This window comes from Strix aluco, chromosome 25, assembly GCF_031877795.1.
Source record: "Strix aluco isolate bStrAlu1 chromosome 25, bStrAlu1.hap1, whole genome shotgun sequence".
In the NCBI taxonomy this organism is placed as follows: Eukaryota; Metazoa; Chordata; class Aves; order Strigiformes; family Strigidae; genus Strix; species Strix aluco.
Window position 1 is genome coordinate 4,160,080 of NC_133955.1, and position 121,896 is coordinate 4,281,975.

The 121,896-nt window shown below is 56.8% G+C and overlaps 7 protein-coding genes and 2 long non-coding RNA genes across 25 annotated transcripts; 2 read left to right on the forward strand and 7 right to left on the reverse strand.

Annotated features, from left to right (window-relative positions):
- Positions 1 to 642: 642 nt before the first annotated feature.
- Positions 643 to 11,340, reverse strand: LOC141934673 (uncharacterized). Its single transcript, XM_074850313.1, has 17 exons — positions 11,280 to 11,340; positions 10,908 to 10,991; positions 10,596 to 10,781; positions 6,638 to 6,791; positions 5,702 to 5,748; positions 5,212 to 5,288; positions 4,993 to 5,056; positions 4,617 to 4,692; positions 4,355 to 4,382; positions 3,571 to 3,711; positions 3,327 to 3,458; positions 2,881 to 3,028; positions 2,335 to 2,387; positions 1,648 to 1,698; positions 1,446 to 1,528; positions 1,243 to 1,356; positions 643 to 905 (listed from the first exon to the last, which is right to left on the reverse strand). Exons 1-17 carry the CDS (start codon positions 11,338 to 11,340, stop codon positions 746 to 748), a joined length of 1,659 nt encoding a protein of 552 aa, XP_074706414.1. The 3' UTR covers positions 643 to 745.
- A 1,078-nt stretch (positions 11,341 to 12,418) lies between these two features.
- LOC141934731 (uncharacterized) lies at positions 12,419 to 13,690 on the reverse strand. The gene is made up of 2 exons (XR_012626412.1): positions 13,299 to 13,690; positions 12,419 to 12,611 (listed from the first exon to the last, which is right to left on the reverse strand). It is a non-coding gene; the product is annotated as an uncharacterized LOC141934731 (long non-coding RNA).
- A 1,083-nt stretch (positions 13,691 to 14,773) lies between these two features.
- Positions 14,774 to 19,223, reverse strand: FANCE (FA complementation group E). 2 transcript variants are annotated; one of them, XM_074850138.1, is made up of 12 exons: positions 19,135 to 19,223; positions 18,363 to 18,612; positions 17,438 to 18,071; positions 17,311 to 17,355; positions 16,954 to 17,013; positions 16,722 to 16,865; positions 16,521 to 16,644; positions 15,854 to 15,929; positions 15,657 to 15,723; positions 15,435 to 15,560; positions 15,197 to 15,291; positions 14,774 to 15,013 (listed from the first exon to the last, which is right to left on the reverse strand). In XM_074850138.1, exons 2-12 carry the CDS (start codon positions 18,584 to 18,586, stop codon positions 15,010 to 15,012), a joined length of 1,599 nt encoding a protein of 532 aa, XP_074706239.1. In that variant the 5' UTR covers positions 18,587 to 18,612; positions 19,135 to 19,223; the 3' UTR covers positions 14,774 to 15,009. The 2 variants fall into 2 exon arrangements, with proteins under 2 accessions (XP_074706239.1, XP_074706240.1); XM_074850139.1 differs by having other exon boundaries at positions 19,064 to 19,202.
- A 4,307-nt stretch (positions 19,224 to 23,530) lies between these two features.
- Positions 23,531 to 45,818, reverse strand: PPARD (peroxisome proliferator activated receptor delta). 7 transcript variants are annotated; one of them, XM_074850243.1, is made up of 9 exons: positions 45,777 to 45,799; positions 41,716 to 41,890; positions 41,203 to 41,291; positions 30,126 to 30,354; positions 29,319 to 29,470; positions 28,412 to 28,550; positions 27,632 to 27,834; positions 26,281 to 26,734; positions 23,531 to 25,881 (listed from the first exon to the last, which is right to left on the reverse strand). In XM_074850243.1, exons 4-9 carry the CDS (start codon positions 30,253 to 30,255, stop codon positions 25,634 to 25,636), a joined length of 1,326 nt encoding a protein of 441 aa, XP_074706344.1. In that variant the 5' UTR covers positions 30,256 to 30,354; positions 41,203 to 41,291; positions 41,716 to 41,890; positions 45,777 to 45,799; the 3' UTR covers positions 23,531 to 25,633. The 7 variants fall into 7 exon arrangements, with proteins under 7 accessions (XP_074706344.1, XP_074706346.1, XP_074706343.1 ...); XM_074850245.1 differs by lacking the exon at positions 41,716 to 41,890 and having other exon boundaries at positions 45,777 to 45,818; XM_074850242.1 differs by lacking the exon at positions 45,777 to 45,799 and having other exon boundaries at positions 41,716 to 43,535.
- A 3,547-nt stretch (positions 45,819 to 49,365) lies between these two features.
- DEF6 (DEF6 guanine nucleotide exchange factor) lies at positions 49,366 to 63,074 on the reverse strand. Of its 4 annotated transcripts, none has more exons than XM_074850203.1 (11): positions 62,922 to 63,071; positions 57,728 to 57,868; positions 55,933 to 56,118; positions 53,831 to 54,058; positions 53,603 to 53,749; positions 53,304 to 53,412; positions 52,813 to 53,111; positions 52,150 to 52,316; positions 51,745 to 51,943; positions 50,675 to 50,765; positions 49,366 to 50,444 (listed from the first exon to the last, which is right to left on the reverse strand). In XM_074850203.1, the coding sequence occupies exons 1-11, from the start codon at positions 63,015 to 63,017 to the stop codon at positions 50,236 to 50,238; spliced, it is 1,872 nt and encodes a 623-aa protein (XP_074706304.1). In that variant the 5' UTR covers positions 63,018 to 63,071; the 3' UTR covers positions 49,366 to 50,235. The 4 variants fall into 4 exon arrangements, with proteins under 4 accessions (XP_074706304.1, XP_074706302.1, XP_074706301.1 ...); XM_074850201.1 differs by lacking the exon at positions 62,922 to 63,071 and adding an exon at positions 58,394 to 58,600; XM_074850200.1 differs by having other exon boundaries at positions 53,603 to 54,058; positions 62,922 to 63,074.
- Positions 54,026 to 54,584, forward strand: LOC141934611 (uncharacterized). The gene is made up of 2 exons (XR_012626370.1): positions 54,026 to 54,182; positions 54,349 to 54,584. It is a non-coding gene; the product is annotated as an uncharacterized LOC141934611 (long non-coding RNA).
- A 999-nt stretch (positions 63,075 to 64,073) lies between the features above and the next one.
- Positions 64,074 to 77,030, reverse strand: ZNF76 (zinc finger protein 76). Of its 7 annotated transcripts, none has more exons than XM_074850033.1 (15): positions 76,599 to 76,706; positions 75,183 to 75,374; positions 73,682 to 73,762; positions 72,460 to 72,537; positions 72,105 to 72,307; positions 70,857 to 70,934; positions 70,342 to 70,458; positions 70,007 to 70,082; positions 69,528 to 69,653; positions 68,983 to 69,162; positions 68,089 to 68,322; positions 67,545 to 67,681; positions 65,545 to 65,697; positions 65,321 to 65,434; positions 64,074 to 64,417 (listed from the first exon to the last, which is right to left on the reverse strand). In XM_074850033.1, exons 2-15 carry the CDS (start codon positions 75,253 to 75,255, stop codon positions 64,340 to 64,342), a joined length of 1,728 nt encoding a protein of 575 aa, XP_074706134.1. In that variant the 5' UTR covers positions 75,256 to 75,374; positions 76,599 to 76,706; the 3' UTR covers positions 64,074 to 64,339. The 7 variants fall into 7 exon arrangements, with proteins under 7 accessions (XP_074706134.1, XP_074706133.1, XP_074706130.1 ...); XM_074850032.1 differs by having other exon boundaries at positions 64,074 to 65,000; XM_074850029.1 differs by lacking the exon at positions 76,599 to 76,706 and adding an exon at positions 76,932 to 77,030 and having other exon boundaries at positions 64,074 to 65,434.
- On the forward strand, positions 77,000 to 80,629 carry RPL10A (ribosomal protein L10a). Its single transcript, XM_074850034.1, has 6 exons — positions 77,000 to 77,144; positions 77,324 to 77,398; positions 77,516 to 77,596; positions 77,942 to 78,090; positions 78,983 to 79,155; positions 80,427 to 80,629. Exons 1-6 carry the CDS (start codon positions 77,140 to 77,142, stop codon positions 80,595 to 80,597), a joined length of 654 nt encoding a protein of 217 aa, XP_074706135.1. The 5' UTR covers positions 77,000 to 77,139; the 3' UTR covers positions 80,598 to 80,629.
- A 3,769-nt stretch (positions 80,630 to 84,398) lies between these two features.
- SCUBE3 (signal peptide, CUB domain and EGF like domain containing 3) lies at positions 84,399 to 121,160 on the reverse strand. Its single transcript, XM_074850122.1, has 23 exons — positions 121,058 to 121,160; positions 112,088 to 112,210; positions 110,007 to 110,132; positions 106,785 to 106,919; positions 103,502 to 103,627; positions 102,456 to 102,572; positions 98,555 to 98,602; positions 94,315 to 94,431; positions 92,573 to 92,695; positions 90,470 to 90,586; positions 89,251 to 89,373; positions 88,562 to 88,696; positions 88,236 to 88,328; positions 88,033 to 88,149; positions 87,788 to 87,949; positions 87,091 to 87,294; positions 86,826 to 86,987; positions 86,392 to 86,559; positions 86,131 to 86,292; positions 85,688 to 85,885; positions 85,069 to 85,221; positions 84,801 to 84,880; positions 84,399 to 84,620 (listed from the first exon to the last, which is right to left on the reverse strand). Exons 1-23 carry the CDS (start codon positions 121,158 to 121,160, stop codon positions 84,471 to 84,473), a joined length of 3,042 nt encoding a protein of 1,013 aa, XP_074706223.1. The 3' UTR covers positions 84,399 to 84,470.
- Between the last annotated feature and the right edge of the window lie 736 nt (positions 121,161 to 121,896).

The window sequence follows — 121,896 nt, forward strand, 5'->3', positions numbered from 1 at the left end:
ACCTCCATCGCTCCGTCCCGTGACCCCCTCGGGCCTCTTCTTGGGGGTCCCGGTGTAGAGCCCCCCACCATAGTCCCCCCCCAGCAGCTCGGCCGGGGTGTTTTGAGCCCACCAGCCCCTTGCAAAGCTGCCGGCTGCGGGCACAGCCAAGCCCACCCGCGTTTCGGGGCTGCGAGAGGCCGGGGTGGACGCGGAAACGGGGCGTCTGCGTCAAACCAAGTGATTTTCCCAGGCGCCGGAGCGGTTGGAAAGAGCTCCCTCTGTTTGTGAGCCCTTTGTGGTGCCATGGGAAAGTCTGAACACTGACCTGCTCCTTCCAGCCCCAGCTTTGTCCCCTCGGTAGCAGCAAAGGAGCATTAGATCTTAATTACAGCTCCTCAGGCAGCAGGGACAGAGGTTGCCTGGCCAGCACAGTGGGACACGTTTCTAATGCAAACCTGGTGGCTGTGGGCAGCCCGGTCTCTGTCCCCAGCACAGGGGGACATGCGGTGGCATCCCTGCACCCCTCGGCGTGCTGAGAGAATGGGCAAACTCATAGCATCAATGAGGCTCCCTGAGCCCTTCACGCCTGTAAGCTGTCTCCAGCAAAACCTCAGATCCTAGCACAGGATGTTCCCCTCTGCTCCAGCACTAAAAATCCCCCATTTTTCCTCCAATTTTATTATTCTAGGGTTTTGGTGTTTTATGGCACAGGGAAGGAGCAGCAACAGAGAGTGGGCGCCTCCCAGTCGCCTCCCTGTCCCAGCTAGGCCTTGAACGATGCCGCAGGCTGCAGCCGCTGCAGCTCCAGGACGCGGACGAGGAGGAGGAAGGCGATGCTCAGGAGAAGCAGCCAGAAGAAAAGCCAGTAGTGCTGCGGGAGGAAGAGCCATGGCCGCCACAGCTCCGCCGGGGACCCCTTGGACCTGGGGAGAATGCAACCGCGGACACTCGTCATCCAAGGGGGGAGAGCAAATCCCACTTCTGCCCCAGCTGGGGATGAGGAGGGTGTTTAACTCAACCCCAAACTTCAATGGTCCTTTTACAAACCCAACTGCAACAAGCCCGGGGAGGACGTGGGTGACCCGCAATGCACTGGGGAAACTGAGGCAGAGCAGAGTCGAGCTGGGGCAGCCAAGCAACATCTCAGGCTTCCATCACCAAATCCCCCAGCCCGTTTCCTACATGCTGGCCACTGTGGGACCACAGAGAGTCCAGCAGCCGCGGTGGGGGGATGCTGGGCACATGCAGGGTGCTGCTCACGTCAGTCCAAGCTGCTCCAGCTCCTCGTCCCCTACACTGGAGCCTCTGCCATCTGCCTCGGCCACCGGCTCCCCGGTCACGGCGCTGCCCTGGCCCTGCGGCTCCAGCTCATTCCTGGGGAGGGAGAGGACGGGGTGCTGTGCTGTCCCCCGTGGGCCAGAGGCAGCCGGTGCCGTGGCCTCCCCGCCACCCATTGCAGTTACCTCTGGGTGCTGGGCCGGCGCTGGGCCCCCTCCCTCTCTGGCTCGCCGGCCAGGGCTGCTCGGCTGTCAGGGCTGGCACCTGGCTGGGCACCGAAGGTGGGAGCATCAGTGGGGCCCCAGAGCCCCGGTAGCACCAAGCCTGGGGACAGGTGTCCGACAGCGGGGCACAGCTCCTGTCCTTCCCCCCCACGCGTGTCCTTACCAAGAGCTGCTTGGGGATGACGGCGATGCTGACTCTGCGGCGCGCAGACCCCTGCAACGGAGGGTCTGGGGATGAGCACCGCGGTGGCTGCCTCCCCGTGCTCCCCATCCCCTCCTTCCCCATCGCCTCCCCAGCACAGGCAAGGGACACCGAGGAGGAGAAGGGACGCTGCCAGCCTCCCGCTGGCCCTGGCGCTAAGTGGGGAAGCCGGAGAGCTGGTGAGATGAGGGAAGGTCAAAGCCAAGAGGTTTGTGCCTGTCCTTGCTGCTTCAAGCCGTGCTGGTGGGGCTGCCTAACCCCCTCCCCGAGCGCTCCCCTACCTCATGAGCTGTAGGGGGATCAGTGCCGAATTCGAGCTGGTGCTAGAGAACAGCCAAGCCTGCGGCTCTTGCGCTATGACCCTGCAATGCAGAGGGACCTGCCTGAGATCTCCTGGACGAGCAGCCCCCAACCCTGGGCATGCTGTCTCCCCAGCCCTGGGCACTCTGTCTCCCCAACCCCGGGCACCCTGTCTCCCCGCAGCCCTCTGAGGCTGCCCCTACATTTTGCCTCAGCCCCGGCATTTCTAGCAGACCTTGCCCGCAGCAAGCAGCTGGCAGGAGTGGCATTGCCCGGGGACTAGCAGGTGCGTGGGGACCACCGGGCAAGGGAGGGCAGCTCCAGGATTGCTGAACTGGGACCAGTTACCTGCTGGAAAGTTCGCATCAGGGGGTGAGGCCTCAGCCGTGGCTCCGTGTCGTCTGGGAGCAAAGAGAAGCAGCCTTACATCACCCCCAAAAATTAAGAGTGGGCTAATGCAGAGATGGTCGCAAACCTCCCTCCCATCAAAAGCTGTCCTGGCCACATGCTCTGTGCTTGGCACAAGTCACAGAGGTGCCCCGGCCGGGGGGACCTTTCTCGCATGCACAGCGACAGCGTGCCTGGGGTTTGGAGTCCAGGGACAGAGCGTCCTTTGTGTGCCCCGCGCCCCCCAGCCCTGCATTCCCAGCTGGGCCGCGGGACAACGGCTCTCCGGCCACCAGCACCTGCTCCCACGCTGCGTCTGCTGTTACAGCGGCCCCTCGCATTTGTCATCGGGTCCCAGCTGTCACCCGCCCCCGGTCCCTGGCTCGCACAACCCGCCAGCTCTGTGGCACAGGGTCATAGTGACCCCCCGGAGGGCTTCAGGACCAAATCCCGCAGGGTTGCCCCATGCAAACCCCGCGCAGGCCCCGGCGGCAGAGCCCACCTCACCCTGGGTCTCCGCCAGCTGCCGGTTGCGGGAGTTTTGCTGGATCAGGCGCTTCATCTCCTCCAGCTCCGCGTGTTCCCGCATGTGGTGCCGCTTCAGGTTCTCCACGTGCTGGACCATCACCTCCGCTGCACGGCTCATCCGGGCCTCCTGCAGCCGGGCAGGATGGGGGATCAGACCCCCGCCATGTCCCGGTCCCTAAGCGAGCCAGTCCCTCGCTGTGCATCCCACAGTGCCTCCTCCACCCAGGGGATGCCAACGCGTCCCCTTCCTGCTCCCCAGGGCAGGCAGATCCCTTGCACCTCAGTACATGCAAACATGAGGTTCAACACCAGCACCACAAGGAGGAGGGACAGACCCCAGCAAGCCCAGGGGTGGGTCCCCAAGCCCAGTCGCAGCACCCTCCATCTCTCCCAGCCCTGGCAGGAGTCCCAGGCTGTGCACAGACCTGATGTACAGCCCCCAGCTTCTCGGCGGCGCCGGTTGCCCGCTCAACAGCGGCCGCCAGCACAGCCAGGCTGCACTGCAGCTGCTCCAGCATCTCCTTGCAGCCCGTGTCAGTGCAGGATGGGCCCAGCCTCTGTGGAGGGAGAGGATGGCACTGCCAGAGCCGGGACTTTGAGTTGTCCAAACGCCTCTGGGGCTGGATGTCCCCAGCAGATGCCAGCCCCCTGGCCCTGGTGCCCACCTACCTCCAGGGCAGCCCGGCACTGTCCCAGTTCCTCCTGGATGTTTTCCTCTGCCGCATCCCTGGCCCGTTTCTCCACCTGCACCCGTTGCCGCAGGGTAAACACATCGCAGCGAAAAGCCAGGGCGAGGTGGGCAAAAGCTGCCTGCAGGGTGGGAGGGCGAGAGGTGGGACACGGGGTGATGGGGAAGCCACTAGAGCCCCGCGCTGCTGTCCTCAAGGCACAGACAGACCCCCTAGCATGCCACCATGCAGGGCAGTGCAAAGGCTAATTAGCACTTGCCTTCCCTTAGCACCCGTTAGGCTGCTGCATGCTGGGGACAGTCCCCGTGAGGTGCCAGCCTGACCACAACATGTCCCCCAGGCAGCCGATAACGCATGGAAATCCCAACCCCTCCTGGCAAGAGCACGCGCCGGGCAGACGCCAGCCCTCGCTGCAGGTCCCGGCTGACAGCGGAGCCTGACTCAGCCCTGGCACTCGCAAGAAAATTATTTTTATTAGCGCGGCTTCCACCACCTCCCTGGCTAAGGGAGCTCTCAGCGAGCTGCAGAGCACTTTGTGGGATTGCCGGGCGCGCAGGGGACGGGCTCATCTTGCCGTGGAAATGCAGCTGCCTCCGAATGCCAACAGCATCACCGGCAAAGGGATTTGGAAGGCAGCTGCCAGGGGACTGCGGTGCTTGGAGGGCAGCCAGGAGCAGGGCACAGCCCCAGGACTGTGAGCCAGCGAGGCGTCTGTTCCTCTGTCCCCCTTCCCCAGCCCACCCGTGGCCCCCGGCAGCCCTCACCTCCACGTCCTGCTCTGTCAAAGCCACCCTGCAGAAAGAAAAGTGCTGTCAGGGATGGAGGCACCATGGGGACTGAAACTGCCCTTGGTCTGCTCCCAGGGGTGCCAGCCACCACCAGAAGTGGGGACCCAAGTGCCTCTTGCCTGGAAAACGGCTCTTGTGTAGTGGAAAAGGAGGAAAGTCCAATCCCTGGACAACTCGGTGCCAAGGGACCCCCTTGTCCCGTAGCCCCTGGAGGGACTCAGGTGCTCACTGGTCTTACCTGTGCAAGCCCAGTCTCTCCAGCACTGAGAGCTCACTGGGGAGACTCAGCAGCGGCTCCTCCGGGGTTTCTGCATCTGCAGGGAGGCAGGAACGCCACGGGAGAGACCACACATGAAGGCTTTTCCTTGGCCTTTCTTCCTCCCTCTGCCCTCCTGTCCCGGCAGGGAGCAGGTGCCCATGGTGTGGGACTGTCCCAATCCTTCCCCCAGCATCAAGGTGGCTTCAGGCCCCCCCAGGCCAGTCCCCCCTTCCCCATGTCCCCCCACCAGGGAAATGACTTCCATCAGGCCATGCTGTTCCCACGCTCGTCCCCAGCTACTTCAAGCCTTCCCCTAAGGGGACCCAGGTGGGGTGTGGGATGGGGACTCACCCACCTTCCTCGGTCCCATCACTCTCCCTGGTGCGCACAGCCAGCTCCTGTCTGTCCATGCCTGGCGCCTGGGGGGGCACAAGGGCACTGTCGGAGCAAACCCCTCCCCGGTGCTGGGCGGCATCCCAAAAAGAGCAGCACCGAGAGGCTGGGGGTCTGGCCAAGCCCGAAGGGCCGGGGAGGGAAGGACCCACCCAACCTGTTGCCCTTCTGTCCCTCTCACCTCGCCGACATGCTCCACGCTCTGCTTGCTCCTGGCCAAAACCCCATCTGGGTGCTCCTGGGGACTGCTCATCCTCCCTGGGGACAGAAAGGGTGGTGGGAGTTGGGCAGTACATCTCCTCCCCAGCCTGACACCACTTTAAGGGAGATCCCCGAAAACACTGCTGGCATTTCTGAAGAAGCCTGCAGGCTCCCAGGGAGCCCGTGGGCTGGCAGGTGCCCCCCAAAATACCCCTGTTGGGTTCAGAAGCTGCAGTGAGGCTGGGCCAGGGCAGGGGGAGGAGGTGAGGGGTCTGGTGCAGCGTGTGGGCTACAGCTGTCGAAGCAGATCCAGGGGACAGGGTCGGGTCCCAGGGCTGGGAGTGTGGGGTTGCAGGCGGGTGCTGCCAGGCCAGGGGACACCCTCCTGTGGGACCCGTGCAGTGCTGCTCGGGGGGGGAGGGTGCAAAAACCACCCCTTTCCCCCCATCCCCACCTTGGGCTGCCCTTACCTTCATCCGGAGACTCGGGGAGCCCGGCCAGCTCTGCCTCCTGTTCCCTGCAGAGAGAAGCCTGGGTAAACCCCAAAGAAACTCCAGCAGCAGAGGCAGCATCCCACCCTCTCTGCCCTCCCCCAGCCACCACGGCACCCCTCAACAGGATGCTGCTCCGGACCTGGGTCCTTTCCGAGCATCCTCTGCAGCTCGCTCCGTCCCTGTCCTCGCTCTCCCTGGCACGGGCGCAGCAGCCCCCTCCGCTCCCGCAGCCGCCGCAGAGCCGCCACTGAGGAGCCCGCTGAAGCCGTTTCCAGCCAGCAATGAGTCACCGGCCCACGGCCGTGCTTCTCCTCAGCACATTATTATTTTATTTTTTTTCTTCCCTGGCTGCCAAGCGGACCTCGCTGCGAGCCAGCCTCTTCACAGGCATCACAACAAACCCAGCTGCCTGCAGAGCCCAGGCGCCATCTCATGTCACTGCCATGGGGACGGCAGGCCTTGGCACATGCTCTTGCCCCCCAGGAGTGCACTGGGATGGTCTCTCCACCCCAAAACCCTGTCCTGAGTGCAAGGAAGTCTGGCAGCTCTGTAGCATCCCAGCTCACTGGGGCTGGGGATGCTGGAGCACACCAGGGATGGCAGGCTGCCTGTGCATGAGATACAGGGGCTGCCATGCAAACAGCCCTCTGCGGCCTCATGCTGAAGCTCAGCACCCACCTGGGAAAGGGTTTGAACCCTCAAACTTTGCTTCTGCAAAGGGTTTGCTCCCCCAAACTCTCTTCTCTGCAAGCATGGGGACTGTTCCCCAGGAGCAGTGTGCTGAAATGATGCTCGGTGTCTCAGAGCGGGGTGATGCTCCAGTCAGTGTCCCCCCCTTGCCTGGCACCGCCGTCCCCGTCCCATCCTCGCTGGCACCCCGAGAGCCACGGGGTGAGCCTTTCGTGCACATACCTCCGAGGCGAGGGGCTGGGTCGGCAGCTCGTCCTCTGCCGCTGCCACCGGCGGCACCCCTGGGTCAGTCCCTGCGCCTCCTCTACCCCTCTCCCAGCGAGGTCCCTGCGAGCGGCTTCATTTGCAAAGCGCGGAGGCTCCAGGACCAGCACACCTATCATGAGAGACACATATTAGCTGCGCGCAGATGGGAGAACGCCTCTAAATGTTATATTTTTAAAGCATTTTCTCACCCAGCAGGAGCTCCAAGCTCCTCTGCTTAGCGTGGAGGCATCTGTGGGAAAAGAGGTGGGGAGGCCCGCTGCAATTCAGGAGGATGCTGCTGGGATTCGGGCGGGCACAGAGTGAGGCGAATGAGGAATTTAATACAAGCCCCATTTCTGTGCAGTGCTGAGGGTGGACTTTCCCACTCGCCGCCCCCGTTTCCCTCCCATGGGGTGATTCTTGCTTGGGGCTCGTGATGTGGGTCATCTCCGTGGGGGGAGATAAGTTTGCACCCACCTACTAGTGCGAGCACCCGGTGCAGAGCTGGAGCAACCCACTGTACCCCAGGCAGGGGACAGGCCGGCCCACGAGCACCCCCCTGCCAGGCCGGCTCTCAGGTAGACAAATAGAAGAGATTCCTGAGTCCAAGGGAGCTTGGACATCTCATTTAAGCTGGTTTGCAATGTTTAAAAATCAGAGAAAACTGGCAGAAAGTCCACAGAGCCCCTCTCCCAGCCCAGGGTAAAGCCCCTGTGCAGAAGGGACTCTCCTGCAGGACACGTCTCCTCGGGAGCTGTTGCCCACGGACATGCAGATAGGGGGCTGAAAGATTTTTTTTTGGCAGGGACACGAAATGCAGCAGAGATTTAAGGGAACAGAGAGCAGGGACTGCTTGAAGCCCCCCGTGCCTGTGCAGAGCCTCAGCCAAGCTCAGTCTAGATCACCCCAGCACCGAGCAGGGTCATCATCCCTGTGCCAAGTGGGACCATCACCTGTCTCCCAGAGCCTGCTCAGCCCTGATGGAGGTGTAAAGGCAAACAGCACTTGGCATCTGTCAAAACAAGCCCATTTCATGCCTATACACTGGAAATTGTCCCCGACACCTCTGCCTAGGGGCTCGGCAGCCCCTGGCCACCAGGGACGAGCCAAACTCATCACATCAGCAAGCATCACAGTTTTCCCGAGGGCTGGTCCCTGCTGCAAAGCACTTGCTCCACAACAGCCACAGCAGACCCTGCAGCCTACAGATTCACTACAGCTCAGCCAGCTTTACACTAGCTCCTTATCTTTGTTTTATGGATGAAAATACAGAGGCACGCAGCTTGTTTGCCCAGCGTGGCACAAATAACCCCCTGGGAAGCCAGACCGAGTGCTTTCCCTCAGCTTGGCAACTTTACCAAACGCTCCCCGGGTCGTTACCTGCCTGAACTTGTCTCAAGCAGCCGAAAGCAGATGCTGGGGCCACCCAGCTCGGACCTGGCACTCGGCGCTGTCAGGTCCCAGGCAGACCTAGGAGGGGGGCCAGGGGACGCGGCGCGGCTGGCAGATGGAGGGTTGGGGGGTGCTGAGGCCCCACACGGTGCAAGCTGCCGGCGGCAGATTCTCCCTGGAGGGGAGAGCGACTGCATCTGCAGCAGAAGGATCTGCCAGAGGAGAGCTCGATGCGAGAAGGCCTTTAAAGGACATGCATGAGAGCGGCTGGGAGCTCCCTGCGCGGGGCCGGGGCGGGCTGAACGGTTTGCAGGTGGCCAGGCGACCTCTGATTTCGGTGTGGGGCTGGATCCTGCACCCGCCCTTTGGAGGTGAGAGCTGTTACCCAGAGCTGGGAGAGACCACGACTGCTCCCTCTGTGCCCAGCGTCTGCAGAGCGGAGCAGACCCGAGTCTCAGCATCTCCCTGGCAGGAGGCTCAGGGCAGGGTGGTGGCACTCAGGACCTCCATGCAGATGGGGGATCCCCCCGTGCCTTCCTGGGGGGCACAGCACCAGGCTAAACCAGGATGGCTGACGAGGAACCCCTGTAGCATCATATTTGATGACGCAGGGAAGCCACTCTGCCCAGGACCCCCACCCCTCCTGCCCCTCTTGGCAGCCCCACTTTACAGCCATCACCCCTGCTGCCCCTTCCCCTGCCTGACTCCTTTGCTCAAATCCATCACATCCTCTAAAGCTGCTTTCTTCCCCTAATGAGCTTATGTGGAGTCAGACTCGATGCTCAGCACTACAGAGGACCAGGCTGCAGACAGGCAGCCGCTGTTAGTCCCCCCACGCCCAGGGATCCTGATGTACCATGAGGAACAAGGCAGGGCCTTGGGGTCTGCAAATCTCTTAAACCCTGAGAGGTCAGCCAGCAAACAGCATCTCCCAGCCTCGGGGAAGGGCTGGCTCAGCCTCATGCCCATCTTCTGAGAACGCAGGATGCGGCCCCAGGTCCAGGGATCAGCCAGGGAGGGCTGAGAGAGCCCATTTGCAGCTTGAAGCAGGAACCTGTGCTGTGCCACAGTGGGATGAGGCTTTGGAAATGGCCATCAACACTGGTCCCCACCAGGTCAGGATTTCAAACATCCTTGAAGCTCCAGGGATGGGTTTTCCCCTCTTGGGGCCAACAGCTCCTGCTCAGACCAGAACTGCTGAGAAATCATGAGTCATTGTAGGAGAAGAATAGCCCCAAATTCCCATGCTGTTTTTCCTGTAACACACATACCTAGCAACACAAGCTGTGGTATGCATGATGAGAACCAATTAATGACAATTAACACATCCTAAGTTCACACCACCAGCACCAGGAAGACACCAGACATGCTGAAAGGCAGACTGGCACTGTCACCTTATATTCTCTGCCTTTTTTTAAAATATCTTCCCTGCGATTTCCTCTCTCTTCCCCATCCCTCTGTTTGCTGTCCCTCTCCAAGAGTTTCCAGGCACAAGGGTTGGCCATTTGTGCTTCTTTTTAGAAAAGGATTTGCCGAGACACACTTCCCAGAGCGAGCAGGTCGCCTGGCCCGAGCAAGAGGATGCTCAGGGCTTGCGCTGGCAGGGCCAGATCCACCCCGCAGGTGAGGACATCCAGCCGAGCCTGGGTGCTGTGCAGCAGTGATAACCCCGAGCAGCAGAGCTTCCCCCCTGCCCCTTACCCCCAGTGCTTTCCCAGCTGGCTGGTATCTCAAAATGCAGATGAATTCTTCAGGCAGATGAATTCTTCACCTCTTCATTTCAGGAAGGGGAGACCCAGGCAGATGAGAAGACCCTTCCTTTGGGCTGAGACTCAGCGAAGGGAGCCTGAGCCTCCCGATGCCATTCCCCTCCTCGAGGACCTCCCCCTGCCCTTGGGCACACGGGTCTAAAATCTATATTTTATTGTTGAGTGCTTTTCCTAGCCAAGCATGAGGTCTCTCCTCAACAGAGCCCGCAGCCAAGGCTCCTGTAGCAGGGCACGGAAGTAAAAGCCCCTTCAAAGCATGATGCCGAGCAGACAGAGGGTACAAAACCAGAGGGATGGAGGACAGAAACGTTTGCATACACCAGTGCCTTGCCATCAACACAGCCTGTTCCTGCTGGCCCCATCCCTGCAGAGACCCTGCTTTGTCCCTGAGAGCCTGGCACCAGGCAAGCAGCAGATCAGGCTCTGTAGCCTCTGCTCTAGTGTCCTGGCAGGCCCATGGCTGCAGCAAGTTGCTCCATGGGGGCACACAGATCTACAGACACCATCGCATTTGTTCCTCACATCAGAATAGAACTTTTCCGCTCAAAAACTCCTCTATTCCCTCCCACACACATGCTGAGGGGTTCAATAAGAGGCAGCGTGCCTCTTTGCAAACCATCCCATTGAAAGAGCTTCTAAAAGCATTTCCTAAAAGCACCCAGGGATTTTTATGTATTCTTATTTTTAACCTGAGAGCATCTAAACCATGATTACAATCTAAGTATCATGGGGCCTCAAACAAGCAAAAGCAGCCCAGCTCCTCATGCACAGACCTGTCCAGTGGAGATGAACGAGACTGCTGGGAGATCTCCAGCCCCGAGCGGTGAGCGGCAGCAAGGTGCTGTGGGCTCTGGCTTTGCCCCTCGTGTCTCCTTCCAGCAAGGTCCCACCGGTCACGCAGCAGCCTACTGCGACAGCATCTTCCCAGGGCTCCTCCTGAGGCTGAGCTGAACTTGCAGCTCAGATCGCAGAGACCGTGGTCATCTGGATTATCCACTTCTCGGAGGAAAGCTGCTCAGAGAGACACAGGCTGCTACTGCTGATGCGGCAAATGTGATTTATTAGGTCTGTGCAGGGGGCCCAACCATAAGGCAACCCCAGGCCTCCAGCAAATTCATCTTCATGTGGCCCTGGCCTCCCCAGCTGACAGGGAGCTGGCAGCCACCAGACTACCCAAGGGAGAACACGATTGTTTTATTATGATTAAAAGGTTGTTGGCAAAAAAATAGACAAGAAAGAACTTTTTTGCTTCTTTTGGTTCAGTTTTCAATTCCAGGTTGAAAAAAAAAAAAAAAGACCTCTGAGCCTTCCCCACAGCATTTCAGCCTCACATTTGGGTGTCACAGCCACCAGATCTCAATGCAAAACCGCATCAGCATATTGGGGATTATGTGCAAGTGACTAACGGGGTGACTATCAGCTCCCAGCATTGCTGCAGGAGGGGACACAGCAACTACCTGGACATGCCTGCAGCTCCTGCACGGAAAAAGGCAGCTCCTCGGGATGGATACGGATCATTTTCAGCCCTTTCCAACAACGTGTTGTATGGACTGAGGTGGTCTGGCTCCTACGTGGCTCTGACGTCTGACGTTTAACATCCGTGGATGCAGCATTCACACACCTCTGCCCACCTGAAGGAGGTTCTCTGCTGCCCAGTCATGGCACCAAGATGCCACTTGTGGAGTGGAGAGGTCATCTTGTCATGAAAATGGTTCAAAAATCACTGTGGGAGGATGAGGAGGCAGAGTGGACAGATGACCCAGGTAATTGCAGAATATCAATATCCTTTAAAAAACCCAACTATTAGGCCAAAAAAGGAATTCCCCTCCTTTCCATGAAGGAGGTAAATCTCTACAAAGAGAAGAGGAAGCAGATGAGGAACTACTGTCAAATATCGCAAGTAAATTGGCTGAAAATTATACACTGCCTTCTACATACAGCCTAGGAAACGTCTAAGAGAAAGCTTCAGCCCTTTCTCTTCACAAACACTGCTAATAAATCAGGACAAGGACAAACCCAGCCCTGGCTCTCCATCTGCTGCACTATAAAACCTGACTGACATTTTGTGCCGCATCCACCTCTTTGCACTGTTCAGGCTGGATTTTAAAGTTCTTGAGAGGGTCAAGAGGAGTCAAAAGTCAAGTTTTCCAGGCCGATGCTACCAACCACCACATAAACAAGCAGTCTTCCACCAGCATGTCTAGTGTCTCCAGGGTTTGCTTCCAATTCTCCTGACATGACTGTTATCTTGCACGTACACCCCAGAGGAATCCACAGTATATGATAAGCTGCAGCCAAGAGCAAAAACAGGACTAAGAAGGCTCTTCCAACAAGCCAGCATAATGCTTCCCAGCAGAACAGGAACCCCCTTTGCAGTTTGCAAAGCTGATCCCTGCCTGACTACTGTTTCTTGCAAAAACCATGTAGGCTGGCCCAAAACACAGCTCCCAGTATCTCCAGATGAGTTGGAAGTGCAAGCTGCATACGGCACGTAGCAGCCAAGAACAGCCTGTCAAAATGAGACTGTTGCCTAAAGAAACTAGTAAGCAGTTACAAAACCAAACATCCCTCAGGGAGGAGATGCACACCACAGCCAGATTTCAAACCATTTATTGCTGCCCAGTCCATATAGATCCCAGGGCTTCCCCACAGTGCTCTAGATATACACAGCACGCACGGTCTTCCAGTTCTTCAGCAAGGACACCAGGAAGCTGACAACCAGGTGATTCTGGAGATGAGTTTGTCCTCAGTCATCTTCATGTGACCGACAGCCACAGCCAGACAGAGCACTGGGGACAATGACACCAAGGTCACTTGGTAAAAGCTTTGCAGCGAAACTGCAAAGACCGCAGCCTGCTACCTAATAAAGCCAGAACAGCAGGCTCAGACCTTGATGATCAGGGCACAATTTCTATTTATGTCATATTTTGGGCAGCCCTACAATAGCTTCAATATACTCAGCCATTAAGCCACTGGTATGCAAATACATCAACAACTTGGCTCCCTGGAGGTTTCTTTCCTCCAGCTAACATAGACTTTGAAGCCTCATCAGTCCACTGTCACCTAAAATAGCTTAAGAGATTCTTACTGTAAAGAAATCTGTGCTCTCAGCATTAAGAGCATCACTTAATGCTTCAGGGTTTCATTCTTCTGGCTGGGTCTAAACATTAACGAGCAAACTTGAAACAGTAACATGTCACACCTACATGTTTTAATCCCTCTTTTCCCTTTGTAAGTGTAAACGTTCATGAATTTTTTAAATAGTTCCTGAAATACGTAATGCTTAAAAATCTCCATTAAAACTCTAGCACTATCTCCCTCAGAGTCCATCCACCCTCTCCCATCCTTATCTTTTCTGTCCTTCAATGAGGAGGTGCCCAGATGATGTTTCCACTGGGTGTTTTCAAGGATACAGGATAGAAATTTGGGAAGAGTCATGCTGTAGAAGCACTTTTTACTAGTGTATCACTAAACACCTTGCAATAGGAACTGTCATCATCCCCACATTGAAAACCAGAAACGTGACACACACAGCAGAGCCTCTTGCAAGCCCTAGCAAAACAGAAAAAAAAAAAAAAAAAAAAGGCAGCTTTAAAGCAGAAAATTCAAGTTTACCAGCTGTTTATCTAAATCCCACTCTCCTGTAACCCGAGATTTATAAATCCTAGCAGACCAGATAACCCAGGAGATCACTGCTGCACCACCCAGAAATCAGCTTAGCCATCGGAGAGAAAGGCTGATGTGCACAAAACGTGCCACTTGTGCCTTGGCTGCTTCGAGCCAAGATAAAATCACAATAGTCCAGAATTATCATCTTCAAACAGCCTCACATCAACTTCTGTCTTGATTCAGCAACATGTTAAGGGCATTAAGAACTAAGGACCTGTGAGAACTCCTCTGTGTAATATTGCTCGCCAGGTGCTCCAGGCCACCATGGTGGAAAAACACTTGAAATATAAAGGTTTTAGACAAGATGACTCTTTGCCTTGGCTACCAGGCTGCCACCATGAGCAAGGAGAGAGGGAGGTTTGCTGGCTTTGTGCAGACCTGGAGCCAGGAAGGAGCAACCTGCTACACGGAGGGCTGATGCATCGTACTTCTCAGCCGTCAAAAACAAGAGGGCAGGTACACAGAAGAAATATTGCAGCTGTGCCGCTTCGTTTTTAACCAGGAAATGGATCTAGGTTGATTAAAACAAGCAGGGACACCTGCAAAGCAAACTGATGAGACACATGGATGCTCAGTGAAGCTCTTCAGATTTACAAGTTATCAGAGATGCTGGCGCAGGGTAGGAGACATCCAGCACACTCAAAGGGGACCTGAGAGCAGAGAAGGGCTTCTGCTTCTTCTGTAGCTTCTCACTGCCCGCTCAGGTAACCTGGGGACCTGCTCAACATAAACCCCTTTTTTATACGGGAACACAGAAAATGAACAACATTTCTCCTCTGAGGGGATACGGCAGCTGGCCTCGGGCCCAGGATTGCTGCAGCCTGCCTTCAGGTGCTCAGGTACTTGTGTGCCAACATTACTCCATCCATAATGCAAAAATAATGGATTTTTTGTTTTCCTGATTTTAAAAAAGCCACCTTTTGGGCACAAACCATCTACCAAAAAAAAAAAAAGTCACCTTTATGCAACTACCCCGCTCCAGGCGATGCTCAGCCCAGCCACCCCTCACACCCGCGGGCCCAGCGCCGATGTGGGGCAACCCGGGGCTTTGAGGTGCCCAGACTGCCGGAGGTTGGGAGGGAAAGGACAGACGCGGCTCCCACACGTCCTGCAGCCCTGCCCCTCCGCAGCTCCTCCTCTGCCGCCATCTTGGGAGAGGCGGGGAGGGCGGCGCCATCTTGAGCGTGGCAGGGCGGGAAGGCGGGAGGCGCCATCTTGAGTGCGGCAAGGCGCCGGTGGCGGCGGGCTCTGAGGCGGCCCAGAGACAGACCAGACACAGAGATGACTGGAAATATATTCATTGTTTAACCAAGAAAACCCTCATCTTCAAGCTTCTGGGCGTGCGTGGGGCTGGGATGGCTGGCTGGCCGAGCACACGATGCCGCTGCCACTGCCCACGCCCGCTCGGTCTCCATCATGCTGGTGGTGAACCCCGGTGAGGGACTGGGCTGCAGCTACCACAGCCTAACGAGCATCCTCTGTCCAAGGAAGCCATCGCCTTGCAGTTCCCATTGGCGCTCATCTGGGAGGAGGAGAAAGAGGAGAGAAATCAAGAAAAGGGACCCCACTGCCAACCACACACTGGCACAGCTTCTGCTGGCACTCATCGGTTTCCCACCACCCAGGGCAGAGCAGGAGCACGGAGGCTGCCATCCCCCATGAGAGAGATCCCAGCCCAGCCCGGAGGGCTCAGCATCCATCTCACCTGGCTCCTTCCAGCACAGCCTGCAGCGATTTCTTCAGAGCCGCGTTGCTCTGATCTAGAGCGGCAGCCAGACTGCGCCGGTGGGCTGAGGTGACCTGGGACGGAGAGGAACAAGGAGCTGAGAGAGCTGCACTGCCAGGAGCCCACCTGAGAGCCTCGGGCCAGGTCCTGGATCAGCCGCAGACCCGGCTGGCAGCTCACCCGCTGAGCTGCAGGACCCAAGCCTGGTCTTACTCACCTGGCTTTGGTACATGGTGAGCACAGCTGTCACCAGCTTGGTGTAATTCAGTGACGTGGCAAAGGCCGGGGCCTGCCGGCACAGGGTCAGGACCAGGAGATCGAAAAGCTCGGGGGGCAGCACCTCCTGGAAGAGAGCCACAAGTGAGGAGGAGAGCTGAACCTTCCTCCAGCACTGCTGGAGCCAGCAAAGAAACCCAGGGGGACAAGGGGATCCCCTCACCTGCCGTCCCAGCACGGCCTGCACTACTGGCAGGAGCTTCTCTGACAAAGGCACCTCCAGGACTTGGCTGCAAAGGACAGTGAAGAGATGTGATGCTCACACAGCCTTGCTGGTGCTCCCAAGAGGCTGGAGCCAGCCCGAGCCATCAAGGCAGGCACGAGAGCTGAAGCAGAGCTGCTGCCCCTGTAGTCTCATACCTTAGCACCAGTCGCACACAGTCTGGCTCCAGGCACTCCTCCACGAGGTCACACACCAGCTTGGTCTGCTCAGTGCCTGCAAGGGCAAAGCAGAAGCAGGGAGAACTTCCAGAGGCTGCCAAATCCAGAGACGTGCCCAACCCTTCCTGGCACCCCTTCACACAGGGGTACATCCCAGTCAGGACACCCAGAAACTACATAGTGCCCCCTCCTACTGCTCAGATAATCCAGCTTCTTTCGCCCATCTGCAGCAAGGGTTTAGCTAGCACCAGTCCCTAGGAAAAGGGGATGCTACTGTGGCAGAGATTCATGCAGGACCCTCTTCTTGTGCCAGCAGAGACACTCTGGGGCAGTTCTGGCCCCAGTATTAGGAGTTGTCAGGAATTCTCAAGTCTGTGGAGGGGTGCCAGCTGTCCTCGAGGAGAACTGATGGAAACCAGGGTGGCCTCCCCTCCCTCTCCATCTCAGGCATTTGTAAATCCATCTTCCATCCCAACTCCCAAGCGTTCACCCGCCCAGATAAATCCATCACCATTCCTCTGTGGTTTTAGGTGATAAATGCCTCCCAGGAGACAGCACTCTGCAGTTGGGGCTTCCCTTCCTGCTGGATGCAGCCCACAGCCCCTCTCCAGCTCCCTCAGCTGTGCCTCCTGTGAGCCCATCGCACCTTCCCCCGGCTCCTGCAGGACCGCAGCCACCAGGACTCGACAGAAAGGCTGGGAATACTTGGAGCAAAATGAAGCGAGGGCAGCCATGAGATGGCGGGAAGGCAGCTGGGTGAGGGACAGGACCTACGGACAGAAAAGGCAGGAGATGGGGATGGTGCTGAGGGAAACTGAGTTCAAGAAACCTCTATCCTCACACTTACTCGCCTGAGGAAGAGCTGCTCTGCCAGGATGGCTGCGCTGGTGTAGCTGAGGTCGGGGGTGAGAGCCAGCAGCCAGCTACAGAAACGCACCAGGAGGTGCTCTGGGCACGTGGAGAGCTGGAGGAAGGAGCACAGCCCCTCGAGCTGGGGACAGCAGAGGGGACGGTGTCGTTAGGGATGGCAGCAGGCCCTTCACAGCACCAGCAGTTGCAGAAAGGATGCTGAGGCTCACCTGGCTGGGAGAGCAGCTGTTCAGGACGTGCAGCTCAGGTGGGATGCTTGACTCTGAGTGCTGCAGGGAAACACAGGCCTTGAGTAATACACCAAACAAAGCAACCCACGAAATACAGCTCCAGGGCTTTTCACTTCCCTACCACCCCCTGCTTTGGCCAGCACTGACCCCGCAGACCCATCAGACAGCAAATCCCTGCTAGGTGGAGGCAGGGGTTATACTTGAGCCCAGGGGAGGTGGCAGCAGGGCTTTTTATCCCCCTCCAGTCATCCCTGTGAAAGCCACCTCCTCTCCCAACCCTTCTGGAGGTTCTGGCATGGCATGAGCTCCAGGAGAGAGACAGAAGCAACCACTTACGTCGGACTCCTGCAGCAGCAGCATTTTCAGCCTCTGTCCGTGCTTCTGAGGAAAATGAGATGAAGGAATAGAAATCAGAGTGTAACAGCTCACTGGCTGGAAGGGGAAAGCAAACTCTGCTTGGTACCTGGAGAAAGGACTGGACCTCTGCTGCCAGCTCTGCCTGGGAAATCTTCCTGTGGTCCTCAGCTGCATCCTCCTGGGAGCTTTCCGGAACACCTCCGGCCGGGCTCCGAGTGGATCTGTCCCCCGAAGGCTCCCCAGGCACCTCCTCTTCCATCTCTGCCCCATCCCCACGCTCCTGGGCTCCCGGGGGTTCAAACGCCGCCTCCTCCAGCAGCAACCTCTTCCCCTCTCTCTCCTCATCCAACTCCAGGCTCTCCTCTGATACTTTCTTGCGCTTCCCACCTTGAAGCACAGAGTCACCCATGTCCCCAGCGGCACCAGGCTGCTTGGTGAAGCACCAGTTTAGTTTCCTTCGCCTCTCTGGTTTATTCTGGGTGATTTTCTGGCACAGGTGCCTCAGCTGCTGCTGGCATGCAGATGACAAGGGAGTGGGAGGTGGGGAGCACCCCTCTCCTCTCGGTCCCTGCCGGAGCAGATCCCCCAGCGTCCGCACCCAGGGATCCACATGGGAATCCTGCTCCACGGCCTGGAGCAGCCGGCCGAGGCAGCCCCCCGGCACCACGGTTTGCACCACGAGGAGCAGGGAGAAGAGGTTTCTCTGGCACACGACGGGGAGCAGCAGCAGCCGCGGCTTGCTGGATACAGGGAGAAAAGGGAGAGGTGACGTGTCAGAGCAAATCCGAGTCCGTATTGCCGACGTGCCCCGCGGAGCAGGGTCTAACGGGACTAGGAAGCGAGAGGAGGCAGCAAACGCCTTTGCCAGCTTTTGCAAACACAAGCTGGAAGACTGACAGGTCCCGCTACGATCCTGACTCCACATACTGACCGCTGCAGCGGCGGGGAAGAGGATGCATGGTGCCAAACTGGGCACCTGACACGCCAAACCTCCCACAAAACACCGAGTTTTGGAAACGTAGCCGACTCACACAGCCAGGGCCCCCTCCGGCCCCTCCAGCGCGGGCTCCTCAGCGCACAGGGCTGCGATGAAGGTCTGCCAGGGGAACGCCTGTCCCGGTCCCCCGCTGACCTGGGCCCGCTGCAGCATTCGGAAGGCGGCCAACGTCCCGGAGGAGCCGGAGGCGAGTGCGTGGAGCAGCAGGCGGCACGGCTTGTCAAAGCTCCGCAGCCAGGGCAGGCAGGGGGGCTCCATCGCTGCTGGGGGGGCTTCACAGCCACCTGCAAGAAAATCGGGGAGAGCCTGACGTGGGTCAGGGCGAGACGGGCGCAGGGAGGTTCGGTACCTCCAGGATGGGGTCAGCCACGCTCTGGAGCAAACCCCGGGGTCCTCCCTCGCTGGCTGCAGTTTCAGGGGCTGCCCTTATCTATGTGCAAGGGGCCCGTGGTTACCCTCAGCACCCGAGGAGGCAGAAGCGTTACCGAGGCTCACAGCCCGGCCAGGGGACCGGGAGCCCCTCTGAGCCCTCTAAAACCACCTCCCCTGCAGCTCCCCCTCCCCAGTCACCAACTCAGCGCTCCCCCCTCCGAGAAGGAAAACCGCGGAGGGCTGATGGTGGGGGTCCCCCCCAGCTCCTTCGGGAGCGGACCAGCCCTAACCCCCCCTCCCCGGGGGGGGGTGTCCCGCAGCCACCGGGCCCTAGCGCTGGCCCTGCACTGCCCCGGTTATTACCGTGTCTCCGTTATTACCGTGCCCCGGTGGGCATGTCCCGGGCTCCCCCCCCGCACCGGGCAGACACTCACCGGGGGGGCAGAAGACGATGTGGAGAGGAGGGTACCCGGTGTGTCCCCACCCGGGGACTGGCCGGTACCGGGACCCCAGGACCCGCACGCCCCGCCCCCAGGCCCGGCAGCGCGCGCCGCTTCTGGCCCCGCCCCCTTGAAAAAGCGCGCCGCGTATGCAAATCAACCCCGCCTGAAAATTTTTTTACATTATCCAAATGAAGCCTTAAAGCCAAACCCTAACATCCCCCCAGGGGGGTGGTGTATCCCCCACCCCCTTTCCTCCCGCCTCCCGGAAGCAAAGCCCCCAGGCAGCGTTACCTTACACAGATTATTTTATTGCATAATTTCCAGTTTTGGCTAAAAGCAGTTTAAAACAGTGCCCCAGAGCTGCCCAGCCCCCCCCCCCCCCCCCCCCGCCTCAGTCCCATGTGCATTAAAAACCCTCACTGCCCCCCCCAGCCCCCAGCCCCCCGCCCCACTCCCACGAGGTCTACAGAGAAGGGGGGGGGGCTGTGCCCCAGTGCCCTGAGACCCCTGCGGCTCTGTCACCCCCCCTGGCTTCCTGGGGGCAGCAGGGATGTGAGACCTGCCGGGGTTCAGCCATGGACACGGGGATGGTTCATAAATACCACCCAGACTTATTTCCCCATCCCACCCCGCTTGCTCCCTGCAGCACCCCCCCATGCCTGGAGTGACCCCAAACCAATGCCAGGAGCAGCTTAACACATCAAAAGCAGATGCTTCCCCCTCCCAGAAGACACTTCCTTGCCACCAACAGTGCCCAGGCCAAGGGGGGCACCCCACGGCTTAATCAGAGTCTAAATTGATAACGAGTAGCTCAGGGCCATAAATCGAGCGCTGAAAGCCAGTCTCAGTCAAGGTCAGGGTGAGAGCCCATTCGTGCATGCAGAACATCTCGTCCTCCTCATCAGGGCTCTCCAGGGGCGCACGGCCGAGCTCCTGCAGCACAGGAGGGAGGATGAGCCCCGGCCTTGAGCTGCCGTGCCCCAGCCCCCCCCTGCCCGGGACACCCCACTTACCACCGTCATGCTCGGCGGCTGTTGTCCGCGCTGCGGTGGCTGGTCGGGGGGCAGCTCGTGCAGGTAGAGGCATTCTGAATTGAACGGGCAGTGGCCCTGGTTCTGGACAAAAAACTTGCACCTGATTTTCCTGTGGGATTCAAAGCACAGTTGCGAGCGCAGCTCCCGGAGCGGCGCAGAGCCCGCAGTGCCACGCACTCACCCCGTCCGGGCCCTGAAAGTTTTGATGAGCTGCTTCTTCTCATCTGCGTCCGAGATCCAGTATTTGTTGGGGATGTAGTAACTGGAGGTGACCCGGCACTCCGGGCAGGCCCTGGGTGAAGGTGAGGGGTGCAGATGGGTGTCCCGAAAAGGGAGCTGAGAGCACGGGCTCAGCACCCATGCTGGGTGTTTGTACCACCACGGCCTCATCCAGCATCCCCGTCCCCATCGCAGCTCCCAAGCGCCTGTTCCCAAAGGAAAGTCGCTCCAATCCCAAAGCCACATCGCCAGACCCAAGGATGGATTTCAGGGTGCAGAAGGGGTGACAGTGACCACCTGCCACGTCCCCATCCCCACTCACTTGATGACGGTGCTCTGGAAGTCCCGGCTGCGACGCCACTTGCGGATGCAGCCCACGCAGTACGCGTGGCTGCAGTTGGGCAGGATCCCAAAAAACCGCTCGTCTGGCGTTTGCTTCTCGTACACCCGATCCATGCAGATGCCGCAAACCACGGTCTCGCTCCGGGCCTTCAGCACTGCCAGGGGGACCCTGGCTGGCGCAGCGCCCTGCTCCTGGGGGACCTGCAAGCAGAGCAGCATTGCAACCCCCTGGCTCCACCACTGCCCTGGCCTACGGGACCGGCGCGGGGTGACGGGGACAGCCCGGCCGCAGGAGACCCCCCAATCCCACCTCCGCAGGGACAGTCCATGTCGCTGGCTCCGCCGCTGCCTCGCTGGGGTCAGGAGAATTTGGATCCAGTCCCAGCCCTTGCAGTTGGGAGCCTGCAGGCAGGAGAGCTCTTAGAGGGGAAAAGCTCATCCTGCCCCACCATCAGAGAGGCAGGCTGGCTGCTCAGGGGGGCACAGGCTTAGAAGTTCAGGTCCCCACCCTAAAAAAGCTGCTGAAAGAGCTTTCCAGAGCCCAGAGGTGGAGGGAGGAGGATTTGGGTCAGGGGCAGACACAAGCGCAGGATGCTCCAGCATCCCTGTCCCCTGGGCAGCCTAGCACCTACCTGAGGCACCCTGAGCTTGTGCAGGGACAGATTCTCTGCCAGTGGCCGCAGCGGGGACGTTATCAGGTGCTGGGATGTTGTCCTTGTCTTTCTTGTCCTCCTCAACCGCCATGCTTGCGAATTTGAAGGCCACGTGCGTCATGCTGGGAACAGGGTGTGCCGAGCTGTGCTGGGCTCCCCCCCAGCCCCGACCCACTGCCGCAGGCACACGGCCAGGCTCCGAGCCCCAGCGGCTGGGGGGAACGGGGGGCACGGGGCCGTAGCGGGTCCCCACTGGCACCGGCTCCTCTTGGATGTGCTCATAGCTGGAGGAGCCCAGGGACAGACAGACAGAAGGTCCCATCAGCCCAGCATGACACGTCCTGGCTCCCAGCCCATCCTTGTGGCATCAGACCCCCTCCTCACCGCTCCTTACCCGCACCGGTCTCCATAGCTGCAAAACCCGCTCTGGAAGTACCTGCAGATGTGGGCTGACTTTCTGTCGTGCAAGAAGCGGCAGCTCTGGCCCCATCGACAGAATCCGCGGGCAAAATTCCTGCCGGCCGGAGAAGCCACATGGCCGGGGGTCAGACCCCTCCAGCCCTACTCCACTGGTCACCCCAAAATCCCCCCCCGGGCACCAGCTCTGCCCGCATGGGGGGCTCAGGAGCCCTCACCAAGGGCAGAGCCCAGCGGGAAGCCACGGCTCTCCCTGCCCCATCCAGCCTTATCTCCTGGCTAATTGCAAAGCCAACGAAGCCCAGGGCTGGGCCGGCGGAGGGGCTGGGCTGGCGGAGGGGGCTTGAGCAGCCTCTGTCCGGGGCAGGGGGAGCCCGGAGAGAAGCTGGGGTACAGAGGGCTGGGGCAGCCCCTGCCTCTCCGTGGGGGGCACGGAGAGGGGCAGAAACCCTCGGGATGGGGCTGGCAGGGAACAGGTGCCTGGCTGGGGTGCTGCCGGGGACCCCCAGCTCCGGACGGTGGGCCAGCCAGCCAGCCAGCCAGGGTCTATCCCCTCCAGGCCCTCACCCTCCAGAGGAAACGGGCAGGGGGGCTAGGGGTTCAAGGGAGTCACAAACCACTCTCTGCCCCCACAACGAGGGGCTCACAGCCCTATCTCCAGCCTAGCTCCCCCAAAAGCTTCTCCCAGGCACCCCCCCACTTCAGCCCTACCTGCATAGGGGTCTCAGACAGCCCCCCCGGGCCCTCAATGCCCCAGATGCCACCAGCGAGCCCGGCTCCATCTCCTTCCCAGCAGCCAAGAGGGCTGGGCTACCTCCCAGGGCTATTTATGGCCTTGGATGGTGCCCTGGTTTCGGCTGGGATGGAGTTAATTTTCTTCCTAGTAGCTGGTACAATGCTGTGGTTTGGGTTTAGTATGAGAATGATGTTGATAACACACCGAAGTTTTAGTTGTTGCTGAGCAGTGTTTACACTAAGTCAAGGACTTTTCAGCTTCTCATACTGCCCGGCCAGCGAGGATGCTGGCAGGGGGGGCGCAGGGGAGGCACAAGAAGCTGGGAGGAGACACAGCCAGGACAGCTGACCCAAACTGGCCAAAGGGATATCTTATACCATATGATGTCATTCTCGGTTGATTAATTAGGGGGAAAGCTGGCCGGCGGATGCTGCTGCTCCCCACCATCATGTTGGCTTCACCCTCACCCTGACGCTCCCCCCCACCCCGTCTGGGACCCTCAGGGCTCTCCGTGCCCCCTGCTGTGTGGCAAAGGCTGGGGGCAATGGTACAGCTTCCCCTGGGGGCACTCAAACTGGGGGGCAGATGGAAACCTGGGGGTCTGCAGCCGCTCCCCTCAAGCTCTTGGGTGTTCAGACCCGGCCGAGAGCAGAGTCGGTGCCAGCACGTGGCCGGGATGTCCCTGAGCCCTTCCTCGCCCATCTTGGGGTGGCTATGGCCGGGCTCAGCTCATTGCCCAGCTTCACCCCACAGCAAGGCTACAGCAAAGATGTGGGGCAGGGAGCGCTCGGCTCCGAGGCTGGGACCCTGCTCGTGACCGGCTCTCGCTGCCTTTAGGTTTGATGGTAGGAAAACCACAGACCTGGGAATCATGGCAAATCCCTGGAAATCCCAGAAAATCCCATCGCTTCTGCTGGAAACCCTCCCAAGGGCAGCCCCCCACGAGCCGAGAGAAATCCCACAAAGGCAGGCTGGATGCTAAAAGGTTCTTAAATATTTAGGTCAGATTTATTTAAAGTCAAGTCAGTTTGTGGACGCTATTTATATTATTAAAAACACTTGGAAGTTTGTACTTCTAGCAAAAATATACATTTCAGTTTAAGGGTTGTTACACTGTTGAGGAGGGAAGAGCAAAAAGTTCCCCTGGTGATGAGCACGTGAGTCCCGCATGCCGGCCACGGCGGGGGATGCCACCGGGGGCTTCGGGAAGGACAAATCCCCCGGGCTCTGTCCAGCACACGCACGTCTCCGGTGCCTTCCCCGAGAGGGCTTCAAAGTGCTTCAGAAACGGTAATTTATAACACCCCTGCGAGGTAGGGAGGGGAAGGGGCTGGGCAGGCAGAGGGTGGGGAAACTGAGGCACGGCAAGGAGCCAGAGGGCGGCAGCAGGGGCAGGTTTGGGACCGGTCAGCCCTGTGACACAGAGGGGAAGCCCAGCGCTCTTCCCCTTCGGGTTTTAAAGGAATTATTGCACCAGGGAAATCTGCTACCCTGAAGAGGAGGAAAATAAAATAAAACTGTTGAATTTGCTCCCACAACCCCTCCTTGGGAATATCAGTATTTTAATAAGGCTACTCGGGGCACACAGGACCACGAGCTGCAGACGGGTAAGTGCCACTTCTTAGGCCAGACACCATCATCCCGCGAGGGGACCGAGCCCTTCCCGGGTCTGTCCTCTCTCCTGGAGCCCGGGTGGCGCAGGGGTCCCGTCCTGGGCACAGGCAGCACTGTGGTGTTTCACTCCAGCTGCGAGAAGCTACGAGGTGAAGTCCCAGAAGGGCTCTGGGTGTGGGCAGACCCCGAGGCCTGGAGCTGTCCCCACACTCAGGACAGTGGCCCAGGAGGACAGGGCAGCTTCCCCGACCCGGCTGTGCTCTCCAGGAAGCTCCTGCTCACTGTGAGCATCCCACCCTCTCCCTCCTTTTACAAATACTTGGCATTTATACTGTGTTTTACAGCTGCAAAGCTCTGCAACCAGTACACTGATCCTCATGCTCCCCCTCCGAGCAGAGTGCAGGTGACAATCCAGCTCCCTTCCAAGAGGGGAAACTGAGGCAGGGCAGATAACAGAGAGGTCAATGTCCTTTCAGCATCATGAGCACCGCGGGCTGGCCGGGGCTTTCCCCTTGCTGGCGAGGCTGAAGGCTTTGCTTGTTTGGGTGCTCACAGGAGCCTCTGCTGCCTGCACTGCCCTGCGAAACCCCCGGAGCCCCCCGGGGCTGGGGAAGGGAGCTGCAGGACAACCCCGACCAGCCCCCGGCCTCGCACAGACCTTCTTGGTTAACTTCTGCCCGTGCAGACCAGCCTGGGGAAGCCCACAGATTCTGGCCTCTGCTCTGAAGGTGAATTTTTATGAGTCAAAGCCTTTCCCTCCCACCTGCCCACCCCTCCCTCTCTCACACTGAGGTGCCGAGGGGAGGCTCCCTCTGGAACGGGGATACCAGGAGCGAGGGCTCCCACAGAGATCACACAATCCCTCTGGGAGACAGGAATATGCCGCGCAGCGATGGGGTGCTGCAGCTGCGGGTCTCTGCTAGGACAGCCCTACCCGTCTTCAAATACTCTGGCTTTTCTTTGGAAAAGAGAGAAACATCCTTTCATTACACTGTCCTAGACTTGACGGCTCAGGACTATGTCTTCGGAGTGCAATACAAAAAAGAAAATAAAGACACGCTGTAAGCGCTGCTGCTGGTCCCGCCGGACACCCGCCCCGCGCTCGGGTCTCCTAATGACCAGAGCAGCCCCCACCGACCCCAAGCTGCTGCAGGAACCCCACTGCCCAGGCCACGTAAACCACCCGGCCGCTCCAGAGGCCCCAGGGAGCAGCTGAAGAGCTGGGCCGTAGTAACGGAAACAGTAGCTTATGATTTGCCTTTGTAAATTTGTTAGTGTGTGTTAACGGAAGCCCTGGCCTAGCACGTGGTGGCTGCAAAATCTTATGGCATCTTGCCCTATGTACCGTACGTCAGGGTCACGTAGAAAAAAGTTTCCAGTAGAAGAAATGGAAGACGTGGGGAAAGGTTTTCTTTGTTTCTGTACAAAGAGTCTTGATGGGAATCCATGGCTTCATTCTCATAAATAACAGGTCCTTAGTACATGTCCTTGTAGATCTCCTGCAGAAGTGGGTGCAGAGATGTCTCCGTCTCCGTCTTCTTGATCTTCTGCACCAGCTGGGCGTGCTCTGTCACCAGCTGCCGCAGGTCGGCCATCTTCTGCAGCAGCTTGGGGAAGAGGTACTGGGCATCTGGGTGGTTAGACTGCAGGTGAAACTCCAGCGCTTGCAGGATGTTGTCTTGGATCTCCTCTACCTGCTTCACGTTCATCAGGCCAGGACGGTCTGTGGAGAGGAAGCACGGTAGCTGTAGGGTTACGGTGTAGCCCTCCAAAGCACATGTTCCTCCTGGGGAAAGGGAGATGGGGACTGTAACCCACCCACCGTGACTCCAACCTCGTCAACTAGACAAGGGGAGAAGTGTGCCCTTGGACAACACATCCCCCAGCAGCACACGAGGAGATGCCGCTTCTACGCTCCTTGTTCTCGGTCCAAGCTTGCCAGGCGTCACCGCCACCGAAAGGCTTTGGTTTTGGAACTGTTTGGTTCTTCTCCCGGCCCCCTAAGACACCCCTGGCTGATCTCAGGGCCAGCTGCAGCTCAGCCCCCCCCAGCCCAGCCCCAGCCACCTCTAAGCACGGGAGGATTCTTCCTGACACCCACATGGCCAGGAGCACCACTCACCTCCGCACAGGATAATGGCAGCCACAAACAGCGACAGGTCACTGTCGTCCAGCTCCAGCGCATTGAATTTCACAGCAAACTCAAATTTGGGCTCCATGATCTCGTTGAAGGGCTTGCGCAGGCTACGCAGGAACTCGCGGGTCACGAAACCATTCCCATTGGCCACCAAGAGCCCGTCCTTGTTCATGATAGAGGCCAGCATGGCAAAGATGGCCTCGTGCACCCCGTACTTCAGCAGAGTCACTTGGTCATTCAAGTAGAGGCCTATGAAGCTGGGGATGCTCTTGGCGAACTCCGTGAGCTCCCGCACAGTCTCCACCGTGGTGCACTGGCAGCGGTAGAAGACGTGCACCCCGATCTCCTTGTAGGGGGGAATGCCATTCACCAGCTGCTTCCACACCAGCCCCTTTTCTGCCTGCCACAGGGTGTCCATGTCGTGGATCACAAAAGGCTGCTTGAAAAAGAAGCAAGCAGTTAGGAACCTGTCGCAGGGACTCCAGATAACAGAATCCCAGAATCACCTCAGTTGGAAAAGCCCTTGAAGCTCCTCCAGTCCAACCATGAACCTCACCCTGACCGTTCCCAACTCCACCAGATCCCTCAGCGCTGGGTCAACCCGACTCTTCAACCCCTCCAGGGATGGGGACTCCCCCCCTGCCCTGGGCAGCCCATTCCAACGCCCAACAACCCCTTCTGCAAAGAAATCCTTCCTAAGAGCCAGTCTGACCCTGCCCTGGCGCAGCTTGAGGCCATTCCCTCTTGTCCTGGCGCTGGGTCCTTGGCTCAAGAGACTCCTCCCCCCTCTCTGCACCCTCCTTTCAGGGAGTTGCAGAGGGCCATGAGGTCTCCCCTCAGCCTCCTCTTCTCCACACTAAACCCCCCCAGTTCCCTCAGCCGCTCCCCATCAGACCTGTGCTCCAGACCCTGCACCAGCTCCGTTGCCCTTCTCTGGACACGCTCGAGTCATTCAATGGCCTTTTTGGAGTGAGGGGCCCAAAACTGAACCCACTCATCGAGGGGCGGCCTCACCAGTGCCGAGCACAGGGGTGAGATCACTTCCCTGTCCCTGCTGGCCACGCTAGTGCTGATGCAAGCCAGGACTGCTCTGCCAAGGCCACTGGCACTCGTCTGTCTGTCCCTCTGCTGTTCTCTCCCCACAGGGGCTGACAGTGCCCAGACAATCTGCACCCACCCACAACAGCAAAATTCTGCAGAGCAGTGGGAATTCTCCCAGCGAGGAGCTGGACATGTAGAGCCCACCCGGCTGCAGCGGGGAACTGGCAGCATCTCCCAGAGAACAGCCCCCACCTCGGTCATGGCCAACCCTGCCTGCCCTGGGGAGGGAACTTACTGGGGTGCTGCTGGCCTTCCCGGTCAAGATACCTCTCGCCTTCTTTTTGGTCATGTTGAAGTTTTTCAGGTAGGCATTGTAGATGTGCTTGGAGAAAGCTTTCAGATCGGCCACCTGCGGGTTCTGGCAGCTGATCTCACTCGCCGTCAGCCCTGCCACCAGCTTCCTCTTCTCTGCCTCCGGCATGCGGCCGAAGCGGATCGCTGTGGGGGGCAAAGCCGGTGGGTCAGGACCCCGGGGAGGACCCCAGGAGAGGCGTGCAGGGAGGCAGCAGCCTGCTCTGCCACTGCAGCCAGAGATCTGCTGGTGAACCCCTGCAGCTGCGCAACACGGTGCTTCTGCAAGGCTGCAGCTCCTCTGGCATCGACACCCTCATGAGCCATTTCTGCTGCCCGTGCCAACATAGCCTCGCACTAAGCCCCATTGCCACTCCTCTGGGCTCCTGCACAAACCCTGCTTCCCACATAAACACCTTTGCTTGGCCAGGAACAAGATGGTTACACCTGAAGTTTTCAAAAAATCCCAGCACAGAAGAGCAATCTGTGTGTCCAGCTCCCTCTGGGTTAACCCGTAAAGGACAGCCACGTGCCGACAGGCAGCCTGCACGGTGGGACCAACAGCCCCTTCTTGTACAGAAAAAAGGAATGAAGAGTCAAAAAGATGATTCTTCAGCAAGAAGAGAGCCACGGGACAAAGCAAGCTACAGAGAGCCCCCCTGTACAAAGCCTTCACAGAAGGGCAGACAGCCCTGTGGCCGGCCGGGCCGGTGGTGACACTCACCGTTATGTGACATGCCCAGCGAGAGGCATTTCTGGAAGCGGCAGTACTGGCACTTGTTCCGGTTCTTCTTCTGAATCTTGCAGCTCCTCTCGCACTTCTCATACTCCAGCTTCATGCGGATCGTCCGGCGGAAGAAACCCTGCAGGCAGGTGGCACAGAGGGGGATGCGGAGCAGGGGGACAAGGGAACAGCAGCGTTAGCACCTGTGGTTTGGGACCAGGCTGGTTTATTACCCCCAGGAGCCTCATGGAGGTTCAGCCGGGGGGCAAGGAGGAGCCCTGGGTCTCTTTGACATAAGCAGAGTCTCTGTCTCAAGAAGAGGTGGTGCGGTGGGAGAAGGGGGCTGCAGAGGAGGAACCGTGGCAGGCAGCCCACAGTCCGGTGCCGGCGAGCCCCGTGTGTGATACTGCAGGCAGCCAGCAGGGAGGGATGGAGGAACGAGCTGCGGGCCGGCCCCAGCCTGCAGGAATGTCTGGCAGGACCTGGGCTGCTGCCGCAGCCCCGCTGGCATCTGCTGCGGGGGAAAGAATTTCAGAGGCACATCCAAGCTGCGGCCAGTGATCCCAGGGGGATAAACACACAGCTCGCTGCTGATCTGCAGCACAGAAAGCATCTTTAAAAGCAAAGCTAGGGTCCCTGCGGGGACGGAGAGATTTGCCTTACAAAGTAAAGCATGACGGGGCAAGATTTGGGCCATATGCATCTCAGCTGCCTCCCCCGGGATGGTGTTTGTGTGCCTGCCTGTGCTCCCCACACCCTGGACAGGTTGCAAATGAGTTTTTTACAACCACTCAATCCTGCATCTCTGTTTTGCTGCAAATCTGCTTGTCTGGAGAGATGGCGTGGTCCCTGGGGTCTAATCTCTGCTCTGCGTTGGCGAATCCATCCCTCCCCAGGGCATACGTACCTTGCAGCCCTCGCAGGCGTGCACGCCGTAGTGAAACCCCGAGGCTTTGTCTCCGCAGACCCTGCACTCCACGTTCAGCGCTCCCAAGGCAGCCTCCTCACAGCCCATCTGCAGTTGGTCCGACAGGGAGGGAGAGGAGCTTTGCGAAAGGTCTGCAAACGCACAAAGGAAAACGTCCTTTCGTGGAGTAGCCACAAGCCCAGCGTGGTGTCCAACTCCCCCAGCCATGGGGCTGACGAGGGATTTGTTAACCCCTGAGATCAGGCACTGGCTGCAGGCAGATGCCATGCCCAGAGCCAAGAGCGGCCCCAGAGTGCCCAGAGGCTGACAGACTCCACATCAATGCTGATTTCTTCCCTCTGGCATTCACATCTAGGCAATGAAACCCAACCAGCAAATTTTATAATCCCCAGCTGGCAGGCGGCTGGCACAGGGCTGCCCAGCTGGAACACCCGGAGCTCTGGAGGAGCCTCTTCAGCAGCATCAAACCCTCTCTCCCAGCTCCTACACTCAGTTTTCAGTGAGGACTTCAAGAAGTGGCCAGGGAAGCATTCTCAGGCACCTCGGGAGTCCCCTCACTCTGGGGCACTGTCCTTTTAATTTCCATCTCCCAACCCGCTGTCAGCGGCTGTGCAGTGACCGCAGAGGAAGAAATAAGCCTCTCTATAACTTGGCTCTCGATGCATTATTTCACAGAGGGAAGAGATTAAACCAAACTCCACTGACGGGCAGCTCCTCCGCCCTTGCGGCTGAGCACGCTGCCCGGAGGACGTGGATGCTGGGATGCTCCAGGGAGGCTCCACTCACCTGTGTAGCTGCTCGAAGGCAGTGAGCTGTCTGGTCCTCCACTTGGATCCGAGGCTCCGCTTGCCACCATCACTGCCTCTTCCTCCTCCTCTTCCTTGACCTCAGGTACTTCCTCCTGTAGTTGTTCCATAATTGATCACCCCTCAGTGCCAAGACTGCAATCCCTGTCATAGCTCTGGCATCATCCGCGTCTATCCGAGATGGACCCTACCAGGCTGTTCCTGTTAGCCTGTGGGACAGAGGGACAAACGCCCACGTCAGCTCCTTGTTTGCCTTAGTCCATCCCAAACATCCCCCAGGAGCACCCCAGCAGCAGGGCTGTGTGTAACCACACTAGTCCTGCTCTGCCTTCTCTCCTTATCCAGGGAGATAAGCAGAACCCGGGGCCTTTAAAGGTCACTTTAAGGTATAAACACTCTGTAGGTCTCAAGGAAGCAAAATCTCACTGGAATCGTATTGAAAGCCCAGCAGACAGAGCCCAGACCACAGACCAGCCCAGATGCCACCCAGGGGCCTGGGCTCACCAGCCTGCAAGTCCCACAGCAGAAACACCACCCTAGACAACGTCCCTTGGAGCCACTAGCGCCCTGGGATGTCACGATGGTAGCCAAGGCCGGGTTTGGCAGAGCCAACACCACCAGAAAGATTAAGGTAGGGCTGGCTTCACCGTCCCTCCCCACCCAGCCAAGCAGAGCTCAGATCAAGAGCAGCAGCTGATCAGGGCACAGCAGCTCCGTGCCCGTGGGTGGGAGATGCTGGGGGAGCAGGGCTGCAGGCAGCAGCAGGCGGTGGTTGAAAGCCCCCAGCCCGTGCAACCCATCTGCAAGACCGATGACTTCCTGCCGGCCCCTGTGCTCATGCTCCTTCCCATTAGAGCGCTGCCAGTTACAGCGTTTGTGTTTATTTTCACTCGTCGTGTTGTAACTGGCCCCGGCTCCTCTGCCAAGAGCCGCTGGGTTGAACGTGTTGCTGTTGCTCCGCGCAGCTGCCGGGCCCTGCTCAGCCACGGGGTCCAGCAGCGTGATGGCAACGGCCGCACAATCCAGCCAGTGTCTTAATCCTGGGCTTCCTGTGGGAGGAACGGCCCCATCCTCCTCCCGCACGCTTCCGCTCCTTGTTTGCCTTAGTCCATCCCAAACATCCCACAGAAAACTCAAGCTGTGCAAGCGATGCACGGCTGGTACCAGACCATGGCAGAGCCATTCCCATCTCCCTCCTAACCGTGCCGGACCTCGCCCGAGCGCCCAGCTCACGCTGCAACATCCTGGCGCTCATTTACCTCCAGATCTTCTTTCCTAAACTGATTCTTCCTCCAGTAATTAGTATCTCAAGCCCAGTTTACGTATCCAATTCCTTAAAGAAGCTATTTTTAAGTAGGGAAATACCCTCAGAAAAGCCACTGAAATCCAGCTTCCACCAGGAAAGCCTCAATTTTCAGGCACAACTTAAACTGATGCAGCATTTTCAAGCCCACGTCAGAGTGAAGCAAGCAAGCTACTCGCAGGGGACTCGCCCGAGGGCAAGCCCCAAGCACGAGGCTGGTCTGTGACCCAAGCACAGGGCTTGCTGCGGGAGGCAGCAGTGACCCAGGACTCCCTGGGCTCATTTTCCCTCCTGCAGCAGACCCTCATGCCTGGCACTTTGAACTTGAGCCACAGCCAGCTCCTTGGATCCACTGAAAAGCTGTCGACGCCGAGCAAGGTCAGAGCTCTCTGCGAGGTCAAGCAAGCAGCCGAGGGAAGAGGATAAAACCTGCAAGCGGGCGGTTGAACGCAAACACGTCGCAAAGCCAGGACAGAAGTCGCCCCCCGGAGCCAGCGCTGCACTGGAACCTGGGTCTCCCGTGTGCAGGGGGGCTTTGCTTTTCCTCTCCACGCTGGGAATTCAGGCTGCAGGACAGAGGCTTTGTTTCAAGGAGCGGTACATTAGAGGCAACTAGCAAACACGACTGCCCTGTTCTCCTTTACAGCAGGAGCAGGCACAGGGGTGCTTAGACGAGGGCAGAGCCTCCCTTCCCGAGCCTCTGCAGAAGCACTAAGGGACCATTGAAGGGCTGTGTTATCCTTGGCCTCCTCCCACACATCCCGCGCGGTGGGACATGGCACACAGGCAGGAAAACCTATTCATCGGAGACGGAGGGCAACGAGCTCCGTCGTTTCGAAGGCTATATATAAATAAATGTACAAATATCAGGAAAACGCTTTCACCTGGAACAGCAGTTAGTGGGGGAAGCTTGCGGCAGGAGAAACTAGTCTGCAGTGGAAAATACATCCAGCAGCAGCTTAATGAGCTTCTTATTAGCTGTCCTTTGTCTCTGGCATCCAGCACAGGCCACTTGCTTTAAACCCAGCGCAAACGGAGGCCTCTGCTTCGCCCCAGGTCCCTCATGGCACGTTACCGTTGGAATAATGTGGGCACATTCCTTCAGCTGCATCCCTGGCACACTGTCCTCCATCCGCCGGGTCTACTCAGGGCTGGGTACTCCTGGGGTGGCAGCTTGCTCCCCAAAACCCACCAAAGTAATCCCAAAATTGTGTTTGGAGTCGGTCTGGTTAGAGATGGGCGTGCAGCCCTGAGAAGGGGGAAAGCAGAGGGCGAGATGCGCACAGACAGCAACACCAGGCTCCAGCACACAGGCATGACGGGAGCGATAAGGATTCAGATCCCACCCTTCGAGAGCGGCTGGAGAGCCACAGAAAGGCTGTTACCAGAAGTCTCTGAAAGTATTGTTTTACTATCTCCTTGCAGGCCAAGAGTACAGGGGCCTGGGCAGAGGGAAGCTGTGAGAGCTGTTTGCACACCTGCCTTTCCCTTAGCTGTTCCCCTGTTTTCTAAACAGAGATAGAGGGAGAGGAGCAGGGAGAAGGGATTGATTCCACACGGGAGGCTGCACCCCCTGCCTTCGGCAGATGAAAGGCCAAGGCAGCCACCGCCCAGATGAAAGGCAGGACCCAGCCGTGCCTGCGCACCCCGGCCTGGAGCGAGCCAGCTTGGCAGGGCCCCCCCAAGAAACGGGGACCCCCAGCGCTCCCCTCTGGGCCGGGGGCAGCGGCGTGGCAGCACGCAGAGACTGTGGAGATTTGCCAAGGTTTCACACATGCTCCTCCGTTTTCCTGCGAGCTCCGCGGTGCAGAGTGAGGTATGTTGGGAAGCTGAAGCTCCCCAGAGATTTGGCTGGAGTCTGTTCCTCTCAGCGTGAGGAGGGACCTGCCACAGGCAGGGCTGGCACACCACTGCATCTTCGTGGGATTGCGGAGGATGGCCAAAGGGCCCATGTCCACCCCAGGACCTCTCCTTGTGTCCAGTGCCTCCACGTCCAGCTGCTGAGCAGGCAGAGCCAGAGGAGGGATAATTCGGTCTGCTCCCCGTGGCTGAAAAGCCACCCGCCGGAGCACAGCACACAAGCTTCGAGCTGCAGGGAGAAGGGCAGAGATTCCTGCCTGGCGTAGCCACCCCCTTTTTCTGTTCAGCAGCTGTCACAGGGCAGCGATGGAAAGAGAGGATGGAAACAAGGATGGGGACCGTGAAATTCCTTTCTAAGCTTCTCTGGAGAATCCAGCAAAGCTGTTTCCCTTCCTCTTCCCACAGGATGGGAACAAGCAAGAGGGCAAGCATCTCATGACTTGCTCGGCCCTTGCCTCGATCCCTGTTCCAAGGAGCTTCAGTAACCCTGGCTGAGACATCAGGCTCCCTCCGGGGAGCCCGCAGCCGGCGGAGGGTGGGTTTGTTTGCTGGCTCTGGGCTTGGGCAGATGCCTGCTGGCTGCCCCGCTCCCACGCTGCAAACAGCACAGGCAACAGGTTTATCTTTACTAGAAGCAGGGGCTGGCATCTATACCAAGCTAAACCATATGGCAGGAATGGGGGGAGAGACATGGCACAACGAGAGGAGGAAAAAACCGGGAATAAAAGTTAAAAGGAGACAAATCTTCAGCGTGGACCCCCTGCAAGAAGGCAGTACTTCTCCGGAGCCGACCAAGACCCAACCCACAGCTTGTACCCCTTTGGCCCAACAGCTCCTCACCAGTGATAAGCATGTAGAACTCAGAGCCAAAAATCAGAGAAGCAGAAGCTGACAAACTGGCGAGGAAGTGCCCGCAGTCTGGGCACAGGAAGAGTGGTGGGGCAACGTGACAGCAAAGCCCAGTTTCTCACCAGTGTTCCGAGTCCTGCATGCAGAGAAAAGAGTCACAAGAAAGGGACGTGGGTTTCAACGCAGACACCCAGGCGCTGGCAGCCAGACAACCACAAAATAAGAGCAAGGAAGTGCTCATAATTAGAAGGACCTCATCGTTAAACCAGGTGTAGTTTCACTGGTGGTGAGCTCAAACAAGAGGTAATTTCGGTGTGCTCACAGGGGTGGAGAGAGGACGCCTGCCCCTATTCCCCTCCAGGAGAGCATACATTTGTTTCTAATGTATTTATACAGATGGGATTGACCAAGTCCCCACTGCAGTCTGGATCTTGACACCACACAAGATCCATCCCTACAAGATGGGAGTTTCCAGGCAAAGCAAAGTGCCAAAAAAAGTCCAAACCTCCCAAGGGCCAAGTCACAGAGCTGATCTGCAAAAAGCAGTGGTTCAAGTTACTGTAAAAGAGGTCACCAGAAATTGTGAAAAAAATTTACCGTGGGAGCACTTCTGGCTTGCATTTTTATTCATCTGGACAAAAATATTAGCCAAATTCACAGTCAATGGAAATGAATCCTTCTGGAAGGGGTGAGATGAAAACTCAGCCCTCTGTATGGCAGCGCCTTCTGTGACGTGCAGCACATATTGAATCCACCAACAAAAATTGAACAGAATCCAGAAAAAAAAAAAGTGATTGCTGCTTGTTGGCCATCATTTGCAGATGTCCCTTGGGTTGTGTCACTGCTTGGAATATCTGCTGATCAAGTACCAGCTTCTGTTCCTCCTCCTACATGTCAGCTACTACTAATAAAAGCTGAGCAAGAGCTAAGCAGATGCTGCAATACAGGAAAGGTAACTAAGTGCACAAAACAGGAGAGACAAACACTGAAAACATGTTTGTTTTTGTTCCTGAAAGATCAACATAACTCCTCATTAGCTAATGAGATCTCAGCAGCACTTACTACCCAAGTGCTTCCTCCCTTACTCAAAGTCTTGGCCGCAAGGCAGGCTACGCGCAGAACTAAATTACTAGAGCTAGCAAGGAAGAGCCCTTGCACGCAGCCTGGGCCAGTGCTGACACTCAGAGCCAGAATTTCTCTCTTGAAGCATCTGCTCAGACATGGTGCCATGCCCCAGTCCAGTCCCGTGATCTTCTCTCCAGCACCAAGCTGTGCGGGCTATCTGCGTTTCACCCAGTAGGAGCCCAGCCGAAAGCCCAGGGTGCTGCCAGAGATGCTGTTACTGTGTTGCTGCTAATTACTCAGGAACATGTGACAGAGGGTGCAGGAGATTCCCTCACTTGCCTTGAGCATCCAGGCTTGCCAAAATGAATCATACATCTACTGTCTGTTTTAACTCACCCACTTCCTGGACACTGAGGGGAAAAAAAAAAAAAGAAGTGAAAAAGGTTACAAAACTTGCTGAATTCTTCTCTTTTTGTACCATAGTTGATGCTGTCGCCAAACCCAGGTCATGTTATTTTGCTCCAAAAGGAACTTCCTGCTTTCTCGCCTGTGTTGGGTTTCTTCAGAGAGCAAGAGGTATCACAGAAACAGAAGCAAATCAAACTTTGGGCAATGAGCTCACAACCACAGAGGGCGTTCTGCTGGGCTGCTCTTCTCTTTCAATTCATCCTCCAGGAGGTGCAGACACCCCTGGCTCCAGCAGCTCCAAGCACTCACCAGATGTGCTCTGAAATCTTGAGAGGGCAGACACTGGGAGAGGGTTAATGCTTCTACAGGAATCATCCCTACACACCTTTCCAGGAGGGACTTCCTGCCCTCCTCAGCCTCTGATGAGCCGGGATGAGCCGGGCTCCGTGGCTGCCTTTTGCAGAAGGGGGAACAGCAGGGCAGACAAAGAAAAGCTGAGCAGTTGTTAGTTCTTATCTGAAGTCCTGCTTCACGACCTTCAGCAAATCCTGTCAACACCCACACCTCCATTTCCTTCATCAGCAAAAAAACCCAACCACCATACCCCAAAAAAAACCAAACCCAGGACTTTTACAGTGCTTCCTTCCTGATCCTTTCCTTGCTGCATTAGCTCACAGAGACGGCATGTTTTGGAAGCGTAGAGGAATCCATCAGTGCCAAGTGCCATTGTTTATTCCCCTGTTATGGATTTGGCCACCTGTTTGCAGTCACGCTCGCAAGTCTGGCCTCCCCGGCCCAGGTCAGCACACCACACTGCTCATGACCATCTTCTCTCGTTGTACATTCCTATACAAAGGGCTTCCAGGATTACTTTCAGCAAACGGCTCATCCTGGCAATCGCTGACCGATATTTGTGTTTTGCTGTCAACTCAGGACAGCCCAGAGCACCCAGGGGCAGGAGGGGCACGTGGCTCTGACCCACTGCAACGAGGACCACAGCCAGGAAACAAGCAGGTACCAGAAAGGTGACACCACCCAGGCTTCTTAGAGCTGGAAACGGCATAGAAGTGTTGCTATTTGAGAAGATCACTACGTCTGGTAAGGAAAAGAATCGTCCCCACCGCAGCCCAGGGCACGGCAGAGGCGGCCGTGAAGCCGTGGCAAAGCTTTGGGAACACGGCCACAAACCTCGCGCACACGCTGCCAGGAGAGGCACAGAGCAGCTCGCGGGGGCCACAGAGCTGGTTAAGTGGCCGCAGGGGACTCTCAGCCCATGGGCTTGCTCCTGTCTCCTGACAGGGACCCTCCGCCCAGCCCGGCATCTCCCATTTGTGCTCCTGCAGCGGCCTCTCCACAAGTGCCAGCTTCCACAGCTCTGCCTCTTCTCTGGAAGTGCCAGAGAAGGTGTTTGGGATATATTCTTTCCTCTTCTTTACCATCCCAACGGCGAGGAGGTTGGCGGCTCAGAGAACCCACCAAACCACTGTAAGCCGATGCTTTCCAAAACTCCTGAAGTCCTCTTGTGCTTTACTCCAAGGCACTCAGTTTGCTTTTAGACCTCTTGTCATCCCAAACCCGAGCAGGACACGTGGAAGGATCTGGTTTCAGGAACATCAGTAATTATAGAACAGAGCTGACAAGGGAGGAGTTCCCAGGAACTGCAACACCACTTCCCAAGGCAAACAGCGGGCACAGGGTGTTACAGACTCAGAGCAGCATTTAAATGGAAAACCAGGAAAGCAGCAAGTGGAACACGCTGTCATGCACACGGGAGCATGGCTGGCAGCAGCAAGGCTGTCATTTGGCAGCGCTGCGCACACCAGGACCCATCTTCCATTTTCCCTGAAGTCTCAGTGTCACTGGGACACCAGCAAGTGCCACCCCTGCTTTGGATGGGGCAATCAGCTCCCCAGAAAAGCAACGAGGGGTAGAAAAGCAGCAGCAGACCAACGCATCACTCTGGATCATACACATGAGCGTGCAGCCTGCTGTCTGGAGCCAAATACCCAGCAGGCCAGCCAGTTTTATTGCTAGGCTGCCAGTGCTCCAAGATCCAGGAAGACACCCACAAAAACAGTAGCAAGCCGCCTCCTCTTTGCAGTGACAGAGATTTTAGATGCCATGGGCTAACCAGGAAAAAGAATAAATGAAAAAAAAAAAATCCACCAGCCTATAAGATTTGTTATGCTTACACTCAGACTCCTAGAGAAGTGCTACTGGTTTTGTAGACATTAGCAAAATATCCTGGGCAGCAGCCATGCCGCTCTGATCCCAGGATGCAGCTGACAGTGAGCGATTATACCCAGGCACAAGTTCAGATGATTCAGCAGGGCCTGGGAACGCGCGCGCCGAAACGGTTAGAACAAATCACCATGTTCACTCCATCTCCATTTCAACCACAGAGCAGGAAAAAAGAGGAAGTCTGAGTTTGACTGCAGACGTCTCTGTACGGAAAACGCCAGAGAACATGAGGATAGCTTTGTTAGACAAACTAGTTCAACACCCTCTTAGGGAACTAGAGGGGAATGATGTTTCCTTACTATTTTTGGCCACGTTCACACAGCAAGAGCTGACTGGAGGAACAGAGGTTTCCCTGGATTTTCAGCAGTGGTATGAGCAGCAATCATGTCAGCGTGATCCTGCCAAGACTCCTCTGCCAATTAGAGGATCTGTGTGCTCTGACCATTTGGATTTCTGCCTCAGCCCCTAGAAAACAAAACGCTTGAGCAGAGCATTGGCACCTTTCATAACATCCTCACATCTCTGGCACCATCTTGGGGGTATGGAGAGAGCAGCAGAGGCACACAGTGAGCCAACGACTACCACTTCCCAACACAGCCAGCTGCCGGGAGCTCAGCGGGCTCCACCAGCTCCAGCCCCAAGCTCACCACCAACCCTTTTCCAGAGATCCCCGTGTCCCTAAGTCCCACAACATGACACCTACCCCATGGACATGAGAACCCACGGATTTTTTTCAGAGATGCGGGTGTCTGACCATCAGGCCTTGTGGGGTTAATGGCCTTCAAGGTCCAACAGCTCTAGCAGAATCCATATAACCAGCTTAAAGGTGAAAAGCAGATTTGGGCATTTTCAGAAATATTCCAGATTTGCATTAAGATGAAATCAAGAGTTGCGTTAAAAAAATGTTTGTAAAAAGTCAGGCAGGATAGGGATTTGAGCTTAGGTTCCCATCACCGAGGTGACTGCACAAAACGCTGCTTCTTTTGAAGCCATCTCACCCATCATCTCTTTGGCCTGACAAAGCCTTTGCTAACGAGACATTCATTAGGCAGTAGTATGGTTGATAGTAAAGTCTGTCTTAACAGACCATCAAAGAAATGCTTCCCTATCAGCTCAGGTAGGAAAGCTCATCTGCCCTTTTAAACCACCAGAACTGTTCCCTGTCTCCATCCCACATCTCTGTTACAGGGTCGAACGTGCATGTTCTGGTTTTTGCTATTTCAAGTTCCAGTTCCCAGGCAAGGGCAAACCAGAAAATGCAGCATGAGAGCAATGATTCTGGTTAGCACGGACATTATGTGGCTGTTGCTATCCACAGGCCTCAGAGATGTGCTCTGGCTTGACCCAGCACCTCAAGAAATGTTTGCATTTCTGGCTCGTGCTTTCATCCCGCCACCTCCTCCCTGGTCAGGATTCCCCTGCAAACCACAGCCTCTGCAAAACCCAAACCTTCGAGCAGAACCCATCCACAGGGATCCCCAGGGAAACACCTCAACACACACACCTACATCAGAGCCCTTTGCAAAGGGGCGAAGAAAGACCTGACCCAAATGATCTCAGATGTTCATCAGCTCTTGGCTAAGCCTTGGAGGGCACAGACATCTTCCAGATGCTATGATTATAGCAGTGAATATTAGAGCATTTCAAGAAGTCATCCTGGAACTAAGATACAACTCAAGTCAGTTCTGCTCTGAATCCTTCTTGAAACCAATCATGGCTCCAGTAAACGTCATCCCAAAACATTTATTTTGGGGAAGATGCATTTTACAATCTCCTTAACCAAAAGGCTTCATACTGGCATTAATCCTTCCACTCTAAACCCTGCTTTAGGAAAGTAATTTCCCAGGCATTCTGCCAATGCAAGCATATTTCATAGTATAAAATTAAAAAAAAAAAATTAGTTCTACAGAAAAATCTTATTTGTACTCACTATGGAAATCACTTCTGCTTGTCTAGACTTTCCCAGAGTCTCCAAAATTATTGCAGCAGTGATAAGCAGTATATCTCTGAATAGCGACACTTCTAGAAAAGCAGAGATTGCTCTGCAGCGCCTGATGAGAAAGCAGCTACACAGCCCGACAGATCTGTGGGTATCAACAAGGGCAGTTGTTCCTACTACAAAGCAAGGGAGCCAATAGAAATCACAAAATAAACCAACATCTCTAAAATTTCATAGTCAGGGCAAGCCAGGCTGGGTTCTGGCAGCAAATAATCTTTCAGGCATAAGCGCTGTAACACCATCTCATGCAATTAAAAAGTCATTTGCATGTCAGGTCCCATTGCATGAAGGAGCCCAAGAGTCTCTTGTTGTGCTAATTCCTCAGTCTCTAAGAACATTTGCAGATTTCCAGCTCATAATTCAATAGCCACAAACAAAATATTCTCTGAAAGGCAACAAGATGTACTGTACAAAAATACGTATTTGTCGACAGGCAACACGCTAGAGGGACGGAGACCATTAACATCAGCAAGCAATTCCGCACAACAATGCTCCTCTGATCAGCAAAGCCTCATGTGGCTCATTACAAAATCCTCTCCACACGCTGCGAAGATCCTTGGAAGTCCATGTCTCGAATGCCAGAACAGAGACAGCACGACAGTTGCACAAACTTGACACAGAAAACCACAACTCTGTCCAGCTAAACACCTTAGGCGTCTGTTGCGGCAAAAATAAATCCACCCCCTACGTGCAGCCAGCCACAGCACCAGTAGAAGCTACACGCAGCAGTGAAGATTTTGGGGCATCACTTCAGAGGTCTGAGGGCAGGACGGTGTCTGCCCGAGCCCGTGCTGCCCACCTCCTCACAGCCCCTGTCCCAGCTCGGCTGTAACCCGCTCAGCTTTGTCCGAGCGAGGCGGTCACACAGCGACAGCCGGTAGCGATGCCGCTGTCAGATCGCCTGTCTGGATCGTTAGGTGATTAGTTACCCAAGTACAGCCCCTGATCTCATATGCCCTCCCCAAGCTGCAAGAGCCAATTTCAGTTGTAAAAACCAGTGAAATAATTAAATATTAAGTCGCTATAGTTTGACGGCAACAGTCGGCTTAAAAGAACAGGATTAGACCACGATACTCACAGCATACTCCTAAGCGTAATCCATAAAGACCATATTCAGAAACTGAACAAAACTAAGGCATAGAGTTTAAATTTAAAAAGAAATTTAAGAAAGGTTAAAGTCAAGAAATTTAAGAAAGTTTAAGCTCATGGACAAAAGCGAAACTTGCTGAAAGCAAGTCGCACTTCCTAGGCTCTTCCCTATCCCAAGTTTCTAAAAACACACATAGGAGAAGCGCTTTGGTAGATGGCCCGCGTGCGACGGGGAAGGGTTACCTCTCCAGAGCAGCTGTCCCCGTCTGCCTGTCACTGAAAGCCACCGTTCAGTTACCATGTCAGCACGGAGAGTTGAAAACCCAAGTAATCTGCAAGAGAACACAACGCGAATTTCCACGGCTGTGCTGAAGGCCAGATATTTATGCCGCTGGGAGAACTGGGCTGGATCCAGCGACAGCTCTGAAATTTAAACACACACTCCCTCTACTGCACGCTGAAACCATCGGCTGCGGTGACTCCCCTCGCGCCGCGGGGAGGCGGGGGGGCAGCCGTGTGCGAGTGCAGCCTCTTCCCTGGGCTCTGGCAGCTTCTGCAAAGCGGGAGGTAGAGCAAACGCCCGGGTGTCCCACCAGAGACTGACCCCTCACCAGGCTTCGAGCGTCAGGATGTCACCTTTGCCTTATGTCACCTGCAGCCAGAGGCCGATGACCCTGAGCTCTTATGACAATGCATGAAGTTGATGCTAGAAATAGGTCTATGGTGGCTATAAGGTGGCTTGTTTACTCAACTTACTTAATCCACCTTTAAGAGGCCGACAGAAAGTTACTGCAACTTTAATGAACTTCCCTCTCGGGTGGTTGAAACTTAAGGATTCGACAGAGTTCATTCACTCTTCTTGGTTTTCCTGATAACTTTTCAAATAGCCTTGTATGAATTTCAGGCTCAGGAGAGCAGTAAGAGACCAACGCTGAAAAAAAAAAAAATGGCTTATGAGGCTTTGAACTAGAGGACTTAGAGAAAATATGTTCTATATTTAGACACAGTTATGCAGACTAACTGGACTAACATATTAAACAAAGATGTTGTGAACATGATGCTACTTGAACCCATGTACCCTCCCTGACATTACCCAGGCTTAGCTGCTCCTCCCACCCAATGGAAAAGCCCCGTTTCGTATTGCTCCCTCCACCACGGGATGAGTCGCAAGGCAGCCGAGTGCCGGCAATGAACCCGGCATCGCCAGCCCCCCGCCGAGAGGGGCAGCTCGGCAGCCAAGCCACGAGTTCAGGGCAGAGAGTGAATCCCACTCATGAGTGCCGCACGCCCTCCTGCGCCCCCCGGGTCTGACACGGCACCAGAAGCGGGTGACAAAAGAAACCAAATCCCCTGCCCCAAAAGCCGAGGCTCCTGGCACACTAACATGAGTGTGGAGGGTGTTTCCTACGTTGCCGAGCAGCCCAGGTACATCCAGGGGAGGGTATGAGTGTGAAATCCAAAAAAATAACCCCAGTCCCTTGCATTGGAGCATCATTGGCACCAGGATTATTCTTGTGGTCAGCGATATAAAAATCACAGCCCCTTCTTGAAGAAAGCGATTGCCCTCGGTTTAGAGGCAGAGGGGCCGAGACGTGAGCTGAGACAAACCTCGCCAAGGTCAGTCGACGAGGGAAGGAGCGTGGATCCAGCGCCCGGCCCTCCGCTTTAGTGGGGGCCATAAAACCACACACAGTAACTTCACTTTCACAGCGGGATGTTAAAGCTACAGCCCCCAAAACGGAAGGTAGTTCTCAACACCCCAGACAAAGTTTTTCTTTAACCTTCCTGATGAGGAACAATAATAAAGTCATCACAACCCCACTGGCACACCAGGAGCGGGCTTTCTTCATCTCCACCAGCAATAAAACCCGTCCCTGATTTAGTAATAAAGTGTAACGTTGACACTGTCAAGGAGGGCATGAATCACACCCTGAGCTCTCTCCCACCGCAGATCTGAGCGCTTTGCTGCTGCTGCCAGAGATCTGAGAATTAAAACTAAATTACTGGCTCACCTCGTCCTGCTCACAGCTAAATGCCAGGGCATGCCCCATCACCATCACACACAAGGCAATACATGCACCAGCTCAGCAGGGCACGGCGGGAACCTGCCAGCACACCCCTCCTGACAGCTTCCTCTTGTATCTCTGGCTGACACACGGTAAGTCACGGAGAAAACTCCCACCTCAGCACAGCCTGGAGCATGTTTGTACCGGAAGAGGAAAGGGATTCTCCGCTGAAGGCAGCAAGGGAGTTTGCACCAAGAGAGACAGCAGCAAGAAGGCCAAGGGGAGCAGAAACGAGAAATGGCACATGGGCTGCTTCAACCAGCAGGTCACCGGATCAAGAGGTCCACACTGCTACCAGCCTTGGGCCTCCCCATTTATCCTCTTTCCACGCTCAGATCCCTCTGCACTGTCACGACGGACCTTGCCCAGACCCTGTGGCACACCCAGTCTGCCTGCCTCTCTGCCCACCCACGGCCCATTCGCAGGGGCTTTCCCAGCACATGGGGGCTCAACAGAACAATTCCTTCCTGCAAGCACGATCGTCGCTCGTGTGCAAGAGGCCTCCCAGCACAGCTGTTGAAGGGGAAGGTGGCCAAGACTGAGCTGATTTACACCACGACGCTGCTTGAAGCCTTGCAGATACAATACAGTCGATGACAGACTGATGCTGTGGGAAAAGCACAGATGGGATTGTCACAGAGGGCGTGTATTCTCTCCTGCTCCACTGACAAGCTGCATCTTCAGCTGCGTTTCCTCTTTGTGCTTTGATTTTCCATCCAGGGACACTAAAACACACCTACCTCATAAACAGGTTTTGTACCTTAATTCACCGGCTTCTGTAAATAGGTTGGAGGCTCTCTGATCATAAACAAATAGGGCTGTTAAACGTCACTTGAGGTGAAGTCAGTGCACACAGACTTTTGGAAGTATAGCAAGGCCAGGAGGCCTTTTAACCACAAGAAAAAGGGGAGGTCAAAGCTCATCTGGGGAGAAACAGTCCAATGTAACAACAGGATCCCAGCTGGTTATAACAACAGAGCTTGGAGCTAGCCAACAAGGAGGAAAAAAATGCAACAGGTTGGTAGAACAAAACAAAGGAGGGAAGCAGGAGGTGAAAGAAAATTAGATCTCTTGCTTCAAGGTCCTGCCACCTACTTCTGCATGCTCCTTTGCCTTTCACCCAGGATTTTTTACAACTGCTTTTAAAGCTAATTAAGAGTTACACTCAACCCAGCCAGCATGTGGGTACAACCTTCCTGCATTCAGCTACAAGCGTTCACAGCGTGGGATAAGCGACCTTGTGCAGAACTCTCAAGTGCTTTAGAGCTGCTATTTAATAAAGGTGGCAGTACCCCTACTTTATAGGTGGAAAAAGCACGGCACAAAAAGTAAACATCTCTTATCTGGGATCTTGGGGAAAGCAGGAACAGAATGTGGAGATATGCGGGATGAGAAAAGGACTCTCAGATCCTTTCTCCTCAAGCAACTCCTCACCTGATGCACCACTGATGGACCATCCTGACCCTCTTGCTTCTCCTTCCAGCCCCAGACCCCAGCAGTGCCCCTCACTGGTACCCTAAAACCACGGGCCAAATCCCCCTCTGCCACCCCACCCCTGGGAGAGAAGAAAGGCAGACTGTCCCCCCCAGCCTCTCCCATTCCATCTTCCCCGATTTCTCAAGCAGGAACGATAGCCTGCACCCTACAGTCACCGAGGTGTCCCTGCCCTCCCAGCCCCCTCCAAATCACTGCCCCAAAGGCCCTCGCCGCCTCCTCAATGCTCAGACCTGTGCCACCAGAGCTCCCTGCTCCTTCCACCCCACCCCCTCAGAAAGCCCCCGTGCACCCACCTCCTCAAACCTACACCCACAGAGAGCCCCCGTCCCCAGCCTCATCCCCCATCCCCCTGTGCTTCTCGTTATCCCCCATCCCACCGCACAGCCTGTCCCCCCACCCGTCCCCTCCCTCCTACCTTCTGTTCTCTGGACCTTCCATGTCCCTGTCCCCCCACATACCCCCTACCCCACATCCCATGTCCCTGTTGCCCCCACACTTCCTGCCCCACATACCATGTCCCCATCCCCCCCCACACCCCATGTCCCTGTCCCCTCACATACCTCCTGCCCCACATCCCATGTCCCTGTCTCCCTCACACCCCATGTCCCTGTCCCCTCACATCCCATGTCCCTGTCCCCCCACACCTCCTGCCCCACACACCACATCCTTGTCCCCTCACATCCCATGTCCCTGCCCCCCACACCTTCTGCCCCCCACCCCATGTCCCTGTCCCCTCACATCCCATGTTCCTGTCGCCCCACACCTCCTGCCCCACACACCACATCCCTGTCCCCTCACATCCCATGTCCCTGCCCCCCACCCCATGTCCCTGTCCCCTCACATCCCATGTCCCTGTCCCCCCACACCTCCTGCCCCACACACCACATCCCTGTCCCCCTACATCTTCTGCCTCACACCCCATGTCCCTGTCCCCCTACACACCCCCTACCCCAAACGCCAAGTCCCTGTCCCCCCACACCTCCTGCCCCACACACCACGTCTCTGTCCCCCCACATCTTCTGCTCCACACCCCATGTCCCTGTCCCCCTACACACACCCTACACCAAACCCCATGTCCCTGTCCCCCCACATCCCATGTCCCTGTCCCCCCACACCTCCTGCCCCACACACCACGTCCCTGTCCCCCCACACCCCATGTCTCTGTCCCCCCCAAACCTCGTGCCCCTGACCCCCACGTGTCCCGTCCCCCGTCCCCGTCCCCGTCCCCGTCCCCACAGGCCTCACCCCGCTCACCTCCGCGGCGGCCCCTCTCCCGGCCCGCCGCCGCCGGCGTCCGCTGCCCCCCACCCCCGCACGTCACGGCGCCCGCCCTGACGCCACCGCAGAGCCCGGCGCGGCGCAGCCAATCGGCGCCGCCGGGACGTCGGTCCCGCATCACCACGGCAACGGCCCAAGCCCGCCCCGCCCTGCGGCGCCCCCTGGCGGGCGCGGGACGCACCGCCCCTTCCCGCGGGGCATGATGGGAGATGTAGGCGCTGCTCGCGGGGCATGCTGGGTAGGGAGAGCGGGGGTGGAGGCGCAAAATGGCGGCCGGGGGGGATTGGGCTCGGCCGGGGCTCCCTCAGGGGCGGGTTTCTTGCGCACAGGGAGGTCGGAGTAGCTCCTGTTCCCCCTCGGCGTCACGGCCGCTCTGTCCCAGTTCCTGTGGGTGCCCTGCTGTGGCTGACTGGGACCCGCCACAGCTGACACGGAGCCGCTGCTGGGCCCAAGCCTTCCCCCTGGGCCCTCGCTGCTGTGGAGGGAGAGGGAACCGTGATCGTGCAGCACGGGCTGGGGGGATCTTGTACCCTGCCTGAACATGTAAGGGCAGAGGGAACAGCAGCCTTGCTGGGAACTTCCCCAGTAAACTGGGCTTGTTTAGTCTGGAGAAGAGGAGGCTGAGGGGAGACCTCATGGCCCTCTCCAACTCCCTGAAAGGAGGGTGCAGAGAGGGGGGATGAGTCTCTTGAGCCAAGGAACCAGCGCCAGGACAAGAGGGAATGGCCTCAAGTTGTGCCAGGGAAGGTTTAGACTAGATATTAGGAAGTATTTCTGGACAGAACGGGTTGTTGGGCGTTGGAATGGGCTGCCCAGGGCAGGGGGGTAGTCCCCATCCCTGGAGGTGTTCAAGAGGCGGGTTGACATAGCACTGAGGGATATGGTGTGGTTGGGATCTGTCAGTGCTGGGTGAACGGTTGGACTAGATAATCTTCAAGGTCCCTTCCACCCAAGATGATTCTGTGATTCGGTGAAACCCTCCAGCGTGAGGCTGGTTTGTGGCTGTAAGTGGGGATGTGTCTTGGAGGTGGCGCTGAGCTCCGTGGCACGGGCAGGGAGGCTCATCGGGAGGCACTTGCTGTGGCAGGAGCAGCACTGGGGCTGGGCACATGCTGCTGAGCCCTCACCAGGCAGCCCTGGGCAGGAGGCCCAGCAGTAACCGGTATGCTCCAGCTCACCCTGTGCTGGAACGGGGATGGAATAGGGATTTGTCTCAGGCAGAGAAGTGGGACCTGAGATCCAAAGAGCTGCTGACACCAGCTCTGCCAGGCCTGCTGTTAAGTTGGATGCTATGGGACCATTGTGACATGCAGCTTGAGGTGCCCGTGAGAGCTGTGGGGCTCTCCTCCCCTTCCCAATCTGAGCCCCTCACTGCTTTCTACCCCCCAGGGCTAGATTAGCTGCCCACTGGGGTGTTGCAAGCAGTTGATGCTGTTACTTGAGGTCTAGGATGGAGCTAATTTTATACCTTCACACCCTAGATAAACCACAGCGGTGGCTAATCTGATAAATGACGTTATGTTTAAAAAGCACAGGCCCCGTTCCCACTACAGTTACTCAAGGAGCAGTATGGAGCTCAGATGATGCCCCTCGTTAATGCAGATGTAGCTACAATTAGGATTTGGCTCGTCCTTCCTGAAAACATGGAACCCCAGGCCAGTGCACCAGGACAGCGGAGTTTGGGCAGAGCTGTGGGTTTGGGGCTGGAAAAGATTCATGTAGAGTGCAGCGACGTTTGTATCCAACTCTTCAAATGCTCATGCACATGATGTTACCCCCCAGGAGACCCCCACGGGCGTGCAGACCCCGCCAGGGCAGGGGTGGGATGGGAGCGGCAGAGAGTTGCTCTTTCCCAGCGCCTCCATGAGGTTCCCCTCGTGATCCTGCTGCAGGAGTTTATTGTTAGTCGGAGGCGCCGGCACACACGCCAACGATGTACATCAACTGCTGACTGAGGTAAGCTCCAGCCCTCGGTCGGCCGCGCCGGGAGGATGAGACAGAACCGGGCGCATCCAGACTTGGCAGCAGATCAAAGGCAGGTGCTGACACTGGTTCCGGCTGTTCCCTCCACGCCTGTCCTTGCCTGTGGCGATTAATGTATAGCTTTTTGCTGCATGGGAACTCAGCTCTCGGGAGCAAAAGCAACGCCCTGGTGAGCTGCTTTAAGGAGGGACAATGCAGTTTGTGACAAGCAATGCCACTGTCACGGGCAGGGATGCGGCCCCGCGTCTCCTGGGGACGGTGCACGGGATGAGCCCCCGCGACAGGGCTGTGGCACGGAGCCACGGAGACGGGCGGAGGTGGCCCTTTTCCTCCCTGCCTGGGTGTGGCGTGGCACGTACCTGTCCTGACGCCTGATCAGGGATGAGATTGAGCTAAACGAAGCTGACAAAGGAGGATGCTGTCTCCCATCAGTGCATTTCCACCCAGCCCATTTCCTTCCCAGTAGAGAGTGGTGGTTGGCACCCTCCCTGTTCCTGCTCTGCCTGCGGATTGCACAGAGCAGCTTTGCCGGGGTCACCCTGGGAAGCTGCAGCCGTTCGTACCGTGGCCCCCCTGCGCTTGATGCAAGACAGAGCCCCAGCCTCTGGTGCAATGTGTCGTGAAGGTCTCGCTTGACCAAAAAACCTGTGCAGAGTGGAGGGATCGTGCATCCATGTGGACCGGCAGGGATGGCACAGGGCCAGGCAGGGACCCCAAATCTGCACAGGGAGAGCATGGGGCTGTAGGGGCCACGCCGCTGCTCAGGACCACCCTGCTGCATCCCAGTGCAGTGGGGAGGAGGAGGGGTGATGAACTTGACCTGCAGCCCCTGCAGGGCCGGGACCACCATGGCCATCACCATGAGGGCTGCAGCCACCCGTGCCCTCCCTGTGCGTCAGTGAGGCTGCGTGGGACCAGGGCACGGGGCCACCCAGTCACCCTCACGGGCACACAGAGCCACTTTGTCCCGGAGCAGCCACACTGCGCCACTGGCACCCGCGGAAACGGCCTCTCTTGCAGTCAGGCACAATGAAAAATAATTGTAAAAAAGAAACACTGTAAAAATTGGGAGGGGGGGGGAAGAGCTGTGTGAGCAAACGTTGAAAGCCGCATGAGTAGGAAATAGATTGTAATCTCCCTAACGAACTGCAGTTAATCAGCGTGAGCAACTGTGAACAGGGGTTTGACTTGCTACCAGTGCCTGTTTCCAGAGGGGACCCTTATGTGATCAGGGGCTCTGTGCCCCCTACAATAAAGACCCCAGAGTCACAGGTCAAGGGGACAGGTGCTTGGACAAACTAACCCCGATGTTGGTGTGGGTTGTGGGGGGGGTTTGTGCAGGGAAGTTTGCCAGCAGACTTGGATTTTGTTCTCAGTTTTTCAGGGAGAAAATTAGCTGGAGGAGACAGGCCAGGCCGGTGCTACTGCAGAGAGCTGCCCCATCCACCGGCTTCCGGTTCGGATAGCCCCTGGGACTCTTTGCTCTTGTCTTCTGCAGGCCTTGGGCCAGATCCTGAGCCAGGATTCCTGAAACAGGGAGTCCTGCAGTCCAAGGGCAAAGACCTAAATGAAGCCCAGAGCATTGTCACCTTCCTATACAAGCATTTAATTAACCATATAGAGGTGTTGGCCCTCCCAGACATGACCTCTGTGGCAGCCCTGCCACTCAGAGGGGAGTTCATCATCTCTGGCCAGTTCCCCAGCATCCGTGTCCCTCTTGGCCCTCTAGACCAACCCAAAATCCACTGGTGGAGCCTCTTTCTGCAGGTGGTGTCTGATTTCTTTTAACAGGCTCTTGTCTACAGTGGGAATTAAAACCCCGCACTGCTGAGGAGGGAGGTCTAGTGCCTGCAGGGTCACAGACGTCTGGAGGAGGCCTGTGGGCCAGCGGCTCCAAAAGCTTTATTGCTTGTTGGTTTCTGCTAACATCTACGTGACTCCAGTGACTACCAACCACCTTCAGGGAACGCACGTGTTAGTTAAGGACACCCCAGCCTTTCTGTGGGGGCGGCGAGAAGGCACCGCTCAGTCTGCCCAGGCTTCCCTGGCAGTCACCGTTGCAGAGCCACGCAGCCAGGGGCGCAGCAGAAGGGTTGCTGGTAGAAACCAAGGGGAAAACTGCAGCCTTGGGACAGGCAGTCCAGACCCACTGGTGGCTTTTTTTTTTTCAGGCAGGGTGAAAAACCAGAGTCTGGGGAGTTGAGTTCAGGTCCTGCAGCTGGGCAGCCCAGAGGAAGCGGCCCCGCTGCCATCTCCCCAACGTTGGGTTGTCTGAGCCTCCTGGCACATTGTGGCTGCAGCCCTTCCCTGAAGAAAATGGGAGCATCTCTGCCTTATATGTGGTCACCTATAGGCTCTGTGCTGGTCCCCGCTTGTCTCCCGGATTGACCGTCCACTCGGAGGGACGTGCTGGGCCCTGCAGTTCCCCGCTGGGCTCTGCCATCCTGCTGGGCTAGTTGGTGGGCTCTGTGGCCATGGTGTCCGCATCCGGAGACGGTGGCACGCCGCTGTTCCCACCATTGCTCACGTTGTCCTTGCTGTTGTCCCTCATGGGGTCGTTGCCTTTATCCTCCACTCTCTGCTTGAGTCTGAGGGAGGAATCTCTCCCGGAGAGGAGGGGTTGGTAGCCAGCAAAACCTCCGCTCACATTCGTACGCTTGTCTGGGGACAGACAGAAAAAGAGCGTTGTTTACGTGGGGTTCAAATTGACCTTTCAGCTAAGGAAAAGGTTGTGGGGTCTCTCCTTGCTGGAGGTGTTTTCTCTGAAAGATGGGGGTCCTTCCAGCCCCTGGATGCCCCCAAAGAGGGGAAGATGGGTGGGAGACTGGGCTCGTGCCCCAGCGTGGCTGTGCTCAGGAGGGGCAGGAAGGGTGTGATGGCCGGTCTCCTACCTCCTGGCTCGATGGGGTGCATCAGGCGGTTCATCTGGACGTTCCAGTGCTTGACGTTGGTGCTGGCCTGTCGCAGCTTCCGCTGGGCCGCCTGTGGGAGGGGATGAGAGGGGTGAGCTGGCTGCCTGACAGCCCCTGACCCAGGACCACGAGCAGGAGCTTCCCTTCCCTGAGTAAGCCTGAATTGGAGGCTCCCTCTGGGATGGGAGACCCAGCTCAGAATCACACAGAATTCCAGAATCATCCAGGTTGGAAAAGCCCTTGAAGCTCCTCCAGCCCAACCATGAACCTCACCCTGACCGTTCCCAACTCCACCAGATCCCTCAGCGCTGGGTCAACCCGACTCTTCAACCCCTCCAGGGATGGGGACTCCCCCCCTGCCCTGGGCAGCCCATTCCAACGCCCAACAACCCCTTCTGCAAAGAAATCCTTCCTAAGAGCCAGTCTGACCCTGCCCTGGCGCAGCTTGAGGCCATTCCCTCTTGTCCTGGCGCTGGTTCCTTGGCTCAAGAGACTCATCCCCCCTCTCTGCACCCTCCTTTCAGGGAGTTGTAGAGGGCCATGAGGTCTCCCCTCAGCCTCCTCTTCTCCACACTAAACCCCCCCAGTTCCCTCAGCCGCTCCCCATCAGACCTGTGCTCCAGACCCTGCACCAGCTCCGTTGCCCTTCTCTGGACACGCTCGAGTCATTCAATGGCCTTTTTGGAGTGAGGGGCCCAAAACTGAACCCACTCATCGAGGGGCGGCCTCACCAGTGGGGTAACATCCCTTCCCTGTCCCTGCTGGCCATGCTAGTGCTGATACAAGCTCACCCTCCTCTAGGTCTTCTCCTCCTCTGATCCTCCCCCCTCCACAAACTCCCACTATCGACATTGCTCGGGACACCCCCAGGGCAGGACACTGTATCACCCCATGCCTGTGCCTGGCACAGCTCAGAAAACCCCCGAGGCAATGCCAGCTTGGTCCCCAAAGCTGCTGGGTCCTCCCCAGTGTGGTGGTGACTCAGGGAGGGCTGCGAAGTTCCCCAGGGCTCGCAGGGTGAAGGGATGTGGCACCGGTGGGATGCTCACCATGACGTCTTGGTCCACCCGCTGCCTGTTCACTCTCACTTCTTCCAGCTGCTTCTGTGCATCTTCCAGACACTTGTTTTTGTTCTCCATCTCCTGCTTGAGGACTTGCTTCTCCAGCTGAGTTTTGATGATATATTCCTCTTGCTCCTCCTTCAGCTTCATCAACTGCTTCAGCTTCTCCTCTTCCTCAGCCAGTAGCCTGTCAGCAAAGAGCCAGAGGTGAGGACGTCCCTCTGCCACTTCATCCACCAGCTTCCCCCATCCCTGCCGGCATACTGGGAAGTCACCAGCACACCCCAGTACCCCAGGGAGCGTCACATCGCCCCGGGGAGCGCGTCCCCACACCCAGCCGCTGCCCTGGGAGTGGAGCAGGTCGAGGAGTAGCAGGGATGCCCTGGTCCTTACCTGGCCTGCGCGTATCTCACAGACTCCTCGTCCTGTCGCGCTTTCACCTCCTGCTGCAGGGCCTCCTGCAGACGCTCCTGCATGTCCTCCAGCTCCAGGATGCGCTTGCGCTGACGCTCTGCCTCTGCCTCCTTCAGAACCATCTCTGCCTGCATGGAGGCGCGAGCCTGCGGCAGGGAGAGGAGCCCTCAGCGCGGGCGGCTGCCAGAGCCACCGCTGCCATCCCCAAGACCCTCTTGACCCGCATCCCTGGGGCCGGACATCTGCCACGCCAGCGAGAGCCTGGGCTGAAGCAAGGCTGTTTCCCTGCTCAGGAGACCCACCGCGTCGTTTGGAGCCAGCGCTGGCTGCAAGGTCAGAAATGGGCTCCCTGGCCATCCCGGCACTCGCCTCTCCACCCCGGGGCAGGTTGTCCTCAACTCCTGCTCCTTGGGTACCTCACACGCAGCCTTGCTGACCTTTCTGTCCCTCATCCCCATGTCACATATGGCCCCGGGGACCCCCAAGGTGCTGGGTGGCAGCAGCATTGTTCCAAGAGCGGGACGTGCTCCTAAAAACTCCTCCAAACCCCCTGGGCTGCCACGGGCAAGGGAAGGGGAAGGAAGCACCCACCCCACGAGTGACACAGCCCTGTGACAGGGCACGCCAGGAGGATGCACCCACCTGCTCAGCCTCCTGCAGCTGGATCTCCAGGGTCCTCTGCATCTCCTCATGCTGCTGCCTCCGCCGCTGCTCCTCTTCTTGCAGGAGTATCTCTGCCTGCCGCTGGGCCTCCTTGAGCAGCTCCAGCTCCTGCAGCTTCCTCTCCTTCTCCTCCTGGAGCTGCTTGAGCCGCTGTGTCTCCTCCTCTTTGGCCGCCTTGCGCTGCTCCCGTTGCTCCCGCTGCTCCCGTCGCTTCTGCTTCAGGTCTTTGTGCAGGGAGTTCTTGCCCTCAGCCTGCAGCCGGATGGCTGTCTGGATGGCTGGGGAGGGAAGGGGACAGTCAGTGGGGACATAGCGCTGAGGGATCTGGTGGAGTTGAGAACTGTCAATGTTAGGTTAAGGGTTGGACTAGGTGATCTTCAAGGTCTTTTCCAACCTAGACGATTCTGTGATTCTGTGACATGGTGGGGGGCACGGGGAAGGTGGGGAGGGGGCACAGGGTGGGCACAGACCTAGTGTCCACTCCTGGCGCTGCCGGGTGTCGGAGGCACTCATCTCGTAGGTGCGGGACGAGGTCTTCACGCAGAACATGCACCTCTTCCCATCCCGGTCAGGCAGCACCTGCAGGGAGAGGACACAGGATGGTGTTACCCCCCCCGTACCCCACCTTATCCCCACTTTCTTCAGCCGTAGGACCGGCTCTCCTATGCTCATGGATGTGAAATTGTGTATTTCTGGGTTCCCCTTCCTGAGGTCTGAAGGGGATCTCCTGGGTCTCCTGTCCCCACGCTGAGCCTGGCCCGGGCCGTACCTCCACGCAGCAGTGCTTGTCCAATGTGATGCTCCCCTTCTTCTCCTTCCGTTCCTCACTCATGTAGTAGGACAGGACACTGGGCTTCAGTGTGAACCACCGCTCCGACCAGTTCCTCCTCAGCTGGCCCTTCTTCCAGAGGTAGCCCTGCGCCCGAGACACTGGGATCAAAAACCGGGTGGGGGGGCAGGACGGGGTTTGTGCTGCAGGACATTGGGGGCTCCTTGCCTGTTTGAGCACATCCTCGATGACCTCCTGGTACACCTCCTCCACGGCCATGCTGACGGCCTCCTGCTCGATGCCTCGCAGGAACCGCCCCGAGTTCACCATGTCCAGGAACTGCCAGACCGTCAGCCCCCCCTGCCCCTGCTGCTCCTGGGCCAGGTAGTCATCCAGCTCGCAGGAGTTCAGCTCCACGTTCATGGCTGTGCAGATCTTCTTCAGCAGATACTCCACCTGTGGGGACGGGGAACTCAGCGACGGGGAGAAATGAGAGCTGACCTCACCCCACCAACCTATTTTGAAGAGCCCAAGACCACATTTCTTTCCAGCCTGGAGATGCAGGACCCGTATCCCAGAGGTATCACCCCTTCTGACGGTGGATGGTCATGGCCAAGGTGTTCCAGGCAGCAGGCAGGCTCGGGAGCTTGACGTTGGGTTAGAGCCTGGCTGCTACTGAGAGGTTTTAACCTCCTGCCGGGCTTTTAACCACAAAGCTGAGATGTTTTTGGCTTGTTTGTCTGCAGAGTGAGAAAACTCTGCACAAATCAAGTGCCTGAGGGAGCCCAGACCAACGCTGCTGTCCCCCACACCCAGCCGGCAAGGCAGGTGGCTCAGACCACGGCCCTGACCTCAGAACCCTCCAGTTTCCAGCTGACGTTGTAAAAACCCTTGGGGGGAGCAGGGGAAGAGGTCCCTATGGAGATGAACATCATTTTGAAACTGTAAATAAATTGCTTTAAAAAAGAGCTAAGAAAGTTGACATGATGTTGGGAAGACTTATTTCAGCTCAAGTTTTGCTGCCAGCTCTCTACCCACGATCAAGGGAGCGAGGAGGGTGGGTGACTGCAGAGAGCCACGCGGAAAGGTGAAACACGGCAGAGTCCCCGCACCCAGCTGAATTTTTTTACATCAGGTAACTAGGAGAAGGGAAAAAAAATAATGCAGTTTTTCTTTTTTTTTTTTTCTCCCAAGCTCAGCCCCATGAGCAGAAAGATGATTCAGTTTGTCATGGTCTGGGGAACAGGAAACACCTCTCCCGGGGCGCAGGAAGTGCGGTCACCCTCCTACGTCTGCGCAGCACTGCGTTTCTCATCTTTTTTTGACCTTTTTTTTTTTTTTTTTTTGGCTTTTCTGCTGATCTAAGGAGGTTGATGGTGTAGAAGCAGAAGGCAGCTGCTTGCCTAGCTGAGCTCCTCCTGGTGAGGCCGCCCTTGGCTTCTGAGCTTGTTCCTCCTCCCCAGATCTGCCCCCAAACCATGGGGGTTTGATCTGACCCTCAGAAAAGGGAGAACCTCCCCCTCCAAATGCTGGGTGGAATTTGGAGATTTGGAGATTACTGCCAGCAGCTTTGCAGGGCAGCTGGGACAACCTCGCTCTTAATTCTCTGGATCCTGGGTAGGGGGTGAGCATCTGGTGGCAGCAGGCACGGTGAGGGACGACTGGATCTGCTCTGCCATCGCCTTCGTGGTGGCACAGGCTGAGAGCAGCCTGAGGAACACGGCCCCGTCCAGCGTGGCAGCGATTTCATGGGGAACAACTTCCCATTGCACCAGACTTTAAGGGTTTCTTGTCATCTTCTCTTTCTCCCCTGTGAAAATCAGGAGGAGACCTCCACCACCGTGCTCAACTCAACCCTTGGGTGAGATGGAGGGGCTTTAGGCCAGGGACCAGCTCCAGGAGGAGCTGAGCTGTGGATGCTCCTTGGCTGGGGCTCTGAGAACTGGCACGTTCATTTCACACCAGGCAAAAGAGCTCGTTGGTTAGGCTTGGACCACAGAAGACCACTGTGAGCCCCCACCTCATCCTCCAAGACATCTCTACTGGAGAGGCTTCAGCATTTCGGAGGTGTTGTCCCAGCAGCTCCCAGGTCACCCCCCCTCTCCCTGGGCAGCGGGGGTGGCCGTGGGCATAGCGGGGGGTGCCCAGGGCAGACAGCCCCCTCCTCCTCCCACCCCTGCCCTCTCACACCCTGGAGCACCCCATCTTGCCGGATGTGGTGGGACATGCGAGGAAGCGATAACGGGATGTGTCATCCTCAAAGGGACCTCTGCCAGCACGCAGAGCCCTGGGAGGACGGGGATGGGCGGCGGGGGAGAGGCAGGTCCTACCTCGTCTGGCACCATGACGAGAGGGTATTTGTCTTCGGAGAGAAAGTTGAAGAGACACCAGAGCTTGAAGGCATCTTGGTGGGATACAACGCTATTCCCATTCCGGTCAGGCTTGTAATTCTTCTTTGCTGTCAGGGTCCAGCAGAGCTCATCAAAGTTTTCTTTGACAAAAGCACCTTCCTCCACCTGCGGGCAGGAGTCGGGGGTTGAGCATGGTGCTGCAGGGCTACGGACGGGGGCTCTGGGGGGGAAGCGCTGGAGGGAAGAAACCCTCACACCTGAAATCTCCTGTCCCTGCCGATGAGAAGCAGGGGGTGATTGATACGTGCGACCCACAACTAGAGTGTCAGTGGGCACTGACCCATGATGCCAGAGCACGTGTTCCCAGCACAGGTCCCTTACACAGGTCACCAAGGTGTCCCAGCCCGTGGAGAAGATGCTACGGGACCGCTGCAGCACCTGGGCACCACGACAAGGCCACGGTGGCTCAGCCATGTCCTGCCGGGCGTTGGAGCCCCAGCAGGAACGCGGTGGTGAAGCCCATGCAGCATTGTGTGGTGCTCTCCAAGCCCACCTCCCCCGGTGCCTCCATGGCTTTGGGTTATTCTTGTTATCCCATTTGACCATAAAGAGGAACTGGGGCTCAGCGAAGGGAAGCGGTGGCCCTCGGGCAGGCAGCAGTGGAGGTAGGAACGATACCTCCATCAACCTCAGCCCCGCTGCCTGTCCATGAGCTTCTGCAACCGCTTGCCCGGCATCGTGAGCCGCTTCACGCAGCAGTTTTGCTGTGGCGTCGGTGAACTGGGATAGGGACCAAAGGAGCCTGGCCGCATCTGGCTGCTCCATCCCAGCTCCGTGAACCATGTGATGCCAGCACGAGGGCAAACTGCAGCCTGCAGCGACAGAGCTCGAGAAAAACCTTTGGGTGGCAGAAAGCTGAAAGCCTCTCTTACTAGGAAAACCCACTTCCCCTTCTCAGGCTGCCTCTGGGATTTTATTAGCCATGGCGAAAACAGAAGAAGGGGATTTAAGAGACATCTCCCAAAGAACCACATGGGAAACTGGAAGGATTTTGGCCACTTTGTGACAGGGAGATTGGGCTGGGCTGAGCTTGGGCAGCTGCCTGCCCCAGGCAGAGGGAGCTGGGGAAGGCTCTGCCCTCGCTCGCTGCAGACCAGATCCCCGCAGCTGAGATCAGCATCCCTGGACCAGGCTGGGCAACGTCCGACCACCTCAGGGCAAGGCAAAGACCGGCACGGAGACGGGTGTGGAGCACCACACACCGGGGAGAGGCACGGCTCGGCCCTGGGGAAGCGGCAGGGGAGGGAAGGGTTACGGCTCCGGGCCCCCCCTTTTTTCAAGCACACCATGGAAGAAAGTTGTCAGTCATTTTTCCTCTCTGAAACGAGCACCCAGCCGCAAAGTCTCACTGCGCCAAACAAAGGTGCCTTTGAGCCACGCGGAAAAAAGGGAGAAAGCCCCTGCCCACCCCAGCCTCTGCTCCTGCCCCGCCACCTCGTCCTCCTCCCTCTCCTCTTTGTCAAGTGAGGTCACACCTCCAATTTGAACAGTGGGGGAGAGGAAAAAGGGGCTGATTTCTCTCTCTGAGCCCTTTAGGAAATGTGGGCAGAGATGCAGCTCCATCCAGAGCCTTGACGGAAAGGGCCAACTTCATCCTTGCCAAGGAGACAATATTAAACATTTCTCACTCGTTTTGGCATTCACCTGAGTGCTCCCCAACTCTCTGTATCCTTTTTCCACGCAGGAGGTGGGGGGTGATGGCCGAGGGGCTCACCTTATCCAGGATGTACTTGTTGAGGTACGGCATGTAACCCTGGCTGGACACCGGCCCGTCGTCGTCATCGCGGAAATGCTCTTCCAGCGCCACGGGATCGTGGGGGATGCACAGCACCGTGTACAGGTTGTGAGACAGCACCTGCCCGAGCACGAGGGACGGGGAGAAGGTGAACAACCTCCAATCCTGCCCCAGCACACCCCCACGGTGCCACCCACCCACCCGGGGACCATGCCCTGCCCAGCATCACCTCCCTGCAGCCACAGCATCAAGGCACAGTTTGGGTTATTCCTTAAACTTAGAGAATCATTTAGAAACAGGCAAAAACTGAGGATTTTTCCACATTTGTTTCTTTTCCTTCTTGGCACATAGGGAACTTTTTTTTTTTTTTTTTTTAAAAAAAAGGGCCATTTCAAACATTACAGAGCAAACAGGACATGCTTTGATCTAGAAAAGATGATAAGCCACCCCAAGCCATGCTGTTTGGCAGCTGCCCTTAGCGATTTCTTGAAAACATAACTAACGACAGCGCCCAGCCTGGCAGCTGTTGCTTTCTGCCAGTGGGGCACAGAAAGACGCAAAGATGAAAATATGAAAAGATCTGTAAGAAACTAAGAAAAGGTTTTGTCTGGGATGGAAGCAGACAATGGAGATCTGGAGACATACCATCTCCCGACGTCTGTGAGCGTCACCAAGCAGCCCATTTTTGTTCAAATCCCCCAAAACAAAGCATGTTTTGAAGCTCCCAAATTTCCCACGTGCTGGAAAGCCCACACCGCTGCCGGGCCAGCAGCCAGTGCCCAGAGCAAGGCTGCCCATGAGCACCACCAGCATTCCAGCTCCTGATGCCAGCCACGTGGTTGTCTCCTTGTCTTTACATCCCAGCAAGCAGGAGACGGTTAAACGAGCGTCCCAAACTGATGCTGTCCCATCGCACCAGGGTTTGCAGAGCCAGCTTCTAGGGTTTGCAGATGCAGCTTGCCGAGGTTTCAAGAGAAGGGCTGGAGGAGATGGTATGCAGCATCCCTGCTCCTCTCTGAGCAGGGCTGGAAATTTCCTCCCAGCCAGAGAGGAGCCGCCGGAGGCCATGCCGGCTGCTGCAGCTGGAGACGGTTCTTGTTCAACCAGATTTTCTTTCTCTTTTTCACCCTCCGGACCGATGTTATCAGCAGGACTCCACCCTGCACTCAAACTCACACACAGAGCAGGCTGTAGCCCTGAGCGCTGCTGCTACGGCTGCACCTTTTGGGGTTCAGTGCAGCCCTGGGGTCCGCACAGGGGTGGGGAAGGCTGGAAACACCCTGGGCATCCTCTGGGATGACTAACAAATCTGTCAGGATGGATTGAAAGTTTGGGAATCGCATCCCATTCCCCGTTTCCAATATGGGGTCTCGCCCCCGTCCCTCGCACCTCCTCTCACAGCACCCCAAAAAACCCTGGGGGGCCTCGCATGTGCCCCCGGCCATGGCTGGCACCCTGAACCCCCCCATTTGCCCTGGCACACTGTGAACCACAGTCCCTCTGCTCGCCGGAGCGGTCACCTACAAAATGAAAGTGGGACAGGGAGGGGAGGAAATCCCCTGCCAGGCTGACGTGGAGTGTGTGGGGCCGGGGCTGCCCCAACCCCATGGAGAGAGGAGAGGTGGGAAACCACCACCCGGGCTCTGAAAAGAGAGATAGGAGGGGAAAATAACTGGGGGGAGAAGGGAAGGGATGCTCTGAGAGTGGTTTGGTGACACAACCTTTCTCCAGCAGCGTGCAGGGGATGGCTGGGGGCGCGGCAGAGGTCTGCCCAACACCCCCCGAGCACCCCAAATCTCTTTGAGCACCAGCCCTGATGCTGTTCTCCATCCTCTCCCCGGGTCTCCCGTCCCCCCTCACCCCCTACTGCCACCCCCTGCAGCTGTTGCAACGCCAGCCAGAGCTGGGGGTGGAATATTTAATGCGGCTGGAGAATGGCAGCCCCTCTTCTCCTCCCCCGTGGGAGAAGCCGGGGGTGATGCCAGGTCTGGGGGTGACCTTTTGGACTGAAGCCTGGCTCCCTGTGTTAAACACAAATGGCTCAGCGGGTGGGAGTGGGAAGGGAAATTGGGGCTCCTGCACCCCGCAGGGAACGTGGCTGCTGCCTCAGTTTCCCCATTTTCAAGCACACAGGCCCTGCTGAGGAAATCAAAGCTTCTCTGGCGCTGGGGGTGCAGGGAGTCCTGTCCCAGGGGACCCCCAGCACCCAGAGCCTTTGCCAGGACTGAGGGTCCCTTGAGCTGCCCATTTTCTGCAGCAAGGAGGACACGAGGGGGGACGCTGCCCCATCAGCCAGGACCCCTTGGCTCAAGCCCAGCCCCGGGACCATCAATGCCCGACCTCGGGGATGGATTTTCCCCCTGCTTGAATGGATGAGCTGCTCTCAGACCTCTTACTGGTCAAACTGGGACCCGCTGGCCTGTGCCTTTTGTGCACGCAACAAGCACAGGCACTTTCAGTTCAAGCCAGGTGCCTTCCCCCTGACCCAGCCCAGCCAGGCACCGCTTATACCCTATCTCCAAAAACGAGCAAGAGCCACCTCCCTGTCATTTGCACCCCAAGTCTGCAACCCCACGCAGCCAGTAGGGGATCCCTGTGCCCCCAACACACATTTAAACCACATGCCTGTCCCCCCCACCTCTTCCTCCCCGCTCCCCAGCGATTTTGCTGTAGTGGGCAGCCTCAGGAGACCCAGCTCTGCGCTACAAACCGCCCCTCTCCCTCCCAACAGGGACGGGAGCAAAGCAGATGCTGAAAAGCACCAGGACGGTGCTCGGTGGCTCCCAGCCACTGCCCCAGCTGGCCACGGCCACCCCAAAGGGCTCAGCTCTGCCCTGCCTGTGGGAGCCACATCCCACATCCCATCCAGCCTCCGCCGAGATGAGGAGTAGCTCCCCCAGCTCGGCCAGGGAGGATGCGACAGCACAGAGAGGATAAAAGCTCATTCAAGAGCAGGGCTGGTGCGTGCCCAGGCTGGGAACAAAACTACCCGACATCTCTTGATGTGTAGCACTCAACCAAAGACTCTTTCCTTCCTGTGCAGATACACACCTACACTCACATATACATATGCACCACGCTTGCTTGCATAGGAGTGTCCATGCAAAGAACTCAACTGCCGAACCCAACGGCTTCCCACAGCTTCGCCATCACGCTTTGAAACGCTGCTAAATTTACTTATGCAACTGGCTGGAGAGAGATTGGAGGAGTTAAGCACCCAGCTCCCCCGGCACGCTGCTCATCTACTGGCAAAATCCCACCCCGGCTCCTGGGGCAAGTTTTGTAGGTGCTCATTTTTGCATTTGTAGGTGCAAATGCTGCGGACGGCGGCACTTCTCCCACCCTTGTTCAAGACCCTTCTTGCAGCAACACGCCTGGGTGAGGAAGCAGAGCACAGCCTGGCTCGTGCGACCCGGGAGGAGTTTGGAGAGGGCACGGCCACCATGGCTTTAACATGTTATTGCTCAGACCTGCGAGACCCTGGATTTCTTCTGCGCTGAACGAACAGAAACGCCGCTGCTGGCTTGTGTAGGCTGGGGCAAACCTGAGCCAGCGTTTGGCAGCAACGAGGGGTGGAAACGAGCTCTCCTCAGCCTCGAGGCGGGTGGAAAATTATCCAGAGTTGAGCTTCAACCGCGCAGCCCGACCCGCCGCCGTCCCGTCGCTGAAGGCGGGTGGAAAAACAGCGAGGGGTGAATCTCCCTTCCCCTCTGAAATGTCACCTTGGGCAAAGCCACCACGGAGACGCCGTCCCCAGCGTCCTCGTAGCCCCTGCACGAGGGTTTGCAGCTCCCTGCCCCCCCCCCGCACAATCTCTCTAGGAAATTACCGTTAAAATTAGGGTCTCTGTGGCTTCAGCATCGTCACTGGTAGTAAAGATCTCGCAAGAGAAGTGCTGCACGTGTTCACACCAGCACTTTTGGGGCTGGCAGCGCGCCTGGGCTGGGCTCAGGACCCAGACCCCGGGTGCAGAGGATGCTTGAGGGGAGCACAGCACCTTCCTGGGGATTAGCGAGGGGAATTAGGCTCTGGCCTGCTTTGGGATTTTCCTTAATTCCTTCAGATATTTCTACAGTTTTAAGTAGGTGAGCGTGGCTCACAGGGCACACATAGTTTCTGAGGAGCAGCCGAAGGCTCTCGGCTGCAGAGGCAGCAGCTGAGCAGGAGAAACCTGGCTCCTGCTGCTTCTCCTCTGGACCCCTACATACAAAACTCTCAATTTCTGGACAAAACATGCCCCCATTGCCAAGTCCAGCACCTTCCCTGCAGTCTGTCCCGGGGGAAGCCCTATAAAGTAGAGGAATAGAGGAAAAGAGGTTTCTTTGCAGCGTTTCACAACTCATCTCGCAGCTGCCAAGCCCTGACGCAACACCTCTTGGTGTTTTGCATGTTTCTAGCGCAGGTCTTTCCTCTGCATCGCAGCCCCCTGCTCCAACCAGCAATTCCAACCCTGGCGCCAGCCTAAAAACCACAATGGGACACTTACACGGCAACAGAAAGGAGTCCCACCATTTGCAAAGGGGAAAGAAAAAAAAATAAATCAATAATTATTGTCAAAGCCAATGTGCAACCTGGCAGATTCGACCAGAACCTGTCCCTGAGGCAGACAAAAATGTTTGTAAAGCCATGATGGTTTTGACAAAAGGCTGAACACAGGAGATTTCTGCAAAGCTGTTAAGGGAGTGGGGGAGAGGGGAAAGCAGAGATTTTTTTTTTTTTGAAGTGCTGTGTTATTTCTGGCCAGACCGCTGAGGAGTTTTAGTTTAAAAATGGTCTGTCTCTACCTACCGACCCGCTGGCTGAACAGGAAGCAGAAATGCGGGTGCTCTGGCAAGCAAGAAAATATAAACTGAGTTTGGGCTGTTAGTTGGGCATAAAAAGCTAAGAAACTGAAAACAACTGGAAATTAGATTTCTCCTCGTTTTCACCTGGAAAATACATCTGAGCATTAACTCCCCTCCTGCTTTTTTTTTAAAAGGAGACAAGGCAGAGACGGAGAACTTCACCAAAACCAGCATGGAGGCCACAGCAAAGACTTATTCATCTTAATATTTAACAATTCCTCCGTGGAAACGCAGGGGGGGTGCCAAGCATCCTCTGCCCCTCGCAGCCCACCCACACCAGCCGCACCCCGGGGCCCATCTAATCCTTCCCCCCACCCCAGGAGACTCACTTTGAGCTGGGATTTGGACACCTTGCCGCTCTTCTCCACGTCCAGGGCGGTGAAGGCGTACCAGATGGACTTCAGGAGCTCCGCTCGCAGGTCCATGGCTACAGGCAGCGAGGGCAGAGGCGGCTCTGTCGAGGCCGAGGATCCGGTTCCAGGAAACCGCCTGCCTCAACAGCCCTGGGCGTCGGGGGACGCGCGAAGCTGGAGCGCCATCTGCTTGGGCACAGCCCGGGGGAGCCCAACGGGCAACACCTCAACCCCACGGGCCGTGGGGTGCAGGTCTTTCCCCCCCTTCTCCCCGCCACGGCCGGATCACCCCCCCACACAGGGAAGCACAATCCAGGGCTCACGGTGCGGGACGGGGATTTGTAACCCTTTGCTAGCTCAGCCTCGAGATCAAAAGGTTTTTTCAGCATTTGTATTGTGCGGAGAGAAATCCCCTCCCCGACTCCAAAGAGCTTCCTCTTCTGGGATTCTTTCCCCCACGGCGGTGGGAGCGTGGGCCGTGCCCCTTGGAAAAGCTCCAGCCCTGCTTGTTTTGGGATCGGTCGCACCAAGCGGGGATCCCGCTCGCCGCAGCCCTCCCGGGTTATGCCCGTTCCCTGCCTGCACAAACCTCTGCAAACTCATGTGCAGCCAAAAAAGAAACCACCTGAGTGCCGGGAGCCCGCGCTGGCCTTAGGTTTATGGTTGGAGTCGATGACCTTAAAGGTCTTTTCCAACCTCAGGGATTCTGTGGTGTCTCTGTCCACAAACTGCCCAGGGCAGAGGGAGGCAGCCGAGGGGTTACTCCTGCCAGCCCCCGCCTCTCCCCAGCTCAGTGCGTTATAGGATGCGTTCACAGACACATTTTCTTGCATTAAGTGACACAATTCCCTAAAACCAGGCTTGTGGGAGCCCTTGGAGGAAGCGAGGCCTGGTGTGAGACTCAGGAGGCAGCTCTTAGCCCCTCCAAGACACACGCTGAGAGCTCAGAGGCTACAACTTCTCCAGCTCACACGCCTCATCAGCACTGCTTTTGGACAATCATTGCACTTTCGGTCAATTCAACAAATCTCCTGAACTTCCTTAATCCTTACATCTGCAAAAATGTTACTAGATTCCTCCCACCCTCTGCCAGCCACTGGCCCCAGGAACTGAAAGAGAGAAGGGTGCTTCGTTTTAAAAAGAAAATTTTTAATTTGATTTTATTTCAGCTCAGTATTTACATCCGAGTCTAGCTGAGCCCCCAGCAAGTGCTGGTTGGTTTCAGCGGAGGGAGCAGCCCCACAGCGCTGTGTCTGCCATGGAAGTTTGCTCGAGAGCGGAGTGTGACAGAGAATTCCTGTCGGAGCCAGCCCGGGCGCTCGCTCCGGCGTCAGGAACTGGTCACTGCTCCAGCCACCGAGCCCAGGACAGCCTGGGCTTGCCCCGACGGGGCTTTATTGCTCCTGTGCATGTGCTGCCACTTGTCCCTTGCCTGGAGGGGTGGGCAGGAAAGGGGAGCTCTTGGATCGTTCCTAGAGGGAGAGGGCAGGAAGCATCTCTCCAAAAAAATTTTGCGTTCCCAGAGGTTGCTGAAACCTCTGTGGCTTCACCTCTACTGCAGAAGACCAGCAGGTCTTGGAAGTCTTAGCCATAAAGAAATAAATACTAGAAAACACCATCTGCCATCTCCTCTGAGATGGAGGGAGTCCGTGCCCGAGGCGTGGAGCAGGGAAGTTGCTGCTCAGAGCCCAGGAAAACAGCGGAGCCTCCGGGAGAAGGCAGCAGCCAAGTGTCTCCCACATCCCTCCACGGAGAGAAGAGCCCTTCGTGCAGGGTCGCTCGGGCAGCCCAGCGCTGCCAGCACCAGCTGTCCCCACCCGGGGGGTGCACGAGCCCCTTCCCTCGCCACGTCCAGCAGCTCTGCCGCGGCCGCCGGGCCCCGTCCCCGCCGAGCAGAGGCTCTCGGGCCACCACCGGCTCTCCCCGCCCGGGAGGCTCCGCGGGGGGGTCTCAGCACCCGTTCTCAGACACGGCCGCGTGAAGCGTTACGGGTTCATGTTGGATTGCTGCTGCGGCCACGCTGATGGCTGCCTCCAGGCTCTGCTGTTCTTCTAACTAGCGGAGGGAAGGGAGAGAAGTAACTTTGTCCTCCTAAAAACCGGGCTCAGGAGGCGCAGGCTCGCTCAGGGGGGACAGAGGGACAAGGGAGGGGCAATGGGTGGCACGGGGAGAAAGCGACAGGGCAAAGCAGAGAGAGACACGGGGAAAAGCTGTTTCCGAAGGAGCATTCTGCAATCCAAGGAGCATGTCCCTGCTCTCCTCTGTACACAGGGCATGTGGGAATTAAGGAGCGAGCACCCTGGGCAAGAGGGGAGGTGCTGAAGGCAGAGGGTAGGGCGGGACTGGAGGGGAAGGTGGCGGGAGCGGTGCGGTACCTGCACTGTGATGTGGGTGCCGTTGGCGGTAGCCAGCAACGTCACCTGCGGCTGACAGAGCGATGCAACGGCCGGTTCCTCAGCCATGACTGCCCCAGAGGTGACTATGGTAACCTAGCACACAATTGAGATAAAAACCAATCACATTTTAAAAGAAAAAGCAGTTCCCTCCTAGCAGGCCGTTTCTCCGCAGGGAAAAGGGAAGGTCGCGGTGTTGTCGGTACCGGCTGCGTGTGGGTGTCATCAGCACCAGGCACAGTCACAGTGTGTGTGTCACGGCCTGCCAGCTCCTCCTCAGGCACGGCCAGGGCTCCGCTTGGTGTCACCACGCTGATGGCACTGCCCAGGGCCTGCAGGGCTTCCTGTGACAGCCTGACCTGGGTGGGAGAACAGCAGATGTGCTCAGCCGGGACGGCTTCTCAGGAAACCGTGGGAAACTCCCCAAGTTTGCCAAGGCAAAGATCCCAGTAATGCTGAAATATTCTCTCCTCCTCTGCATGCAAGACCTAGGGCACGGAGTATCCTGGCTTGTATCAGCACTAGCGTGGCCAACAGGGACAGGGAAGGGATCTCACCCCTGTGCTCGGCACTGGTGAGGCCGCCCCTCGATGAGTGGGTTCAGTTTTGGGCCCCTCACTCCAAAAAGGCCATTGAATGACTCGAGCGTGTCCAGAGAAGGGCAACGGAGCTGGTGCAGGGTCTGGAGCACAGGTCTGATGGGGAGCGGCTGAGGGAACTGGGGGGGTTTAGTGTGGAGAAGAGGAGGCTGAGGGGAGACCTCATGGCCCTCTGCAACTCCCTGAAAGGAGGGTGCAGAGAGGGGGGAGGAGTCTCTTGAGCCAAGGAACCAGCGCCAGGACAAGAGGGAATGGCCTCAAGCTGCGCCAGGGCAGGGTCAGACTGGCTCTTAGGAAGGATTTCTTTGCAGAAGGGGCTGTTGGGCGTTGGAATGGGCTGTCCAGGGCAGGGGGGGAGTCCCCATCCCTGGAGGGGTTGAAGAGTCGGGTTGACCCAGCGCTGAGGGATCTGGTGGAGTTGGGAACGGTCAGGGTGAGGTTCAAGGTTGGACTGGAGGAGCTTCAAGGGCTTTTCCAACCTGGATGATTCTGTGATTCTGGAGAACTCCAAGGACTTCGCCCAGGGCCATGGGTGGAATCCATGGAGAACTCACAGAGCTCCAGCCCTCCCCCTTCTACCACACCTCCCCTTCCCATTTAGCATCTCCCCTCCAGGCGCTGAAGGGACACCTCACAGCAGGGAGCATCTCACACTAAGAGGAAACAGGCCTTAGCATTACTCGAGGCAGCCATTTCCTTTGCCCCATGCCACAGAAAAGAGTTTTTCCCAGTCAGCACATGGGCCGCTGGTGGAGGGAAGTACAAGAAAAGTGCTGCTATACAAACGATGAAAAAACCATCTCCAGATCCAGCCTGTGTCAGCAGATTGGGAGCTGCCTCTGACAGCTGTCCAGGAGGCGAGCGCTGCCAGGCGCTGCACACAAACACCCGCAAGACCCCGTCCCGCAAGCAGGGGAGTCGGGGAGCTGAGGCCCTTCTTTACCCTCCACATTGACTGCATCAGCAGGGTAAGGCTGCAAGGAGGGAGCCCTCAGGACAGAGCCCATGAAGACCCAGGGTCTGTTTTATGCTGAAAAAGGACACGGACCTGCTTGAGAGGGTCCAGAGAAGGCCACTAAGATGATCAGGGGGCTGAAGCACCTCCCCTGTGAGGACAGGCTGAGAGAGTTGGGGGGGTTCAGCTGGAGAAGAGAAGGCTCCGGAGAGACCTTAGAGCAGCCTCCCAGGACTGAAGGGGGCTACAGGAAAGGGGGGAGGGACTCTTGATCAGGGGTGTGGGGATAGGATGAGGGGTAATGGTTTCAAACTGAAAGAGGGGACATTTGGATTAAGATCTAAGGAAGAAATTCTCTCCTGTGAGGGTGGTGAGACACTGGCACAGGTTGCCCAGAGCAGCTGTGGCTGCCCCCTCCCTGGAAGGGTTCAAGTCCAGGTTGGACGGGGCTTTGGGCAACCTGGGCTAGCGGAAGGTGTCCCTGCCTGTGGCAGGGGGGCTGGACTAGATGGTCTTTAAGGTCCCTTCCAACCCAAAGTATTTGATGATTCTAGGAAAAAGAAGCCTTAAAAAGAACACCAAGGCTGGGTAGCAGCAGAATGTCACTCCTAACTACTGTCCCCCACACGCTGGAGGCTGTCAGTGTCCATACCTGCTCTGTCCTGTCCTGAGAGATAAGTGAGACCTGCGTAGGCATACCATCTTCCTCTTCCTCTTCATCTTCCTCCATCTCTGACAGGAAAGCAATATGCTGGCTCTTCAGGGGGGAGCCTCTGTCAGCAGCAGCAGCTGAGTCAGGGAAGGGGAAGAGCAAAAGGGGTGAGAGAAGTGCTGACCAGTGTGAAAACACCCCCCTGACCCTGGGACATGCCTGCAGCCTGATGGGCCAGCGCAGAAGAGCACAAGATCACGATGACAACAGCCCAGTGTTGGCCTGGAAGAAGGATCTTTACCTCTCCCTGTACTACAGAATGGGCAGGAGTCTGTTCCCAACCCCTGACGCACAGCGAGGACCATGGGGAGCCCTTTTCTCTTGCCTGTGACACAGATTTGATGACACAGGTTTGATGGGGGAGGCAGGAGCCCGCAGCACAGACCTGGCTCTGTGCGAGGGGAGCCCCTGCCATCACCTCTCTCCCCTGCGCCGCACGGCCCGACCCAAGCCTGCCGCAGGGGATGGGGCAGTGGTTGCTCACCCTCCAGCTGCTGCTGTTCGTAGAGGGCCTGTTCGCTCTCCTCCGTGGCCTCCAGCTCGCCATGGCTGCTGCGCTTGTGCATGGCCAGTGTGGAGGTCTGGCGGTAAGTCTTCCCACAACTATTGCAGGTGTAGGGCTTGCAGTGCGTGTGGACTACGTGGTGCTTGTAGAGGCTGGAGTACTCAGTGAAGCGCTTTCCGCAGCCCGGCACGGTGCACATGTATGGCTTCTCTCCTAGAACAGAGCCCACAAGCAGAGTTTAACCCACTCACCCTCCCCACGCTCTGGGAAAGGATTCCCCATCAAGAGGGAATAGCTGGAGACAGCCCGGTGGAACAGTAACCAGCCCAATAAAGCAATTCCTATTCCCTTGAACCCCCGGCTACTCCCAGATCTACCACAGAATCCCAGAATCATCTGGGTTGGAAAAGCCCTTGAAGCTCCTCCAGCCCAACCATGAACCTCACCCTGACCGTTCCCAACCCCACCAGATCCCTCAGCGCTGGCTCAACCCGACTCTTCAACCCCTCCAGGGATGGGGACTCCCCCCCTGCCCTGGGCAGCCCATTCCAACGCCCAACAACCCCTTCTGCAAAGAAATCCTTCCTAAGAGCCAGTCTGACCCTGCCCTGGCGCAGCTTGAGGCCATTCCCTCTTGGCCTGGCGCTGGTTCCTTGGCTCAAGAGACTCATCCCCCCTCTCTGCACCCTCCTTTCAGGGAGTTGCAGAGGGCCATGAGGTCTCCCCTCAGCCTCCTCTTCTCCACACTAAACCCCCCCAGTTCCCTCAGCCGCTCCTCCCCTGCAATGCCTGGCCTGGAAATGACCATTTCAGTCCCACAGATTCCCCTGGCTGTCAGTGCAGAGAGCTGAGCAGGGAGGAGCCTCCTCTTACCTGTGTGGATTCGCATGTGGTTCTTGTAATTGGTGGCACTGGTGAAGCCCCTCCCGCAGTTGGGCTCCGGACACATGTAGGGCCGCTCGCCCGTGTGCGTTCGGATGTGAACCTTGCGGATGTTGGATGTGGTAAAAGAGCGGCCACAGCCCACAAAGGGGCACTTGAAGGGACGCTCACCTGCATCGACAGAGTAACGTGGATGAGGGTCCTGCTACAATGCAGCGACCTGGAATGCCCTGGACACCCAGTTCCCTTCGCTCCTCCACAGTATTACGACAACAAGACCTCAGATCAGACCCAGCTGCTGGCACATTTCCTCTAGCAGCATTGGCATCCCATCCCCTTTTGCTCTGCTGTTCATAACTGAGTTGAAAATCCCTAGGACTACTTCTACTACCCATCTACTTCTGTCTGAAATAACTTCAGTTCTGCCTTGCTTCACGCAAGATACAAAAAGGCTTGTCCTGCACAAAGGCTGAAGCAGTACTTTATCTTGGAGACCTTTTCAACAGGCAGCTCAGTTCTCCTCCTGTACTGCTCACCTGTGTGTGTCCGGATGTGTTTCTGTAGATCCCCAGAGGTTTTGAAGGCTTTGCTACACATGTCTTCTGGACACTTGTACGGTTTCTCACCAGTATGTGTTCTCATATGGCTCTTCAGCCCGTACCCTGTCCAGGAAAGAAACCACAATTAATTGTATAACAAGAAGGAATTAATATGGCAAGCGTGTATCACCTCTCAGCTCATGCATTTTTGAATGTCTGCCCTGTGTCTGCAAAGCTGAAGGGGAAGAAGTATCCGAGCAGCCCCACACCACCACTGTCAACTCAGCTTCTTCCTGTAACTCCTTTAATCTGTCCATAATCAATGAAGCCCTGGGCAGCCTCCCATGCTGCAATTCCTTCTCAGAAGGCTTTAAAAGCTATGCTCCTTGTGCTCTGCTGGAAAAAAGCCAGGGCTGATACTCAAGGGTGGTTTAGACTGAACAGAAAACAAAATATGCTCAAAGAGAAATTGTTACCTGTAGCAAATGCTTTCCCACAGCTCGGGAAGTCGCACGTATACGGCCGGTCACCTGTGTGAGCACGTTCATGTACCTGGAAGAGAAAGAACAGGTCCCTAAAATGAGCTCCAAAACAAGGAGGAAGGCAAACAGAGCGGAGAAATCTAGCTGGTGGAGAGAATCTGAAGTTCTCTGCTGGATTTCACCTTGGCCAATTAACACATCTGGATCTCTTGGGGAGCCAAGCACACAACAGCCTTTTGTATAGCAGCATCTGGCTGTTTTGATCTGGTGCTGTAACACGGGGACACGCCTGGTCTGCTCGCTGTATGACTGCATGTTACCAGCTTTACCTTTAGATGATGGGCGGTGGTATAGAGGCGGCCACAGCCTTTGTACCCACAACGGAAAGCTCTGCTGCCGACCTGCTGCCCCTTCTCATTGCTGGGCACTTCCTCCTCCTGCAGATCCTGCCCAGAGACATATGGAAATTAATTCAGTGAGCCACTACAGCAGGCTTCGTAAAGCCCACACAAGTAATTTCCCTCCTTGCTATATGTATGCACTCCTTCAGTTATCCTCCCCAAAACACATTCCTACAAACACAGCTCGTACACATGTGGTGCAGCCCAGGAGACAGGACAGGGGTCTGGGTAGCAGCATTTCCCATTCCCAGCTCACTCGGTGTTCTCAGACACATAACTCACCTCTCTGTGCTTCACTTAGCTCATTTGTAAAACCTGTAGCTAATATATTTACTAACTTTGCAGAGAAGCCACAACGCTTTTTTAATTACTAGCTGGCAAAGCGCTCTGCATCAAGAGGAGCTTGGCCTAGTTTCAGAAATGCATCACTGAAAAACTCAGACCTGGGAAGGGACGCCGCTGGAGTCATCGCTCTTCGTATGGCAGGTGTCTGTCACTCCCTCCTCTTCCTCATCAGACACCTGCAAGAAAAGAAGCATGGGCACTGTTTGTGCCTCCCTGTACAGCACGGAACAGCTGAGCAACCCAAGCAGGAAGGCATTCACATCTACAGTGCCACCCTGCTCTTCTCCAGAGCGCTAGGCGAGCCTGGTCCTACCACAGCACAAAGGTCTCCACCAGCAAATCTTAATGCTGCCCAGCTGAGCACCGTGTCAGCACCCTCCCTGCAGCCCCTTCTCACACAACACCGCGAAGATGGGAGAAAACAGCAGCACCCACGACATTCAGATGGAGCACTGCAGTAACCACATGTTAGGATATGAAGCTGTTTTGGTTTTTGAGGCCTTTGTCAACATGGGGAATAGCGGCCATAATTTAGTCACTCTTGGGGGCTGAGTAGCCTCGACACTCCTGAGCTGAGGCTAGTCTCAACTGGCTGCCTGAATCATCTGTGGAAGAGAATAATACCCAGGTGGCATCATGAGAAACCCAGGCAAACAGAAAGAAAACACATACAAGAAGGGACATTTCACAGAATCAGAATCACAGATTCACCTCGGTTGGAAAAGCCCTTGAAGCTCCTCCAGTCCAACCATGAACCTCACCCTGACCGTTCCCAACCCCACCAGATCCCTCAGCGCTGGGTCAACCCGACTCTTCAACCCCTCCAGGGATGGGGACTCCCCCCCTGCCCTGGGCAGCCCATTCCAACGCCCAACAACCCCTTCTGCAAAGAAATCCTTCCTAAGAGCCAGTCTGACCCTGCCCTGGCGCAGCTTGAGGCCATTCCCTCTTGTCCTATCGCTTGTTAAAGAGACTCATCCCCAGCTCTCTGCAGCTTCCTTTCAGGCAAAAAGAAAAGCCAAGCTGTATCACAGCAGCTCTCTGTTCTTCCCAAATCCGTGCCTGCAGCAGGCTAAGGGTGGCAGGCCTGGCACTCTGTAGGAACTAGCTAGAGGGTCTGGCAGGAACTGCCCTGTTGTAGGTCCTTAACTGTCAGCCACCTCTCAGTGGTGGCACTCTCCCTAGAGCCCTGTCCAGTCTCTCTTCTCAAAGCTGGCACTGCTGAAAAACAAATATACAGAAGGACTAATGAAGGGAGGACACAAACTCCAAGCCAAATGTGGTGGACTACTACACCAGCCCCTCAGCACTGCTGGCAGACCATGAAAGAGGCGCTGCGTCCTCACCTTACTGGCGTACTGCTTTAATGCATTAATGGTCTCGACATCAAAGGCGTCATCTTCCTCCTCTCCAGCCAACTCCTCTAGCCCAGTTTCTGCCTGCACTTCCAGGATGGTGCTGCCAGGTGGCATGATGACAGGATGATGGATGTAGGCAGTGGAGCCGTCCTCCAGCTGGACAGCCTCGAAGGTGCTGGGGTCATAACTTTCTGCAAGAGGAAACCAATAAAATTAAATGTAAAAGAGCTGCTGAGTGCAAGGCAGTCTTCATCTCCCTGGGCTACCCACAGCCTTGGAAATCTGTGATGCTTTAGCAGCTTCTACTCCAGCTGCCAAGGGAAGAACAGGGAACACTCTTCACCTTTAGCTGTGTTGTGTATGTAGGCCATACTGCCATCTTCCAACATCACTGGCTGACCATCTTCAAAAGCCACAGACTCTAAAAGAAAAAAATCCACACACCTTACTGGGAGACTCAGATGGGATGGAGGGGATCCTGCGTCAGTTCCTGAACCCTACAGTGCTCACGCCCACAGAAGAGGACACAGCAGGGCTTGCACTGAAAGTCAACCACAACTATAGGTTTTAAGACACCATTTGAGCCCTTCTGACATGAATTATGAGGTTTTTAAGGCTTCACGCACAGCTTCATCACACCTCTTTAGCTCATTGGGGTAATGCAGTATCTCACCAATTCCAAAATGCCAGATTATGTCCCAGACAAGAAGGATTGGTCTGGCACAGGGCTGGGTGAAAGAGAACAAACATCCCACAGCAGGGGAAGCAGGGGTGAGAAGGAAAACCCCTCGCACTCTGTGTGTGCATTTGGAGGCAGGGAAGAGGATGAAGGGTGGAAAGGGGCACAGCCAGGTGTAAAAAGTGGGTTTCAAGCAACCTGTTAAGAACAGAAAAGGGAGATGGCATACAAGGAGCTTGGGAGGGTGAAGGACGGACTGCCCAAAGCACCATAGCTCTTTCTACCTCCCCTTTCACATCTTATCGTGGTCAGGGAGGATGCCTCTGTGCCACTCTGGTCCCTGCCTCATGAAATTAATTCCTACCACCTCTCAGATTAACTAATGTCACCTCATTCTGGAGGTGACATTGGCTGATGGGTCAACGACCATGCTTCCAACAATCCCCATCCTCTCCCTGCAAACACCTATTCCAGAAGTAATATATTATCTCATAGTTCAGAGGAAATTCCTGTCCAACTGCTCCCACAGGAAAGAAACTTTGTTTGGGCTCTGTGGTTGGCACACACAGCACACAGCTTACTGGCCTTGCTTGTGATCTGTCAGACTGACAACTGTGAGAGAGCCCACAGGTGAAACAACACTTAAACATCTGCTTACACCACCAGCAAATTCAACTTCTTATCAGATTGCTAAAAACTGCAGGAAATCACATGTTCTACGTCCTTGCTCATGCTCAAAACCATAGGCCAGAAAAAAACCCCAAACCTACACCCATATGGACTTCTTAAAGTTAGAGCTAACAGGGGAGCCCAACTGTTGGAGCACAGTTGCAGTTACATCTACAACATCCTTCTAAAAAGAAAGAGATGAAATTATGGTCCTCACCTTTCTGAACTGTCACCTGATGGATATAAGCTGTGGTCCCATCTTCAAGTTCAATGACTTGCCCTTCAATCAGCTTTTCACCTGAAACAGTTAAAAAAATGCCATCAGCACTGTCAGCAGAGTCCAGTTTTTCTGGTCCCATGAGCTGCTCCCTTTGCTGCCTCTTCTCAAGGAAACCAGTCTCACAGTAGACAACAAAACTGTTGCTTATAAGCTGTTATTTATCAAGCTTTCCCCTGAATAGCCATAGAGGCACTTAACTTCCCAGAAATGCTGGAGCCTCCCTTTCCTAGACAGGAGGATACAAGACAAAGAACCTCAGTCATTGCTTGTTTACAAGCTGCCCTTCACAGCCCTGTAAGCCAAGAAACAGAAAGAATGATGTGTGCTAAGCATTTTGGATCTGAAGGAGAAAGCAATTGCACTTGTGCTGGAGAAAAATTCAACTGGGAGATTTTAACAGCATCAGCAGGGGCCTGAAGATTTATTTTCTTCTACCTTGGTGGAGGATCAACTCTCGGAAAAAAAGTACAGGACCTAAAGGGACCTAAAGTGTTGCCACCCTTGTTGGGTTGTGAAGACTCTTAAAATAAGATAAATCTGAGTAACTCTGTAATAATGTTTTAGTTACCAAATTATTTTGATGCAGAGAGGACGTTTCTCTATCGCACTTGAACATGAGGAATCCAAGTTGCTTTCAGCTGGTGCATAATGTTTGGGGGGGGCGGGTCACAAAACCCAGCTGTTTTCAAGATAGTCCGACTCCACACACGGAATAAACTCACAGTGAATTCTCCCAGAAAAGGAAGCAAGAGAGCAATCCCCAGGACATGAAGCCTCGCAACTCAACCGTCCTGTTCCGCAGGCTGGGAAACAGAGTGCTGCTTTTCTCAGGAACGGTGGGGTGGTGAAGGAAGGAACACCTCACAAACACCAAAATAAGGGGTACCGGGTTTGTGTGGTGGGGTTTTTGGTAGCGTGGGAAGGGGCTGCAGCGGTGTCCCCCTGGACTTAAACCACAACATAAGGGCATAATGTGGAATTGGATATTGCTTCAGTTAACCAACGCCCAGGTCAGCACCCCTTTGAGTGAGAAAAGCAGTACTGTGAACCAAATTCTATGCATCTCAGTGAAATAAAACATCCTCCTTCACTTCAGGGGAAGTTTTGGTTGAATAGTCCTACAGGCTATGGGGTGAACTCCATTTCCCCAGACACTCTGGAGAGAAGAGGGCTTGCTCTAGTCTGAACAGAACCTTCATTTTCTACAGCAACAGCTCTCCCATCTCCAAAGCTTTATTTCCAAACCAGAGGCATGTTTTCTTTCTGCTGTGTCACTCTTCTGTGCAAATCTAACCGATAGCTGCTAGCTTCCTGTGCCAAGTGACCAAAGAGATGTATGAGAGTTTGCGTGCTGTGAGGGCACTTTGGCTAAGTCTGCTTTAATTGCACAGAGTCAGTCAAGAGGCTTTTAGACTTCGCAGCCCAAAGGAACCGTTACCTTTGACAGCCTGCTGAATGTAGGCTGTCGTCCCGTCACTAAGGGTCACTGCTTGCAAGCCCAAGCTCTCCATCCTGCCCCGATGACTGGTCCTCAGACATGAATTTCACTTTACTCAGCGTGCTCGCAGAGAGCACCGGCACCCAGAGCAAGAGCTTTGTGGAACAGAGAGTTGTCTTCTTTGTTGCAAGCCTTAAATAAAAAGAACAATTCAAATTTTTTTTTCTCCCAACATATGTATACTCACTTTTGTACATTAAGAAAGGCTTGGATGGCAAACTATTTTGGAGATTATAAAGGATTAAACTGAACAAAAGACACGCCCCTTCCCATAGCAATGGCAGGCAAGGCTAACAATCTATTCCACAGACAAACATAAGATAAAGCTTATCAAGCCAGTGAACTGACAGACTCTTTCTAGAGATAGCGTAAATGCCACACTGAAGCCCTTCCCATCCTCCAAATGAACTGCAGGAAAGTCTTCTGAGTACTTTAAAGTCTGAACCTGCAGGTTGAGGGTGTCCTGGACTGCAAGAGACAAGGGCAGGATGGTGAGCTTTGTCCCTGGAAGCATCCTCATTCCCTCCTCCCTTTCCTGTCTAATTCCCAGCCTTCTGAGGAACAGAATTTCAGGCTATAAGTAGATGAGATTAAAACATCCACACCCCCACAAGAACATTTTGCTAAAGAGGCACTCTGCTGACAGATTATCTTTAAAAGCAGCTGCAGTGGATTCTTCATGAGTAATCTTTGAGATAGCCTAACATTTTATCATTTTGATTTCCAGGAACAAGTCTGACTGCTCTGTCACTGCAGCACCCAGGGGTGCAGCCAGGCTTTATGCCACACTTACTGCTCTCTAACCCCAGTGCTCCTCTCCAGGGGCAGCACTCTCTGCCTGACACCTCCTCAGAGGCACTGCAGCTCGTTTCTCAGCAAAGACTCCATCCCAGCAGGGTCGTTGGGGTATCGCTGGGGAACAGAGTCCCCTTTGAGCTGCTCTGGCTGCCACGCAAACCGCTGTCAGCGCTGCTGGAGGGGCCGCAACCCCCTGGAAGGGATGGGGTGGGCGCTACCTGAGGAAAGCCAGGTGTAGGCTGCGGTGTGAAGCCACCCAGGGGATGACAGGGGACGTGCCTCCCGCGCCAGGGCGGGCTGGGGACAGGGCAGGGCAGGGCAATGCAGGGCCTGACGCCCTGAGGGGCAGGACGGGGCCCGGCGCCATGGCGAGCCCTGAGGGGAGCGGCGGGGTGGAGCAGGCCCTGGTGCCCTGGGGGTAGTGGGGAGACATGGCGGGTGTCCCCCCCGTATTGCTGACCAGAGGGGTGGTGGCGGCAACTCGCCAGGGCCCAGCTGCCCCTCGGCCGCCATCTCCCCCCGCCCCCTCAGGCCTCCCCCACCACCACTGGCACCGACCTGAGGGAACCCGCCGGGGCCGAGTCCGCCGCCTGACCGCCATGCACCGCGGCCCGGCCTCTGCTCGCCCCGCCCCGCAACCCGCATAGCGACCACGCTCACCGCCGCGCCTCAGCCGACCTCCGCCCACCATCCAGGTTCCGGGGCACCGTGGCTCCGCCCCCCGGAACTGGGCTGGCAGGGCCGATTGAAGGAGAGCCACACGCTGGGCGCTCAAGGCGCATGCGCAGTGCGATATTGAAGTCAAGAGGCTCCGCTTGCCCTCAGATGGGCTGCCCCAACGCGGGCCTTCAGCGGGTCTCTGCGCGCGTAAACTCAATAACAAGGTTTTACAGCAGCAAATCCCAAGAGGGAAAAACCTCTCCCAGCAGCGAGGCGTTGTGCCCGGGGCGCTCCTCATGCAGGGAGCCGGCAGAGCTCTCCCCGCCACGCTCCGCCCCTCCCAGCATGGCGCCGCGGCGCTGAGTCTCGCGAGGTCTCGCCTCTATTTATCCCGTTCCGGGAGCGGCTCCTCCCTTCTCCATCGCGACCGGTCGCCGCCATGAGGTGGGTGCCGGCCCGCCGCGCCATCCGCCGCCATCCGCGGGGCTGTCCGGGCGGTTGTTGGGGGGCGGCTGTGGAGGGGAGCGCGGGTGGGCTCGGGGACCTCGTCCCCCGTGTCCGCGGCCCGCAGGAGGCCCCGGGCGGGGTGAGCCCTGAGCCCGCGTTGTCCTTCCTCCCCGCAGCAGCAAGGTCTCCCGCGACACCCTGTACGAGGCGGTGAAGGAGGTGCTGCAGGGCAGCAAGACCAAGAAGCGCAAGTAAGAGCCCAGCGCCGTGGCGGGACCGGGTGTGTCACAGGCCCCGGCGCTCGGCCGGGGTTTCCCCGTGCCCGGCTGGGCCCTCACCAGCGCCGCTTTCCTCTCCCCTTTCTTCAGGTTTGTGGAGACGGTGGAGCTGCAGATCAGCCTGAAGAACTACGACCCGCAGAAAGACAAGCGGTTCTCCGGCACCGTCAGGTTCGGCATCTTCCTGCTCCCACCCAGCCTTCGGCCTGCGCCCTCCCCGCTGCTGTCGGGCCCCGCCGGCTGCCGCAGCAGGAGGACGCAGCGCTGAACCGCTCGGGTAGTTCAGACCACTCCTAACTAAGCGGGTGTGGCTGGACGGACCCTTACCCTGGGTCTTAAAACATGAGGGGAGGTGTGGGACGCCCCTGTGCTTTCCCCACCGACCTGCTGGAGAAGGCAGGTTAGAAGCTGTGGAGGAAGATTCCCAGGCGCTGTGGTAAGGTATCTCCGTGATGGCTCCCATGGAAGTGTGTGTGGTGCTGGTGGTTTGTCATAATTTGGACTTTCTGTCCCCAGGCTGAAGTCAACTCCCCGGCCCAAGTTCTCGGTCTGCTTGCTGGGGGATCAGCAGCACTGTGATGAGGCCAAAGCAGTTGACATCCCTCACATGGACATAGAGGCTCTGAAGAAGCTCAACAAAAACAAGAAGCTGGTGAAGAAGCTGGGTGAGTGGTGTTGGTCGGGCTCTGCGTACCCTGGCTTTTCCCAGTGCTCAGATTTCCATGTCATGGTTAACTGTAGGGAGTAGAAAGCTGACTAGAGTCAGCCTGAGTACAGAATTCCCTCTAGAAACTACCCAGAAGAGCAAATAACCTGTTATTGAGTGCAGAAGGTCTGATGGGTCAGCCCTCCAGGACTAAGGTTGAGTGCCCTCCTCCCAAAGGAAGGGCTACAGGAAAATTGTTCCTGTCTCCCTGAAACTTTTGCCCTTAGCTGCTGTTCCTCACTTTACCGGTCAGGGGGCTGGAGTGCAGCAAAACCTGGAGGCAGAAGTTTGCATTAGTCCTGCAGTACTGTAATGAATAGAATGAAGTTTGCTTATTTACACTTGGTAAGAGATAAAATCCTTTCCTCCCTGCAAAGTCACTTTGATATATGTCTTTGTCAGACAAGGAAAACTTCCCACTCAATCCATAATTAGCCATGGAACTGTATGCAATTAGGAAATGACATAAGATGTCACAGCTGTTAGTTAAGTCTCCCTGAGATGGGTGATCCATCCATCCAGATGTGCACGGGCTGTGGTAGAGCCCAGAGCTCAGCGTCAGTCACCTGTGGCTCAGATGTCGTTTTTCTTCAGGGAAGTGAACTGTGTATACTAACAAGTGTGCTGTCAGGGTGTGAAGTTGGGTGCTGGTGGGTTTGGCTGTCGTGATAGGAGTAATTTCTAATACAATATTACTAAAAACAGCTTAGGTTCAGCTAGGCAGGACTCTGAGAATGTCAAAATGTGTGTGTTGAGGGAAACAGAGCAGCGCAGTCTCAGCTGAGCTGAGTTTCAAGCTCTGTGTAGGAGCTGAGAGTCCGTCCTTGCCCACACTGGTTCTCTCCTCACAGCTAAGAAGTACGATGCCTTCCTGGCTTCAGAGTCCTTGATCAAGCAGATTCCTCGAATCCTGGGTCCGGGTCTGAACAAAGCCGGCAAATTCCCTTCTCTCCTCACTCACAACGAGAACCTGGTGGCCAAGGTTGATGAGGTCAAATCTACCATCAAATTTCAGATGAAGAAGGTAAAGCAGCGCTTTTCCTCTCCAAGGCAGCTAAATACCTGCGGGTTATTTGTGTCAGTTGGTCACTTGTATGTGGCTGCAATCTCAGGTCTGGGCTGTAGGTGTCCCTCGAGCGTCTTCCTAAAACAGCGCAAGGGGAGACGGTACCCGGAGCGTTCAGCTGCTGGCTGGGAAGGAGGAGTAATCTATTTCTGGTTGAATGATCTTACAGCAAATGATTAGGAGATGATCTTGATGTTTCATTGCTGAGCACAATCATAATTAATGCTTCTTACAGTAAGTGGGTGACACTGGCAGGGTGGGGCCCCGGGCCAGGCGTGCCCCCGTGGGTCTGGGCACGCAGCTGTGCTTTGCCAGAGGCAAGTTTGGGACTTGACTCTGCAAGTGAACTTTGGAGCAGCTCTGTGGATATCTGCTCTTGCTGTCAAGAGATGTCAAGGCGAGCTGACACCCTAAAACCAAAATAACCCCGTTTAGGCATTTTAATCTTGTGTTAGTGGTCTAAATGTGACTCATGGGTATTATTCAAAATTAACAGCTCTGCTAGTGGAGGATGCCCTTGGAGTCCAGCTGATCTGGGCCTGGGGGCACACAACTGGGAGGACACAGCAAATGTGATGGTTTGCAAATGCTGGAGCATTTTAAGTAACTGAGCTAACGATGTCCTGACACTTAGCCTGTCAGCTTGCTCATAAATCCTTTTGTCTTCAGCCTGCGGGGAACATCGTCTTACAAGCTCCTCGGCTTGGCCTTGCTGTGTGTTATGTGCGGAAAGAAAGGGCTGGTGGCTGGTGCCCAAAACAAAAAGTGAAGCTGGCGCCATGCTTAGCAGTGAAGTTTGGAGCTAATCGTCCTATTCTGCGCCGGGTTAGCGGTTTGCGGGGCACATGCCAACGGTGCCTAATGAGCAGGGTGTGGGAGTGGAGTTAAACCAGAGGTCTGCTCCCGGTTCAGCGCAGCGTGTTGCACGTCCTTCCCAGTTTCCCCATCTCCAAGTCCCCTTGGCCCGCTGAGGAAGCGAGCGTTGGTCAGAGATGGCATCCCCGTGCTCCGGGACGTGTTCACGGGAGCCACGTGCTAAATATAATGAGTTCTGTGGAAAAACACTCGTGGATAAGCTGGAGAGGTCACATCCAGCTGACAGAGCATGAGATAATTTGATGCCCTGATGAGTTGAGATCTGTACGGGGCTGTTCTGTCAGTCACTTAGCTGTCAGCTTGGATTTCCCCACAAAACCTGTGTGAGTGACCCCCCTGTCCTTGTCCCCCAGGTGCTCTGCCTGGCCGTGGCTGTCGGTCACGTGAAGATGACTGAGGATGAACTCGTCTACAACATCCACCTGGCCATCAACTTCCTGGTGTCCTTGCTGAAGAAGAACTGGCAGAACGTTCGTGCTTTGTACATCAAGAGCACCATGGGGAAGCCCCAGCGCCTCTACTGATGGGGCAGCAATAAACTTTTAGGACACCTTAACAGCTGTGTGTGTGATTGTGTTCCTCCAGAACTGCTTGGGAAGGGTTTGCTAAGGAGCTGCTGGCTTCTGTGTGGCAGGAAAGGTCTCAAAGTGCTGTGTGGAGCTGATGGGGACGTGAATTCGAGGGGAGGTTTGGAAGGAAGGAGCCTGGTAATGCTGCTCTGGGGGACGCTCGCTTTTAGGGGTTTCTGCTGCCCCCACAGTGGCTGGGGCCACGGGGTCCTGCCCAGCAGCAGCTCAGGAGGACTTGGGTGGCTTCCAGCTGGTCCCAGCTACAGGATTGGGAGGACTGGGAGGTGTGGGGAGGGAGCTGCAGCTCAGCAAGGGGGTTGGGGCCAAGGTGAAGAGTGTTTTCCATCCCCACTGCTTCCCTCTGAGCTAGTCCCTGTCCAACTCCATGTTCTGGGCTAAAAATGAGATCTTTTGCATCTAATTAATGTATATAAATAAATACATTGTGTAATGACTGGCGAGCTTATGGAAATGTGTAGGATTTGAGCTTTTTTTTGGGGAAAAAAAAAAACCTTATGCCCTTGAAAAGAGCTCGTCTTAGCAGCCGAGGGAACAAAACAATGAAAATAGCTTTGGATCCTGCTGTTAGAAACCTTTAAAATAAGCGTCAAAGCCAGTTTCTGAAAGATCAACGCAACACCAAGAAATTCCATTTAATAATTAAAAAAAGACAATACAAAATGCAAACATTTCTTTTTACAAAGTTAAGATACATTGTTTTTTTTCTTTTAATCAAGTGCAAATAACTTCATGAACTACATCTTTCTCATTACTTTAATCATTTTTGCTGGAGATGGAAAGACAGGGCCCACTGCAAAAGGCAGATATAAATATTCCAACATGAAAAAAAACCCAAAAAACCCAACGACCCTTATTTATGTTTACTGTGTCGAAACATTCAATACACCCGAGGTGGCTGATGATGCAATTTTCAGCCTTTCAAACCCTTTCCGAGTTGTGGATGTGGGTGAAGAGGGGCTGAACTGCAGTGGGGTGGTTCTGGTGGCCCCAGGGACTTTTTTGGGGGGGTTTATTTGAGAGATTTGGTGAAAGGAGGAGATGTTGCCAGGTGACTTTGGCTGTTACAGGAGGACGTGCTGCCCACCTTGCCCTTCCAAAACTGCTGTAGGGGAGCGGAGGTGGTCGGTGCAGCGACAACCAGGACACCCCGAGGCTCTGGGAGCCCCAGTGCCCCACAGGGTCACGGCGACAGCAACCCCACCGTTAAATCACAAAGAATTAATAAACTCTTAGCACGAGTGGCTGCATCGCACCGGGGCCACCGCAGAGGGATTAGTCATTCCTGGGTTGCTTTTATTTTTGCTGTTGTGTTTCTTTTTATTTTTTTCTTCTAAATATGAAAGACTCTTTCAACGGTCAGTGCTCCGCTGCGACTGCCCCAGAGCAATAAAATAAAACCCCCAACAAACCCCTCCAAATCCCTACAACAGCTTTTGTGCATCAAAGCAGCTGCTTTCAGACACCAACCAAGTGACAAACAGCTCAGCCCACAGATGCTGAGCTTCCAAGCAGGCTGGGAGCCGGGCGGCAGGAGGGGTAACTCCACAGCTGGGATGAATCAGGACAGACTTTTCCAACTGACGCATCCTGGGGACAAACCTCAGCCCCCTTCGCCAGCGCCCACCCCGCCTGCAGCCCCTAACAGAGCCCAGAAGAAGCTCTCGGGGCACTGGAGCAGCACGGGTTGAGGAGGGAAAACACAGGTGAGCAGCTGCCTCCTGGTTTTGGCGAGGCCTGACCCAGGGGGAACGTGCGGAGCAATAAATAATTGGTTCATTAAGAGCAGGGCTCGCCCCAGATGTGGTCAAAGGGACAGTGAGAGACAAGCGGGGACAGGGATGGGAGGGGACCTGCCAACAGGAAAGCTGTAGGCAAGTTGGCCATGTTTAGTCCTGTCAGCTCCAGGTCTTTGAGAGGATGAAGATGGGGATGAAGGCACAGGGAGGTGACAGCCGAGAGCCGGTGGCTGGGCTGGAAAGGGAGTGAGGCTTGAGGAGGAGGAAGAGGGATGACTGGTGGCAGCAGTCTCCTGTCCCCGGGGGTCCTGTCTGGCTGCGTGAAGATGCTGGGGGGACAAACCCATCGGTGACATCCACCCAGCCACCGTCCCCAGGCTGTCTGTGAAGCTGGGGGCAGGCAGGTGGCAGTGAAAGGGGGGGGTGGCAGGATGGGGTCCCCCCTGGAATCTGTGCTCTGCTTCCTGGGGAGGGGGTCCTGCTGCATCCCAGTGGGATGAGCACACGTGGAGGGACAGAGCTAAAAGCACCTGAAGGGATGTGGAGATGAAGGGGATGGCTCTCCCTCCAGGAACCTCCAGACCTGGGGGGAGATTTCAGGGCTGAGCGAAGGGGCAGTTCCCCTCTTCTGCCAGCGAGTGTGGCCCCCCCCCAGACCCTGCCTCAGGACCTGCCCCCAGTCTCCACCAGGTCTCGGCTGGTCCCAGAGTCCCTGCAGGGAAGCAAAAGGGTTTGTGACAAGCAGGTGATGGCCGAGTTTTGCATCCCCCTCACAATGGGGCTTGAACAACCCTCAAACCACGGAGGATCAGCCCAAAAGCTCACAGCCACCCCAGCCATTCTGTGGACGGACCAAGATGCCTCAAATCCCCTGCAAAAACTCACCCCATCACACACTGAGCAGGAGAGGCACCACCACCTCCCCCCCCCCGGCCCCAACAGGGGTTTTTATCGGGGACAAATGCGGCAGAAAAGGTTGCAAGGCCTGAAAACGGCATCCTGCCTGTCAGCGGCAGCCCAGGGCTGGGTTTGCTTTGGGTGGGTGGTTTTTGTTTTCGTTACAAACGCACATTCTCATTTCTCAGGCAGGTATAAATATCGTCGTTTCTAGTAGAAAAAAAAAACACTTCCCTCTAAATAATATAAAGAAGACTCAAATGATTGCACTTAATACATATGAAAAAGGTAGAAAGGAGGATATCCTAGTGCACAAACATTTACTCCTGCTCTTCACAAAGCTTGCTTTTCCGAGTTACTCTTTGGCAGAGCTTGTAAGAAAGTCTGGTTTCTTGGCACAAGTGTCTGGGGTGGGGGAAAACAAACAAAAAAAAAAAAAACAAAACGAACCCGGCTGAAAGTCCTTCTCCTTTGCTCCCTGTTTTCTCCCATGCAGCCAGACATTGTTCTCCGGGAACGTGGCTTGGCTGTGCTTTCCTCCCAGCGCCAGCGCGGCTCTCCGGCGGGACGGCCACGGCAGCCACCATGGTTGCCGTTCGCTGGCGTGCTTTGCCGATCTCTCCTTGAAATTTTCTTTTTAATCAAGTATGCTTTTTAAAATTCTTTTCCCTCAATCTCTGCAAAGCGATGCCGACACCCACGACCCAGGCGCTGCGATAAATGCAGTGTTACCTTCTTGCGCTCCTCTGCGAAAGGGCTCAGTGGGGCTGCAGCCGGCGCCAGCCCCGTGGGCTGGAAGGATGATGACCCCCCCCCCGATGTCCCGGGCTGCTGGTGGCACCAGGGAATGGGGACAGACCTGGGTAAAGGAAACCAAAGGGAGGGCAGAGGGTGGCGAAAGGACCAGTGCTTCGGTTTCCTAAAACGAAGAAGCTGCGTCAGAAGAGAGGAACGGCTTCGCTGGTGGCTGGATGAGACTGGAGCATCCCCCCCCGGCCGGGGGCACGGCTCTGCGGGGAGCAGTGGAGAAATCGCGGGGGGACGTCTGCGGGGTGAGGGGTGGTGGTCCTGCCGGAGCCGAGTGGAGGAAGGAGAAAATCGGAAAGGAGAAGGAAGGGAGAAGAGGGTTTCCTTGGCTGCGGGGCGGCCCGGGGTCGGCGGGGGCATGGGGGGGCTATTTGTAAGGCCGGAGGAAGCTGGAGACTTTGGAGCGGAGGAGTTTGATGAAGGAGCGGGGCAGCATCTCCTTGTGTTTCTCCGTGTACTTGAAGTAGTTCTGGGGGTGTGCCAGCACGTCGAAGAAAGCTTTGATGAGCTTCTTGTCCTATAGGGATGCCAAGCCAGAGGTGGGGGGGGGTCACCATCCCACCCTGTGCTCCCCCTGCCCTGCTCCAAATCGAAGCCATGGGCACAGCCTGGGGGTACACCCGAAGGGAAGGATGCTCCTGCACGCTGGCACCCCCCCGAGCCCCAGGCAGCGAGGATCTGGTGGGGACACGCTCACCTTGAGGATCTCCTGGTGGTTTTCGGAGGCGTAGAGCCTCCCGTCCCGCACGATGTCCTCCACCAGCTGCTCATAGTCCTCTGCAACGCCCAACCGAGAAACACCATCAGGGCACGAGCTGTCACTTGTTCCCAAACCTCTGGTCCCCATCCCTGAGTCCGCTCCCCCCAAATACATGGGAGAGGTGAATTGGGGGTGACCCAGGTACCAAACTGGGCAGGGGGGCACCGGCACGATGGGATGGTGTCCCCCCGTGTCCTGTGCTCACCGTCATAGGTGACGTAGGGGATCTGGAAGCCCCGGGCACTGTTGGCTTCACTGGTTTTGAAGTTGATCCACAGTTTCCGAGAGCGGGCAGTGAAGGCGATGGGCCTCTCATAGGTCTGGCACGTCTCATAGGTGGTGATGGAGGACGGGGAGGCTGCGGGGGAACGGTGAGGGGCCACGTGAAGCCGGAGGCCCATCAGCAGAGCTACCTCCAGGTTTACCATGCTTAAATGCTCAGGGCAAATGGGGGCACCAAGGATGGGGATTGTCCGTGTCCAGCAAGGCTGAGCCCCCCTCAACCCTCACGTTACATACCAGGGATGTTGTTATTCCTTCCTTGCCCTCAAAAGCTCCAAATGGGGCTTTTGACCCCCAAAAAAGAGTGCTGAGACCTGGGTGTGGAACCCAGCCCACGCTCAGCTCATGCACATCCCCCTGATCCAGCAAGACACCGGGGTGGCAGGGCGATGCCGATCCCCCCGCGCACCCAATTCCCAAAAATCCCCTCCTGCCACTGGGGGATGCAGCTTTTTCCCTTCGCACAAGGCAGCTCTGCCAAACCCCAGCCTCTTCCTCCCCCAGCTTCTCCCCTGAGCACCACGGCGCGCTCGGTTACCTACAGTTTTTCCGCATGACCAAGACGTCGCCGCACTCATCCTCGGAGGGGAGGAAGATCTCCGGCACCACGATGAGGATCTTGCGCTTGGGCGGCGGGTTGATGTTCCAGGTACACTCCACGTTGGCGGGGTAATTCCCCGGGTAGTTGGGGGACTCGATGTAGCCCGTGTACTCGCCCAGCTCCCCCCCGCACTGCCGGTCTGCAAGGTATGAAGAGCCAGTTCAACTGGGAACCAGTGCAATGGGCACTGGGATGGCGGGAGTTGACTGGGCAAGGGGGGAAGTGCTCTATTAGCACCGCTCCATGCATCCCCCCATGTCTGCCTGCATGCATAATCCACAGAAATGACCCAAACTCTACTTTAAGAGATTTTTAAATACTTTTGAGGATCCCAATTCACGCCATGCCTGTCCACCCCCCTCCATTGGACCCCAGCTCGCCTACTTTTGCACTGGGACACGGAGGTGGAGCCGTCGAAGTCGGTGGTGGTGTTGCCAGGACAGGCGATGCAGTAATTCTGCCGAAAATCGGGCTGGTAGGTGCCCACGGCGCAGCGGATGCAGCGGTGGACGCTCGTGTTGTAGTAGTGCCCAGGGGAGCACTGGACTGGGGGGGGGGCGGGTCAGAGAGGAAAGGGGGCTGCGTCAGCCACTGGCACGGCCCCCGTTGGGTGCCACCACTCGCCAGGGACCGGCTCTGACCTACCTTTGGTGTCACAATCTTGGAAGGAGAGGGCTCCTTCGTGGCGGGTGGTCAGCCCCCCGCCGCAGGGGAAGCAGAGCGCCCGCCCCACCTCGGGCTGGTAGGACCCACGGGGACACGGCTGGCAGGGCTTGAAGCCATCGGCCGAGTGCTGGCCAGGGGGACACTGACCTGCGGGCACAGGCATTGCTCAGTCCTGGCACCCCCAATGCCCAGGGCTCTCCCGCCCCGTGCCCGGCTCCTCTCCCCCCCCCCAGCCTTGGCAGCATCACTATATCCAGAGCAAGTCCCCTCTAAATGACAAACACCCAAAATCGCAACTTCTGGGGATGCTCAGGGCTTTCCCCTCTTCTGGATGGGGGCTGAGGGCTGATGGTTGAGGTTGCAGCCCTGGACAACCCCGAGTGGCTCCCAGCCCCCCTCCGTACCCCCCTTACCCGTGCAGCCAGTGATGTTGGTGGCTCCCACTGGTCCGAACGCGTCCCCGCGGGGACACAGGTCGCAGGAGAGCTGCCCTTCCTTCTCCTGGTAGGTGCCGGCGGGGCAGGGCACACACTGCTCCGTCTGCCCGTGGTAATACGTTCCCTGCGAGCAGCTAACTGAGAGCCGGGGGGGGACGTCAGTGATGCGGCGGGGGGGGCTGTCACCGCCGGGGGGGACACGGCCGGTCCCCCACCCCAGGCACCCCACGATGCTCCTTACCACACTTGCCACCCAGGCGCTGCTGGCCGGGCCCGCAGCTCTCCTGCCGCTCCGGGGCCACGCTCAGCTTCCTTGCCACCTCGTACTCCATCCCCGCGAAGCGGAGCAGGAACCGCTCCTGGTTGATGGATTTCTTCAGGGCTTTGATGGCCGATTTCAGCTTTTTCTCCACTCTCTGTCGCAGGCAGTGCAGGTTGCAGCTGGCTGGGGGTGCAGGGGGGAATGGGGGTGCAGGGGGAAGCAGGGATGCAGTAAGAAGGGAGAGATGGAGAGGGAAACCCAGCAGGATTAAAACCATCTCCCCAATGCTTGGTTGCTGCATGTGACCAGCACATCCCAGTCTGGTGTGGGATGACTACTGGTTCAGTTCTCCTTGCTGCATGGGGATGGCACCATCCCCCTGGTCCCACCACCATCCCTCTGGTCCCACCACCATCCCTTGGTCCCACCACCATCCCCCATGTCCCACCACCATCCCTCTGGTTCCACCACCATCCCTCTGGTTCCACCACCACCATCCCCCTTGTCCCACCACCATCCCCCTTGTCCCACCACCATCCCCCTTGTCCCACCACCACCATCTCCCTTGTCCCACCACCACCCCCCTTGTCCCACCACCATCCCCCTGGTCCCACCACCACCATCTCCCTTGTCCCACCACCATCCCTCTGGTCCCACCACCCCTGCCTGCACCCACCTGTGATCTCCTCTGGCTTGATCTCTGCCTCGAACTCCAGCGTGATGCGCGTCACCTCCTTGTTGGAGGAGTTGCGAGCCCGGCGGCCCTTCCCCTTCTTGGACGAGTCGCACTTGAGGTTGACAAAGGCGACCTGGCAGTCGGAGCAAGGTGCCGAACCGCCTGTGTGCAGGAGGGACAAGTCAGCACCCCATCCCTCCTGGGGAGACAGGCATCCTCACCGCCCCCCTGCCATCACGCCTCACCTTGCGCCCCAGCCTTCCCGGCCTCATCCTGCTTGCCCTTGGCCCGCGGGTGCAGGTGACATTTGGCATCCTTGATCTTGAAGGAAGCCTTTTGCTTGATTGGCGCAGCGACAGTCTCTAAAAGAAAAGGCAGGTGCTCAACAACCCCGGCGCAGGGCACCCAGTCGGTGGCGGTGGCCGTGGACACCCTGGGACTCCCTTACCGAGGCACTGCTGGCTGCTGTTGGAGGGTCTCTGCTGGCCACCCTGCCGCAGGACGGGGGTCCCACAGCTCACCGTGTAGCTGCTGTCTGACTCTGCGGGAGGGAGGAACGACACTCAGGGGATGCCGGAGTGGCTGCCCGTTCCCCACGATGCTCTGCCAGGGTGATGCAGGGAGGCATGGCTGTGCCAAGGGGGGATGATGCCCAGCACCCCGCCGTGGGGATCCTGCACCAGGGACCTTCCCATTCCTCTCCCCCCCAGTTTGGGCCATGCAGGGAGACGGAGACCACCCTGCCCGTGCTGGCAGTGACACCAGTGCTGGTACCTGGCAGAAAGCGGGCCCTGGAGGCGCAGGTGAGGGCACAGCTGTCCTTCTTGCCTGTCTTGTTGCAGGTGAGGGTGGCCCGTGGTGGCACGGAACCTGGCAGGCATTTCACCAGCTCTGAGGGACATGCGCCAGCTGGTGATGACAAGCGGGGACGTCTGTGGCTGACACAGCCCGGGGACCTGCGAGGAACCCCTGCGCCCTCCCAGGTCACGGGGGGATTCACCGGGGACGAGAGGGTGCCAGAGCATGGATCAGCATCCCACCCCCCCCCTAGCTCCTCCTTGGAGATGTGAGATTTGACTGTTGGGATTTCAATTTTTTTAGGGGGGCAGCCTGTCCCCAATGACAGGGAGACAGTTGGGTACCAGGGCACGGCCAGGGCCATGAAAACATCTCCCTTAGGGACATTTGCCAGTGCAAAAGCTCACGGCCAGCCCCAAGCATGGTCAAAAAAGCAACAAGATGACCAAGGGCAGAGGGAGCAGGGCAACACCTTATGGCACTTCCCATCCAGACCCACGAGATGGCCACGGGGGCCCAACCGAAAGCCTGTCCCAGACCACCGGGACACCCCAAAACCCCCGTGCTCCCCCCGCCCTGACCTTAATCCCAACAGCCCCAAGTGATGGAGGGACCACGGGGCATCGGGATCATCCCCAGCCGTGGTGTGTCCTGCCCCCCCGTACCTATACAGTCCTTTTTGTTCCAGTGCAGCTTGCAGCCGGCGGGACAGGTACACTGGTAGCTGCCGGGCGTGTTGATGCAGCCAAATTTGCAGCCCCCCCGGTTGATGCTGCATTCATCAACATCTGCGGGGAAGGAGGGAGAGGTGGTGGGCAAGGGGCAGCGAGACCCCCACCCCCACCCCGGCTCTGACACTGAATCTCTGTCATTGTCTCAGGGTTGTGATTTTGGACGGATAAATCGCACACCCCGTGCCCAGCTGGAAATGGGGAATGAGGGAAACCCCGACTCTCGGTGTCCCCAAGGGCCAGGCGGTGACGGGTGCAGCCCACCCAGGCTGAGCCCGGCCCGGGCCCTGCGGCGGGCTGGGGAGCTGCGGGGGGCAGCAGACGGAGCCGACATGGAAGCACTTAGCAGCAGAATTCAAAAGGCAGCTGCTCGGCAGCCCTGGCCCCTCTCCCCGCCGTGGGGACCCTCCGCCCCAGCCTGAAATGGGGGGTTGGTCCTCCAGGTCTGGCATGAAGCAGGGCCGGAGGAGGGGAGCGGCCAGAGATAGAGCTGCCCCCCAAACTTCTTGGGAGCATCGGTGGGAGCCAGCAATCCCTGTGCTGCGAGGTCCCACCGAGAGCATCCCGGGGGCCACGCTGGCTCATGCCAGCTGCGTATTTTGGGAGCACGAGGAGGGTCGTCCGCCCTGGCCGGCCGGGCAGTGCCGGAGCACCCAGCCTCGTGCTGCCGTCTCGCCGGGCCGACGGCACCGCTGCCGCGACACGCTCCAGCAACCCCCGCCAAAGTGTGTTTCATCTGCCTCCCCGCTTCCCGGGGCGCCGCACGCCCCCGCCCTTGGGAGCTATCTGCCTTGTGAAACTTAAATCAAACCCTTTTGATGTTTCCCTTCCCACCCCGTCCCAGCTCCCGGCCAAAAACGTCGGGGATTTCTCCCTCTCTCCCGCTGCAGACAAGTCGCAAATTGTTCCTGTCGCTCTGTTTGAAGTTGCAGACACCAGTGTCTGGCTGTGAGCCCCCTCCCTGCCTGGCCCCAGCTCGGGGTATGTGGGGAACCGACCCTCCCCGCAGGCCCTTGGGGTGAGCGGCATCCCCAGGGGTCCCACAGCAACTGTGCCATGGGGCTGCCCCACCCCTGGGTGCCCCGTGTGCCTCCCCGGGACCTGAACTCAGCGGGGTGATGGGCTGCTCCTGCCAGCACCCAGCCAGCCCTACCTCCGCAGTGGGTGAGCCCGTACAGCGTGTAGCCCTTGTTGCAGAGGCATTGGAAGCTGCCAGGGGTGTTGATGCAGAGGTGGTCGCAGGTCCGGTCAAAGGAGCACTCGTCGATGTCTGCAGGAAAGGCAACGGGGAGAGGTGAGGGCTGGCACGGTGGAGGGGCAGCCCCGGGCACAAGGGCTGTCCCCTGCCTGCTCCAATTGCTCCAGCAAGCTGGGGGCTGCATTGGGATGCTGTGGGATACTGCACTGGGGTGCTCTGGCACCCAGCACCAGATTGCTGTGGGGATCCAACACCAAGATGCCCTGGAGAACCTGCACCAGGATGCTCTGGGAACCAGCACTGGATTGCTCTGGGGACCCAGCACTGTAGGACCTAACACCAGGATGCTCTGAGATCCTACACCAGGATGCTTTGGGGACCCTGCACTGGGATGCTCTGGCATCCAGCACGAGGATGCTCTGGAATCCAGCACCGGGATGTTCTGGGGATCCAGCACCAGGATGCTCCAGGACCCTGCGCTCCCACCCTAACTGCTCCCTCCTTGTCCACTCCAGCTGCTGCCACACAGGAGCAGCAGCCCACTGCACCAGCATCCTCCCCGCCGCGCCCCCCCCCCGCCCCCCAAACTCCTGCAGCTTCTCTGCACCTCAGACGGGGCCAGCACCGTGTCCTTGGCACGGGACAGCTGCGAGAGCCCTGGGCTGCTGCCCGGCCAGGGCTCTGTGCTGTGCCAGGGAGGGATGCTGTGCGGGCAGGTCCTGCCCTGGGGACGGTGCCAGCGATGTCTGCTCGGCCCCGCGGGGCACCTTGCCGGGGCAGGGAGGCCCTGGCTGGGCGGGTGAACCCAACCCGGCGGGTTTGAGCATCATTTCATTGGCTTCATTAAGTTAATTGCCGTGCTCGAGTCAAACTCCCAAGAGCACAGAACCTGGATGGAGATGAAAGCGGTCGCAGCCCCGAAGAACACCAGCCCCCCCCTTCCCCGGCCGCACGCTTTCAGAAGGCAACGCTTGGGCTCACACACACCCGTCGTGCTGGCCTCGGCCGTGGGCTGGGGGGGCAGATCCCCGTGCTCCCTCCGGGATGTCCCAGCAACCTGATGGGTCATTTAAACCTGCTGGGTTTAGGTGGGATGTGCAGGAAGATGTTGGGACAGGGAGAAAAAGGTGGGAAAAGCAGCGTGGAGCAGCCAGCTCCCTCTGGAGCGAGCAGGATGCATCTTCCCCCTCCCCTCCTGCCCTCCAACAGATGGAGGAAGAAGGAATCTTTTTGTAAAAGCCACTGAAATCCTTGCTCTGCCTTGACAGCTTGCAAAAACAGTGTGTCCTCGAGCAGGGCACGATCCAGCCCCTGCTGCGGGGCGGCTGGCGGAGGGGGAGAGGCAAGGCAGGACACATCCCGCTGCTCTTCCCATCACCCAGCCCAGGAAAACGGCAGCACTCGAGCGAGGGAAGGAAGCAGCCGGTGCGTCAGTGTGTGTGCTTTAGCAGGGAGCTACAGTCGTGCTGCTGCGGGGTCGCTAGCAAAAACTTTGTGCAATAAAACAGAGAAGTTTGGGAGAAGCCCAGAGGTGCCAGGGTGGGTGCTGAGCTCAGGGTGCCCTCCCAGGACACACGGGAGCTGCTGGGGTCCCCGGTCCCCTGGGTCCAGAGCAGAGCCAGCCCTGGGCTCGGCGTGTGCTCGCTGCTGGCGGGGACGCTCCCTGTGCCCGGGCAGAGCTGTGTCCCAGCCCACAGGGCTGCAGGGAGTGATATGACCGTAATCCCAGCCCTGACTAAGGCTGGAGGATTTCACCTGGCATCTGTCTAATTGCTGGCTTTAACTCTGCCGCGAGAAGAGCCCAGAAATCCCCAACTCAGGAGCAGGGCTGGGACGGCAGCCCAGCTCTGCAGATCAAAGGGCTAAACCCCAGACCAGAACCCAAATCCAACACTAATCCCCCGAAGGATGTAGGCGATCCAGAGGAAAGCAAAGAGGAATGAGTAACCGGGCCAGCACTCCTCCAGCAGCAGCTGTGGGAGGGCTGAGAAACACCGGCGGGCTGGGCGAGGCGATGGCCCTGGGCAGAGCAGGGTGCGGGGTCCCGCCGCCCCTTACCTTGGCAGTTCCTCTCGTTGATGAGCAGCTTGTAGCCCTTCTTGCAGCTGCACTCGAAGCTGCCCACCGTGTTCCTGCAGATGTGGTCGCAGCCGCCGTTGTTGAGCCGGCACTCGTCGATGTCTGGGGGGGGGACAGGGGACATGCGTCACGCCCCGGTGGGATGCTGGGCTGGGAGAGCGGGGTCCTCCCCTCCAGACCCCCCAGCCCCACCAGGAACCGGTGAAGGGAGGAAACCCTTTGAGCTCTGATGGTCACCGGGGGAACGTGGCTGCTGGCTTTATCTGGGTGCATTTGGGGAGCCAAATGGGGACACTGGGGAAGGCCGGGGCTCCTGGGCTTGGCTCCCCTTGGAAGTTGTGTAAAACATTGAATTTCTGCAGGTCTCAGCATCCCCCAGAGCAAAGCCAGGAGTCACGGTCTCTGAAAGAGCCTCGCAGCTCCAGTCTGCAGAGTCACAGGTTTGGGCTGGGGGCTACTTTGGGGGACAAGGAGCAGCAGGAAGAAAGAGCAAGCCAGGAGGGGAAACCCCCTCCTTCAAAACCAGCCGCTCGACAAAATACTTTTCAACCTTCACCTCTCTGCTTGCCGTCTCCTTCCTGCCATAAGCAAAGCTAAAAATGATGATGTACAATAACTACAAAGAGCCCCAACAACCTGGAATAGGCTGGGACTTGGTTTTTTCATGTTTTTTGGGTTTTTTTTGGTTTTTTTGTTTTTCTTTTTCCACTAATCACAAAATTTACTGCTAGGAAATGACCTGTAAAATGGAAGGAGACCAGGAAGAGGCAGTCGCCTTCCCCGTCCCTCCATCCCCCAGCTGCCAGGGCTGGGGCAGCAGCTCTGCCTCTCTAGGGCTGGGGCTTTCTTTTTACGACTGCGAGGGAGCGAGCTGTAAACCAGCCCGCAGCCGTAATAAAACCCCCAGACACAGGGGACGTGGCTCCGGGTTATTGCACGTTCCTGGAAACTGCAGAATTGGAGAAGCAGGGGGGGAGGGATGCTCTGATAAAATAACAGGGGCAGGGGGTTTCTGGAAGCAGTCAGCAGGTAGACAGGCAGCCGGCAGCGGGACGGGCTTTTCCTTTCAACCGGGGTCAAGTTCCCGGAGCTGCTGAAAGACACAACGCAGGCGCCGACCAGCCCCGGGGTCATGGCGTCCCCTTGCCTGGGGTGGGGGGCAGGTTTGGGGTGGCTGGGGTAACCCGTCTGGACCGCTTCCCTTGCAGAGGCAGGTGGGTGGGGATGTCAGTGGCAGCGTGCGGAGACGTGTGGTGTCCCATGGTGTCCTCCCCGAGCGGGACACAGTGCTTGGACCCAGCTGGACAGTCACCACAGAGGGACTCGTGCATCTCAAATTGCCAGAGTGGCCGTGGATTCCCAGAACGCCCAGCCCCTACCCATGGGGAAACTGAGGCTGCGGGGTGCAGTGAGGCGGGACTGGACTCTCCAGCCCCACATGCCATCGCCTCTGACTTGACCTGACCCCCATTTTCTCCTCCCCATAGGCTTCCCGGGGGAGCGGGGCTGACCATGTGCCTTTACAAGGCGGCCGAGTTCCCATGCCTGGGGCTGATCCCCATCCCCACCCCATGGACGCAGACACCAAGCAAGCAAATGCTGCAGGCGACGTCGAGCCGAGCTAAAACTGAGCCTTTTGTAAAGGCACCGAGGACACGAAGGGGGTCTGAGGCACCCAAGGGTGAGCAGCAAGCACCCCGGCCCCGCTTGCACCCACCTACCTTTGCACGTCTTCCTGTCGGGCTGGAGCATGAAGCCCATGGGGCAGCTGCAGTGCACGCCCGTGGCCGCGTCGTGGCACTTGCTGTCGCAGCCCCCGTTGTTCACAGCACACGTCTCTGCATGGAGAGGGGAGAGAGTGGCCGGGGTGAGGGACCGGTGTTTAAACCCACCCAGATGTCCCCATGCTACCCCCGGTGTCCCCACACCACCCAAATGTCCACCCAAACTTCCCCTCCAAACCTCCCTGCAGGACCCACTGAAACCGCCCTTGGCTTTTCACGCAGCCATAACAAGGTCACGGAGCCACAAATTAATAAACACCTCAGATACAGAGCACGAGGGCCGGCAGGGGTGAGGCATTAACGCTTGGCCATCCCACAGAATCCCAGAATCATCTAGGTCAGAAAAGCCCTTGAAGCTCCTCCAGCCCCACCATGAACCTCACCCTGACCGTTCCCAACTCCACCAGATCCCTCAGCGCTGGGTCAACCCGACTCTTCAACCCCTCCAGGGATGGGGACTCCCCCCCTGCCCTGGGCAGCCCATTCCAACGCCCAACAACCCCTTCTGCAAAGAAATCCTTCCTAAGAGCCAGTCTGACCCTGCCCTGGCGCAGCTTGAGGCCATTCCCTCTTGTCCTGGCGCTGGGTCCTTGGCTCAAGAGACTCCTCCCCCCTCTCTGCACCCTCCTTTCAGGGAGTTGCAGAGGGCCATGAGGTCTCCCCTCAGCCTCCTCTTCTCCAGACTAAACCCCCCCAGTTCCCTCAGCCGCTCCCCATCAGACCTGTGCTCCAGACCCTGCACCAGCTCCGTTGCCCTTCTCTGGACACATCTTTGGAAGATCCCGCAGCATCTTCCACCTCCGCAGACGACCCAGCACTCATTGCCTTCCCATAGCCCCACTGCGCACCTGGGTGCTGCTCCCCAGGGATTTTGGAGGTGAAATAAGGGTGCCTGTGATTCACCCCGGGTTTCAGGCAGCGCTAAGGCAGGAAAAATCACCTGGATTTCCCAGTTCATGCCATCCAAACCCCTGCACAACCCTCCCGCCTTCCAACAACCTGCTCTTATCTACTGGTGTCAGCGTTGAAGGCAAGGAGGGGAGTGGGGACAGCTTTGTCCCCTCATTAGAGGATGCTTTATTAATTGCAGGCAGGGAGCAGAGTGGCACCCGGCCATCCTGGGGAGGATGGGGTGGGGGACACAGGCAGGGACATGCAGGCAAAGCCGCTGCCTGTTGTGAAACAGCTGGGAAAAGCGGAGGTGGCTCGATGGAGGCTCTTCATTCCTGAAACGCGTCGGCTTTTCAGCTGACGGAGGGAAAAGTGGCTCCGTAGGATTAATCCCGCCACGCTCAGCCCCCACGCTGGCACTGGGGCCGCATGTCCCCCCAAAACAGGGTCTGGTGGAGTCCAGCTTTGGCAGCTCCAACGAGGAGGAACTGAATTTCCAAGTGATAAAGTCTCAGCACTTGCTGTGCAAGACGCAGCCAGAGCCGGGGCTCGTCGGGGTGCCCAGGCTGCGGCTCCCCGGCGTGCAGGTGCACAGCCCCAGTCCCCCAGCGGGATGGTGGGGGGTCCCCGTCCCCTCACTGCCACCGCCACCACTGAGCCACAAAGCCACGGGTGACCCCGCGCTGCCGGTCCCTAACCATCACCCGCCGGCCAGTCCAGTGTCGCGGGCTAATTTGGGAGACGCTTTGTATAATTAGAACACACACACAGAGACAGGCAGCATCAGTGGAAAAAAATCCAATTTAAAAAAAATGCTAATTATTTCAGTATTATCAAAGTCAGCTGTTGCTGGTAGGACTAGAAGGGACACTAATTTAAATGAAGCATTTTCAGCTTGACAGCTTCCCTGTGAGATCAATCCTCAATTTCGGTCCTAACCACCAGAACAATGGTTTGAAGTGCATTAAGTTGTTCACAAAGGATAATAAAATATTCCTTTCAGAAGGCTGGTTGCTTGGATAAATGAGGCATTTGGGCTTCAAGGAACCCAAGATGAAAATGCCTTGAAGAAATTCCTTGGAAAGAGCAAATCCCAGGTCCTCCTGCTCTTTGCGAGCGCCGCATGGGGTGGGAATGACTGAACCATCCAACCATTTGCCGCAGGGTGAGGGAGCTGGGATCGCTCTGTGCTCGTCTTGCTGCTGCTATTTTTATGATGTCCCATAATAAGAGAACAAAAGGGACCATTTTATGAAATTAATAGCCAGCACAATTACAAAACTTAACGGCAAGGGAGGGATTTCTACAGATATTATTCCTCCAGCCAGGTCCTCGCGCTGCACGCAGCCTGGCTGCACCGGGACTGTCCCCCCCCTGGCAGCGCCGGGGCGAAGAGCGTGGTGAGGGTGACACTGCACTGAAGGGGAGGGAAACTTTCTGGAAGCCTGATGAATTATTTAACGCCAGCCTTTGTTCCAGCAGCTGATGCAGAAGCAGCCCAGGGAGGATTAATTTAACAGGGTCGCCACCGCCGAGATGAGACGATGGGCTCGGCGCGGGCGCTGCTTTTGACGGGATCGAGGAGCCGGAGGAGCGGCTGCACCAGGGAGGACGGGGCTCTCTGGGGAGCACAGTGCCCTGGGCACGCTTCACCGTGCTCACAGCCTCCTCCAGCGCCGCGGCACCCACCTCCCCTCCCAGCCCCTTCACACCTTCAGGAATTTCGGCTGAGATGTAAAGCAAGCCCTACCCGCCATCCCATGCAGGATGCGGCCGCTGCCCGGGCGTGCATGGGGTGGGAGCTGAGCCAGCATGGCTGGAGCACCACTGCAAACCCCTTTGCAAAGTGGGGGGACACACACTGTGTCCTAGGCTTGATAAAAGCTTGGAGGGGGCTGCCGGGCTACCTGCGAGGCAGCGGAGGTCGGGCGGTGCGGGGCCTGGCGCTGGAGAGGGGCCCTGGGAGAGCGGCATTGTTCGGTGGTGCCGGCAGCCCGGGGGCTGCTCCCAGCCTGGCGAGAGCCGGCGTGACTCACCCAACCACACAGGGCTTTGGCGAGGGCCTCCATCGCTTGGGGAGGGAGAAGACAAAGCAGCTTGCACACACACACACATACACACACTCTTTCCCACCCTCCTCCATCCCAGCTCCGGTCTCACTTCCCGACCGCCGTGCCACGGATATCCTTGCCCCTGATTGGCAACCTTCACCGTCCCGGTTGTCACCGGGGACTGACGGGGTCCCTGCTCGTGCCCCCTGCAGTGCCCTGCCTGCACACACTCCAGCTTCACCTCCCGGGAAGCGGCAATCGCAGCGGGATTGTGATCCCACGAGCCTAAGGAGATAATTGCACAGTAATTGGAGGGATTACAGCTGGGTTGGCTGGAGCGCGCTGATGGCACGGAGCTGGGGGTCCCCCCTTCTCCCACCCTTGTGGGAAAGGCTCTGCAGAGCCCCCCAAGAGCCGCGGTCGGTGCTCACCAAGCCACGCACCCACAGCTCCTCCTGGATGTGCCAGGAGTTTGCATGCACCCTGCACGTCCATGAACAAGATTCCCCACCACAGACAAGTCGCTGCACCTTCAGACTGCCTCGGTTTCCTTGTTGGCGGAGCAGAGGCGTTGCCTTACCTTCCAGAAGGGCTTAGAGACCCGATGGGGGTTGCAAAGAAATCCTTGGGGAAGCAGCCGTGGCGCCCAGCCCGATAAAGGGTCATTGCAGCTCTGCAATTTGCTGCGGCTCTGGGCTGGGTGCCTCTGAGCGTGGTTGGCAGCTTTGCTGGGTCAAACCCAGGGCACCCCGAATGTCCCTGCACCCACAGAGGGGAGCGTCTGTGAGCGGGTGGGCTCGGGAAGGGGTAACTTTGGGAGCACACAGCACAGAGACGGGCACGAGCATCCCCATCACGCAGCTGCCGGCAGCCCACCGCCAGCTCCTCTTGGGCTCGCTTGGTGGCCATGGAGGAGGAAACCATTGCCTCAGCCACTGGAAAGCGGATTATCACCCCCTGCACCGGGCTGGATTGTCCAAAGCACCACGAGAGCCCCCGCCTCATGCAAATGCAGCCAGGGGAGGGTTTCTTTCTCTGTCCCCAAAAGCAAAGTCTGCCTGCAGCCCGAGGCTGGGCTTGCTCTGCGGGGTTTAAAAGCAGCAGCGGGGGACAGGGTTAGTGAGGCATGCGGTTAGCGCGACAGCTCAGCCCCCCGAGCCCGGTTATGATCTCGAGATGAGAGACCGTCTATGGTTAGACCCCTTCGTAGAGATAGAGAGAACAAAAATATTTACCATTAGAAAACGTCTCAAGGATAACGTGTTGCTGGAAGTGTCTCTCCCCTGTTTAACATTATAAAAAAGTGATTTAGAAACAGTGTCCAGCAAGGAGCTCGGTTGGTGTCACATGTCAATGGGTTCATCTTTCCAGCCTGGTGGAAATTGTCCCTATGGGTTTTTTCTCCTCCCACCTCCCAAAAGAACCAAACCCTGAGGTTTGGGTCCAGTGTTACGGCAGCCTCCATCACCCTGTCCAAAGCATCCCGTGTCCCACAGCCTCTCCAAAGCCCCTCTGGTTTCGTGCTCTGCCTCGGGCCGGCCGGAGCCCCATGCGAGAGGGAGGAAGCGCGTTATGAGGAGCGTTAGTGCAGCCCGTTAGTCTGGGAAACCGGGTCCTCGCCCTCACAAAACCAGTGTGTGCTGGGGCGGGGTTGCATCCCCGAGAGGAGCTGTATGGACACTATGTGGTCATGGACTTCGGGAAGGTGACTACGTCCCACCGGTGGCACTTGCACCACTTGGATTTAGCAGCCAAGCCAGCGGTGAGCCCAAATTTTGGGCGCGCTTGGGCTGCTCGGCCTCACCCATGCATCGCTGCACCCGGGTGCGGGGAGCTCCGGCGAGGCACGGCACAGCCCTGGGGTGCCGAGTACGTGAGGGAGAGTATGGGAGCCTGGAGGGGGACAAATGGCCAAGAAGGGGCTGAGAGCATCCTGGGCAAAGCCACAGACCCCAAAATCAGTGCTAAAACACCCAGGGATCACTTTGGGGGATTGTCTCAAAAAATTAGTTTGAGCTTTGCCCTGCAAAGGAAACTCTGCCTGGCACCACCCCTCCATGGCTGGGAGATGTTCCTCCTTCATCCTGGTCATTTTGGGGAGGGGACAAGGCACCCTAACACTTCTTTTTGCTCCCGTGTGGGGACAGAGCCCTGTGGCAGTGCTGGACCGAAGCCAGAGCCCACGGGTGAGCGTGGGGCTGGGGTGCTCGTGGCACGTGGACCCCATCACCCGTGGGACCGAGCAGAGACGAGCGCATGCCCGCTGGATGAGAAACAACGCCGGGTCCGTGCTGAGGGGAGGACGGGGGAAGGGGAAAAGAGACGAAACACAACCCCTGGCTGTGCCTGCGCTGTCCTGGGGGGCTCAGGCTGAGGGCAGGGGGTCAGCAACTAGGACGTGGGGTGCGGAGGCTCGGCAGGGACCATGTCCTCCTTGGGGAGGTCGATGCGTGCGGAGGAGCGTGCATGGCATGCCCGTGGCCACCCGCCTTGTGTCCCCATGCTCTGCTTTCCCCTCCACCACGGTCCCTTCACTCTGGTGTCCCCAGCATCGACCCAGCAGCGGGGTCTGGCACAGCCCCTGCTCCCAGCACCACGCCCAGCACCTCCAGCTTCACAAAGCTGGGGAGATCAGTGGTGCCACCGCAAACCGCCTGGGTGCGGGTCAGGAAATCGGCCATAAAACTTGAGCTGGGCTTAGTTTTCTTCTCCATCTAATCGTATTTCCTCCCCACCCACCACCTCCTGCTCTGCCAGTGCTCGGCATGAGCTGGGGGACAGTGATGGCCCTGCTGCACCCCAAATATTGGCGGGAGGGAGATGCAGTGATGCCCTGGCTCGCAAGTCTTCCCAGAAAGCCAAAATCTGAATCAGCCCGGTTTGCATCTCCCCGCGGGTGCTGCACCCTATGCGATTTGATGTGTTTGTTTTTTTTTTTTAAAAAAAGAGTGTTTTTTGAGCATAAATATAAATATATAAGGTCATCGGCCTCCCCTCCCGGCTCCCCCTCCCCCTCGAGCCTGCAGACATGTTGGGAGCCATTAGGGCTGGCCTCGCTTTGCTCAGAGGCATGTTATTCATTATCTGCATTTTTAAAAGCAGCAATAAAAAGCGGAAAAATGAAAAACACCGGCCGTGGCCTAATGAAACTGTCATTCAAAGGGGCTGATCGTGCTTCCTGCCGCGTGGTGTGATCTGAAGGGAACCTGGACCAGGGGCCTGTCCCGGCAGCCCATCAAACGCACCGCGTACAATTTCAAAGCCCATGGCCCGGGGAGCGAGTTTGCGTTTCCCCTTGCTGGAAACTTTATTCCCCTTGAAATGATGAAATATTTCAGAGGAAATGGGGAAGGGGCGGCGGAGGGAGCACCGGAGAGGGGGGGAGGGCTGTTTGCTGAGCCCTGGCCGTAAAACAAGAAAGGGTGGTTATAAATATCTGAGCAGGTACCTTGGCCATAAATCTGCTGGCCGGGCATCCCCGCGGGGCGGCCGCCGGCTCCCAGCGGCTGGAGCACAATCCCGCAGTGTTCCCGCAGCGGGGCTGGGGGGCCGGTAATCCCCTGGGGGATGTGGGAGCCGGGCGGGCCCCTTCCTGCAGAGAGGGGCTGCAGACCCAAAAGGGATGCGAAAGGCGCAGGGGTGGGTTTTGGGCTGGTGCTGCTCCTAAAACCCTCCACCGTGGAGTTTGATTTCCCCCAGGAAAGTGGGCAAGGGGAGAGCTCATGGGGACGTAGTGGCTCCGGTGGGAGATGCCTCCCCAGCAGATACGGTGCACGACGTGGGGATGAAGGGTGAGATTTTGGCCCAAGCCATGAGGATGAGTGATTGTGGAAACCCCCAAATCCCACCCTCACACCTGTGGTACCCAGGGTCCGAGCGCTGAGACCCTCTGGCAAACAGACCCCTCTCGAGCATCCCCCAAATCACGAGATGTTTCAGAGAGCTGCTCTCCCATCCCTGCACCCAGCAGGTCAGGAGCATCATTTCAGTACCAAACCTCCCCGAATCCTCGTACCAACACAGACACCGCACGCACAGGGACCTCCATCCAGGAGGAACACACCAGCTAACGCACCCTGGGGTCCCAAAATCCCCACTGGAGGAGTGGGTCCCCACCCTGGGCACAGCAATAACCCCACGGGAGCGCCCTCAGCAGGTGGGATGGGATGAAGTGGGAGCAAACACAAGGACAACGGGGACAAGGGGCTGCAAGAGCCAGGAGGGACTGGGATTAATCCTCAAGCGGGCTGGGGGACAGCGGTGACATTAAGGTAGCAGGCAGGAGGGCTTTGCTCAGCCTCGAGCACCCCTCGAGCTGGTGGGGAGCAGCTGGGGCTTTGGGGGGCTCCTCTGCCGCTCACCCCGAGGATGGAGCCGTCTTTGGAAAGCGCAGAGGGTTTTCTGTTCAGGCACAGCGGGGACACGGGGAGCCAAAACCTCTCTCTTGCTTTCAATTCCTTTTTCTTTTTTATTTTGCAATAAGAACTCAAATGTCTAGAGCAATTTGTGGACTTAATCACTCCCCGAATGTAACATTTTTTTAAATCAAATCAGCTGTTAAACAGCACAAGCATATGAAACCAGTAAAACTTCTATCTCTGTTTGATGTTTTACAATTTGAAAACACACACAGGAAAAGGACAATTTTGGGGGTGGTTGAGTTGTCAGGTTGTTGGAGTTTTGGGGTTTTTTTGTAATTGTTCCTGAGCCAAGGCCCTACAGTGCCAAGTCAGAACGGATCGCCACAGCCAAATCTGTCCCCTCTGTGTCCCTCCCCGAATGCTGCCGGTGACAGTAACAATTTCTAGCGTGGGGACATCCTCACGCCTCTCCCTCCAGCAGCACGGAGGCAGGCAGGGACCCCTGCCCACACCCCAGCACAACCGACCTGTCCCCAAACGTCCCCTCCAGCATTCCCACAGCCACTTTTGCTCCCTGAGGTTGTGCAGCGACGCATCCCTGCATCCCACAGGTACCCGCAGCATCCCTCACACATGCACCGACCTCAGCAAAAGGAAACGCCGCATCCCCAAAGCTTGGCCTTCACCAGGCCAAGAGCAAATCACCCGGGGAGGAAGATGAGCCATCCTGCACCCCAACCCATGTCCCCGTGGCCAGGCGACGGCTTGCACCTACCTATGCAGGTCACCCCGTCGGAGTGCAGCAAAAACTTGACGTGGCAGACGCACTTGGGCCCCTGGTCGGTGTCGTCGCAGGTGTGCTGGCAGCCCCCGTTCCCGTAGTTGCAGGTCACTGCGGGAGGCAAAGCATCGGCCGTCACCCAGGGTCCCAGCCCCTCTCTTCCCCCAGAAGCAGCATAAAGCCGGCTTGGAAAAACCTCGTCCATACCCTCCGAAAGATCCCTCCCTCCAGGATAATTTCTAAAGCCCTCTGACTTCCCCTGCGGGGTCTTGGCAGATGCAAACTGTTATGTGGTTTCTCGTGTCTTCCCTTTGCATATCTAAATGCCACCTGAGCGCAGGGCACAGGTGGGCTGGTTGCTCCTGACCCTGGATCTGGTGTTACAGGGGAAGGGTGGGACTTCCCTGAGCTCTGGAATGACTCAGGTGCTCCTGGGAATCCCTGCCAGCCCTCCCCGGGGGGCAAGGCGTACTGTTCATGTAGCTTGGAGGGAAAATAGGCTTGTAGGATTAAAACTCCATCTCATCAGCGATTTTACACGTTTGCTGCAGACAGCAAATGAGAAACAAAATAAAAATAATTGCATAAACACATACATATCTATTTAATAATCCTGGCAGTGCCAGCGAGGTGCTGGCAGGAGATCAGACAGGCTGAGAGCACCACAAACGCCGGGGAGGGGATTCCTGCGCTCCTCCCATGCCCATCGCACTCTCTCTGTTTATCTCCCCTTGGGAAAGCGAAGCTGGTGGGACCAGGACAGGGGATGCTGCACCTCTGGGACCCCCTTTAACTGCTATTTCAGCCCACTCAGTGTAAGGGCACAATGTCTCACGGCAGAGGGGGATGCCAGGAGCATCATCGAAAAAGGCAACAGAGGCAGAGCTGGGCATGCCGGAGGAAAATGAAACCAGAGGGCTTCAGGCTTGATAAACCAACTACAACTTGGGGGGGTCAGGGCTTTGCAGTAGGGCCAGGAGGTGTCTGTACCATGGGGACAAGGTTAGAGGCTGTATCCCCATCCCCGGAGCACTCCTTACATTTGCAGTCGCGCTGGTTCTTGGTGAGCTCGAAGCCGGGGCGGCACTCGCAGGCGATGCCCCCCTTGGGGGTCTCCCGGCAGATGTGGGCGCAGCCGTGGTTCTTGTTCATGCAGTTCATTCCTTCTAAAAGAGAGAAGGAAGGAAAGAAAAGCTCCAAAAGCTTGCTGGCAGTGGTCCGTGGTGGCAGAAGGATGTCTGGGGTGGGATGGGGATGGGGAGATGGGGGCAACAAGGGGAAAATCTTAGGTGGGACAGGATAACCCCAGGCAATGCCTCGAAGAGCAGCACCTCCTGGCACAGAGCGGCTCGGGAAGGTGGACAAAGCCACCCTGGGGCTTGAAACATTTGATTCCCTCCCATTGCCTTGGGTGAGACCCTGCTCCCACGCCTCGGGGCAAGCCGTGGGTGCAGAAACTGCGGCTGCCCACCAGCCCTGCCTGGCACCGACGGGACGGAGCGATACAGCTCCTTTTTGGAAGCCAAGGAGGATGAGGTGAGCGTGGCTGGTTGCGGAGCCCTGGGCAGGCAGTCGTGGCATTGCTCTGCTGAGCAAGGAAGGGTTTTTGGAGGGCAGCCCTGGGGCTGCTCCGCTGGGATGAGCCCCGGGGCCATGCCCGTAAGCTATGGGATGAATTGACAGCTTGGGGAGGATTCTCACGCTGGCGGCCCTTGGGGAATGAGGGTTTGGGGAGCTGCTGGTTCCCATTATGGGAGCTGCCATTTCACCTTCACTGACCTGTCCACAGTCCCCTCCCGCCCCAGCCTCTCTCGGGGCACAGGGACAACTGCAGAAAGCTGGGTTGAGCAGATGCCGAACAGAGCATTGCCAGGAGTTTATGAGATATTAAACAAAACCCACAGCAAGCCAGGGGTGGCCCTCTGGGAGATGCAACTGCCTGCTCAGGGCCTTTTTCTGGCAGAGGGAGGGGGTCAGCTCCTTTCCAGGCACCCAGCACTGAGCCCACCGTGGGGTACTTGATGCCAGTGTTAGGATGGGGGACCAGGCAAAGCTGCAAACCAAGAGCCTGGGGAAGAAGGGCGAGGGAAGATTCTCATAGGGTCAGGGCACCTCGAAGGAGGATGCTGAGATGCATCAAGCATGCACGGGAAGGGTTAAAAATCACAGGCTGCAGCCTGTGGGTGTCCCAGGCTGCTCCCCATCACCTGCCCTGAAGATCCCGCCTGGCTCCGCTCCAGGACAGGGTGAACATCTGTAATTGCAGTGGCAGGCGAACCCTCTGTAATTAGTCTCTCTCACCTGCAACCACACCAGCCCTCCCTTCCCTGGCCTCCGCGTTAGGGCTGGGAACCCCCAACCTGCGGGGAACCCCGCTCCATCCCCCCGGGGGCTGGGATGCTGCTGTGAGCCCCCTGCACTTCACCCAGCCCTGCCCTGGGACTCCCCCCAGGTATGTGATGCCCCAGGGATGTGGGGGACAGCCAAGTGCTCTCAGCCTCTCCTCCAAACAGCGGCTTTTCTCTCCCCCTCTTTTTTATTGCTGCTCTTTACTACCTGGCAGCATCTCCGCTGTGTCCTGGGTACCACAGCAGACACAGAGACCTCCCAGGCTGACCCTGCTCTGCCACACCGCTGCTCCCCCAGAGATGTCACCTTCCAGAGAAGCCAGATCCCAACTGCCGGCCGTCTGCAGAGATCCCCTGGCACATCCCAGCGGAAACACAAGCTCCAGCATCCACATGCCCTGGCTTCCCTCCAGGCCAGGACGGCCGCACGTTGTTTTCCTAAGACTCCCCAGGCCATTCCACCCGGGGAACGGCATCCTCCTCCACTGCACGCCGCCGGGACACAGCAATCCCTCAGTGCCTACAGCCACCGCCCAGGAAGGGAGCCCCCAAGCTTCGCACCCCCTTTAATCCTTCCTGTCCCTGCACCATCATCATCTGCTCTTGCACCGGCACCGTGTGAAGACGCTGCTTGCCCCTTTTGCTTTTAGTGGCTCTGCTGTCATCGTTGGGCTGAACGTGATGAGGTTTAAAGGCACCAATACCCCAGTGAGCCCCAACCCTTGGCCTCTCCTTACTGGGAGGGACTGGCCAGTGCAAGGGAGAGGTTCGTGGTGCTGTCAGAGGGAGTCCTGGGGTCCATCCCCTGGGTCTCCTGACCCAGCAGCATTTCATCCCCTCTGCATCAGGAGGGAGAGAAGAAAGCAAGAGGGAGATTGAGAAAGAGAGAAAGAGCAGAGGGAAAGGAAAAAGCCTCCTGCCAGGGTAGGAGGAGAGAGACAAGGAGCTGGCAAGGACCCCAAAAGGAAGGAAACAGCCATAACGTTGAGGTTTAGCTCTCTAATACTGAATGCTTCTGCCTTGGCAGTGCCCGAGAGCCAGAAGTAAAGTCAGAACAGGCTTTAACATCGGACCCCAAATTGTCCTCAGCTCTCTGCTTTTTCCAGGCTCACAGCCCAGGGACCAGCTGCAACCCTCCCACCCCTCATCCTCAGCAGCCACTCTGGAGCCCGAGCTCGGGGATCACGTAGCAGCTACAAGATCAGTCTTGGGGTGCAGAAGCAACAGAGACCTCCCCAAGCCAACACCACTCTGCAGCCGTTCAGCTCAAAAAGCCAGCTCAAAACCCAGCACCTGCATCACAGGGCCACCCACTGCGTCACCGGGAGGAAGGAGCAGCCAGCTCGTCCCTCCCGGGCACACAGGGGATGGGGACACGGGAGATGCCACCGTGGCTGCCGAACCATCCTGGGCTGGGTGAGATCCCTGGGGAGCTGGAGGAACCGACACAGCTGGGAAGGGGGAAGGAGGAAAGCAAAAACACTCAGCTGGTTTTGCCAAGCAGTGGAGATAAAAATCAGCAGAGACGCAAAAATCTCTCATTTCCTCCTATTTTGGCTAAGAGATTGCTCCAGACGGCAGCAATTTAGAGCTGATATCGAGACGAAGGACTCGGTGCTGCGCAAGACCTGGCAGGAGAAGAAGAGTCTTGCAGGGTGGCGTGAGGATCTCTGGGTACCTTTTATTTAATAAAACGCTCTGGATATAGGATTAACGTCCTCCGTTTGGTATTATTGTGCTTGACTAAGGGGCCTGAGAGGGTTTTGTGATGGAGATGTTTATTAGCCCTGCGGCATCCTCTCCCAACATGCTCATAATAAATTTGCTTTTAAATTTGCAGCACCGGGAAGGGTCATGAACCAGCACCCAAAGCCAGGCACGGCGCAGGGGTGGCCAGGGGTGATGGGGGACAGACCTGCCTGATGAATGCAGGGGATGGAGGGTGCCCCGGAGCGGGGAGATGCCGAGCACTAACCTTCGGGGCGCTGGATGCAGGTGTGCTGGTTGTCGCTGAGGAAGAAGCCCTCCCTGCAGAAGCACTCGTAGCTGCCCATCATGTTGACACAGGTCTGCTGGCAGCCGCCGTTGCCCTCCGAGCACTCGTCCAGGTCTGCGAAGGGAAGGTGACAGGGGCTGAGCAAGGCACCGCAACACGCCGAGGGGATGGGGAACTGCGTGTCACAGATTTGCTACATAACAAATTACTTCAGCTTTACATCTGTGATCCCCCAGCTAGAAGAAATGGGGATGCTCTGGGGCTGCAGGGGATGAAGGCAAAGCACATCAAGGGGTGGGTCACAGAGGCCATACGGTTTCCTCAGCTGATGGACTAAAAAGATCTGGCCTCATTTTACATAAGGGAACACCAAACCCCAGGGATTTTCCTTGTCCTGGGACCCCCAAAGCATCCAGAATGCTTGGCCGGGCTGCTGGCTGCAGCCGCCCCCAGCTCCCAGCCCCTCTGAGCCCGTCGCCGGCTGGGGATGCCTGCTCTTCATTAGTGGGAGCTGGGAAACCTTAGCCCAGAGCAGGGATAATTACTTGTAAGGAGACTCAAATCCCCGGCAGCTCTGCTGCCCTCGTGCCTGTTTTGGTTTAACAAACCAAGACTGGAAGGGGCTCGTGTTGTGCCCCCGTGGCAGCAGCGATGCCCTCGCCCTGGGCTGCTCCTGCTCTATCCCTGCAAATCCCTCATTTAATGAAGGGCGACTGCCCGTTGCTCTCTCCAGAGGGCTTTTGGGGTCAGTGGTCCAAGCTGAACCCATTGATGCTCCGAGGTGCCAGAGCAACCAGGGTGCTGAGCTCGGGCAGAGAGGCAAACCTCCTCCACAGCCCCCCCCACCCCTCTGCCCACAGTCCCGGGGCCAGGTGACGGTGTCGGGCCATGGAGCAAGGGGCCCCGTGCCAAAGAAAACCTCCCGTGAACTCGAGCGTGGCAGAGCCGGCGGCTGAGGGGAAAGCTGAGCCCCATCGCCACCGACTGCCGGAAACGCCGGAATAGTGGCTCGGTGACGGCACGTGCCGGGGGGGGCTCCCAGCCCCAGCCCCCCCAGCATCACCTTCCTCCCTGAGCATCACAGCACACACCAAAACCCCTTGTTTTTGGGAAAAGAGATGGCTGGACGGATGGATGCCCGAGCAGCGCGGGTGCCTTGCACTGTGCCCCAGCCCCAGGCAAGCCCCAGGGTATGCCGCAACCCCGGGGGGATGCTCAGAAATCAGAGCAGGGCTGCAGCTCCAGCTGGAAACTGCCACAGGAGCAGAGCCCAGGAGACCCCACAAACCTGCTACCTTGGAAAGGAGGTGTTGAAAACATCATCTCAGACCCAGGTGCCCGTGGGGCAGGCGAGGGCTAACAGCCGGGCTGCAGCCAGGCACAAAAGGGACGACGTCCTCTGCGATGGCAGGAGGCTTGCAGCTTCCTCCAAGCTCATCCCAGCCAAGCTATGTCCTACAGATGCCAATAACTATCCTCAAATCCCCCCACTTATAACAAGGGCTTAACGTCTTGAGACTTCTCCTTCAAGCTCCACACAAAAATGAGGAGGCAGCCGTTCAAACCCGATGGCTGAAATGAGACTCCACCACTCTAATACCTGTTTTATTAAATGCAATGGAGATGGGCAGAAGCCAGCAGGGCCTGTGTCAGGATGGGGGCTCAAATTCCTGTCCTGGTTCAAAAGGTCACCCAGGGTGGGCAATGGGGGGACCAGTGGGCTCTGATGGGCACATACCCTGACCCACCTCTGGCTCTGCCACTGCCTGCAGTGCCAGCAAAGCCTGGGCATGACCCTCTGCTTTATTCTGCTTCTCTTTCTTTTGTCTAAGAGGAGATTCTTGCAGGCTGGGCAAAGCACAGTCAGGATGGGGGGAAAGAGGATGGGAAACACCCATCGGGGTTCATTCCTGCTGCCCCCGAAAAGCAGCCACTGAGCAAACCCAGCCGGAGCACAGAGGGTCTCAACATCCTCATCTGTAAAATGGGCTCCAGGGGATAAACCTGCACCATTCCTATGGCAAAGCAACGCAGCCGAGCTGCCTTGCTGGGATGAGCCAAGGGGGGAGCAAGGGGTGCCCCCCTAGGCCCCCCCTCGCCTGGCTGTGCCCTGGCCGCCTCCATCCCCTCCCACCCAACTCTGTAAACACATGACGTCTGCGGCTCGCCAAGCCCAGCTTTCCTTTCTTCTTCCTCGGGCTCATCCTCCCCCGGGAGAGGAAGGCAGAGCCGCCCGCCCGCGCCTCCTCCCAGCTGTGTAAATCTCCCCCCTCTCCGAGGAGGCTGCAAAGATCCCGGTGATGGTGGTTAATGCAAAACGTATGTGTCCATAATCCCTTCCCCCTCCTCCTCCTTCCAGTGATGAGCTCATTAATGACCCCTCTGCAGACACTAATTAGAAAATAGCATGAGCTCCAGGCGGAGGGAAGGCGGGCGGCCCCATGCCCTGGTGATCCCACCCGCGGGTGCCGCGGGAGGAAGCGGGTGCCGGGGTGCGGGTAGCCCGGCTGGCCCCGGGGCTCTGCCGGGAGCTTTGGCTTCGCCGCAGCCGGATGGAGTTTGGGGCGGTGGGAAGTGGCGGGAGGATGCACGGCCGCTCCGTAGGCAGATGCCGGGTTTGTCTTGGCCCGGGGATTATTTACCCAGTCCCTTCGCTGGTTCCCATCCCCACCATATTTGCTATTAACTCATCTATTTTGGCAGGTGCAGGACTGACCTCAAGCACGAGCGGAGCGAGCGGCAGGGCCCGGGTGAGCCCCACCGGCTGGTCCTGCCTTCGGCAGTGGTGCAGAACGTGCAGAATGCAGGATGCGGCCACGGGGAGGCTGCAGCTCATGCCCAGCATCCCCAAACCTAACCCTCCCAGTCTTCCTTACCCCAACGTCCCCCAGTCTATGGATGGACCCACGGAGCAAGTTTTTTTCCCAGCATGGAGCATCTTCCTTGGCGTCACCCCTGTGCAATGGGGAGCAACCCTGTCCCCGCTGAGCCATCACGGCACTGGGACATGTCTGCAGCCAACTTGCTGCCCTGGGAGTGCCACCATAGTCCCCCAGCTCTGCAATGGGTCTGGGGGGAGTCAGAGCTCTGGAGGTGCCTGGCAAAGAAAGCCAGGAGACTGGTCTCGAGGTGCCAGAGCTGTCGAGTGGCTGTGACATGCTGGCATCCCACCCCGGTGCGTGCTGGGGGCCTGTCCCTCACCTAAGCAGTTGTGGCCGTCGTGCGCCAGGCGGAAGCCATCGTAGCAGGTACAGCGGTAGTTGCCGGGGATGTTCACACACTCGTGGACGCAGCCCGCGTTGTCTTCCCGCTCGCACTCGTCGACGTCTGTGGAGAGAGGCAGCAGGAGAGCTGTGGGGCCACCCCGGCTATGATGGCCGATTTCCTCTGCGGGTGCTGCTCCCCATCTCCAGCGTGTTTGTGACCCAGCTGTTGCACCCTGGGCTCTCTGCTATCACCTACAGCATCCCCCCACACCCTGCCAAAACATCCCCCTCCTCCCCAGTCTAGATCCTGGACTTCCAGGTAACCCCCTGTCTTAGCCTCGGCATGTTGCAGGGACCTGCCAAGTGCTTCGGGAATGACACGGGATTTCCTGACGGAGGTGGGCAGAGCAGCCTGTCTCCATGGCGAAGCCTTGCTGTGCCTGGAGCATGCTTTAATCCCTCTGCTATTTGTACTCAGCCCATCCCAATCCCAGACCCACTCAGAGCAGAGTCGGGAAATTTTCCCCTGCTCCGCTCCTGCTTTCCTGGTGCCTCCCCTCCAAGGAGCCCAATTTCTCTCCATGCCCCACTCAGCTGCTTATACCTATGTCTATACCTCTATCTATACCTATATCTTCATTACATCTATATCTACATCTATATCTATAGCTACATCTCTATAACTCTATTCTCTCTCTATCTCTATCTCTATACCTCTATCTTGATCTCGATCTCTATCTCGATCTCTCTACATCTATGTCTATATCCTCTACCTCTATCTACATCTGCATCTATATCTATATCCTCTATCTCTATCTCTATCTCTATCTCTATCTCTATCTCTATCTCTATCTCTATCTCTATCTACATCTACATCTACATCTACATCTACATCTACATCCTCTATCTCTATCTCTCTATCTCTGTCTCTATCTCTATCTCTATCTCTATCTCTATCTCTATCTCTATCTCTATCTCTATCTCTATCTCTATCTCTATCTCTATCTCTATCTCTATCTCTATCTACATCTACATCTACATCTACATCTACATCTACATCCTCTATCTCTATCTCTCTATCTCTGTCTCTATCTCTATCTCTATCTCTATCTCTATCTCTATCTCTATCTCTATCTCTATCTCTATCTCTATCTCTATCTCTATCTCTATCTCTATCTCTATCTCTCTATCTCTATCTCTCTATCTCTCTATCTCTATCTCTATCTACTTCTCTATCTACATCTATATCTATATCCTCTATCTCTATCTCTGTCTCTATCTCTATCTCTATCTCTATCTCTATCTCTATCTCTATCTCTATCTCTATCTCTATCTCTATCTACATCTACATCTACATCTACATCCTCTATCTCTCTATCTCTATCTCTATCTCTATCTCTATCTCTATCTCTATCTCTATCTCTATCTCTATCTCTATCTCTATCTCTATCTCTATCTCTATCTCTCTATCTCTATCTCTCTATCTCTCTATCTCTATCTCTATCTACTTCTCTATCTACATCTATATCTATATCCTCTATCTCTATCTCTGTCTCTATCTCTATCTCTATCTCTATCTCCATCTCTATCTCTATCTCTATCTCTATCTCTATCTCTATCTCTATCTCTATCTCCTATATCTCTATCTCTATCCTCTATCTCTACATCTCTAGATCTTATTTTTAAGCTTCTCATGTTTTAGCTGCTAACCCAGTTCTGCAGCCTCTGGGTTGGAAATCCCGGAGGAAAAAACACCCAGCTTTGTTTAAAACAAGCCCCATCCTGGGACTGGGCAGCCCCAGCCTTGCAAACGCGGCTCTTTGCGGAGCAGTGGAGGCAGCACGACAGCACGACAGTCTCGTTCCTCTCTGTCCCCGTGCACGGCAGTGTCAACAGGCCAGGAGTTTGGGGCAGAAAAGGGAAATAAAAAGGTTCGCAATGGGCTGGGTAAACAAGCAGCCTTTTTGCGAGGGCAGGGGACATCGCTGACGAGCCACCGCCTGCCTCCGACCTGCCGGGGCTGTCCCTCGTCGGAGGGCTCCAGCTCCAGCGGGGGTGGGGGTGGCGTACCCCTACCTTTGCAGTGCTTCCCGTCGCCGGTGTAGCCGGACTTGCAGATGCACTTGTAGGACTTGGGGGTGTTCTGGCAGATGGCATCGATGTGGCAGTTGTCGGTGCCCTCCACGCACTCGTCGACATCTGCAAGGGGAGAGGCGAGGGGAGCGATGGGGAGAGCCGGGGGGGCCTCTGCCCCATCTCCCCACAGGAGCCATCGCTCGAGGCGATGAAGCCAAGCAGCCCTCGGGCTTTTCAACCCGCACATGAACCAGAAAAGCTGCTGCTTTGCTCCTTAGTGGCTTTGCTGCGCCCAGCCCTGACGCTATGGGCGATGGGCTCGCTCTGGGACACAGTGAGCCGCTGGGTCCGCACCCAGACAGCACTACCCGTGTCCCCGCTCTTGTACAAGAGACTCCCCGGCCCTTTCATGTGTCTGATGATAGGAAACATCGCTCAGGCGCCCGTAGTCCAGGCTGGAGCCAGCCCAGGCAGAGGTGAAAGTCTCTGTCTCCAATTAGCCATTTCCTGAGCCGACCAGTCACCCAAATAATCGTCATCGCTTTCTATTCTTAGGCGCAGAGGAATGTGCACGAATTAGCAGGGACCACACTAAATAAACCTGCGAGATGGGAGCGGGAAGCAGGAGGAAGAACTGGGAAAAACATCAAGGCTTCCTTGAGGACACAGCCAAAATCCACGTCCCCCCCCATCCCCCTTTGCCCCTCAACCCACTTCTCCGGGATGCGGCGCCGTGGTACCTGGGACATCACGTCCAGAGCAGCGCGCACCAGTGATGGCCTCAAGCAGCGATGCCCAAGGGTTTGCCGTGGTGGGAGGTTTTAATGGTATTTGGGAAACAGAAGCCTCCAGCGCGTGGGGTGGAGGTTTATGAGCAAGAGGCTGCTCACCTGGCTGCTCTCTGCCTCCCCTGCGCAGGCAGTACGGGAGACGTGGTGCCCCGGAGCGGGCACATCCCCCTCTCTGGCTGCCAATGCCTGGCAGCGGTGTAAGGCAGCTGGGTGTCCCCGGGGGGGGAGGTGGGGGCTGAGCATCACCCACGGCCCTTCGGGTACAGGCAGGGCTCCCTGAGCACCCTTGGCTCCCCACTCTGACTCCACGGGCACGTGGGGAGTGTCAGCGCGGCTCCAGGGGTTTTGCCCCCACCGCCTCCCACGGGGATGGGGAAGGTCCCACCAGGGAATCTGAGGGTCCCTTCACTTCCCTGTACCCCATCAAGAGAAGCCTAAGGCTGCGAAGCTCTAAGCTGCCTTTAAAAAATCTGCTTTTCAGCAACCCAAAGAACAGAAGCGCTCTGCGATGTCCCCAAAGACATGAAACATCCTTGCAAGCCGCGGGCGGGCAGACAGCCCTGCCAGCCCCACCGGGACGGGGGGCCACGGCCACGAGAGAGCCGGCCCGAGCCCTCTCCCGGCCACCCCAGTGGTTTTTTGCTGGGAGATGTGAGTCACCCGGCCGGGGGGAGGAGAGCTTTAGCTTTGCCTTTGCACCAGGGAGGCGGCACGTGCCTGCGCATTGTATAAATATTTACAGCCCGCATTCATATTTGTTATTTGACATTAGCCATGGCCCGCGGCCACCACGGCCTCCCTTGGGCCATTAATCACCGGCTGGAGGCTTGACCCACCGCGGCGGGGACGACGGAGGGATTGCACGGGAGACCGGCACCCTGCTCCCGGCCGGCACCGTTGGCCTCCAGCACCCACGGCACCGGCCACAGCACCCCAGCACCCAACGGCCTCCCCGGGGAGAGGCTCGCAGCCCACGAGGATCCCGTGGGGGGTTTGGGGGAGCTGTTGTCCCTTCGGGGAGCTGAGCAGGGCTCAGGTTCGGTTCCTCTCCAGCCAAACTTCACATTTGGCTGCAAACCCTGTCCCCGCCCCAGGGCACAGTTGCCCCACCGCATCCCTGACCCACCTGCAAAGGCCCCATCCTACAAACCGAAAAGTGTGTGCAAATAATCACCGGCGGAAAAAAACCTGCAAAAGCCACAGGAGTGCAGAGCTCGCTCCTTCCCAACCATGTTTTCAGGCTTAAAGAGTCTTTCAGCCCAGGAGGAAGCACCTCCATCATCGCTCAGACTTCACCTCCGGCTCCAGCACCCCTGGCCGGGACTCTTGGGTGGGTGGTGGGAGGGATGCGGCGCTGGAGCGGGGGGACGTTGAGAGACTCGACAGCAACAAAGCCACCGCTGAACCAAATTTGCAAATTCTGGCCTTGACCCTGCGTGGTTCGGAACCCTCCTTCGGCTCTTCCCCCTTCTCCCTCAGATGTGTCAGTGCCTCGAGTTGATGGTCCCAAGGTGGGAGTTGCCAGGTCCCAGTACCCCGGGCACCCACCCTGATGTACAGATGGGAACCAACACCCAGACACCACAGACCATCCATCAATCCCCACCTCCTTCCCTAAAAACACCCAGAACGTGAAGCATCCATCAGACAGCACATCATTGAAATTTTTCCAGTCTTTTGCCAGAAATCTCACTTTTTTGGGGGGTTTTATTTTCTATTTCTTTTTCCTCCTGCGCCTCAAACTCAAGACAATGAACAACGTCTGTGTGGCGCTGAACACAATGCTGTGCCTTTCCCACTTGCACATGTATATTATTTTTCTTTTCTATCTTTTTTTTTCCATTCTGTAACTTCAAAACTTCTCTAACTTTGGAAAGATTACACAGCAGCAAAAGTACAAAAGAAAACATTATAAATTTGCCACTCTGTAATTTTTCCAAAGCTGGAGACATTCTGAAAGGTTACAGGATTATAAAAAAAAGGAAAAAAAGGGGAAAAATTGTGTGTGTGTGTGTGGGAAGAGTGAATAAATACCCTCCTCGGCACCCCAGGAGCCATCTCCAGATTGGCAAAAATCCTAATTTAAGAATGCTGAAATTTTGGCTCCTAAGAAGAATCCTTCATAAATGATGTAGTGAATTAAAAAAAAAAAAAGTCTGAAAAACTAAATTTTTGCATTTTTGTCAACGCAAGTGGCATTTTCCCACGAAGGGGAAGGTTTGCCATTGGGACAGCCTGCTTCTCCTGCAGGAAAATTTTCTCCATCCAAATAAACGCCCGCGGCCCCGCTGCAGGTGCTCCCAGCCGCCGCCAAGGCGCGAGGGATTTCATTTTCAAGCCAAGCGAAGAGAAGATTTAAAAAAAAAAAAATCCTTATTGATGTTCCTGTCCCTATTTGCTCTTGCAAACTCCTTTCTGCGGTGCGCCCTGCTCGTCCCTCTGCTTGGGGGGACCTTTTGAAGTCCAGGTCCCAAATCCAGGTGGGGTTTTTGGGGGGGGTTTGCCAGCCAGGACCTCTTGCAGACCTGCATCCCTACAGCCCCTCACTCCCCTTCTTCCACAAATAACCAAAGATGCCCTTTTTCATCCAAAGTTGCCTGAAATGAGCCCAAACCTAACGGCGCAGATGGGTGCATCATGCCCCATATCCCCAGAACCGGGGGATTTTGTACCAGGCAGGGAATTTAATTTTGATGAAGATGCCGAGTCCCATCGGGGACCCGAGGTCTCGCCCAGATCCGGCGGCCCACGCTCCCTGCCCAGCCCCACCTCCCCGTCCCACCACGCTTTGGGGCTAATTAGGGCTCGTCAGAGGGCAAGAGCATCCTCGGCATCGCCGCCACGCCGTGCCGGGGGGTTTGCGGCGAAGGGCAGGAGGCTGCGGCGCTCGCCCCGCGCCTCGGGCGATGTTTTTTATTCCGTTGTGGGTGGGATTTTCCAGCGCTGGCTGTTGGGCCCCGTTCCGCTCCAGCTGCAGCTTTATTCTCCATTTCAAAGGCAGCAGAGGCAGACAGTTTCAACGCCACTGCCATTTCGAGCGTGCCAAAAGTGGGGGGACCACCAACCCCCCGGGACCGGCGCGTACCCACCGGGGAGGCGAAGGGCTTTGACCGAGGCCGGCAGGGGAGGCGGTGGCAGAGCCCATGGGCACCCGCGTCCCACGCTTGCCCCCTGCCCTGTGGCGTCACGCTGACGGCGATATGTGACAGCGAGTGGGGGGATAAAGCAACAGCTCGTATATTTTTAGAGCCTGGATTGAGGCTCTTTCCTCACTTCCTTATTTTGTTTTTTAAAAAATAATAAATAATAAATGATGGTTTTCTCCATAGGCTGAAAGTCCCAATAAATTTGAGGAGAGGGCTGAGACAGGGTAGCAAAAAACCACCAGAAACCCCCTAAACAAACCAAACCACTGTCCTTTTTCTCTCTTCTGCAAGCGCTTCAACTTTTTCTTTCAAATTAATTTTATTCTTTATTTTTTTATAGGCATATATATTAACAGCCTGTCTGTATAGGGATGTGTGTGTAGCTGTTGGCAGACACGCGGAGTTTCCACTCGGCCTTAATGCCAAATTAAAGCTTTATAACTTCAGTAGCTCTTTTTACCAGGGTATTAATAACCACCTCAGACACTGTGGTGCAGTTTATTAATCATTTGTTCGCCCGGGGAGCTCACGAGGGCGACTCGTGCTGCGCCGCGGCGGGATGGGCACAGAGCATGGCCATGGGCGGTGGCATCCCGCCGGGAGGGGATGGGGGCTGGGAGCTGGTGAGAGGGGAGGGAGATGCTCTGCGGGGCAGTTTTTTTGCAAATTGGCCAAAGATGCGTCATCTGAACTCGAGATCCTAACTCAGGTGCTCGGCCGTGGCTTGTTGCCGTGCCGGGGATGCCGTGCCAGCCGTGCCTGGGCGGGTACCTGCGCTCGGGTCAGCTCAGAGGGGATGTCTGCATCTCGCCGTGGGATGGAGACCCCCGCACCAGCCCCACGGCAGGGGCCCAGCAACCCACACATCCACCCAGCTCTCTCGAAAGCAGGTGGGACCCGGTAGATGCAGCTCGGATGGAGGACAAGGAACCACAAGCTGCAGCGAGGACCTGGGGGGGTTCCCGACTTAGTGATCGCCCCATGCCCAGACCCCCCTCTGCACCCCTCGCCCTGGGTTTTTCTTCCCCAGAGCTGGCAGTGCCCCAAAAGGGGCTTTTTTTTCCCCCTGTTGATGTTTCCTGCTCCCGCGAGGGCAGAGCTGGGTTGAGCTCCCCATTCCCTGCACCAGCTCAGGTCATCCCGATGGATCCACCACGAGATCCAGCATCCCCTGGGCTGGAAACGCTCCCTCCATCCCCATCCCACCTCCCTGTGCCAACCCCGGGTGCTTCGGCTCAATTCAGTCGCAATTTCTCCACAGAGGGTTTGATGCTCCACGCCAACAGCGTGTTCATCTCCCCAGGGAACTGTTATTGCTGTTGTTGTTCCTTTGGCTTATCAGGCTGACCAGGCTTTGCCTTAAAAATATGTGTTTGTTTGTTTTCGGCTTTGGGAGCAACAATTGCAAGATCTCCAGCGGGGAAGACAGCCTTGCCGAAGCGCAGCTGGCCGGGCTTCCTCCAGCGCCGTGAGACAGAGCAAACTTTATTTGCCATCCCAGGCTTCTCCTAAAGCCTCTCGGGGGACTTATAATTTTGAAAGTGAAGGTTAAGGTTATTCATGCATATATTTTTCCTAAATGGATTACTCCGGTGCGACCGTCTGCAAAGGAAAAATCTATATAAAAATAAAAGAAAAAAAAATAAAAACTCCTGAGCAGTTTGGAGACAGCAATACATCTCCGCACTGGAAGACTCGAGGTGTCTGAATATTTATACTCCCGTTGGCAGTTACAAAAAAACTCTTCTTCCCTCCTTCCTACCCCCCCTTCCCCTTTTTAATCTCAGTACAGGCACGTTAGACGCCCTCAGTCAAAGATCTCCTTTGAACTGCTGTATGTTGAAATGTTTACAGTTTTACATTTCATATTTCAGAGGGGTGGAGGGGACAGGCACAACAGTCGCACACTGTGAATACATGAGAGGGAGGAAAGCGGAGGCCAAGGGGGAGGAGGTTTGGCGGAGATGGGAGGGGAATCAAACAGCATCTCTACGCTGCAATTGGAAAATTTTAGACTCCTGAAAAAAAATATAAAAAAATAAAAAAATAATCCCTGGCGGTGTAGGCTCTGCAGGTGCATCCCCACCGAACCCAGCCCCTCGCGCAGGATGGTGGCTCCATCCCTGAGCAGCCACGCGGCCAAAAGGGCTGGTTTTACCCACGGGTGACCATCGAGCTGGGCTGGGGCCGTGGTCCCACTCAGGACTCTGTGCTGGGTGGGCGGCCGGGGCTGTGAGTGTGCCAGGGGCTGCAAATTGGGGTGCTGGGGTCCCCCGGGGAGATGCTGCATGTCCCTCCCAGCCCTGTTGCCCATCGGAGGGGACGGGCAATTCAGCTGCAGATAACGGTGGTGAATCCTGCGACGTGTTGTGTCTCCAGTTCCTGGGCAAGGCCAGATCCAGGCACTCCCTGGTACAAGAGGAGGGTGTAAATCCGCCAGCCCTTGGGCTCCATCCTCCCCTGGGCACAGGGAGGGGGCAGACGATGGGCAAGGGTGCAGCTCCACTGAGAGTGGAAGCTCAGGACAGGCTCTTCTGCCTGGAAGGCTGTAAGAGGGACTGATGGGTGACAGGGTGGGACTGGGGGTGGCATCACTGTCCAAAAATCAGGAAAGCTGTGGGTATGGTGGCAGCTTGGGGCCGTTTGGGCAGCTTGGCATGGGGACCGCAGGGAGACTTCACCCCTGCTGAGTGCGTGCCGGGAGCCTCCCTGGGGTTATTTGGATTTATATTGTCAGTTCTCCTCTTGAAAGCTTTCCTAGCCCTAAACTGACCTAATAAACCCCGCAGACAGCCAGGTCCTCTGGCAGACACCCTCCAGGCCCGGCGGACGGCTCTGTTAATTCCTTCCTTCCCTACAGACTAAACTTTCTGGGGTAATTCAGCGCGAGAAATAAGCCAGCAAGCCCTACCCATGGTGTGATGTTATCGCAGCAAAACAAGCCCATCCGATGGGAGAGGACCCGTCCCCAGCCTGTGACAGTCACCTGGCGAGGGTGGCTGTCCCCCAGAAGGGCAAAGGCTTCGGTGAGGGCGGAGGGGTGATGTGTACCCCATCTTTGGGGCATCACCCTGCAGATGCAGGGCGGGATGCCCAATGCTTTTCAGAACTATCCTACTAAAACATGCCCCAGGTGCACGGGGCGGCTTTGAAGAGCTCAACAACACTTGTGCATGCAGAAAACCAGGCACTAGCGGGTTCCTAGGGAAAGCACGGCTTTTATCTGCCATCGGTGATGCCGGGTCCACAAGTTCAGCCTCATCCAGAAAGGACCGGGTCCATCCCTGCCCAGAGCCCTCGCATCCCCGCAGGCACCAACCTCCACCCTGCCGCGGCCACCTCCCTCTCACCACCCCGCAGAACCCCCCAGCAGCAGTTTTGGGGATTAACTCTTCACTGCAACCCCCCCCCCGGCTGCAGAGTGGCCGGACCCCTGGGTCTGCTTGGTGCCTTCGCCGGGGGCCGGGAGGAGCCAGTACCGTCCTGGGCGTACGGCGGGTGATTTACCCCGGCACAGGATTGAGCTCACCTCTCTCCACCCCCACTCCACCCCTCTCCTTCCCCGAAGGGATCTGTCAAGTCTCTGCACGATGGAATTTTACTTTGCTATTTTAATGCAATTCTGGCTCAGGCTTAAATGGAACTGGAAACCAAAAGGCCTTAATAAATAAATATTATGATAAGAAATGAAAGCAATGCATACACTCAAGATAATTTGAGAGGGGATAAAAACCTAAGCATTCCTTTCTAAGCCTAATCATAAAGCTTTACGTGAAGCTGGACGCCTTCTCACCAAACCTTTGCCCTGGAAAATCTCCCCTGTGCTTGCCCAGACTGCCCAACCGAAAAGTTGCCTATTGTTTTAAAAACACTTTAAGCCAGATAAGACAATAGCCTTGAAATTCCTCTAACTTTGTCGGTGACAGGGCTCAGGGTGACCATGCGCGTGGCTGAAATACGCCTGTTACTAATGCCTACAAGAGATCTTTAATTATATCCTGCGCTCCCATATTCCCTTCACACCCTATTTAATCTCGCTATACGCATAAACATGCAGCTACTACAATAGCAAGAGCCAAAGCTGGTTTTGATAAATCTTACATACTGTTAAGCGCTATGGGGGAAAAAAAAAAAAAAAAGAAAACCCAGCAGATTGTATAGATAGTGGTAAATTAAGGAGAAAAAACCCCTTCGAGACAGCCAACGGGATCATGCACATAGGGCTGTGTGTGTTTGTGCGTGCGCGCGCACTCCCGCGCGTGTGTATAGAGAAAAATCCGAGCTAAATATAGAGGTGCTATAGAAAACCTAAGGTATAGATAGACCATACATAAAGCTACATGTGTACGTTTGTGAAGGAGAAACTCTGGCTCAATACGGGAGTGGCGAAACAGAAAAGCCTGAAGTTGATAACGATGGGACATACCTCTCTTTTCTAGAGATAGGGAAAGAGCTCCCGGATTTTTCAGGCTTTGCTGTGCTCAGCCGCCCGAAGTTTTCTGCAGCCCACATCCCTATAGCACATTTGAGATTCCACCCGCGCCTATGTAAAACACACAAACGCAGATGCAACCTCCCAGCGTTAGATACCCCGTTCCACCGTCCCTTCCCTCCAACCCAGCCCCAAACAAGCCCTCGCCCGCACCCCATCTCACAGACACCGAAACCCGAAAACCAGAAAAGCCCCCCCAAGCCCCTCCAAACAGCAACATTTTCCCTGTGATGGGCGCAGACTTGTTTGCACCCCCTCATTTTCTGCTTCTGCACCCCCTGCCTCGAGATAAAGAGTCCAAACCCAAAAAAATAAAGTGTAAGAAATGCAACTCATTAAAGAGTTCACAAAAAAACAACTCCAATCAAAGGCAGCAGGCAAGAATATCTGCAAGCAACATTTAAAACCCCCTCCACTATTTGTTGTTATTGCTGCTAATTTCTCCAGCCTGCATATAAAATCCCAGATCTAAAGAGGAGGTCCGGCTGCCTAATACACACATCAAACAGCAAACCTTCGAGCTGGGACGATTTTCTCTTACCTTGACTGGCTTTATTTGCCAGCGTGTTTCCAGAGTGGAGGAGAAAGACAAGGATGGAAAATCCAGCAATCTGCAAAGCTCCCATTGCAATCCCAGTCTGCATGGAGGAGTGGGGGCAAGACGGGGGGATTTCTAGTGCTTTAAAGGAAACAAGAGGCTGAGCATGCGAAGGGAAATCAAGAGGAGGAAGGGGCTCTCTTCTTGCCGTGTGTGAGACAGAGGGAGGGAAGGGAACTGAACTGATGGAAAAAGCTGCTCTGGGTTCAGTTTGGGGCTCTTGGTGTTGCTAAAGAGGAGAGAGTGAGGGAAGGAGACCCAGGGCAGTTGGAGGAAAGTGGACTCTATCGCCCTCTCTCTGGCGGCTGCTCTGATCCCTTCTCCTTCTCCTTCTTTTTTTTTTTTTTTTTTTTCCTTAAATAATCCCAGCCAATTCCAGTTTTGCAAGAGAGCAGCAGCAGCAGGAGCAGCAGCGCTGGAGGGGGGAAGCAGGCGCCTTGCCCTGGTGCTGGGGACCTGAGAAAGGGGAGTGGAAAGGAGAGCCCCATCCAAGCAACGCCCTTTTTCTCCCAGCCTTTCTTTCTTTCTATTTGGCTTTGGTTACTCCTTCCCGGCTCCCCCCCTCGCACCCCCAAGGCTGGGCTTTGCCTGCAGGAATTTACAGTCTGCGCTGGAGGAGAAGGGCCAGTAGCCATGGAGACTGCTTCCCTGGGAGCAGGGAGGTCAGGCGGAGACCATGGGCGATCAATGCATCAATGCAAAGCCCCCCGCAACCCCCAGACCCACCCCGCACCTCGCAGCCCCTCGGCCAACCAAGGGCTTGGGGTGGTGGCAAGGCGCGG

Coding starts and splice junctions, on each gene's coding strand:
- LOC141934673 (XM_074850313.1), bottom strand. CDS start 11,340: ATGATCCGTATCCATCCCGAGGAGCTGCCTTTTTCCGTGCAGGAGCTG. Junction 6,792..10,595: donor CGTTCATCTCCACTGGACAG/GTCTGTGCATGA, acceptor CTCTCATGATAG/GTGTGCTGGTCCTGGAGCCT. Junction 4,383..4,616: donor GAGAGACTGGGCTTGCACAG/GTAAGACCAGTG, acceptor TTCTTTCTGCAG/GGTGGCTTTGACAGAGCAGG.
- FANCE (XM_074850138.1), bottom strand. CDS start 18,586: ATGGAGCCCCCCTGCCTGCCCTGGCTGCGGAGCTTTGACAAGCCGTGC. Junction 18,072..18,362: donor CCGGAGGGGGCCCTGGCTGT/GTGAGTCGGCTA, acceptor CCCTGTATCCAG/CAAGCCGCGGCTGCTGCTGC. Junction 15,292..15,434: donor TCACCATGTACCAAAGCCAG/GTGAGTAAGACC, acceptor TCTCCGTCCCAG/GTCACCTCAGCCCACCGGCG.
- PPARD (XM_074850245.1), bottom strand. CDS start 30,255: ATGGAACAACTACAGGAGGAAGTACCTGAGGTCAAGGAAGAGGAGGAG. Junction 29,471..30,125: donor GCCTTCGAGCAGCTACACAG/GTGAGTGGAGCC, acceptor GTGCGTTTGCAG/ACCTTTCGCAAAGCTCCTCT. Junction 27,835..28,411: donor GCTGGGCATGTCACATAACG/GTGAGTGTCACC, acceptor TGCCCCCCACAG/CGATCCGCTTCGGCCGCATG.
- DEF6 (XM_074850200.1), bottom strand. CDS start 63,017: ATGGACCTGCGAGCGGAGCTCCTGAAGTCCATCTGGTACGCCTTCACC. Junction 56,119..57,727: donor ACAAGTACATCCTGGATAAG/GTGAGCCCCTCG, acceptor TCCTGCCCGCAG/GTGGAGGAAGGTGCTTTTGT. Junction 52,317..52,812: donor AGCTGCAGGAGGCTGAGCAG/GTGGGTGCATCC, acceptor TCCCTGCCGCAG/GCTCGCGCCTCCATGCAGGC.
- ZNF76 (XM_074850029.1), bottom strand. CDS start 75,255: ATGGAGAGCTTGGGCTTGCAAGCAGTGACCCTTAGTGACGGGACGACA. Junction 72,308..72,459: donor CATACACAACACAGCTAAAG/GTGAAGAGTGTT, acceptor TTCCTCTTGCAG/AAAGTTATGACCCCAGCACC. Junction 69,654..70,006: donor TGGGAAAGCATTTGCTACAG/GTAACAATTTCT, acceptor TTTCCTGGACAG/GGTACGGGCTGAAGAGCCAT.
- RPL10A (XM_074850034.1), top strand. Junction 77,399..77,515: donor AGCAAGACCAAGAAGCGCAA/GTAAGAGCCCAG, acceptor CCCTTTCTTCAG/GTTTGTGGAGACGGTGGAGC. Junction 77,597..77,941: donor CGGTTCTCCGGCACCGTCAG/GTTCGGCATCTT, acceptor TTCTGTCCCCAG/GCTGAAGTCAACTCCCCGGC.
- SCUBE3 (XM_074850122.1), bottom strand. CDS start 121,160: ATGCAGACTGGGATTGCAATGGGAGCTTTGCAGATTGCTGGATTTTCC. Junction 94,432..98,554: donor CCTTGAGACGTTTTCTAATG/GTAAATATTTTT, acceptor CTCTCCATGCAG/AGACGTGTGCTGTGAACAAC. Junction 92,696..94,314: donor CGACAGGAAGACGTGCAAAG/GTAGGTGGGTGC, acceptor TCCCCCCCCCAG/ACATCGACGAGTGCCGGCTC.